Below are 131096 nucleotides of genomic sequence, written 5' to 3'. Positions count from 1 at the left end.
TTATTTATCAATGCTGAATTGTGGTAGTTTTCACGCTTGATAGATTATTTGATTTTATTTTTGCTCATTTTTTGTTTAAGGGAGTTCTTTACTTGTCTTTGAAAAACTTATTTTGTGGAATTTTTTTTTAGAATTAAGTTCTGTTTGTTTTATATTGACATAGTCTTTTCAGGGAAAAAGAAAATAATACTTTAAATCTTTTCGTTTCTTAAGACTTTATAGTTTGGCCTTCTATTTGTATGCTGGAGAAAAATTTTAAGCAATTTTTAACAACATACACCCTTTTTAAAATCTGGACACAAATAGTACTGTTTAATTTAGTTTCATACCTCCTTTAGTTGACCTGAAATGGGAAACTTGATACCATTCCAAAAGAATCTGTTTACTTTCTTTGATAACTTGGATACACTTACGCTATTTTGATTTGGTTAAATTTTAAGAGCAAAATTGGGAGGGTTGGTGTGGGTGGGTTGTAGTGGAAGAAGCATTAATTGCCCTCCAATCAGTTTCGACTATTAAAAAGGGCACCAATCATTTCTATAGCTAATTCCAATCGAATGAGCCCTTTTCGAAGTTCCCACGACAACTCCTTCGATACGAAGTGGCCTGGTCTAAACAACAACAAAAATAATACATTATACCCACTTCGATCTTTACTATAATTAAATAAAAAAAACAAGTTTTTATTTAATGAAAATAAGGAGCGACATTAAAACTTAAAACGAACAGGAATTATTCCGTATATGAAAGGGGCTGCCCCCTCCTCAACGCCTCGTTCTTTATGCTAAAGTTCTTTAGTTTTTTAAAAAATAGAGTTATGAGACAAAGTCAAATTTTAGCGTAAAGAGTGAGGCGTTGAGAAGAGGACAGCCTTGTCATATAGGGAATATTTACTGTTCGTTTTAAATTTTAATGTCGCTCCTTACTTTCAGTTTAAAATCTTGTTTTTTTTATTTAATTTCTGATCGTTTTTTAGTTAATACAGCTTTTATTTTGGCTCACCGTCATTGAATAAGTAAACAAAATTTGCATAAAAATTTTACTCTTCTTTTGCTAAATAGATGTCTCTAAATTTGGTTCTGACGTAATTTACAAATTAACTTACGTAACGAACTTCTATATTCGTATATTTTTCTTCTGACAAAAAATACGTTGCAGATATAGTTGCAGATTTTTACAGATATGAGCTTGAAACCTATGTAATAGGGTTTTGTGATATGCTGAATCTGACGGTGGGATTTTTATTAAAATTCTTTCACTTTTAGGGGATGTTTCCTCCCTCTTTAAAAAATCAGGTAAAATTTCTCAGGCTCGTAGCCTTAGATGAGTAATACTAAACTTAATAAAATTTATATATTTAGAATCAGCATTATAAGCCCATTCTTTTGATACATTTATTGACATCATAATTCTGTTTTTACAAGTTTCGATTACTATTGAGCCGTATCGATTGTTTTTTTATTACGTATATGTTATTACGTATATGAGGGGGTTCTCCCCTTGGTCAATACCACGCTCTTTACGTTAAAAGTTAAAACAAAATTTTAATTCACATACCCCTGAATCACAAAGGCCGTTTAATTAGAATAGATAGCTCTTTCGAAAGCACTAAAAAAAACTGTAGCGTAAAGAGCGAGGTATTGACTTGGGGGAGAACCCTTCATATACGTAATAATTTTTGTTCGTTTTAAGTTCTAATGTTGCTTCTTACTTTCAGTTGAAAAAACTTGTTTTTTTTAATTTAATTTCTGACCATTTTTTTAAATAATGCCTGGAAATCTGGCGCACCCTTCATAGAAATGTCCCTTACCCCAAAGAAACATCCTCCACGGAAAGATTCTCCCGAGTAACCCCCTCCTCAGTAGTAAGGCCCCAATGCATTGAAAACCTACACGCAATTTCACAAGCCTGAGGCATGGATATGTGTGTGTAGGTTTTCAAGTAATTGGGTTACCAGGGTAAGAGGTAATTTGAAATATCATATGGAATTTGCTTGAAGCTATATACTTTGCGTGCGCCCACCGTACCAAACAGGTTGGGTATAATCTGTTTTGGTTCAAGTTTTTCCTGACACAATTAACTGAATTTCTATTTCATGATATACAAGTTTTTTTTTTTTAGGTTAAGTCCGTGTCGGAAAAACCGGTGTGTCTTTTTAGTTGCCAATTATTTTTTTGTATATATTCGGGTTTCAAATTAGATTCTTCAACAGTTCTGAATAGTTTATTGAACTTAAAACTAGTGACATTTTTTGTAAGCATTTACATAGAAAATGGATAATTCTAAGCAATTTCTGGTGAGTAAAATTTTCTCATTATTATAATAAAAGGAAATTGTCTTGTCATTAAGTTAAGGAAGAAATTCTTTCCTTACACTAGAACTAAGGGTACTTATGCACTTAGAAGCCTATTGTTTTTAGGAGCTGAAACCTCTACATAGTTCCCTTATAGGCTGAAATTTACGGTGCGATTTTTATCAAGATCAGTGGGCCTTTTTAGAGATGTTTTTAAAAAAAAGTGCTTAGCTTTCGATTGGTAATTTGGGATTAGAATAAACTGTTGATTCTTTTAATGTATTAATTGTTACAAAAGCTTCTTTTTTATCAAGATCAGCGGCTTTTTTTTTTTTTAGGGGTGTTTTTTAAAATACTTCCAGGCCAGTATGCATTTACGGTGTGATTTTTATCAAGATCAATTAAACTTTTTAGGGTTGTTTTTGAAAAATTGCTTAACTCTCGATCGGTAATTTGGGGTTAGAATAAAATGTTAATTCTTTTAATGTATTAATTGTTACAAAAGCTTCCTTTTTAGAGTTTCGGTTTGTTCCTTACTTATAGTTCGCTACCATGTACTGCTGGAAAATGTATTTCAGTGATATTTTTAGATCATAGTAGCCTAATGATGCTTTTAGTCTTTAGAAGAAGAACCAAAACAATTTAGAATCTATTACGACTTCTTTCGTCTTCGATAAGTGCGTGGATAAAAATTCTAATTGGCATTTTTTGTTTTTTTAATTCACAAAATGGTTGGTTTAAGTTTTCTTTTACAAGATACTCAAGCAGGAAGGATGGGGTACATAGATAGGGAGTAGGGCTCGCCTAATGATGCTTTTAGTCTTTAGAAGAAGAACCAAAACAATTTAGAATCTATGCTGCTTACCTTAGTTTAAGAGTTGAAAATCATTCTAAAAAAAAAATCTAAATTTGTAACAATGAGTATTTTATTTTGATAATAAAGGAAAATATAAATATTTATTTAATTGAAAAAAATAAATGTTTTACACTACTTTAGATGCCTAAAATAAACTGAATTATTTTCCAAACCCAAAATGCATTTTTGTTACATGCTAAATTTTTGTATTTTTTTTTTAAAGGAAGAAGATACGTGCTATAACCCCCCTTCTGACAAGAAGGCGAGATGGAGCGAACCTGCACTAATGCAAGCTGCAAGACCATCAATTATCAAATTCGCTGATAGAACTACACATGACCTGGACCAGCCAATGGCCGCGAATCTTTTAATGACAGGGTCCTCTGACCCCAGTGTTAGCTCCATGCCAGCTGGAAGGAAGTTGAAAAGGGAATGGACTGCTTCATATAATGCCTCAGCTCAGCCTACTGAAGATTGTGAGCTTGACCCCCTTCCAGTTTTGCCAAGGAGTTCAGATATAGAAGCCCAGTCAGAATTTGTAAGTATATACATAATTTTTTTTTCTATCCCTATTTTCAAAAATAAGGTAAATTTTCTCAGGCGCATAGCTTTTGATGAGTAAAACTTAAAATTTGTTTCTAAAAACAATTTCATTTTCTTTCATTAACCAAATTAGCGGTATATAAAGGAATGCTTATCATGCATTTCTATAACAAAAAAAAACAACCTTACAACGTAAATTATAACCAACATGCATTCTATTCCAATAATTCCAAAATACATTTTAAACAAAAAAAACTAACTATTTGAAAAAAAAAAAAAAAAACGATTTGATACTTAACAGTTGAACATCACTCTTACAATCGTATTTTTTAACTAAGCCATTTTCGTGCAACTACTACTTATAAGATAGACCAAAGCTTTTTTATTCTGCGGTTAATTCTAAGTGGGAGTCTTGCATAGTGGGCTTCTTGCAAAGTGGATTTTAAATAACAGGATGTCCATCTTCGATAAGCAATTAACCCAGGAAAAAGGTTTTTTAATAGTTTCCAAATATGTCATCACAGCGATGTCAAGAAACATTATTTGGGCGAACCCGTTTTTGGTCATTTCATTGAAACACTTAGGTGTTTTCGAGAAAGAATTTGAGACTGTTCTATTTGAACAGTGTTGTGAAGTCCGATACCCCCAACTCGAAAGGGTATCGATCCTCCTACCTCGAAGGAAGCTCCCGGTTCCCAAGGGTTCTCCCAGGGGAGGGGGGGGTTTAGGGTGGGAGGGGGAGGGAGGGGGCTCTAAAAAGGACCATCCAACATTTTAATTGCACTTTAATTGTTGATATGGATGAAGAAAAAAGTTCTTCTCTCTTACAATCATTTATTTAGCCCAGGTCAACTTCAAACAAATCCGTTGGCAAAAGACACAGGAAAATACGGATTATTGAGAAAGTAACACCACCAACCGCCGACAGATGGGGTTCGTGTCCGTTAACTGAAGCTGAGGAGCAAGTGTTCATACAGCATACCACGTCAGTCGAACGATGGTCAAATTTCATTGAGATTTATAATGAAGAGGCCCAAGCACTTAAATTGGCCCCATATTTTGATGTTTTATTTTAAAAAATTTTTGGAATAAAACCATTAGTTTTTTTTATAGTTATCTTTTTCTAAATTAACCTTCAAAGAATAAGAATACAATTTCCTGACTAAAAAAAAAAAAAAAAACAAAACAAAAAAAAAAAAAATATATTTTTTAAAATGTTAAGTTGAAATTATGAAATAAATAAGGCAATGTAACTTTTTTTTTCTTCTTCTTTTAATTGTTCAGGTGATAGTGGTAATGGGACAATGACTGAGCAATTGAAAAAGCTCAATAACTCTAAAAAAAAATGATTTTTTTACATAAGAAACAAAACTTTTTTTTTCTACAGATAAAAGATATAACACTCCGAGTGGCACCATTGAGTAAGTATGCGGTTGTATTTACAGAACCAATTCTGTCACCACCAGCAGAGTTCAAGGATGAAGCTGCACTAGTTCTAGAGGATATGGAGTGGCATAGAGGGTTCCTTAACGATGTTTTTGGGGAAATTGCCAGCCTGGAGGACTTAACTTGCGATATTGACATGCTTGAGGACCCAGAGTGGGCAGATAGTTTCATGCGTGAATATTTAGGTGATGTTACAAGTAAATCTGAACCGGGTCCTCATAACGAAATTCCATCAGAGGACAATACAGGCTGGCTCGACCAATTGTCCCCAAACACCTTGGAATATGAACTAGAGGACCTCAAGCCATACCCTCCCAATGTGATTGAACAGACTGGGAGTGGTGTTATTGACAATTCTCTGTCACCCACCACCATTCCACTTAATGCTATAGATAGAAGTAGTAATACAACAGCAACAGTATCCCCTCTTCCAGATTTTTTTCTTTCCAACTCTGCCTTGCATCACACAGTGGTCTACAGTGCCAAATTCGGTGACCCCTTCAACTCTCGAAGGTGAGGGGATATAATAACAGACCCTTTGGCCATAACACATTTCTATACTGATAAGATTTGATCCATTCTGGAAGAGTAACTGGGGGTGGGTGGAGTGGGGGTCAGTTCAAAAGCATCAATAGCACTAAAAATATTTTTTTTAAATAAAAATGTGGGTAAGATGTATTCGAAATACTTGCACACAGAGATGTTGGCAATTCACCCGCATTTATCAAATTATGGGGAGGTTTTTTCTAAATTGGGCAAATCTTATTCAAAGTAAGTGGTAAAATTGTAACGAGGGGGGTAGTGTATCTGTGGTTTTATTTATAGAAAGTTTAAATGTTAACATTTGTAGGTTTAAAAAGGATTTTATTGTAAGAGGTGGGCATGGGGGAGGGAGGGCAATTGAATTAAAATATCACACAGATTTAGAGGAACGTAGGGGGATACAACGAATCTGTTTCGATATGAGGCTGCAGTGTTTCAAGTATGCGTTTTTAATTGCGGCATACAGACCTCTGCGTAATGATGCCACTAATAAAAAGTTGGACAAAATGACAGTTAACAGTATGGAGGGTTCAAAGTTCCCCCAAGTAGACTTTATTTGTTTAAATGGTCAACTTCCTGTGACACTAAAAGGAATAGATATTTTTGAGCGGGCTAATGCACATTTAAAGATTGGTGTCACGGTGTTACAGTGTGAATCAAAACTTGAAGAGGGTCAGCGTTCAAATAAGAAGGGTGTATTATTTCCAGTGCGGGCTCCTTCAAATGAATCCTTAGAACAATGGACGTTACTTCTATACCCTCCACCCACGGACTCCGATTAAACTTGTTATTTTAATCCAAGGAAAGATATTAGTAGGGTTTGAGGAGAGGGTAAAACGGGGCGTGCATTTGCGTGTTATTACTGTTCAACATACTTCTAAAGATTTCACTCTGATTTAAAGTTAAAGAATCACATGAAGCACTGTAAACGTCATGGATAACTGGCTCTGGAGACGGTAAGCGGAGATAGAGCGATCTTACGTTTTAAAAATTTTCAAAACACGCTCCTGCAGAGCAATAAGATCGCTTTGGACTGCGAAGCTAAGCTGACAGACGTGTGCGATCCGTCAAAATCAAATCATGTTAAAATACATGAAGTCATAGGGGTCTCTTACGCTCAGACGCAACGAGATTCCAATGATACCCTGCAAGTGTTAGAGGAAGTGGATATGTTGAGTGACGCTGAAGACTGCTTGTGCTCATCATTGGTCAGTCTAATCAAAACAGTGAACGGTGTAATTTCGCGCCTTCGTTATACAAACTATCCTATGCTCCTATCACCAGATGACATAGTGGCCATTAAAAATCGTAATATGTGTTGGGTTTGCTAAGGAAAATTTTATGATGGGTTTGGGAATGGGGGGAGGAGGAAGGTAATTGAATATGACCGTATGTTGTAGGAAATTAAAACGGCAGGGAGTTAATTTAGGGGGGTAGCACACCAGTGATGTAATTTAAACGTTATACAGCAATGTTTCGTACCTGTTTTTATGCACAATTCAAATTACGACTTAAAGTTTGTTCTTCCGGTGTTGGCCCGCATTGTCAAGGGAGGAGTTGTAGATGACGCATGGATAGATGGTTCTTTTTCATATAATATCATACCCAAGTCATCGAAGAAGCTACTGCTGCTAGAATTCATGTGGAAAACAGTTGACAAGGGTAACACGTGCCTGAATAAAATCCGTTTTTTAGACTTGTTCAGCTTCATCCCCAAATATTTAAGTCAATTGATTCAGGTGCAGAAAAGTGACAATTTTGATGGCTTCCCCCTCCTCAAACAGCACGTCCCCGATGATGAAATGTATGATTTATTAACGTGTAAGGGTATATATCCCTATGATTATTACAATTCTGCCTTGAGGATGGATGAGGTTTCATTACGACCCATTTTAGCCTTTTACAAGTCTCGGACTGATAGTGATTGTGCCCCTAGTGACTACAAATTTTCTAAGAAAGTGTGGGGAAACGACAAGCCTAAAAAAGGGTAGGATTCCTTTAGACTATACTAGTGCAGTGATGTACTCATTCTTCTGGACATTGTGTGCAAAAATATGTATAAAATCTATGGGGAATTGGGGTTGGATTTAGGTTATTATTTTTCCACTCCCAATTTAGTGATGGACTTGATACTTAAAATCAGCAAAGAAGAAATAGGTCTGATCGCCGATGTGGATCAGCATCTGTTTGTAGAGAGATCAATGAGGGGTGGGCATGTTTTTCACGGGGATCGTATCATGAAAACTGATCCGAGTGGACAGCACACCGATGAAAAGTCGGACGCAGTTTTTTCGCATATGAATTCTCTTTACCCATCGGCAATGTCTCACAACTGTTTGCCGTGTGGCAATTATAAATCGCTTGACAGTCCCTGTGCTTCGAATTTCCCCGACATTGCCAGTGTTGAGGAGAATGGGGCACAGGGATGGTTTTTTGAAATTGACGGTGAAATACCCATGGAAATCCATGACTCGGTAAAAGACTTTGTTTTTCCGTGCATAAATAGACCGGTGGGTAGGGACTCTCTAGGCCCCTACAATTTATCTTTAGTAGAGGACGGGAGTATGCACTGGGTACCTTCAAAACAAAAACTAATTCCGACCTCAACCCGAAACAGAATATCGTTGTTCATCACGTGCTATTGCAATGGATGGTGTCCAATGGTTTCAAGGTCACAAAGATTCATATAACCCTCCAATTTAATCAAAAGCCATACATGAAAATGTTTATTGAAACATTTGTCAGTAAACGTTCACAAGTGAACACGAAGGTTGAAAAAGAAGTCTATAAACTCATTTTGAACTCAGCTTTTGGTAAAATGTGCGAGAGCGTACGACACAGAAGTCGATGTGACATTGTAACCAACCCCAAGGATTGTGCTCGAATCACTGCGGATCCAAACTTCACAACGTTCACAATCATAAACTCTAATATGGAGTTCCTACATCGTAAGAAAAGAAACGTTGTATCAAATGAAAATATTGCAGGGGGAAGTGCAATAACTGAAATATCCAAGAAACTCCTGTTGTCATTTTATTATAATGTATGCAAGGTACAGTGGCCGATTGAGGGACAAGTTAAAGTGTACTACGGGGACACTGATTCACTCCTGTTAAAAGTCAAAACTGAAAATCTATTGAATGATTTGGAAAATGGCGAGTACATTAGCTCACGAATGGACTACACTACTTGGGATGAATCCCGCGACCCAGATCTAGCGAAACACCACACCAAAAATCAAGTTTTAATTCTAAACACTGACATCAGTAGTGATCTGATATATAGTGTTGTGTTTCCTAGTTTGAAGGTATACTGTGTGGACACACACAGTCCGGATGTCAAGCTAGTTTTAAAGGGGGTACCTACACACTATGTAAAAAATAATTCCGACATTACTGTGTATATAAACTGTGTGTAACGTATTTTAGTGCCAAGGGCGAAAGTTATGGTGATTCGCTCTTTACAATTTAAAAACTACACAGTTAGAGTTGAGAAAAACGCCATGTCTGCCATATTGGACAAAGTCTATAGACTTGAGGATGGTGTGAAGGTACTACCACACGGTCATTATTTAATTTCAGACCGAGTTGAATGTACAGAGTACAGAAAACAACTCGGTCTAGAAAAATTAACTTAAATTCATTAAAAAAAGAAGTATAAATTGGGTGGGATGGATTTTTTGGGTAATTAGGTTTTTTTAATTCTTTTTTTTTTCTCTATCACAAACAATTTTCAATGTGTGTGTGTGTGTGTGGGTGTGTGTGTGTGTGGGTGGGTGTGTGTGTGTGTGTGTTTGTGTGTGTGTGTGTGCAGGGCAGATCAATTTCCTGTATTTAATGCCGGCCCCCGGCCGGGGCCCGCCGCAGTGGGCCCCCAGCGCCCGGCGCTTCCCGTCCCCGGCCGCCGTAGCGGCCACCCCCCGGGGGGAGGGGGGACCCCAAAATTTAAAACTCTGTAAATAAAAGTGATATTTCAAGTGCATTATTCCAATAAATGTTGTATTTTTTTATAAATAAATAATAAAAAAAAAGAAAAAAAAGTGTATTTGTTTAAGTGTTTTTTTTTCTAGTGGTTATGTAAATGTTGTATTTTTTTATTATAAATAAATTAAAAAGGTGTATTTTTTTTTACTCATGTTTAATGTGCCTTTTTCAATGTAGTATTTTTTTTTAAAGTATTGTCACCTTTTTTATGTATATAATAAAAGAAAATATTATTCTTTATTCTTCTTCTTCTTCTTGAACGGAGTAGTAATAGGGGAAATTATTTAGTCATTAGACAGCCATAGTCTACAGTTAGTTGTCCAGGTGAACTGTTGAAGTGAACATGTATCAATTTAAAACACCATTCAGATTGTTTCTGTGTGGACCGTCAATGTCGGGCAAAACAACACTCTTAACTAAAATATTTAAAAATTGTGATAAAATGTTTGTTTAAAAGCTTAAAAAAGTATACTATTGCTATAGTATTTGGCAGGAGCCATATGATAAAATAAAATCAATTGCTACCACCACAGGGTCGGTGCAGATACAATTCATACAGGGACTTGATGTTTTCAACATTATTGAACAAAACTCTTGTTTGTTCATTGACGATCTGGCTGAATCTATTGAACAATGGTCCCAGGAAATACTACAATTGTTCACCGCTCATTCTCATCACGAACGTGTTGCCATTGATCTAAATTTACGAAACCACTTTCGTTAGCATAAATTTATGCGAACATTTGCGTTGAGCTGCCCTCTTTGTTTCATCTACTGAGTTGTCTTACATCACAACTCACGCCTAACCCTCCCTAAACAAATAAATCCAGGTGCCCTAAAATTTCTGCTCTCAGCATACAATCAGGCAACTAATAAACCCTACGGCTATATCCTATTGGATCTTAATCAAAATACACCCGAGGATTTGCGTGTAGTCACAGATATTTTTGACAATGAAATTACACTAAAATTACACCCCGTGAACACTAAAAAACCTATTAGTTGCTATCATGACATTAAAGAAACTACATGAAAATAGACATTTATTTTCAGTTCTAAGCACTTCAAAACCTCCGCTCAGGAAAGCAATACTCAAACATGGTATTGACAACGATTTCATCAATCTAATATCCAAACTTTGTTTAAATTTGATCGAGGGTAATGTTCAACTGCCAGAAGTAGTTAAGCAACAGGCAAAGCAATATCACTCCATTCTACGTACATGGGCCTTTAAAAAGAAAGGAAAGAATTTCAAAAGGAAACGACTTCTTCAGGCGGGCGGTAGCTTTTTCACACTTTTACTGCCAATAATAGCAGGACTTGTAAACAGTTTTCTCTAAAGAGAGAGAGAGAGAGAATGGCAGAACCCTATAAATTGACGCCAATAGAACTCGCTCTCTCACCCGTCGAACACTTTGAGAACAATCTGAGTAAATTCCTTGACAATGAAACTATTGAGGATGATAAAAAATAGCTTTTACTTCAAGCTGCAAGTAGCCGAGTGGACAAACATAAGCATTATCGCTCGAAACCCACTGCTGCTGCTGCTGACCCGCAAAAAGAATTATCTCCTTGACGTTCTTCTTCTGGAACACACTTTAAGAAGTAGGACATGGATTCTATTGCATTGAAAATTGCGAATATATTCGCCCACTAATATCGTGAACAATGTAAACGACTCCTAGCCTATCTCTTGGAAAGTGGTCACATTCAAGTTGAGAGCAATGGAAAAGGGGTTATAATTCAGGGCAAGAGCTATAATCTCCTTGATTTAATCTATGATATGGTTACAAATCGTAAAGGACTACTATCATTTGACACTCGTATATACAACTTTCTAAATACATTAAACTTCCCCAAAAGTCTTATTGGCAATAGACAAATTCTAAAAAAATTAAATGAACGTGCATCATCATCATCATCATCATCAACATTAGAATATGAACTTGAAGAAGAAGAAGAAGAAGATTTTAAATCAATTTTGGAAAATACTAGCACACCACTGATAGCTAGACAAAAGCGAAGACGTATCAAGTCAACGTCACCACCACCAGTAGCCAGTATACAAAAGGGTAGCGGTCGCTACACAACGTGTTTACGTTCAAAATGGCTGAAGCTCTGAAAGGTGTTTATGAAAATATTGGTGAGGCGGGTAGTTTAAGTTCCCCCACCACTCTTTCCAAAGTCACGGGTGTTCGCACTAAAAGTGTACAAGACTATCTACAAAATGAATCAAGTTACACTCTGCATAGAAATAATAGACTTTGTGCCAATCAATATCGAAAAACTAAAGCCTTTTACCCACTGCATATAATGCAAGCGGATCTCCTGACTCTAGATGAGCTTCAAAGACGTCACAATACACCGTACAGGTACATTCTACTTGCAATCAGTGTTTATAGTCGCTATGCATATGCAATTCCATTGCGATCAAAGAGAGGTGTTGAAGTTGCTCAGGCCATTGAAAGTATTCTCCAACAGGATTCGTATAAAAAAATTCAAACGGATCGCGGTAGTGAATTTGTTAATCCTCATGTTGCAAAAGTACTAGATAAATATAGTACAGTGATATATTATAGTCACAGTCATATAAAGGATAAAATGGCCGAATGACTGATAAGAACTATTCGATTTTTAATTTCAAGATATTTTACATTACGGCGGCTTTTATTCATGATCTAGTTAAAATCATTTTGGTTTATAATCAACGACCTCATCGATCATTGTCCAACTCTACGCCAACGGAAGTTCATCATTCTGATCATGATACAATTGACACCTTTCTTAAACAATATTCCAATGAATCAAAAGTCAAGAAGAAGAAAAAAAAATTCAATGTTGGTGATACTGTTCGAATTAATGGAACGACTCGTGTTTTTGAAAGGGGTAATTACTTCTTTTAAAATGCTCTTTTCAAAGTGGCAAAAATCCAAGATACTAAACAAATAACTTAACGCCTTCATGATACAAAATATGAAGAGATTATCTGTGACTTTTATGACTCTGAACTGAGATAAGTTAAAAATTCCAGTGAAACCTATCAAACTGAAAAGATATTAAAGACACGTACTCACAGGGGTAAGAAATATTTAATTGTTTGGTGTATAAGACACAAATCGGATTGTTATTCTCGGATCGCTATTTAAGATATTGACAATCCCACGTGATTTCTGTATAAAAGTCGTGTAAAGCATCTCCGATCATTTGTACGATGACTTGAAGACGAAACGAGATTTTTTGACGACACTCTCCCCTACTGGCCAATTTTACGGCGCGTATGAAGTGGGTCTTGTCGAATCTATTCTCAAAAATGCCTAAGACATCCTGAGAAAGGATCGTAAATATGAAATAAAAATTAGACCCTATGATTGGCCGCCACCACCAGGTGATCAATAACAAATTAGAAAAATCAATTGGACGGATTATCCACATATTTAATTGCCCTACTAGGAGCTCAACTGCATGAATTATTTATGTCATGATATAAATAAAAGAATTTACGGTCTTAAAAAATGAGCTTTTCATTTCAACGATTCAAATGAGGATGGCAAGATCTACATTAGTTCACCTATTGCCAATGAAAAAATTATTCTCAATGATAACTTAAAGGACGTTCTTGGCTTTAAGCTCAATATAATCAATGGTAGAAGTGCTGGAAACACTAATTTCATTTTTGCTGACTACCGACCTGCCTTCTCCACGGACACTTGTATATTTCTCTACGCTTCATTTGTGGAAACATCTCGGGTTGGTAATTCATATGTTCCCCTCCTACGAGTTCTTGAACGAAAAACCAATCAAGAACATGTTCATCACTACAATATAAAGCATCTTCAGTAGATCCCCGTAAACACTTCCTATTTGTAACTCTGTCAGTTAACACTAAGAACTGAATTAGGTGATTCTCTAGCAATTTCAAAAGGCTTAGCAGTGATTACATATCATTTTCGACCCATTGTCAACGAGAACGACGGTACAATAACCTAAAAAATGAACAATAGAAGAATTCCATTTGTCTGTCCCGATATCGATTGTTATCTTGGTGCTTTGAGTCCACGTCAAATAGGCAATGGATTGGACTACTACAAGGGGCGTACTACAATGTCTGGCTTAGGTCTTGGTAACTGGTTTGCTAGGCTATTTCATTCTGCACTACCTCTTACAAGAAAATATCTCGTATCTGCTGCATCACATTTTGCTGCCTCCACACTACAGGAATGGGGGTCGGGCAAGAATTTCAAGGAGAGTGTTAAGGAAAATATTAGACCTTCAGCAAGAGCTGTTGGTGAACAATTGAAATCTCGACAAAATGGGGAGGGATTGAAAAGGATACGTTCGCGTCATTCACTCATCAGTCTCCACCCAGGCAGGAAGCAAAGGACATCAACAAGGACTTTGAGAAATAAAACAACGAGGGTCAATAAGCAGCAGAAGAAGAAAAAGAAAAAGATTGTTAGATCAAAGAAGGATTTCATCTCTTAAGATGACTTATCTCCCCCACAAGGAATCATATCCATCAATCACTTCCTCATTGAATCTATTCAATGCTGAAAATGTTGATGTCAGCGTCAAGTATGGCTACTATGAACAATTTCATCCCCAACAGCCCCTCTAGGAAAATATACACTTTCAAATATTTTCCAATGAAGACTATTTCATTGATTAGTCGTCAACATTTATTGATTTAAATGTTGTGGTGAAGAAAAAGTCAGATAATACAACTCCAAATGCCGGCGATGGTCTCTCCTATGAAAATTATATTCTACACAACCTATTCAAACAAATTAATGTATTTATTAATGGAACATTGGTGAGCACTAGCAATAATTTATCCAACTATGCAAGCTACATACAATTTATGATGATGACGCCAAAGGCGTACAAAGAGTTGAGAGGACAATCATTGGGCTATGAATATCGAACAGGTGTTGATACTGACGGTGATTTGACTACTGAAGTGACCCAGGAGTATCATCTAGTTGGAAAATTAAATCATGAGATATTCAATACATCCCAATGGCTACCCCCCAATGTTAAGATTGACATAAAGTTACAGATGGCCCCATCAAATTTCATTTTGAGAAAAACACTTCCTGCAGCACCCGATGCAAATGTTATTATCACATCGGCAATTCTCCACGTCCGAAAACAACAAGTTATGAGCTCTGTTGCATTGGCAGTGGAAAAGCTAAGAGCCAATGGTAACAACATTAAACTTCTTGTCCCCCATACAATCACCAATCAACGTCACATTGCCACTGGCTCTCGTAGCTATAGCGATTCATCATTTATCAATGGAGAAATCCCATCAAAATTGGCTTTGGCCTTTGTGAAGAGTGGCAGTGCCGTTGGATTCTTGAATGAATCCCCCCATGATTTTAATTTTTTCGATCTATCTAGCCTCGTGTGCAAAGTGAATGGTATTCCACTGTACACTCTATCATTTGACAAAAAATCCTATAGAACTCTGTACGAGCTGACCATGGAATCCCTAGATCATGAATTTAAACTATTTAAAAATGGAATAACCGATACAATATTTTCACAAAACCATGGTGTTATTGTTTTGGATTTGTCGGGCAGAGAAGATGTGATCATAGTACGAACAGGGAATGCACGTTTAAAGTGTATATTTGACAAGGCTTTAACCGAGAGTATCACGCTAATATCACTGAGTCAATTTGAAAACTATTATGAAATCACGCCCGACGGCAGTGTTCTACTAGACCTAGCACCATGAACACAAACCAAATAATCAACGTATTTAGTATGGATCCATACATGTCCCAGTACAAGTCCTATTGCATACCCTCGGACTTCATTGGAAAAATTCCAAGTGGTAACAATACCCAAATCATTGTTAATAGCAGTCCATTGACTTTGAAGACTGGCCAGAGTCTATGAATCTTTCAAACATCAAAGAATATTGAATTTTTTTATCCTCTTGGCATATTGTATAGATTCTGTGCTCCATACATCAGCAACTTCATTAAAAGCAGGGGGAAAACCATTATTCAAAATGAACGAAGAGTACAGGATTTAACGAATAAGACATGTGGCTTTCATGCACTACTCTTTTTCATGTTCAGATGCCATGCGTATACCTACAGACAGTGTCTCGACATATACGTTGAACCAACTCGATTGAACGACTTTTTTGTGGAAAATATTCTTACAAGCGCATTTAATAATGATTTTTGTGATCCGAGAATAAAATATTACAAAAATGTGTTTGAAATTTTTTATTAATAAAAAAAAAAATATATATAAATGATAAAACTACTTTTATACACTTTAGATTTCATCCACTACTAGGTATTTGTCGACAACAACTAGTGCAGGTAGATTATCTGAATTCACAGTGTACTGATCCTGATGTAGTGCAATGCCAGGGTCACATTTTCTACAGTAGAGTGTGACTTCACTCTTGTCATATCTCTTTGTATAGTCAATGATACTATTCTCATTCATTCTATAGAATTCACATGTTTCAATTCGCCTATTTTAAGCAATTTCACAAACAGTGTTCTCAAATGTCGAATCACATTCCGTCACAGCCAAATAAAAACCAGTGGGTTTATAATCAAAACACCCTTTGTCTTCACAACGATGACGAAGAAACCATATTCTTTTGCTGTTCCAACAGTTGAATCGTCGACCTGGTGCCTCCTCTCAGAACAATCTAAAACCACGACGATACCAATTTCGTAGCAATAAACTAAAATCACGGTTAGAATTCTTTCCAATCATACCGGGATATGTACTCTCCCACTGATTACATTTATCATAATGACAATTGGAGCATAGGTGGCCTCTAGGATGAGAGTCACACACCTCTTCAAAACAGGAATTACAATCTTCAATTTGTACAGCATATCCTTTATGCAATTTACACGGGTTGTATAATCTACAGTGTTCATCCTATTCCTCAATCATTGTTAGATTCTCAAATGATGATCATCTGCCCAGTTAGTAAATACATAACGGACATGTATTGAACATTTTTTCATGTGTTTACGCTCTCACTGACATACTGAAACTGAGCTAGCAACAAAAAAAAATTGTCTGAGAGAGAGAGAGAGGAGTAAATCATCCTTGAGCACCATCTTTCTTATGAAAAAAAGTCCTAAATTTCTAAACTAATGTTTAAAAGCATATCCAAAATATCATTTTGTCGTGTCGTGATCAATATATCAATAAATTGTGTAAATGCATTTGGACCACGATGTAGAAGCTTCATACAATAGTCTAATGATGGAGAATAATTTTTCATTATATCTACAAGCATTCCCCGAGAAAATATCTTCCTTTGAATAGACAACTCTATAAAATCATCATCTAGAATTAAATGTTTTTCCATAAGAACGAGATTCCACATGATTCGATATTTCTCGAAAACATCCATTTTTTTTTTAGTCCTAACTCTCGCCCGATAAACTTCAGACTAACCAGAATTTATTCTTGATACTCTAGAAAATACACACTTGTCTAATATAGAAAAAGAAAAAACAAAATTTATTCATAAACAGTTTCATTTATAATAATTACAATAATAATATTCACTGATGCATTTTTTTCTCATCAATATATTTCGATAGGACATCTAATGCTGACCGGAGTTTATTTATATGGAGAATATTCACTTTCCCAGCAAAACATAGTTGCTCCTCCTGCTTAAATTTGCTTAATGATATCACGTATCTCGCATACATAATGTCCCATTCAAGACATAGTCTACAGCCAGTGGTTATTTCCACAACTACATTGGGTATTCGTATATCGTTGCTGCTGCTGCTCTCGGTTCCATCATTAATCTCCAATAATGTAAATGCACCGCTCATTTTTTTTTCTCTACTAATATCCTCTCAAATAAACTATTCTCTCTCTGAATTCGATTCTCCTACTAATAAGAACTAAAATGAAAATTACTCCTTATATCCGAATCCAGCTACTAATCAAGTTAGTGTGACCGTCGCTCTCTCTCTCTCTGTTTGACCTCCAAAAATGGGTGTCATAATAGAAAACCTGTCTAGCAACCCATGTAGAGTTCATTGTAATAGGCAAATGACCCTGGTAACCCAATTACTTGAAAACCTACACACACATATCCATGCCTCAGGCTTGTGAAAGTGCGTGTAGGTTTTCAACGAATTGGGGCCTTACTACTCTCCTCCAGCCCCCCCACCAAAAAAATCCTTCCTGAAAATGTCTGTATACTTCCTAATAACCAATACAATATGTAAGCAATGGGCAAAGTTCATAACTTACAGCCCTTCCCCTGGGAACTGTGGGGGATTAAGTCATCCTAAAAGACATATTTATTAGATTTTTGAGTATGCCGAACAAAATGGCTTTCTCAAAATTTGAATTGGGTGACTTTGAGAAAAAAAATGAGCGTGGGAAGGGGCCTAGTTGCCCTCCTGTTTTTGGAGGGCGCGAATCGTGATCTTTCTTCAAGTAAATAGGGTAAATTTCCACCTTTTGCAGATAGGAGCGTGAAACTTGTTTAGTAGGGCTCCCTCATAAGCTGAATGTGATAGTGTAATTTTCGTTAAAGTTAATTAAAAATGCAAAATTCCACATTTTTGCAGATAGGAGTTTGGAGCTTTTTTAATAATGTTCGTTGATAAGCTGAATCTGATGGTGTGAATTTCGTTAAAGTTAATTATAAAAATTTGCAATTAAAACAACATTTTATTGTTTAAAAAAAATTGAGTTGTGAGAAAGTCAAACTTTAGCGTAAAGAGCGAGGCGTTGAGGAGGGGACAGCCCCTTTCATATACGGAATAATTTGTGTTCGTTTTAAGTTTGAACGTCGTTCCTTACTTTCAGTTTAAAAAAACTTGTTTTTTTTTTGTTTAATTTGTGAACGTTTTTGAATTATTGCAGATGTTTATTTTAGCTCACCGTACATAAACAATTAAAACGAAATTTGCAGATCAATTTCACTTTTATTTCGCCAAATGGCTTTTTCGAAAGTTGCTGAATTTTATTTACGAACGTTTTTATTAGTAATAAATATACGTAACTTACGAATTAACTTACGTAACGAACTTCTATATTCATATATTTTTAATATGTATATTAGGAGGTTTGCTCCCTAGTCAATACCTTGCTCTCTAAGCTAAAGTTCGAATTTTGTTCCAATTCTTTAAAAATTACCCCTTAATCACAAAGGCCGTTAATTAGAATAAATAGCTCTTATGAAAGTACTAAAAAATCTTTGGCTTAAAGAGCGAGGTATTGACTAGAAGGTGAACCCAATAATATAGCTAATATTGTTTTTTGTTTTAAGTTTTGATGTTGCTCCTTACTTTCAGTTGGAAAACTTGTTTTTTTATATTTAATTTATGATTTTTTTTAAATAATGATGGGAAATCCGGCACCCCCTTCATAGCAATGTCCCTGCCCCCATGAAAACTTCCTTCCTGACAATATCCTCCCATATAACCCCCGACCCACCCCCACCCCCACTAAAATTCCCCCTGAAAACTTATGTATACTTCCCAATAACCAATGCTATATGTTAACATTGGGTAAAGTTCATAACTTTCAGCCCTCCCCCTGGGGGATTCGAAGGATTACGTCATCCTAAAAGACATAGTTATAATATTTTCGACCATTCTGAACAAAATGGCTATCTCAAAATTTTGATCGGGTGACTTTGGGAAAAAATGAGCGTGGGAGGGGACCTAGTTGCCTCAATTTTTTTGTTAATTTAAAAAAGGAAATAGAACTTTTAAGTTCCTTTCGAATGAGCCCTCCCACGATATTCTAGGACCACTGGGTCGATACGATCACCCCTGGGGAAAAGAAAAAAAAAACAAAAAAAAACAGACTAATAGACCCGCATCCGTGATCGTTCTTCTGGCAAAAATTCCAAAACTCCACATTTGTGCAGATAGGATCTTGAAATCTGTGCAGTAGGGTTTTCTGATATTCTGAATATGATGGTGTGATTTTCATTAAGGTTATATAATTTTTAGGGGTTCTTTCCCCCTTTTTTCGAAAATCAGCCAAGTTTTCTTAGGCTCTTAACTTTTGATAGGTAATACTAAACTCAATAAAACTTGTATGTTTGAAATCACAATTCATGTTCTATTCTTCTGATGTATCTACTGGTATCTAATTTTCTTTTTTCAGAGTTTTAACTACTATTGATTAAGGTTACTCTTTACTTACACATTATTAGCATAAGCAGTTTGATAATGTCAATCCTTCAAATCACTTTCAACTATTAAAAAGGGCACTAGGCCTTGCGATTTCCAATCGAATGAGCACTTTTGGAAACGACAAAGCTTTCTATAAACACTTTATATGCTCCCAGGGCATAAATTACAACCCTTACCATAAGGTCTGTTAGGGTGGTTGTCATCCTCTAAGACCGAATTTCCAGAACTTTAGACTACGTTAAACAACATGGCTATCTCAAAATTTTTATTGGTTGTGTTTGGGGAAGTGGTGGGCGTGAGAGGGGTGTTATTCACCTTTTAATCACATTCGACTATTAAAAAGGGCACAAGCCACTCCAATTTCTAATTGAATGAGCGCTTTTCGAAGTTTCTACGACAACTTCTTCGATACGAAGTGCCCAGCTCTAAAGGAAAAAGTTAATAAATAATACATTGTGCCAACATCGTTCTAATGTGCCCCCAGGGCATAACTTAAAACCCTTGCCCTGAGGGTTGGGGGGGAGTGTCCTCCTATTTACTTAGTCCCCATTTCTTATCTCGTTCTCGAGTGTCCCCGTTCTTTACTTAGGCAGCGCGATCGTGCTGCCTATGCTTTATACAACAACTTTCTATATAAACCTTATATGCCCCCAGGGCATAACATATGATCCTTGCACTGAGGGCTCTGAGGGGGTGATCATCCTAAAAGACCAAATTTCCAGAAAGTTCCACTACGTTGAACAAGATGGATATCTCGAAATTTTGATTGTATGTGTTTTGGAAAATAGTGGGCGTGAGAGGGGCGTTAGTCGCTATCCAATCACTTTCAACTATTAAAAAAGGCACTAGCCCTTTCAGTTTTGAATGGAATGAGCCCCTTTGAAGTTTCTACGACAGCGCTTTCACTAAAAACTTTATATGGCCCAGGGCATAACTTACAACCCTTGCCCTGGAGGCTGTGGGGGGATCCTTAAAGACATAATTTCCAAAACTTTCAACTACGTTGAATAAAACGGCTCTCAAAAAAATTGTATTAGATATTTTTTGGTAAAGGGCGGGCATGAGAGGGGGGTTAGTTGTCCTCAAACCAATATCGACTATGATAAAGGGTATTAGCCCTTTCAATTACAAACCGAATGAGCCCTTTTTCAAGTTTCTACGACAAAGATTTCAATAAAAAACTTATATGCCCCCAGGGCATAACTTATAATTCTTGCCCTGAGGGTTGTGGGGGAGTGTCCTCCTCAAATATATATTTTCTATCAGGAAATCAACTACGTTTATTCATTCAAATCAAATGTGAATGCAGAGTTGCAGAGGTGCTGTCCAGAGGAAGCTGGTTATAAGCCAATTATTCCTTCATGTAGCCTAGGCTGTTTCATGGTTCAGTTGGGCAGCCAATCTGTAGTCCTTATTATCAGGGGTTAATCAAAATACATGGATTGCTTCGTCTTTTCAGACTCTGGTACTTGTTCGTCACTTTTCCCAAAAGCGAAAAGGAGACCACTTTTGAAGCACTTCTTGCCTCTTTTTTTCTTAAGCATGATATACCCTATTTGGTCACTGACAACTTGCTGAAAAAGCTTCTTGTCACCCTAAAAACTAATCTTTTCTCAGTGGATTTTGACTAGACAATAAATCAGTCAGTAGCCAAACAGCTCTGTTTGTGTCAGTTTCTGTAATGTCATAATGGATTTACTGGTAGATTTACTTGCTCTGTTAGAGTGTAATCATGGATCAGTATCTGTTATTTTCAGTCAGAGGATTGGAGGGACAAACTATGTTAAGAAGAAAGGCGCTCCCATACAGAACTAGATTGGTGACTGCACCACCAATCGGAATAAATCACTTAGTTAAGAGGTTTGTTGAAGAAAAATAACCATGGGCTACAGTTGTGAAATTTAGCTGTCATTAATATGCCCTGGTTGCAAGTCATAATTGTTAAAAAAAAAATCTAAGAGTCTGCACGATTTATGCAAAATCTTTGCAATCCCTTTTAATACAGTGCAAAATGACAAGATGCATATAGGAATTAATATATCTGAGTCTACACTCAGGTGGAATAACATATAATCCTTGCTTTGGCTCCCAACTGTTCGCTTTCATTTGAAAACTGTACAAGGGGTATTTTTGAGTTGTCGGATACTCACACGTTGTAATGAGACTCTTTTTTTTTATTAAATATCCCTCACATGTGAACATCGAACTAATTCTAGATCGTTTTCGCTTCTCTGAAAGGATAAATGATTTCTTCTATTCTTTTACCACTCTAGTTACGAGCTAACAGTTCCTAGTCATCAGCAGCTCTTCTACTGATATGCCTCTGGCATATGGAATAAGACGAAGATAGACAAGGAATGGTAGTTCACATCGAGTGTAACCTTATCTGAAGGTTTACATCTTGAAAATTTGGACGACTCTGCCACAGTGGTGTATTGATACCGTATCCTTACACTAAAATCTGCAACTGGAGCAGTAATGTTTCCAAACGTTTCAAAATTGATACAATATTTTTTTCCTTGCCAATATCGAATGTCATTGCTGAGCGCCTTTTTTTTTTTTTAGAAAAGTCAAAACCGACATGCAAAATCATCTTAGTTCAATAAAACGTCAGCAAAATCATTTTAGTTCAATAAAACGTCAGCAGATTCATTTGCTAACTCTTTCGTTGACATTAAAAGTGGAATGTGGTTTGAACCGTCCACGAAAAGGTAGGTCAAGCCATGACAAGGGGGAGCTAGAACTAAGACTTGTTAAACGTTTATTTCAAGTGAACGGTAAAGCATCCTCAAGTGAGAGCACTGCTGTGAATCAAAATTTTTTTCATAGTGCGGCCATTGTAGGTCTTGACGAAAATGACCACGCTGTCTGATACCGATTGACTTTTCTCTACCTACGCGAATGATTCCTTTTCATGGTTAAGTATCTTTAAGACGATAATTAGCATTAGAATATAGTCGTGACCAATGTAACGCTTTGTGGTAATCTATTTCGTTTTTTATTTTTCCCTCTCTTTTTCCATACAATGCCACATGTTAGGGACATTATGCGTTATTCCTCCCGTAAAAGCTGCAAGAGTTACTTTTGGTATAAAAAAATGGCCTTAAGGTCACCACAAACCAAGTAAGTGAACATGAAGCTAGATGCAATCTTTTCAAGCCTAGTTTCCATGTCTCCAAATACCTTCAAAATTTTATTTCGATCAGTCATTTTAAATGGGGTTTGTCCTGGTGATGGAGTGAAGCTTGGATAAAGAAGAAGAGGGGTCGATAAAGAAAGTTTTAAAGACGTATGTATTGGGCACTTCTGTATAAAAGGGTATCATAACCTTCTTGGATTGGAGATGATAGAAGGAGTAAAAATATACTGATCAATTAAAATCGGAACCATGCTGAGGATTGTTTTAACAAGTAAATAATATGCTCTTTCGAAAAGTTGAGAATTGTGGAAAAGCATCACTACAAATTGTGTTATTCTTTGCATTATTTTTTTAAAATACATTTTAAGGAAGTAAGTTGTGCAAAAACTACTTATGTAGCGCAAAGCGTCGAAACTTAAAAGCGGAAAAAAATGAGCATCTGGTTCGAGAATGTCGTTTTGCATATTTGCTGAGCCTGTTTAAACTTTTAAATCTAGCATTCTCGTCTATTGGAGTGCGTCAAACTGTCTACTTTCTTTTTAAAAAATGTGGTGGAAGACTGAAAATGTAGACTGGCACATTTGTCTCTTTTTTTTGTTTTAAAGGCCGGTATATCAGGGTATCCAAAAATAGAAAAATTGTACAAACACGACAGTATATACAGTATTTCTGAAGAAAGCGCCGAAAACAAAACAAATATTGATAAATAAACTTTTAATCTAGTTTAAAACATAAAAGAGTAGATTATCCTGCTTCTAATTTTCTAGAGAACGGATGGTCTGGGCGAGCTATTAGTGATGAAGAACGGGTGAGAGTGCCAGAGAGTGGGAAAAAGATATGAATTTATCATTGAGGACTATTTTTCCCTTTTATATATGGGGTGGGTAAAAGTAAGTTTTTTGTTGAAACTAGTGGCGACCTGTTTGCATTACGGGTATCAAAATATACCATAAATTATACCGTGTTTCGGTAGAAAGGATATCGCAAAAACACCGCTTTTTTCATCGAGCGGCACCGCTTTTTGGTATCGGTCGAGTGGGAACCAGTGTTGCCAGGTTGGGCTATTTCCCGCCAATTGGGCTATAAAATTTTCAGCTTCGCGGGACAAGTTACTAAAAACCCGCGAGGCTGGTATTTGGGCTATAATGTTTGAAATCTCGCTACTTTTGGGCTAGAAATTGAATTCGCTTGAAACCCCCAAAAAATTATGGTTGAAAGTTTTACCTATTTGTTCATTTACTTTCTTTGTAGATTTGAACCACAATATAAATATAATATGTCTTGACTGTAGTTATCCCCTTCTAGTTTTTGATTACCCCACCTCACATCCTCATCACGATTCCTTGAAAATAAAAGTATGTAGAAAGTCTACTCTACCGTCCCAATAAACATAATATATACGCATAATACCCTCGGAATCAAAATTAAATTAGCCAAGCAGACAGGGTGAATTTTGGTAGTTTGAAAAACTCAATCACGGAGAAGGATCTTGGAGTCAAACACAAAATAGGAGCAGGTAATTTAGCTTAATTGTAACTATACACAGCGTTCATAGCGTTGGTAGTGTCTGGGGAAAACAAAAAAATGTTTAAAGTAATGATAAACGATAATGAAGAACAAGTATATACAGTCAGAATACATCCGTCAGTAACAGTTACAATGAGTCAAAAACAAAATAAAAGAGCAAAGAAACATATGGTTTGAAGATAAGCTGCAGGAAGAATTAAAACTGCTCAAAAACAAAAGGGAAAATCAAAGAAATATGCGGCTAAAAGATATGCCACAGCGAGAACAAGGGAGTGTGCGGTTCTAGAATAAGCGGCAATGAAAATTACCTGCAAATGCGAGACAGTGAGCATCAGAACGTGTAAACAATTGTGTAAACATTAGTAATTTCATATACGGAATAAATTCTGTTAGTTTTAAGTTTTAATGTCGCTCCTTACTTTCAGTTAAAAAAAACTAGTTTTTTCATTTAATTTCTGAATGTTTATGAATTAATGCAGCTTTGATTTGGGATCACCGCACATGAATAATTAAAACAAAATTTGCATATTAATTTTACTTTTTTTTTTGGCTAAATGGTTTTCTCGAAATTTTGTTCTGACTTAACTTATGAATTAATTTACGTAACAAACTTCTATATTCGTATGTTTTTATTGCGTATATTAGGTAGTTCGCTCCCTCGTCAGTACCTCTCTCTTCACTCTAAAGTTCGGATTTTGTTCGAATCACTAACCCTGAATCACAAAGGCCCATTAATTAGAATAGATAGCTCTTTTGAAAGTAATAAAAAAAACTTTAGCGTAAAAAGTGAGGTATTGACTAGGGGGCGAACCCCCTCATATATGTAATAACATCTGTTCGTTTTAAATTTTAATATTGCTCCTTACTTTCAGTTGAAAAAACTTGTTTTTTTTAATTTAATTTCTGATCGTTTTTTAAATAATGTTGGGAAATCCGGCGCCTCTTCCATAGAAATGTCCCTTACCCCAAGATAACATCCTCCATGGAAAGATCCTCCCCCGTAACCTCCTCCTCTGACTCCCCCCCCCCACCAGGAAAAAAAATCCCTCAATAACCAATAGCCCCACCAGAAAAAATCCCAATAACCAATACTATATGTAAACAATGGGCACAGTTCATAATTTGCAGCCCTTCCCCTGGGATCTGTGGGGGATTAAGTCATCCTCAAAGACATGTTTATTAGATTTTTGAATATGCTGAATAAAATGGTTATCTTAAAATATTGATTGGGTGACTTTGGGGAAAAATGAGCGTGGGAGGGGGTTAAGTTGCCCTCCAATTTTTTTGGTCACTTAAAAAGGGCACTAGAACTTTTAATTTCGGTTCGAATGAGCCTTCTCATGATACTCAGGGACTATTGAATCGATACGATCATCCCTGGGAAAAAAAACAATAAAAGACGTGTCAGTGGTGTTTCTTCTGGCAAGAAAATATAAAATTCCACATTTTTGCAGATAGAAGCTTGAAATTTCTATAGAAGGGTTCTCTGTTACGCTGAATCTAATGTTGTGATTTTATTAAAGTTCTATGACTTTTAGGGGTTGTTTCTCCCTTTTTTCGAAAATACGGAATTTTTTCTCAGGCGGGTAACTTTTGATGGGTAAGATTAAACTTGATGAAACTTATATATTTGAAATTAGCATGAAAATCTGAATCTTTTGATGTACCTATTGGTATCCTTTTTTTAAGAGTTTCGGTTACTATTGAGCCGGGTCGCTCTTTACTTACAGTTCGTTACCACGAACTGTTTAATCATGGTATGCATGCAATAAACCGAGTGTGTAAAGAATAATTTGCCTTTTTGCTTTTATATATTTTTGTTTTCAGTGAAGCACTTGTCAATTTTACGACGGCATACATGGAGGTTGTTGCTATTTCTGTTTGTTCAGAGAGCTCTGTTTTGCTTTTGACTTACACTTATATGTAAGTTATCTTATATACCGTTTGTATGTCTTCCTCGTTTTACCCATAACAGCGCTATAATAGGGTTATAATAGCGGTCGCTATTTCTGGGCTACTTTGGGCTATTTTTGGGCTAGTTATTGCTCCTGTTTGGGCTATACGTTATGCTAAAAACCTGGCAACACTAGTGAGAACACAAGGTGCAGAGTTGCCATGGGTAGTACCAAAGTACTACTTTTAGTACTTTTTGATCAAAGTAGTACTTCTTGAATACTTTCTGCAAAAGCAGTACTTTTTCAATACTTTTTGTCAAAAGTAGTACTTTAGACCGAAAAGGACAATTTTACAAGCATATTAGAAATGATAACCAACAATGATAACCAAGATAACCAACTAGATTTTTTTTTATTGTTAAATTTCAATAAAAAACAATCTTTATAAATCCAGGTTCTTAAAAAGACCCAAAAAACATTGTAATTGCTCCCTTCCTGTTAAATTTTTTAGAGTGACTTGGTCTCAGTCTCACTTCCTCCAGCCTTAAATTTGCATCGCTCCAACATGAAGATTCGAGGAATTCTGAGTGACAAAATTTTTGTTTTGTTTTTATTTTATCAAACAAAAAATATTTCAATCACTGTTTTCAGTTCCTATACGAAACAGCAGTTATTTTACGTAAAATGCCTTTTTTCCGTTTGTAATTTGAATCATAACTCCCAACCAAAAGAAAGCAAGAAATAAAATAAGATTATTTCTTCAACCACACAATTCAACCCCTAGAATGTTAGCCTATAGCTGTTTTGATGGGTTTCACAGGTCCAGACGTGCAAATAATTTTTAGGGGAGGAGGTCAAACAATAAAGAAAAAGTTAAACTCATTTTCAAAATGAACTAAAAAGTAGAGAATTATTTTTTTTCTCAAGAATATATGAATATAAATGAACACGAGGGGCACAAAAAGCATTGGATTTTACATAACATAAACACCAAATTTATCTAGGTTTTAAATGCATAAACGAAAAGTCGATGAATTGAGGAAAACAAGCAAAAAAGATCAAATTATGCAAAACCGAATCGATTTTTTGCCTGGGATTTTCACTTATGTTTATAGATTCTGAAAAAAAAAAATATTTTCAAATTTTTAATTTTCCAGTTAAAAACAAAAATATAGTGTCTTATCCAAGATTAAAACCTAAGTTAACAAAGCCTCAGGAAGTGCTCTTACCGTTGTGCTTTACTGATAAAAGTGGAAAGTAACTGAATATTCGGTAGTGGTTGAAAAAAATTCACAAATTAAAAAAAAATTGTGGTACAAAGAAATAAATGGAAAAATGAACAAAAAGATCAGTGAGATAGTAAAAACGAACTGAAAATGATTTAAATAAAAAGATTAGGAGGGATAATAAAAAACCTATAATTTAATAAAGAGATGCCGAGAAATTCGAAGAAATTTACGTTTTCAGGTGCTTGGGACCCCAGCCCAACCTACGTGGTCCCTATGAATCAGTCTTTAAGTAAACTTTAAGCCTACCCTAACAGATACAAGAGTGTTTATTTTCTCCATAAAATGGGCACTAGTCTAGTTGTCTTTTTCTAATGCCAAATATTTAGTGATTGTCCTTTTCTGAAGGAAACACGCTAAAAACACAAAAGCAGTACCATTCAGTTCTTTTTTTTATACCATTTCCAAATATCATGGCCCCTTTTCTGAAAATACACCCACCCCCCTGATGGTCCGGGATATAGCCCTAGGAATATATTAAAAAAATCAACCAATCAAATTCTCACTTTACAATATGAAAGAACATGTAAGAATATTACAAGAAAGAATGTCATCACAAGATTCGACACAACGATGAAATGTATTTATACAGTTATATATGGGACCTCAGAATGGGAGGGGGGTATAATGACAAAAAAGTGACCATGACACTTGGAAAAAGTCTAGCATGAAATTGAAAATTCTGGCTCAACTAACCCAGTTTTAATGTTTTCTTTAAATTAGCCCTTAAAACATCTTTGTCAGGAAGCAAATAATCTCTAAGAGCAATATTATGCAGCGAATATTCAAAAAATTTTGAAATTTAGGACCTAGAAGTTTCTTTACCTCTTTTATTTTTCTTTCTTCCTCTCCTAGATACCTCTTTTAGAGAAGCAAATACCCATAAAAATTAAACTTGTGGTGCAAAAGGCCCCTACTTGTACCCCTTAGTTACGCCACTGGTTTGATATATGGAAAACCGGTTAGTCGCTGCTCTCATACAGATTCTCTATCTAGCTAACGACTCTGGAGACGAAGCCAATAAATCTGAAGCTAATGCCAGTGACTTTAAAGAAACTGCAAATGACATTGAAGGTGAAGAGAATGAACTATTAAATGTGAGAAAACGAAGAATCAGCAGAAATAAACCACCAAAGCCAGTAAAAATAAAGAAATTCAGTGCAAAATGTATAGAAGATAATGTATTGCAGAATGTATTGCAGGTCTGGCTGCAAAGATATCCAAGGGATAGGACAAAATCTTGGTGTAGGTTTTGCGAAAAGATCATTACTGGTGGCCTATCCATTTTACGTAGACATGCACTGAGGGAAAGTCACATATCCAAAGTTGTTAGTATGAAGAACCAAGTGCGTATTGCTGATGACCAAACCAATGAGTTTACTTTATCGGGAGCAGCAAAGGAAAGAGAACTAATTAGCCAACAGGTGACAGCTTTAGAGTTGGCAAAGTCAGCCTGGATAGCATCAAAATCCAAGGAGATGAGTATTATGGACAGCTTGCCCGAATTGCTGAAAAAATTTATCCCTGATTCATCAGTAGTAATGCTTCTTGCATGTGAAAGAACTAAAACCACTGGACCAATCAAAAATGTAATTGCCCCATACGCCATCAGCCAGCTGAGCTCAAGATTGGAAAAATTGCTCTTTTCGCTTATTGCTCTACTGTAAAGGTCTGTTAATAAAATTCTCTTACGTTCAGTAAGAGAATTTTATTTACAGACCTTTACAGTAATAAAATATTATTTAAGCTCACGCTTCCACTTCCTCGCACTCCCAAGTCTCTGGATTTGGTACTTCCCTCCTGACATGCATAATATCGGATATTGTTTCTGGCAGTAGTCTGTTCCGGAGGGGGGGGGGCCGAACTAGCTTTAACAGCGAAAACTGACGTTAGGCCGAAGCACTGCTATGAGGCAACGACATAATACCGTTTATGAATATAGGTAGATGAACAAAAGCAGAGTCCCCAGCACCATTTTTGAGGGTGGACACTGAATTCCAAAATTCCAAAACTGACACTTTCCCTTCCCCTAGCTTTTCCTGCTTCCAGTTTTCTGTCCTATTTTCCCAGAAAACGGATAGTCTGGACGCCCTATTACCCTACTAGGCAATTACGGACCGTTCATAGTGAACATCCAGAGATAACTTCGATGATTTTAATTGTAGTTGCTTCCCATATCAGTGGCCCTTTTTTGCCATATCGGAAGTCAGTGTTCGACTAGCTATACAGAAATAAAAAATAAAAATTACTCTGGCTTATATGATAAGCCAAAGAAAAACTACGGGGCTAAACTACGTGTTTGGCGACGTGCCACACCCGGCCAATTTTTAGGCAGGGAGTTAGTACTTTTCTGTCGTGGTAGTACTTTTGAGCTATCCTGGCTAGTACCAGTAGTTTTGTTGAAGTGGCAACCCTGACAACGGGCCTTACTGCTATTTTTGCTAAAGAAACTGAAACAAGTATCTATCATAAAATATACGCCTAGCACAAGTTTTTATAATTTAAACAAAGAAAAACCCAAGAACATGGCATTATACTACAAAGTTAAAGTACATCCAGTTGTTTTAATGCAAATCGTTGACTCCTATGAGAGAAGAGCCTTGGACAACCAAAGGATTATTGGAACACTGCTAGGTAGGCTAGCCTCTACAGACTAGACCAGTAATTTCCTTGGTCTAGGTTAGGCTTTTGAGACTTTGAAATCTTAGGTCAGAAATTTTCTTTTGGTACCAGTTTACATTCAGGCCTACTCAGGAGGGAACATTTTACAATTCTGAAAACAACTTTAAAGGCTTGAAAAAACTTACTTAGCCTATGCTACACCATATCATTCCTAGAAGTGCTTCACTTTAATTTTCTGCAAGAAGGAGCAGTATTAGGGCTCCCAGAACTGGGGCAAAAAATTTTGGCCCTGATCAGTTTGAAACTTCCTGAAATCAGGGCACTAAGTTTTATTTTTTCAGATTTGCTTTGGTTTACAGGGTATCAGGGTAAAGAAATAGAGAATGCATTGAAGACTGAGGCTGTAGAAAAAACATTGCATTGATTTGTGACACCCAAATTGGACCCAAATTTATGCTATCTCTGAATAATTAGTGGTAGGCTATGCTAAATTTGGGGCAGTTTATATCAGGCATACTGACCTACATATATGGTGAACATACCACTTTATGCCTTTTTTCAGGCTCTTTCTGAATAAAGCCTAACAATGACTACTTAGAAATTCCATTTTAAGTCCATTACAGGCACTCAAATATCATAAGTTTTTCTCTTATTTTTGGCCAAATAGAAGGAATAAAAACAACAATTCTTACTTCATTAAACACAGATTAATTATAGTTGGTACATTTCAACTGCAGCTCTGCTATACCCCCCCCCCCCCTCTTTGTGCAAATATAGGCTATAGACTAGCCAATTTATACATTTCTTGTGTGTTCTCTGGGTCTTGATTTTTGTCACAGTTGATTCAATTTACAAGTAAACCAGTTTGAACAAGAGTGATGTTAACAGAATTCTATAAGTAGTATCTAAAATAAAAGAAAAAGGTGCCATCTTTGAGGGTTTGTAAAGGATTTAAAATTGAATTTCAAGTAAAGCAATTATTATATTTGGAAAGAACATAAAGAAGGCATCAAGTGGAATGTTAATCTTATTTGTAGGTCAGTAACATAAACTGTTCCAAGTTTACTCAACTAGCAACCTGCTATGCCAAGCAGGCCTGAGAGAGGAAAACTATTTTAAAAAAATAGAATTTATTGATTTGTTAAACCCCATAACAAGCCCAAAATTGTATTTCCCTCATAGATGTATTACTTTCATAGTAAGTAAATTAAACCAAGGGGGCCTTGATGAGAATAGTAAATCTGAGGCAAATGGGGTTACATTGACTCTTAGCATAGAATATTTTGGTACAATCCCATTTTATGGACCTCTAAAAAGTCAAGTTTCGTTGATGCTAATGAAATAAAGCAAAATAGGATGAATATATAATAGTTTAGAAACAAATTTGGGCTATATATTTGCACATTAGGAGGGAGGGTAAAGCATTGCATATATTGAACACGTAACCTAACCTAGGTACCTTTTTCCCCATCTAAACTCCAAAAAACCACAGTTTAATATTGTATACACTCGCTTCACTTTAATTTTCTGCAAGAAGGAGAAGTATTAGGGCTCCCAGAACTGGGCCAAAAATTTTTGGCCCCAATCAGTTTGAAACTTCCTGAAATCAGGGCAATAAGTTTTATTTTTTCAGATTTGCTTTGGTTTACAGGGCATCAGGGTAAAGAAATAGAGAACGCATTGAAGACTGAGGCTGTAGAAAAAACATTGCATTGATTTGTGACACCCAAATTGGACCCAAATTTATGCTATCTCTGAATAATTAGTGGTAGGCTATGCTAAATTTGGGGCAGTTTATATCAGGCATACTGACCTACATATATGGTTACCATACCACTTTATGCCTTTTTTTCAGGCTCTTTCTGAATAAAGCCTAACAATGACTTTACTTGGAAATTCCATTTTAAGTCCATTACAGGCACTCAAATATGATAAGTTTTTCTCTTCTTTTTGGCAAAAAAAAAAGGAATAAAAACAACAATTCTTACTTCATTAAACACAGATTAATTATAGTTGGTACATTGCAACTGCAGCTCTGCTATACCCCCTCCCCCCTCTTTGTGCAAATATAGGCTATAGGCTAGCCAATTTATACATTTCTTGTGTGTTCTCTGGGTCTTGATTTTTGTCACAGTTGATTCAATTTACAGGCAAACCAGTTTGAACAAGAGTGATGTTAACAGCATTCTATAAGTAGTATCTAAAATAAAAGAAAAAGGTGCCATCTTTGAGGGTTTGTAAAGGATTTAAAATTGAATTTCAAGTAAAGCAATTATTATATTTGGAAAGAACATAAAGAAGGCATCAAGTGGAATGTTAATCTTATTTGTAGGTCAGTAACATAAACTGTTCCAAGTTTACTCAACTAGCAACCTGCTATGCCAAGCAGGCCTGAGAGAGGAAAACTATTTAAAAAAAATAGAATGTATTGATCTGTTAAACCCCATAACAAGCCCAAAATTGTATTTCCCTCATAGATGTATAACTTTCAGAGTAAGTAAATTAAACCAAGGGGGCCTTGATGAGAATGGTAAATCTGAGGCAAATGGGGTTACATTGACTCTTAGCATAGAATTTTTTGGTACAATCCCATTTTATGGGCCTCTCTAAAAAGTCAAGTTTGATGCTAATGAAGTAAAACAAAATAGGATGAATATATAACAGTTTAGAAACAAATTTGGGCTACAGTGATTAAGCAAAGAGGCCCATAAAATGGATTGTACTATATTTTTTTTTCTGCTATAAAGTTTCAGGCCATATTGACATCTCAGTTAAAATTTTAGGTCCTTATAACCTCATTTAAGACTATAAATTAAGGAAATAAATACAATTAAGACAACATAATATAACTTTTTAAAATAAATTGGGCTTAAATGCATTTGTTTAAAAAAAGAAAGATTTGCTGCAAAATATAACATAAACAAATTCTTCTAATAAAGTGGTGAATTAAGATATGTGTATATTCTTCAGATTATAAAGCCATGGCTGTCACAGGAGGGTATAGACATACAAGGCTGTACCTGGGTGGGGGGGGTTAACCCCCCTCCCCCCGCAAAAAAAAATGTTTGTCTGACTTGTAAAAATATAGCAAAGATGGATATTAACAAATTTTTATGCATTTTTTTATGTTTTTTTGTGTAACTCCCCCCCCCAAGAAAAAAAAATCTTTGGTATGGCCTGGTGGACATCATCACACTCCAAAAGCAGGTGAGACTGTAGAGGGGCATGAAGACCTAGCAATATCTCAATAGCATCAGGAATAAACTGATCCAGTGAGATCTCAAGTCAAAGGGTCAATGCAGGTAAGCTGCACGTAGCTACCATGCGGCAGGATGCTAGAGCAGTGTACAAACACTTGTAAGACCTCTCTGGCCAGTATGAAATATGCAATAGAAAATGCATTTTATGGGGATAGGGTTCTCTTTGAAGACATAGTGTCCAACCTTTCAAGTTTGACCAAACACTTTTTGTGTCTGCTGAATACAACTCCTCTCTCTCTGTCTGTAGCAACTCCTGGGTGGAAATTTGAAGTGCAGTGAAGAAATTGAAATACTGTGAAACTTATGGTATCTGTGGAACTACTCAAAAGAGGGGTGGCACTATGCCACTATTGCTCCAAATGCTATTCACTACAATATAGGACTTGGAGATTTTCATAAAAGACCAGCATAAGGGGTGTTTCTACTGCTGTAAAAGAGAAAAGGTTCCAAGAAGGAGTGCTCTAACCTTTGATGAATAACACTTCTCTCAGGACAGGGCAAGCTCTTTTCTATGGTGCTGTTGCATCAATGTTTTGAACATGCAGAGTAGAGTAGGCTTGTTTTATGCCTTGCAAATCTATGACAGAACAGATATTCATAGTAAGGCAAATCATTGAGAAGGTAAATGAGTTTTGCCAGCAGGCTTTTATTGCTTATATTGATTTCAAGGCGGCATTCAACTTAGTGGATTGAAGTTCCCTGTGGAATATGCTTTCAAATACTGGCCTGTTATCAAAATATGTACACCTAGTCAGGGTAGGGCATCTAGAGACTAAGAACTGTGTCCAAGTAAATGGTGTATGCAGTATGTTCTTTTGAATAAGAATATGAGTCTACCAAGATTGGTCATTTGCTTCTGAACTGTTCAATTGCATTATAAACTGGGTTATGACATGCACAACCTAGAAGCTGAGCTTTGAACTAAAGCCCTGGGACATAGTTGTCACTGATTGTGACTTTGCTGATGATATGACACTGGTTGCCAACTCCGTCACAGCTATCAAACTATCCATTAACTGGAAGAAGACAAAGTCATGGTAGTGCAGCCAAAGTCTGACACTGGCAGATCAAATTACTCAATCACCAGAAACCAAATTCAAGTAGTTGACCCACTTGTTCAGACATCTTCTATGGATGTGTGCCAACACTCAGGCTCAGATTTTTTATGACTTTGACTCAATCAGTAGTGACTATAAACATACAAGAGGAAATATCAAGTTCTAGTGGAATGACTGTCTCTGGAAATTCTGGGACCAGGCTGGACTTTAACTGTCATATTCAGAAGCACTTGATGCTGACTGTCCCATGTGGAGAAGGCTGGCATAGCTCTCAATGCCACCTTGGCATGAGGTTTGAGTAAGTAGCCTAAGTAATACCCAAAGGTATTTGCAGAATTGGGGCCAGGGAGGCTTCAGCACTGTCAAAGACAAAAAGTGCATGGATTTTCTATTTATATGACTAGTAATCTCCCTACCCATCTAGTCTAAATCCCATAGTAAAGCTATTATTTAAAATTTATTCAAGAAATTATGGTTTGTCAAGGGGTTTTGATTAAATCTTCAAATTTTGTCCAAAATTGAAATTGTAATTCAACATTTTTATTCTTAAGTTGAAAAGCCAAGAAAAAACCTTTACAAATCTTCCTAATATTAATCAAGAAGAAAACTATGCCAGTTAAAATCAAACTGTAATGAATTTTTAAAACCTTTTCCAAAAAGAGAGTTTTTCCAAGGACATATAGCATAATTCAAAAAATAAAAATATAACAGTTAACACTTAAATTACCAAGGATAGTGAAAATTAAGTCTGATTGGTTTAGGGGAAACTTGCACAGCCATATATAACTTAAAAAATTAGATGTTCAATTTTTCAATGAAAAGGGCCTCTGTTTGCAGCTATGCAGTTTTTGGTAGTTGAAGACACCAAATTAAAATAAAGTACATTGCTAAAAAAGCAGCTACAATAAGCCGGAGAAACACAGCACCAAAGTTCTTGTAGGTGTAACTTTTCTTTGAAGGTGTAGTTGTCTTAAGGAATCAACAAATTGTTGATGTTTGAATCCTATGAAGAAAAATAGCTCAACATATAATATAGCTCATATAACAACATATAACATATAACAACATAGCTCAACATATAACACTACTAAAATTGTGGTAAAAAACAAAAAGATATTAAAAAACCCAAAAAAACATCATAATTTTGAACACCCAAAATAAAAACTTTAGAAGTTCTATTTTTAGGTATGAATGGATGTAAGATGGCTTCACTTGGTGAAACATGCTTTTGTTTGATGTCTTTGGCCTTTAAAACAAATAGAAATTATATCATCAATGAAACCCAAAATGACCAGAAATTAAAATGAATAATCACAAGAACCATAAATATAACAGGCCCTGCCATAGATGGATAAATGAATCCAAAATGAATAAAAAACAAAATTAAATAATCAAGTTAGTCTTGAAACAAGCAGAAATTACCCCAAGGGTCAGTCCATATGAAGTCAACACATTGTTTGTGCTTACAATCTCATCCTCCCATAACATTATGAAACTTTATGCATATTGTAGGCTGTGAAATTCGTTTATTTGCAAAGTTTCAGATTTTTTTTCTCATATATCTTTTGAGATTTGAACTAGTAAGATTAAAAAAAACATAGGGTACACATTTCTACCATTAAAAAGAATATCTCAGCTCTTGATTAATACAGAGACATGGAATGTGTCTCAAATTGAAGTTTTTTTTAAACAAATTTTGAAATTTTTGAACAAAAAAGTTTTATTAAAATGCAACCTTAAAAAGATCTATTTAAAAAAAAAATATGTAAGTTGTTGATGGGAGTGATCTTAAAACACATGCAAAATTTCAACTTGGCCATCTGAGTAGTTCTTTAGTTATTACCAAATAAGTACAAGTATGTAGCCTAGATTTTTGTTTTTCATGCCTGAAAAAGCTGAATAAAGTTCTTAACAGTATATGAAATTTCAATGATAAGTATTTCAGCATTTATACCCAAGAGTTACACATTTTTGTTTTTATAGAAAATGTAATTTGGGGTAGGGGGATGTATTTCCCCTGACCCCCCCCCCCCCCCATGGTAATCAGAAGCACAAAGATGAATACAACCATCTCTAGTTTTAAAATGAATCAGACAATACTATAGCATGCATGCATTATTTCACTTTAAAAGGAGAAGCTAGGCTTGTTCTTCTGGTTTAGCTGATATTCCACAAGAACATTACTTCACATTAGAGTTGGTGATATCCTCACTCTTTTGCTTTGATGAAATTTTCAACTATTTTAATAGAACATGCAGTTTCATAAGGAAAACATGTTAGTTACCTTAATGAGGACATGCTAAGCTTTTTCCTCTTGTTTAACTGGTGTTTCAAAACACATTATTTTATCTTAAAGGATTTACTAGGGTTGTTCCTCTGAATCACTGATTTTTACGAATTAAGCCTCTCTTTCCTCCCTTTCTCTTGCCCCCGCCCTTTCTTTCTTTCTCTCTCTCTTTCTCTCTCTCTCTCTCTCTCTCTCTCTCTCTCTCTCTCTCTCTCTCTCTCCTGTTATGTATTTTATCCAGTTGCCATAATATAATGTCTTTGTTCTTCCAGAGTAAATTTATTTTTTAGGTACCATTGACAAGGATGTTGTAGAAGTTACTTCTTGTTTCCATGTACCACATAGTGAAAGTGAAGATCAGGTAAATTTTTATCAATTTTGCTTTTTACAAATTACAAAGTTGGTCTCCTAAGTCTTTGCTTTGAATTACTGTTATTCATGCTTATTATTAATTAAATACATGATGAGTTTTTGTGTGAAAGTAAGACCAATTTAAAAATCTCTGACTGATATAAATTAAACTAGTTAATACCCTTCCCCTTCTAGACCCTGCTGTTTTGACTGAAGTTTGCCATTTTTCACAAGGCTATAATAATGTCTCTGGTCATTTAGGTGTATTTGCTTCACACAGCAGAATTATCAGTTCAGTTGCTTTGAAAGATGTAGAACAATGAAGCACCTGCAATTAAAAGTCACCTATGTAAGTAGACACCGGCGCCGCGCCGATGAAGGAAAACCGGCAGCGGCGGGGCCAAAAAAAGCGTGCCGCGCCACTGGTAAGATGTTGGCGGCGCGCAGCGATCAATGTTGACCGCAAACATTAATGTTTTCATCAGTCTTTCTCAAATCACAGCTTAAATTTACAGCAGATTCGAGCCTATTCATGAGTTCAAAAATTCACAAGTTGCTGGCTGGAAACTGGTCTTCTTCGTTATTCATCAAGAGAAGTAGAAATCTGGTAGAAACGAAATGGCTGTGGCTTTTCAGAACTCTTGCATAACGAGTAGTTGAAGTATCTATTAGCTATGTATTCTTAACATAAATAATTTTCAAAATTAGTAGTTTTTTTTCATCAAGCATTACTGCATACAAAACTACAAATATCGTATCTCAAAATTCGTCAGTTATCTGGGTAAAAACTTTGAATATAACTTTGAACTTAGAAGCTTAATTTTTTTCATAATGCCCTTTGCCTTTATCTGTTTTGTCACCTTTAAAAAGTTGAAATGGGCGACTTTGATATTGATTGTTTTTTCTTTTTGCTCTTTTGGATTCCTAAAAAGTCTTCTTGTATTAAAAAATGGTTTTTAATAACAATTTAAAAAAAAACATTTTAAAGTTTTTTTTGGATTCTTTATAGAATATATCTAATGTAGGCTAAGGCTGAACTGCTGCTTTTTTATTGTTTTTAGCTGCTCTTTTGGATTTTATTAATTTTTTTTTTGGGGATTCATTCCAAATTATAAACTGATAAATACCAAATATCAGTCAAATTATAAACTGCATCTAAAAGGAGTAAATTTATCAAATTGAAAAATACATGATGAACACTTCACATGAGAACGCTTCAATTACAATGAAACAAAAAACGCTTAATGGTTTTATTTGGTATGAAGAAAAATTAAGTCCCAGCTATTTTCTTAGGTAAAAAATGAAAAGTTCATCCGTTTTAAATGTAATTAAATGAAATAACATGCAGACTGAAGTAGCTCCAGGAAGATGTTAAGATTTTCATCCTAGTTCGTCGCTTTTAATCCAAGCAAAATGTTAGGACACTTAGTATCAGTTATTGAGTTTAAGCTTTGATTTCCAAATGCTCACAAGAATTACCAAATTTATGAAAGTCGCAACAATAAGTCACCTGTGGTCAAAATACACAAAGACTCCTCTTTGATCCCCACCCAGGCTCATAGCTTCTGCTATGGTCATTTCCATGGAAATCTCCAAAGAGTTTCTTTTTAAAATAGCTATGCTTTTCTTCAAAGTTTTGAAAAAAGTGTTATAATATTCCAAATGTTACATTTGTTGTATTTGTGCATATTTTTGGTAATCATTTGTGGGGTGATCAAATTTTTTAAACCACTGTAGATACGTAAAACGTTGCAACATCTAGTACCCTGAGGTCATAAGACTGTTAAAGACTCCTCCTTGAACCTCCCAAATTGAAAGCTTTTATTATGACCTGGCCTTTTAATGTAACTTGGGCACTGGACCAAGGGCGCCTTTGTCACTCTAGCGCAACGTTAGGTGGGGTGTCAATATTGCTCTTGTCACACCAATTCGTTTTAGTGTGAATCTGCCTGGTACTTATGAATGAATGTTTTCAAAGTAAACCCGTTTCATCAATAAGAAAAAAAACGGGTTGGACGCATATGTCCCTTTCACTTTGGATGATAAAATCATGCAAGTGCTGTATCAAGTATAACTAACTAAAATATTTTTAATTATTGTCAACTTTTTGTCATCCCTGCTTTCAATAAAAAAAAAAAAAAATCAAGGTAATATCCCTTAAATATTAAAACACCCTATGCCCCCCCCCCCTTTGGAAACCATCTTGTTAGGATACTGTCTCTGCTTTAAATAAAAAAAATAATTAACTTATTGGCACCCCTGCTTTCAAAAACAAAAAATCGAGGCATTATCATTTAAATATGATAGCTCACTACCCCCCCCTTCTGGATATCACCTTGATAGGATGCCTTTTTGGGATCCCTTTTTAACTTTTTGGGGTCCCTGCTTTCAATAAAAAAAAAAATTCAAGCTCTGGATACCACCTTGATAGGATACTGTCTCAGCTTTCATTAAAAAAAAAATTTACTTAATAATTAACTAGGTCACTCTATGGTTCAAACAAACACGCAAAATAACGTTAAACAGATTAGTGTTCCTTGAAAAAAAATTGAGGGTATGAGTAAAGGGGTACAAAGATGACAAAAAAAATGTCGAAATTTTTCAGATATACCTCAAATTATTGGAAAACTGAGTCATAGATTCGCCATAGCATTCAATAAGATCCAAAGAATCTAATCAAAAGGGAGCACACACAAAAGCCAAATTAGGCCAGTAGCCTATGAGAAATCGCAAAGTACCCAAGACAATGAACAAGTCCTAATCGGGGGCCCTGGGTCTATCACTATATTTCAATGGTTTCCCGGGGAATTTGATATCATTTTCTTCTGTCTCTACGTTAAATGAAAAAAATAATTTTCTTTTTTGTATCCCTGCTTTCAATAAAATAAAAAGGGGTATTATCATTTAAAAATAATAGCCACCTATTCCCCCCCCCCTATATGCAATATTTTAAAATTTATTTATGAATAATATTTATGGGGTAACTTCCAGTTTAATATATAATACTCCAACCAGTTTTATAGCTTATTCTATGGCTAAATTTCGTCACACTAGAGGTTTTTTTTTTGAAGGGGGGGGGGTAGAAATTTTTAAGAAATAATATTGTATTTTCTATCAGTCATTCAACAATTGAGTATTAAAAATTAAGAAAATCTTATCTAAAAATAGCCAAAAAAAAAAAATCTGCAAACTTACCATTCAGCTGTAGAAACAATCTGTCGGCTGTCAATTTGAAAATCCAACTGAAGTCTGAAGCTGTATAGTAGTAAATGCGTTCTATTCAACTTGAAAATAAAATTCTTGACTATGAATGATGTAAGAAATAGCGATTTGGGAAACTGCATTAGAAATGATTTAAACTCATTTCATAAAGACAATACTTTTTTTTGTCAACATATGAAGAACTGTGTATATTATAATATTTGCAATTGCATATTGCATCTGTCTGGTTTTTATGCAAAGTAACAAAAGAGACGAAAATTAATGAACAAGAGAGAATTGAAGAATTATGGTATGCAAAGTAATATTTGGCAGGGAAAGTCACTGTGGATAAATCAATAGGGGTGATTGCGTGATCTTCGGGGATTCGGGAACCAAACTTTTTTTTCGGGGTGACGCATAGATTTTTGGGGAAATACCCGAAAATTCGGGGATAGTGCAAGCCCTGCTTGATTTCTAATCAGGGAAATCGAAATACTAAACCACACAAGAAGGAAAAGCTCCGACTTTGCGGTTGACACAATAAAGAATTGCCGCAAAATTAATTTAAAGTCAACCAAACGCCGCCGCCTCTGCTGGCAGCGGCGTTACGACACTTCGGCGGCGTTCGACCGGGCCTCTCGTCGGCGGCGTTCGGTCGATCCACCGGCGCGGCGCCGGGGTCTATACGTATGTTCCATTTTAATGATCAACAATAGAGCATAATTTATGTTTTAGGGTACAGACCAGACAGATTGAGAAGGGGCTGCAGCCTCCCCTTTATTAGGATAAATTCCATTCTTTTTTAGTTTTAACATCAATCTTTACTTCCATGCCAGATTTGTTTTTTATTTATTTTCTATCTGATTTTAGTTTGCATATAATAAGGGGCTACACTATTGATTGTGAAATTAGCCAATGTACTAAACCGTAAAAAAAAACATGGTCTGGAAGCCTGTCCCTAGGAGCTAACAGTCCAATAAGGCTTTGTGATGTCTTAAGTTGAATGCTTACCATCTATGACATTTGTCCCAGTTAGAGTGAAAATCATCACTCTACTCTATGCCACTACAAGATAGTGGAAAACAGAAGTTATTGAGATGTGATCTCTTTTTTTTGCATAAAAAAGGTAATATGGGCAAAACCAATTAAAAATGGGATTGAAATGACATAATAACTGAATTCAGGATTTTGCAATATTTCAAGGGGGAGAGCTCTCTGTATGATTTTGATCCTTGAGCCACTTCCCCTCATTTGACATTTCAGTATACAAATATAGCATTGAGGGCTTCATCATTCAAAATCCACGAAAGCTGGGTGGGGTCCTGTATAAGTTTTGAGGGCTTCCTTTGGTGTGCAGCTTAGCGAGGTGTTCTTCTTGATCTTCCAGGTTTCACTGTTGAGTCATCACTAGGCGCATTTTTGTGGCATGATTAAATTTTTTATATACCTTTGGATGATGAAGTAAACTTTTGATTTGTACTTTTTTTTATTCTCTTTTTTCGATTTCATCAGGGAAGGATGTAAGTCCATTTGAAAGGCAGTGTATAAAGGTTGGGGAACTTGTACCTCTTATTTTGCAACAGACATTCTCTGTTCTAGGAGGATTCCCGAGTGGATTTTCGAGTTTTTTGTTGGTCAGATGATTAGATTTAACTTCTGCTTGGTCCACCTACCTTATATTGCCTTCTCCCAACCTAGTCTTGAATTTTATACACAAGACTTTTCTACAATAAGATTGCAGCGTATGGCCCCTCCGCTCACATTCTTAATGCGTACTCTTAATATATTCCTTCAAATAAAGTGGGGTCAAGTATGTCCCCCCCCCCCTACAGCTTGATCTAAAAAACTCATAACATGTTGGAAAATTTGGAGGTTTAACTCTACTTTTTCTTACTGAGAGTGGGTTCAGTCACTTTTTTCCTTTTTCTCTAAAATTCTTTAATTTCTTAATTCTAACAACTCTCATTAGTACAATTGGACCTTATACAAGCTATGCATTATAAAACAACATAATGAGGTTTTTGTACGGGAATTTGCTTTATAAATTCCAGTTTTACAAGTCTGTCTACTATTGACTATTGACAATATATAGAACAGTTCAGGGCAAGGAACAGTAAGTAGAAAGATACTTCTACTTGCTGTTCCTTGTCCCAAGCTCTTTTATATATTTATAGAAGCATGCAGATCCTCTTCTTTGTTGGTCAGAGGTGCATTCTCTATCCCTAAAGGTGCATTAGTTTATATGTGTCCAGCTGGTAGATGTAGAGGCATGGGTTAAAAGCACAAAAAGTACATTGTTAGGCCACAATTTTTCATGCTGGATGTTCTTTGGTGGTCAGATTTGCCCCCCCCCCTTCCTTTCTTTTGTAGCTACAAGGAAGAAGAGGTGGTATCATAGGGTGTTTTCTGGTGAGGGACAAGCAAAACCGGCAATATTAGGAAGCTTTAGTTAGAAAATTTGAGAATGCTGTTAAGTGCATGTCATTAGGTAAAAAAAAAGTGGACTAGCAGTATACAAGGTCTAAGTGTTTAGAACCCAGATGCCATGAGGGATCCCATAAAAAGAGGATTATTTTGTGAAGTTCACAAGGCAACTACTTGTTTCATACTTGCAGGTGTCCCTGGAGATGGAGTTTGCCAAAGGAATGCATGAGCTACATAAGAAAGTTAACTCAAGTGAAGTAATTGTTGGCTGGTGGGCCACTGGACGTGAAGTGAAGTCCCAGTCAACCCCTATTCATGAATATTATGCCCTCCAATGTTCAAACCCTATTCATTTGGTTGTGGATACAAGCTTGACACGTGACAGAATGGATATTGAAGCTTTTGCAAGGTATTTTTCTCACAGTGGTTTTGAAATAGTGCTTCTACTTATTGATTTTATTTTATTTCCTGACTGTATTGGTGGTATTGGTTTTAGTGATCGTTTTTACCATTAGCTGATCTTCTATTCATTTCTTTTGTTCTTTAAATCGCTCAAAACACCGGTTCTTAATACTAAGTGCAGTAATGGAACTGCCATTGTCGAAAACCCCTTAAACCAGTGACTGACAATCCCTCACCTTGTAAAATAAGAAAAATCCCTTTTTGTATGGAAAGCTTTTTGTTCTTTCTGCCAGAACTAGCGGGCTACTGGATAGTTGTAGAAAGGTGCTCATTTGATAGCCACAGCTCATGTCTACATGCTTTTTATAAATTCGCCTTGATAACTCCATTGTCAAGTGACATATGTAATTAAAATTGGCACTAATGGAGTGTAAAGGCTGGGAAGTACGACAAGAGTACCATTGTAATATCCATGATCATGATATCCATGTAATATCCTTAATTGTAGGATTGTAGTTCCTCCCGTACACTCCCCCTCCCATCCCCTTAGTAAGAGAAAACTAAAAAACATGTTTTGAAAAGAATCTGCACACTTTAAAAATTTTACTTGTTAATTTTTATTTCCCCTAAAATTGTCTCTACCTTCATTTTAAAAGGTTTCTTTTTCTAAAACCCATAAAAATATTTTAAGGAATTCAAGATAGAATTTATACTAGAAAATTGAGGACGCTGAATCGATTGATCTAATCTCCTTTTCACTATCTCTTTTGTTCTTGAGATACAAGCTATATTGATGCTTTCAATTCTTCAAAAAAGTATTTTATTCTTTTCTCTTGGCCATAAAAGCTAAAATTAAATAGATTTCATTTCGTTGTGTTTTAGAGGCCTGAATAAACATTGCTTGTATGAATAACTGGTCGCTGGTAATGATCAAAAACACAATTCCTTTTAAATTACTTCACCCATCATGAAATCTACGCCATCTGCTATGAAAGGGAACAATTTCAGCTGGAATAATTTGTGAATGTAGAACAATAATCTACTTTGGATTTTTAGTTTTGGTTATTGAAATAAATACTATTTCCAGTAGATTGAACTCAGCTCTTTCAGTAAATAGTCTTTTCATTATTCTAGTTTTTTATTGCATTTCTTTATTGATTTTTAATGAGATTGTGCAAATTAATTTTTGGACAAGAATTTGGCCTAGATAACTTATCTGGTTGGTTTCAGGGATTACGATGCCATTTTAGTGTTACTTTTTCATGAACAGCGTCACGCTTAGGGCGGAATTGAATCATATTGGATTTGGTATGTGCAGTTGATAAACATGAATTTGGGAGAATTTCTTAAACAGAAAAAGTGAAATGTGTAGCTTTGACTGATCAGTCTTAAAGGTATTTCCTGTTGTCCATAACACTAAGTCATCAGCAAATTTAATGGTTATGTGATTGAGGCTCATGTCCCTGAGGGAAAGTGAGCAGTTTCGGCAACTCAGCATTTTTAAGCTCATTTTTGGGCCTACGCCACAAAATAATAATACCCAGGCCTACTCCCGTCGCTTTGTGAGTGCCCGTGTAGCATATAAATCTCCGTAATAATGCAACACATGTATTTTTCGCGGTATGTATTCCATGCATTCGTTTTCCCGAGAGCTTTGTACAGAATGGGTAGTTGTAAAATTTGAGAGGTAGTTAACATTCCAATTGATATCTATTGGCTGAAATTGAGCCTTCCAGAATTCAACCAGACTAAATTTACTTTTGTAATTTCTGGGGTTTTAGTGCAAAAGCACTCGGTCGGCTCTTATATTCTACCTGTGAAAGGATAACCCCCCCTCCCCCCCCCCCAAAAAAAAAAACACTAAACGATTTCTTTATGTCATTGACTTTTTTTAAGCCGTTTTATCTAAATCAAAAATGTTATATAGCCAATGTTCTTCACGATGTAATGAGCAGTCCATTAAAATTATGATCAAAATTATCTGTCCTCCTCTTTGATCAGATTGACTCTTGAACTGTTCAGTTTTGGATGATACTTGATTAAGAATATTATTTCTCTATTCACATTTTGAATGTTGTATATGAAATCCCAGTTGGAGCTGACAAAACTAAATTAATTGCTTGTTGCCGAGTAAAGAGCAAAGATTGTTTGGAGTTTTAAAGAAGCTAGAAACGAGAAGCAAAAGTCTATCCGATACATATTTTCATTTGGAGGGGAATTAAGTTCAATTGGCAACCTAGCCATCTTTCACTTTTTATTCTCTTATTTTTTTCACAAACTGCTTGACCAGGTCCTTACAAAAAAAGAAAACAAATTACAACAGTATGAACGCACAAGTAGCCTACATAAGTAAACTTAAAAACCTGAACATTTTTTCCGTGCCTTGAACAAGGTTTCCAACTTGCACACTTTTCGTGTGAAATGCACTCTTTTTTACCTCAGAGGGGATGCTGAAGAGTGAATAGCACTCTTTGGGTGGCAGTTTTCATTTTTTTTTTTTTTTTTTTTTTTTTAAGGTCAGTAGTTGGCATATTCGTCAAAAGAGCATTTACCCAAGGAACAGTGTTGCCAACTTGCACATTTTGTGTGAAATACGTCGGGGGGGGGGGGGCACAGAAGAGATGCGCAATTTTTTTACTTGCACCCTTTTTGAGCAAAAATCACTCTTTTTTGGCCTTTATTTGCACTCTTTCTAGACGTCGGCAGTTGGCAACCCTAGCCTTGACTTGTGCGTTAAAAGTAATTAGTTAACTTCTTGATTTTTAGCTGATGATTTGTTTTGTGGACTTGGGTGATTTTGTACCTGACGGGTTTTACTGTCTCAAATGTTTTTTGCTTTTGTTTCAGGTGCTTTATTTTGAAGTATGTTTAATACATTATAGGCTATCTTTATATTCATTTATTTTTCATAATAGTAACAAATTTTGCTTCTTTGAAGAATTTCACTGATATAATTAATTTACTTTAGACCAATGTAAAAAAAAAATAGATTTTAGATATTTTTTTCTCTATTTTTCTTTTCTCTTTCTCTCTTTTTCTTCTTTATTTCTTCATCTTTTAGTGTTCCTGTTGGAGTTGTTGGAAAAACAATGGGTCTCATGTTTACAAAAATTCCTGTGGACATTGCCTGTACTAATGCTGAAACGGTTGGACGTAAGTAATAATACTTATGATGTGAAAAAAAACAGATAAATTGAGATAATAAGACTAAAGAGGGAATAAGAAAATACAATAACCATTTGGCTGGCAAAGGAATATTTAAACACGATAAGCAGAAAATTTTTGCTAGAAAAGTTAATTGAAGTTGTAGAACTTACGATGCGAAAAACGGTGATGTAAATTATACAAGATAAAATACATAATATAGTAAATATAGTAATATTATAATATCACAAATAAACAATATAGTATAGTAGATTATTTAAATATTTAGTTACATAAAGGAAATAATTATGTAATACTTCAATAAGACAGTGGAAAAATAGCAAAAAAAAAGTTTTTCCACTAGTAATGGTGAAAATCTGAATATATCCTAATTGTATGGTGATAATTGTTATATTGGACTTTGTTAAAATGTTTTTTTATATTGTTTTGTTTTTATCTTTTCCATTGTAGGTATTGTTTAATTTAGTTTGATCTGTTTTGTCTATTTTCATTTTTATTTCATTTGATTGAAATTTCCGGGTGTTAAACCGAAATATTCGGACTTGTTTTATGATTAGTGCAATTATTTATATATATCCGTATTTAGTATTTTTTTTTTTTTCGGACTTTTATTATGATAGGTGTAAAAAAGGATTTTTTGTTGTTTCCCCATTGTCTTATTGAATTAGTATACCCGTTGTTTCTATATTTTCGTTTTATTTTAATTCTAAACCAAAGGTCTAAGAAACTATTGGTCTTCTTTGTACTTAAAAAGTACTTAGAATATTGCAATATACTACAAAAGCCAAAATAAATAATACAGGAATGTTTCACTTAAATTACCACTGTTTTAATGAAACTACAAGTGGCAATAAAAGTGTAAACTGTATATAAAATTCCTCATGCAAGTTATAATTCTTACTGTTATGCTACCAGTTAATCGTCATAACTTTGAATAAGTACATAATGTTTTGATATAAATAACAAAAATTGCTATATTGCTATGAAATTTTTTTTTTTACTTTTTTACGAGTCCGAAAAAACTTTCGGGGGGGGGGGGGCGGGGGGTCAAACGGGATACCCCCCCCCACCCCGGGATACGGCTCTGGTTACGTCTTGTTTTTTTTTTTTTGACAAATTTAATTTGTAATAGGTTTTAGAACTTGTCTTGAATTTTTTAATTGAATGTCTGAAATACTGTCTTAATGAAAGTAGTTAATTTTCAGTGGTAGCGCTTGAAGCAACAAAGCATACTCAACGAAGACAGGCCATTCAACCTGAACTGCTGACTGTTGCTGAATCAGTTAATGGGCTTCTAGCAAAGTCAAATGCTGCTCTACAGGTGAGTTCTAGTGTTGCTATTATAATTGCTGCAGATTCAGTTGTGGACTTTCTGGATGCAGTTCATGGGCTTCTAATAAAGTCAAATGATCCTATGTAGGTGATTTCTAGTATTGTTATTATATTTGCTGCAGATTCAGTTGGGGACTGTTGCTGAGTCGGTTAGTAGGCTTTTAGCAAAGTATAGGCTTCTAGTTCAAGTTCTTTAACAACCAATAAAAAAAATTCCATAAAACTGTCAAATTAATTACCCACAGTGAGGTTAACTCGTGTATGGGTTGTACACTCAACAATAAATAAATAACACTATCTCCAAATACCGGAATAAAAAGATGGCCCTTCGACACTTGGTATAAAAGTTTAAAAAAATTAAAAATAATCAAATAAATATAAAATACAATGAGGAGCCTCCGCCCCATAATTAATAGTTACTAAATGAATGATTCTTTAAACTAATTTGTTAACCTAACTCTACAGATAAGTTTTATTATTTCTATTTTAATTATTTGTAGGCTATTTTTCAATTCAATATTTGAATATAATCATATTTGAAATCATAATCAGAGGTGACAACACTAAAACTGTTGGTAGTTACCAATTAAAGTGTGAAAAATAGCCTTCAGTTTTAAAGAAGTTAAAGGAAGTTTCTTCCAACACATATATTTTCATTTGGACAGAAAAGATGTTTAGATGGCAGCCTGGTCACAAATATATTGTTTGTATTAAATAGTATATAGTTTAATTGGTTGTAATCTGGTTGTTTAAAACAGCAGGTTTAATTGGTTCTAATCTGATTGTTTAAAACAGCAAGTATAATTGGTTGGAATCTGGTTGTTTAAAACAACAAGCTTAATTGGTTTTAATCTGGTTGTGTAAAACAGCAAATTTAATTGATTGTAATCTGGTCGTTTAAAACAGCAAGTTTAATTGGTTGTAATCTGGTTGTTTAAAACAGCAAGTTTAATTCGTTGTAATCTGGTTGTTTAAAACAGCAAGTTTAATTGGTGGTAATCAGGTTGTTTAAAACATCAAGTTTAATTCGTTGTAATCTGGTTGTTTAGAATAACAAGTTTAATTGGTTGTAATCTGGTCGTTTAAAATAGCAAGTTTAATTGGTGGTAATCAGGTTGTTTAAAACATAAAGTTTAATTCGTTGTAATCTGGTTGTTTAGAATAACAAGTTTAATTCGTTGTAATCTGGTTGTTTAGAATAACAAGTTTAATTGGTTGTAATCTGGTCGTTTAAAATAGCAAGTTTAATTGGTGGTAATCAGGTTGTTTAAAACATCAAGTTTAATTCGTTGTAATATGATTGTTTAAAAAAGCAAGTTTAATTCGTTGTAAATTGTTGTCTGTAAACGGTCCATTTTTTTTCTTTTGTTGCTGAAAAAAGAAATTAGTAAAGTGCAAGATTGCTAGCAATGCTTGACTGTATAAAATTAAAACGCTTTTTATAGCATACGCACAAAAATCATAAAAGAAAGGAAAACTTGCTGTTTCCTTTTAAAAACTACAGTGAAACTAAGTTGCTCGTACATACCACATATTTTACTTTCACATCGGGTAATTTTTTTTAACTTAAAAATAAGAAAAAAATAAGACAACTACATTTTAAGCAACAATGTAAAAATCAAACAAAATCGACACTTATATTTTTATATAGCTATAGAGGTTTATATAGTTAGAAGGCCTAAAAAAGAACAGGAAGCACTTCCAAGCAATAATACCTTATCAATACCAGGGTTGCCAACGTGGTACATTTGGGAATTTTTTCGTACAATACAAATTTTCCGGTGTATTTTTGTTTTATTTGCTCCTTTCTATCTCGGATATCTGTTCAAGCTGTAGTTTATCGAAATTTTTCTTCTTGTTTTGGCAAATTTTTAACCTGCTGTTCAAATGGTACAAGTTAATCTCTTGTGGTACAATTTTAGTCGAAAAACTTGTACATTTTAACTCAAAACGTTGACAACACTGCTCAATACGCTGTTTGATATGATGTTTTAAATATGACACATATATGTATCGGAATATAAATGTATAGTAAAAAATCAGCAGTCTATTTATGCAAAATTATACATTGGTCTAGTGGTGTACAAGAATATGGTGTTTTATTAGTTGAACTAAGGTCAAAGACTTCCAAATAAATCTATTGTTTCTATTGAATGGACTAGAAAAAATTATAAAAGTATGTTGACTCTTTAAATTGATATTTTTAACTACTTGATAAGTCAGTGCCCGTGCGTGCTAGCGCAGACATTGTAAAGAGGGATATGTCTCCTATGTGTTATTCATTTCCTTAGTTTGTATTTTTTTGGTTCCAAAACCATACATCACAAATTAATAAGCTGTATTTTTGTTTTACATAGGACCACATAAAATCTCAAAAAATCGAATCACACATGCTTTTTTAAACTCTATAAAATGAACAAAATCCAATAATAAAACTTGTGAATCGGAAGGAAGTGTATTTTATATTGTGAATCGGAAGTATATTGTGATAAGTGTATTGTGAATCGGAAGGAAGTTTATTATTAGCCATTTGACTATTGGTTGTCAAATCACGAATACTGTTAGCAATGCAGCCTATAATAATAATATATAAGTTGGTACTGCTTGGAAGTGATTCTTAAACTATCTGTTTTGTTTACATGGTTAGCAAAGTTTCATCAGATAGTGTTTGAGCGAAGCCGATACATTTTTTATGAAAAGTTTTTGAAATATTGACCAATATTGAATATTCATCAATATTGACCAAAATCCGCATTGACCAATATTGACCATATTGAAATGGTCTGAAAGCCCCTTATTAAAGCCTAATAAGTATCTGACATCCTGATTTAGAAGAAGTAACGCGTCAAACTTGTTTTTAATTTTTTCAGTTTGTCGATGAAGCGATGAAAAGTCATCCCGACCCAGCACTTGGACGTCACCTGTTAAGACTTGTTAACTCTATACCCAAAATGAATTCTGATAGTTTTGATACTTTACAAAATGATAATATCAAGGTAAGAGTTCCGTGTTTCTCTGAGATTGAAGTTTATTGGTATCGATAGAGGGGGGGGGGCTCCCCGATTTTTTTTCTCCCTCCCACCCTAGATTCTGAAAAATACCTATTTGAGGGTATTTTCGTTGAAACATGTCTTTTTGTCGTATTGTTTATGAAAATTGAAATAAACGACAAATTTGCCCCCCTCCCCTAGATTTTTAGGAGTACATTCCCCCGCCCCCTAAATTTTCTTGAATTGACGCCACTGGCAAAGTCGGCTGTTACCCGTCTTGGTTTGCTATTAGTATTTTTTCTGCTGTCTATTTGTGGCTTTTCTGGATTATGTATTGTTTATTTATACTATTTTGAGTCAAAAGTTAAATTCTGAGCACTTAAAAGCGAAAAATCAAAAGTTGCAAATCGTGGCTTAGTCAATTTCCTGGAATATTGCTAAATTCAGAGTATCTAAAAAGTGAAAAATTGAAAACTTATTGATTTTGAGTGGTTTCCCTCGCCTTTTTAGCCGGTGGTAACAGTGGAAAAAATTATGAATTTGGAGCTTGAGAAATCTTATATATTTTGTCCGGAAATTTGGTGCTTATACAATAATATAACAGAAGAAAAAAGCAAAGCCTGACAATATTTGTTGTATAAAATAAAACGCCATTTCTGACATAATTTTTATCACTGACATTAAAAGTCATCTACCAATAACGAAAAATACCTGATTCCAGCAATGTTTAGGTCGATTCCAGAAACTAGTGTGACGTTTATAATATAAGTTTGGAATATTTTGAGGTAATACTAGTTTTTTTAAATATGTAGCTGTGCATATTTTGGCAAATCATTTATATACGGGTTTTAAATGATGCTCGTCAGTACATTCTGTCTCTGAGGCACTCATTCTGCTGTTCTTTGCAGCTAAAGAAGAATAAATATTCTTCTTTAGAAGAATTAAAAGGGAGATATCAGAAAATTGGAATGCCTTGGGCGATATTATTAGGGGAAAACTTTATTTTTAAATATATAATAATATATATTTGGGTGAATGGTTCATTTAAAGTTTTAGAATAACCGTTAGCAGAACTTTCTGTCACTCGTACTCCTCTTTTTTTTTAAGCTAAAAATGGAGAAATCAAGAACTCTAAGGGGAATTCCAAAAATGTGGAAGCTTTGGAGGATATTAATTAGGATAAAACTCCTTCAGTGAAGAATACGAATTTCTTTTCATAAGAAATCGTATTGCAGCTTAAGTCGAATTGAACAAATTCTATTCGTGTGTCGTACTGTTCTTTGAGAGAAACATTTAAAGAATCCTTTCGTACTTTAATTATTTTAAATTTTTTTTTTTTTTTAGTTTTTTTTTTATAAATGTGCTCATGTTTACTAGTTACTTTAAGGGTTGTATTTTGAACGTTCAATTGAATCATCAGCCCAGATATCTAAATTAAAATATCTTAGATTTATTACTATTATAGAGGCACCATAGTAGAGGAATAAAGAATAGAATAATCTATTTTAAATGTTATTAAACAATGTGTTTAATGTACGCCATTTCATAATCAAGCTCATTCTTTAAAAAAAATGGAACGGAAATTATTGTCCCATCTAATAGTAGTGCTCAGGGACAACACTTGGACATTTTGTTTTACCTTTTTTATTTTTTTGCAGCTTTTACTTGTTTAGTTTTTACTGTGCAGTTTCTTTTTAATTGACTTCCTCAATTTAGATATTTCACTTGTAGAACTGTGAAATCATTCCTGCACAACACACGGCTTATGCACTACACATGCTACTGCACATACCATTTACTATGTGAGTGCAAAACCTTTTGTGAAGATTTTGATGAATACATAAATAAAAAGAATAAAAGATACATTTGAGGATGTATTCTATATTTCACAAGGGAAGAAACTGAGACGTAAATACAAATACTTTTGATAGGCCTCACATTCTTGTCATCCGTGTTGAAGGAGATGACCTGGGATGGGCTTGTAAACGAAACCATTTCTATTTTACAAATTTAATAGTATAATATTGTTGTGAATTGCATTTCGTGCGAACTATTTTCCTAGAATTATAATTTGCTTTGGAAGTATTCAGTTAAACTAGTTAAGCTAATTATGTTAAGCTAATTATTATTAATTCAGTACAGGATTCAAAAAATGAATTTTAATAAAAAAAAATACTTTGCCTTATTGTTCTAATATATATTTCTTTACTTCCAGGACCTGCTGGCAATCATGTACTTAGCTCAGCTAACCAAGTCACAGCTCAACATAAACGAAAAACTTGCCATGATTTCCATGCAAACATAGTTTTTATATATATTGGGCTTGGAAATAAACAGTAAAAGCAAACTTATCTCCTTTTTCTAATTTTAATTGTTTTTAAACTTGAGTTTGATTTTGTTTGGCTATCTACATTGAAATATTGGGTATGTTTTCCAAAACTGACACAGGCTAAACATAAAGCCTCCTTCGGAAGGCCGCAAAGCTGTTTCGAAATGTTGACGCACTTGTTAACTGCACATACCCTGCTTGGATTACGGAATTCCTGAGATTTTTCCCACGATCTCTAAATTACATTCTGAGCTTTGTATTTTAGGAAACGCATATGTATAAAAAATTACTCAGAAAAAGTAGATAATGAAAACATAATATTTTTACCCTTTGGTAGCTCAGTGGATTTATGCTCTTCTTGGTAATACGGGGCCCGGGGTTCGATTCCCGCTGCCGCAAGGTTGAGCGACAGGGCTGCTACCTGCCCCTGTAAAAAAAAAAACAGGGACTGAATCGTTGATTCGACCCCCAACGCTCCGTCAATGAACTTGGAGGATATTTAAGATTTTTTTACATAATATATCTTATAATATTTGTCCCACTGGTAATTTGGCCCTTTTTAAAAAGGGATAACGAATTGAACTTTTTTGCAGTGAGTTCTCTTTTATTCAACTTAAAAAGGGCACTCGAACTAGAAATTTTCCTTTGATGGGTAAACATCTGCTATTTTTAACCCCTAGGTTTATACAATCATTATTTGGAAAGAAAGAAATCTTGCATCTCCGTGAAGATCAAAACAAAGTTACATGTTTACAATTCTTTCTTCTTTTTTGAAGAAAAATGCATTGATATTTTTCAAGGCCGTATCCAGGGGGGGTAGGGGGTTTGAATCCCCCCCCCCGAAATGTTTGTCTGACTCGTAAAAACGTAACAAAAATGGAAATAAAAAAAAATTTTACGCGTTTTTTTAGGTTTTTTGTGTAAAGCGCCCCCCCCCCAAAAAAATTTTTTTTGTAAAACCTCCTCCGTGGTTAAATGGAAACTTACACGACCATATATGTCTTTAAAAATTAGGAAAATACAGGAACTCAATATGCTCAGTTATGTAGATTTACGCTTAGCAAGCGCCAAGTTTGAAAATAAGGAATGTGTATGAAAAATCAGCAGAAAATGAGCGAAATAAATATATCATCACGGAGCTATAGAAGCCGTAACTTTCCTGATTTATGTATCAAAAGACAAATAATGCCATAAATCTAATCTATCCATTAATGTGGATATTATTTAAATTATTTAAGATTTAAATCTTCAAATTATTAGTCTATTTATTTACCTACAAAAGTATCTTTTAGAAAAACCAAATAGGTTATCCTATTCTGTTATATTTATGCCATTAGTTGACTATTGATATTAATAGGATCCTTATTTTCTTCTCATTCAAAAATAATCATTTATTACTTATTTGTACATAATCCCTCTAGTCTTTTTCTGTTCAATGACCTCATTAAATATAACGGTTGTACCATTCTATTGATTCCTGTGTTGCCCAAAGATCAAATGCAGATAAAATTGGTGTTGCAGCCGTTTCGTTGGCCTTGTTGGTAAACAAGAGAAGTTTCCGCTTATTCCCTTTTATGATTCAATGTGGCAATAAAGGAACGAATTAAACGCAGTGAAAAAATCTCCATAATTAGGTAACAACCAAAAGAAAAATCTTAAAAATTCCTGGTTTTGAAGTATGGTGGACTTACTGTGGCTCATTTACTTTACTGCTTTAGGTATATGTTAATATGATATGTTTGGTTTTTTCGTACACATTTTGCGATTTTCTGATTTGAAAGTAACAAGGAAAAGGAAGAAAAAAAATGTAATGCATGCTAAGAGAGAGATAGAAGAGAATTTAGACTAAACAGAAAAACTCACTCTTACCTTATTTGTTGCTAGATTTCATCGAAAATAAATTATCACCTTATAACGAATTTTACGTTTGGCATCATCTGCATTCCCACAAAAGTATTGAACAAAACATCTCCGTCTAGATTAAGCTCATTAAAAGAATTGTGTTTTACAAGTGTTTCAGAAAAGCATGTCGGATTCTTGAAACGTTACTTGATTTTTAATGGTGATCAGAAAGATGATAAAAACTCATTAGTGTACTTAAGAAATGACTAATTCTGGTTTATATCGATGGTATTCATGCTCTAATAAATTTTTACAGTTGTGAAGAATTACAACACTTTAAATTTACTAAGAGATAGTACTATTCTCATTAAAATGGCGTATTTTTTTTATAGATCCAAGGACAAAAAAGGGCTTAAGTGTACTTAAGAAATGACTAATTCTGGTTTATATAAATGGTATTCATGCTCTAATAAATTTTAACAGTTGTGAAGAATTACAACACTTTAAATTTACTAAGAGATAGTACTATTCTCATTAAAATGGCGTATTTTTTTATAGATCCAAGGACAAAAAAGGGCTTAAGTGTACTTAAGAAATGACTAATTCTGGTTTATATAAATGGTATTCATGCTCTAATAAATTTTAACAGTTGTGAAGAATTACAACACTTTAAATTTACTAGGAGATAATACTATTATCATTAAAATGGCGTATTTTTTTATGGATCCAAGGACAAAAAAGGGCTTAAGTGTACTTAAGAAAGGACTAATTCTGGTTTATATCAATGGTATTCATGCTCTAATAAATTTTAACAGTTGTGAAGAATTACAACACTTTAAAATTTACTAAGAGATAGTACTATACTCATTAAAATGGCGTATTTTTTTATAGATCCAAGGACAAAAAAGGGCTTAAGTGTACTTAAGAAATGCCTAATTCTGATTTATATCAATGGTATTCATGCTCTAATAAATTTAACAGTTGTGAAGGATTACAACACTAAATTTACTAAGAGATAGTACTATTCTCATTAAAATGACGTATTTTCTTATAAATCCAAGGACAAAAAAGGGCAAATACGTTTATTTAGTGCTTTACTTCTGTCAAAAACATTCGATTGCCCGTGTTACAATTAATTTATTTGTCCTAATGGTGTTAATATGTCGGTTATAATGCTCTTTCATTATTGGTAATCTAATTCTTTTCTTCGGTATAAATTGGAGCCAGCTACTATTATAAAAGTGAAAAGAGGTTTAAGGTAAGTTGGGTTTTGTCTCTCACCCTATTTAAGCTATGTATTTCTGGGGTAGTGGCTAAGATATCACCTACTAGTATATCAGGGTTTTTCTGACGTCATATCTTATATATACTGATCATCTGCTTCTTATGAGCCATGCTAAATCTGGTCTATCTGATATGGTTCTTTTCGTTCCTGCTTCTTTCTCGGATGTAGATGAGTCTCTCAACTTCGATAATTGGGATATTTTTTCTTTTTAACAAAACCTCCATGTCTCGCCTTCGATGTCATGGTTCTATAATATCTTTCGTAGATTCCCTCCACTGGGTTGATATTTCTATTGCTATTAATCTTCCAAGCCTGCGACAGCGTGCAGTCCTAGATATAACTAAGACAAATTAAATAGAATACGCTAAGATTCTTAATAGCATAGGGAGTATACTAGACGTGTGTTTTCTAAACTCTATTCAACTTTTGGTGATCATTTTATTCATTCCGCTTCAAGAATTTCCCCCCTCTTTAAAAAACGAAAAATAAAACGAACCTGGATTAATTGTTTTAGATTTTGTAAATTTTTGTTGTTTCTTCCGCCTTGGGCAAAAAACCTGGTTCTAAATATATAATTTTTAGTTCCTGATATAACAGTAAAACTGGAAATGCTGCAGAAAAACTTGTAAAATTCATTTTGTGTCCGAATGTCTTCCGGATCGCTGCCTTACCAGTTTTTCTCAGTTGTGAGTTTTTTGTTCTCTTCTTTGTTAGTCTTTTGTCTTTTTGTGTTGCTCTATGCATTATATTATTGAATAGTTTGGGTGATAGATAAATAATAACAAAGTGACTTCTTCTTCTTCTTCTATTTAACAGCAAGCAGGCTTTTCAGTAAAACTATTTAGCCCTTTTCCTTTTGCTTCACTCTGTGGGCTACAGAGCTATTGGCTTGATTGCCTCATATTTACTATATATATTCAGATATCTTTCAGCAGATCTTTCGACTCTAGGAGTTCAAATATAAGATGATAGATGTCGATTTCTATGCTCTGTGTGCAGGTATAGTTGGATAGGCTCTTGGCTGATAGTGGGATTTTATGGTGTTTAAAGTATTTTAACAGTTTAGAAAGCAAGGTATGTTGTGCAGACGTCAGAATATTACATTCAAATAGGCAATGGTCAATTGTTTCATTATTCATATTACAATGCCTGCAAAGAGGGGACAGGGGACTTGAACCACTTGAATTAGAAAGCTTATATGAGAATGCAAGGAAATTTAGTCCATTTGTTCCAGAACGAATTCTATGATAAATTTTAGAAAGATACTTATTGGGAAAGGGGGAAAGGATACGATTAATCTTATTAAAATTAATATCTGATAGCCTCCATCGGTAAATATCTCTAATTGGGATTGGTCTCCCACTTGGCTGGTCAATATCTATAGCATTTTTTGCTATTTCATCAACCTGATGATTACCACTTATGCCAGGATGGCTAGGAATGTATTGAAAGTAAGTTTTTATGCCACTTGAAGCCAGATTATCAATAATACTGTGACAATGATTAGTGTCAATTTCCAACTTATATTGAGGAGCTGAGGCCAGCAACTCAAGGTTTGATAAAGAGTCGGAATAGATGATAATATTATTCGAATTTTCAATCAAATATTGGTTTTGCTGAAGGTGTTCTAATGCCATGATTATAGCATTTAACTCAGCAGACATTATAGATAAATTATTAAATAATCTCTTGCCCATTGCAATTTTCAGGTGAGGAAGGAAAACACCACTTGCAACCTTCTCATTCATTTTTGACCCATCAACAAATATTAGGAAGTGATTTTTATAAGTAATTGTATTAAGTTCTGCGAATTTTTTCTGGACAAAAGCGATGGGGGTTAAATCTTTATTCCATTTTGAAAATTCAGTATTTATTATGGGAAATGACCAATTCCATGGAGGGGATTGGGGGAAAGTAGGTGCAATAGACTTTGCTGGTACAGGGAACTTCTTTTGAATATTGGCATACTCATCTGCAATACATCTATACATGGCTGGATTTCTTAACCAATTATGTAATGTGTGTGAGCTATTTGATTCAATTTTTGTAAGATGTTTTATCAAGAGAAAGCTACGTCTCTCCCTTATTGTTGTTAATCCACTCTCCATAAGCAGAAACTTGGTGCTTGTGGGCTTCCTAAGACCAAATATGAGACGTACTATATCATTTGTGTTGTTTTGATTTTTTGCATATGGGTCTTTGCACATGCACCATAGACAATGAGCCCATAGTCAATATGGGGTCTTATATGTGATTTATAAAAGTGGAGTAAGGTTTTCTCCTTACAACCCCAGGGTGTGGAAAGAAGTCTTTTTAGTATATTTGCTTTTCTATAGCATTTTTTTATTGTGTTTGAAATGTTTAGGTGGAAATTTAGTTTTTGTTCAAGCATGAGACCTATGTAATTAATATTATTATCTTCTGGAATAGTTGTTTTATTTAGAGTTAATTTTGCATTAACATGGTTCCGCTTCCGGTGAAATTGGATTATTTTTGACTTGGTGGGTGCAATGGGTAAATCTGAATGTTGAGAGAATTTTTCAAACTGGAAAAGTGACTTTTGCAGATTTGACTGTGCTATCTGAAAGGTGTTGCCAGATGACCATAGCACCAGATCATCAGCATATTGTAGATTCGTGTGGGGTAAGTTCATGCCCCAGAGATATAGGGCAAATAGGAGGCAACTGAGGACTGCTCCCTGAGGTAGGCCTTTGGATATTGTCTTTTGGGGTGAAGAGGCTGAACCAACACAGACAATGAAACTTCGCACTTCTATGAAGGATTTAATAAAGGATACTAGCTTAGGAGGTACTCCAAGGTTTGCAAGTTTATTTAAAAGGATTTGGTGGTTCACATTGTCATATGCTCCTTCAAAATCTAGGAAAGCTGCCACTAGGATATTATTTTTTGAGAAAGATTCATTTATTGCATTTGTCAGCAAAATTAAAGTATCTGTTGAGGAGTGGTATTTCCTGAATCCAGTTTGAGAGTGTGGGATCATTTTATTATTCTGAACCAACCAGAGGAGTCTTTGATAAATCTTTTTCTCCATTATTTTCCCCATCACAGGTGTAATCATTATGGGCCTATAAGACTCAGGGTTATCTTTTGGTTTATTTTTCTTTAGGAGTGGTAGGAGGGATGAACATATCCACATATTGGGGAACCTAGAAGATGCCCAAGCGTGATTATAACAATTTATCAGTTCTTGTTTTTATGATGTTGCGAGATTCTTTATCCATGTAGGGTGCATATTGTCTTAGCTTCTGCTAGTTTGGGACCTAATATTATGTATTGCATTATTCAATTCCTGGATTGAAAATGGATTAGTTATGTACTCGGATCCTGGGCGTGGTTGGTAGCTAGGATTCATAGGAATTGTGGGCAGTTTGCTTTGATTATTTGATGTTTGCTTATTAACAAAAAGAGTTGCAAATAGGTTAGCCTTTTCATTATCATTGTCATAAGAGGTATTATTATGTATAAGCTCATACAGGAGTGGGTTGGGAGAAGTCTTTTTCCCACATATGTGGCTTATGACTTTATTTATAATTGGCTCATGCATTTCTCTGGAGAGATTATTTGCAAAATTATTCCAGTATTTATATTTAGCATCTATTATAGTCCTTTTTAGATTAGATTCTGCTTGTAATTTTTTTAAATATGTAGTAGGTGTTGGTTTTTTTTATGAATTCTGTCCTAGCTGCCTTTTTTATCCTCCATTTATTTAGGCACTCATTTGTCCACCATGCTTTAGGAATTCGTTTAGGAAATGTTTTCTTAGGTGTTGTCCTGGGGATAGCATGATTAGCTGAATTTATTAGTAAAGATGTCCATGCTTCAGCATGTGTGTCAACTGTTGTGTTAGAAATGCATGAACTTTGGGTGAAACTTGTAATTTCATCATTTAGCTTATTTTGGAAAATAGACCAATTTGCTTTAGTGTTGATATATTTGGAGGTATGAGATAAAGTTTCAGCAGGTTCATTTAGGGAGCAAACTATAGCAAAGTGGTCTGTACATAGACTATAAATTTTATTTATGTAAATTTTGTTCAAAAAATTTAAAGACACAATTTTTAGATCAATTGTGGAGAATTTGCCACTTTTGGGGTTGAAATATGTATTCAGGTTTTGAGGGGCAGCAACAGCTAATTCATTTTTATTTGAATTCATATGCTCAATAAATTTACCAGCTTTATTTGCTGGTTTATTCCCCCACAAAAGGCTGTGGGCATTGAAATCACCACAAATAATGATATTTTTTAACATATTAGAATTATTTATATAATTAAAGAAATCCTTGGCATCTGTAGTTTGGCCATTAGGGTTATAAAAGCTTATTATGTAGGTTTTTAAATTATTCAGCCAAACACTTATACCAATTACATCAACATCATTTTCAAAATCTGGAAAATTGATGCCACAAAATTTTATATTATTATTAACTAATAAAGCTACACCACCTCCTTTTCTCTCTGAAGATCTAGCCTTTCTCAGGATAGTATATCCCAGAGACTTAATTTGTTGATTTTGGGTTAAATGAGTTTCCTGGAGGCAAGCAATATTAATGGAATAATTATTCATAAATTATATTAGTTCATTTAGCTTATTTTCTGTGAGTGATCTTACATTCCATTGGAGTATTGATAAATGTTGTGTTGTTGATTTATTCTTCATATGACTGTGTATCAATGTTCAGCTTTGTTAAAAGTAAAGCAAGATTTTTTTTGCTTGAATGAGCATTATCATCTGGAACGTAGATTTTTGCCAATTCTGCAATAATTTTTGTTTTCAGTAGTTGATGTATGTTCATGGCCTGAACTGCATTACAGTTTAGAATGAATAAGCATATATTTGGGGATTGCATTTTTGGTAGTGCATCCTGTTTGTTGGTTAAGGGATTGATTCCTGGTAGTGATTCTGGTTTGTTTCTTCTTGGGAGGGAGGGCCAGGCTGGCCTAATCTCACCGGAAAAGGAAGCTTGTTGGCTTGGTGATTCCTTCTGATAGGTATTTGAGCTAGGGGGCTTAGAAGATGGTGTTTTATAGGGGGTGCTTGATTGATTGGGGGCATTTGACTTGGGGGTTTTGGTTGGTTTCATTACTGGCTTTATTTGGTATTGTTGGGCAGCATTTGCTTCCTTTGCTGCAAAGGGGTATGGGATGGCCTTCTCTGTTGATATTTGGAGTGTTAGAGCTCTTTTCTTGTATGAAGGGCATAATGATTTATTTGTAGATTCATGTGGGCCTTTGCAATTGATGCATGTAGGCTTAGTGTTGTTGCAAGTTGTCAGCTCTTTAGGATGGAAAGATTTACGATTACTACACTCTTGGAGACTTTCATTGCATTTGTTTGTCGTGTGTCCCAGTTTGAAACACTTCTGACACTGAATAGGCTTAGGTTTGTATTCCTTGTGTGGTTTGGTTTGCCCAAATAGGAATAATTTTTCTGGGATGTCAGTTTTATCCTTTAGTGTGACTAAGAAGAATCTGCTAGTTTCTATGCCATTAGTTAGGTTTTCCAAGTTGGGTAACATCCTCAACTGGGATTGTGTTTCCAGCCCTATCTGAGAAGCCTTCTTTTAACTCCTGAGTAGATATCTCTGGGGGAACATTATAAACTACTATTTTTGTTGGTGATTGTTTTGGGTTCCAATTAGATGCAACAATTGGGGTATTCAGAAGGGATTTAAGGTTAATTATTGTATCTGCTGATTTCTGATCTTCTACAGCTATTAGCAGAGATCCATCATGGTCAATGTTAAGAGAGAACATTGATTTTAGCAATTTAAAAATTGCAACTCTTGTTGCAGTGATCATTTTTATTTCCAAGGGGGTAGTGGAAATAATTTTAAGGTAATTTCCTAAGTTTTTGGAGGGAGATTCTTGGGCAGGGAGAGGGGAAATGCTGTTAATTGGGGAGTTTTTTTCCTTTTTTTAGAACTTCTAGAGAGGACCTCTTGAAACCCATTATCATCGTTTATGGTTACATTAGCCCCAAACTTATCATTGTCCTATTCTCCGAATTGGAGCTATCATTAGAACTTTGAGATAGGGTGCTTGACCAGCCAGGATGGGTATCTTTCACTATGACACTTTCACTGGAATTTGATTATGGATCTGGGGGGACTTTTTTTTTGGAGGACTTCTAATCATTGCCTATTGGAAAAAGCTTTAAAACACAAAAATAAAACTAAAAAAAAGAAGGAAAAATAGATGATATCAAACCGTCTGCACTATACTATGGGGAGGATAAACACCACAGTATAGCCCTGAGGATGACTTGAGCAGAATTGGTTTGGTACAACTGCTGATTAGAAGAGATAATAATCACAAGAAAATATATTTCGATTTTCTTATAAGGTTGCTGTTGTGTTGACGATAGTGACATAGGTCCTCAAGTAAAAATTCTTCTTCTTCTTCTTGTTTGGAACAATATGGAGACACTTTTGTATAATCTCATCATTGGAATCAACTTCTGAGCCCTCCGGTGTGCTGCTACAACCGAGTTTGAACTCTGGGTACCGTATTACGAAGCTAAGATCAAATCTGCTCCGCAACTACAGGACAAATATTCTATTGTATGTCGACCGAAGGTGTATCAAGCATTTTTTTTTTTCGTGGAGGGTATATATTTTTTCGGGGAAGGGGGCGAGGTTTGAAAAAACTTTTGAAAACACATCAAAATTCGTTTATATTGCGTTTTTACGAGTCGGACAAAAATTTTTTTAGGAAGAGGTTAAAACTGGTAACCCGCTCCCCTGGATATGGCGTTGATGTGGGCTTCATTTGAGTTTCCCCATTCTCTTCGGTATAATGGTTGGAGATATTTGGCAGCTTATGACATAGGTAGCGTAACTTTCGAATAAATTTTATTGTATCAGAACCAATAGACAAATTCAAGAATAATGCTGAAAAATTAATTGGAAATGGCCAGGAATATTTTGGAAAAAAGCAGAATAATTCTGGAGAAAGCAAGCCATCTTATTGAAAACATTGCGATCTGTCCTTTAAACAGAAAGGTTCTATTTTACAAAGTTATTTATTTATATAAAGGCTTCAGTAAAGTGAAAAGACTTGTTGACAACCAGTAGCCTAGTTCTAGGTTAACCCAGGAATCCTACATAAGGATGATTGAATGAAAGTAAAAAGGGAGTATTATCCAGCTGGGTATAAGGAAAAATATTAAGAAAACAATTCTTACTCCATAATATGAAGAATAGTCCTAGTTAGCCTAACACATTTTGCAGGGGGAGAGCATTTATCTTCACTTCTTTCCTTGTCTTTACAGTTTGTCTACGAAATTCGTGAACTTCATAGAACCTCTATGTTCACAAAATATACACCTCCGCCCCCGTAATGTGAAAATATACACCTAGAATTACATCCTCAATCGAAATGTAACATCCATTTGCATCACAAATGAACATTACTACCATATTAGCTATATGCTATGGTAGATGTCCACTCAAAACTACTTGAAAAGTTGTAAAATATCCTACTTAGAATATTTATGTCATTAGCTAGGCCTACTAAAAGCACTGGTAAAATTTAGTAATTTTCCATTGTTCATATTATTGTCTTATGAATAAAGTAAACATACCACTCAATGCTCTTTCCAAATATAATAATCATATTTGTTGGAAATGAATTTTACTCCATCCCTATATATACCAATTCAGGGTATATATTTGCACATTAGAGGGAGTGGGGTAAAGTTTCGGTCAATATATACCAAATCATATTATTGAGTTAGGACTAAAGTTAATACACCATTTGATGCCTTTTTTAATGCTGATTACGAATATTATATGCATTTATATGGGAAATGAATTTCAGCCCCCCCTCTATATATGCCAATTCAGGGTTAGGTTAGGAATGGTGTATTCACTTTATTCCTAACTCAATAATATGATTTGGTAGATATTGACCAAATAGGCTAGGTAGGTTAGGTATAGCCTCTATAGGGGGGGGGGGGCATAAATAAATTTACGAAATAAAATATTATAAAATTTTTAAAAAGCATAAAAAAAGGCATCAAATGTTTTAATAAATTTATTCCAAAATAAATAATAATATTTGGTAGATATTGACCCAAACTTACCTCTCATTTACATTATAAATAAAATTTATGAAACAAAATTAAGAGACAAAACAACAGTATACCTCATGGATAAAGAATCATCAAAAATTGTCCAGCAAATGAACATTATTGCTGGAGTGAATATTACTGGAAATTTTAAGCAAAGATTAAGCTGAGGGATCATATAAGGAGTCCAACTAAGCATGACAGATGAAGAGATTTGAGAGTGTATAAAGTCACCTTTTAAAGTAAAAGAAGTTCACTGGCAAAAATGATACAACAGAAACAAAAAACTATCTGACAGTTATGCAATAATGGTGGTTTTTGAGGTAATTGTCTTCCTCCAAGTGTGGGGTTTTGTGGAAAAAAAGGAAGTTGAGGTGTATAACAGGAGATTATTACAGTGTCATAAGTATCAAAAATATGGCAATAAACAGGGTGTTTTTAGAGCTTCAGCTCATAGATGCCTAAGATGCTCAGGAAATCACTCATCTAATAAGTGCCATCTTGAAAATACTAATAGTACCTCAAGGTCCAAATCATATATATATATATATATATATATATATATATATATATATATATATATATATATATATATATATATATATATATATATATGTATGTATATATATATGTATATATATATATATATATATATATATATATATATATATATATATATATATATATATATATATATATATATATATATATATATATATATAATATATATAAATATACATATATATATATATATATATATATATATATATATATATATATATATATATATATATATATATATATATATATATATATTACTATTATTGTACAACTCAACAGCAACAAGGGATTATAGAAAAGTCTGAAACACATTGTGGTTAGTTCCCAGTGACAGGCTTAAGGATTATAGCTTAAATTTGGACAGTTTGAAGCTTAAAGTAAATATTTTCAATTGACGTTGGAAGTTAGAGAAGAATTATAGCTGCTCAAGTTTTCCAGGGTACTTCATTTATTATACAGTCCTACCATCTATCAACTACTTTCTTTTCTTCAGGATTTGATCAATACGCCACCAATACCATATGATACGACTAATACCAATATGATCAATAGTGCCACCACAATCATCATATTGTATAAATAAGAAAAGCTGTTAAAAACCGAAAGAGTCTATACATAAAAATAACAGCCTACCACTTGATAGTTGGCCAAGGTTTGTTTTTTTCTCCTGCATTCTGATAAGTTCAAAAGAGTGAGCTTATTTGGATTTTTATTCCTCATTTATTGCTGGCTATGTTTACTAGTAGCCTACAGTTGTGACAGTGGAGTATTACTAACTATAAAAGTGTATGTTTTACTTTGATGTGTTACCTCTCACCTTAGTAGCCCTGGTAGCCTCAGTATACTTGATTATTGATATATAATCTGCACACCTATTGGAAGTTTTGGAATTATAGCCAGTTTAGTAGCCTATTTACCAGTGTGATGCCCCCTCCACAAAGTAACAAACATCAAAAATCCTGAAAAAGGTATTGATAAATGTGCTGTTGCTGGGTGTTTGCTTGACAACAGTTCTTGTGCTATACAATATGATAGATATGACCAGTGGTTGTGTGCACAATGCCTATCAATGTCTTCCTCTGAATATGATATCTTTGTAAAAATGAATGACTGACTTGGTAGCACCTGGGTATTCCCCATGTGTAAATCTAGAGGTTCAGCCCAGCAGGATCTTCCCCAGCTGCTGAAGTCAGCTCTTAATGAGCACTGTAGTGAAATGAAAGCTATGTATGTTGGTTTTCAAAATAAAATTCGCACCTCTCTTGAAGGTATTAATGCTAGAGTTAAGAGTCTACAAAATATTATCTCATCTAAGGTGTCCATGGCCAATGTTGAGGAAATAGTCAATCATACCATTGACGTTAAGCTGAAAACTGAAGTTCAAAAGAGGGTGCTACAAGAAAATGACAGACTGAAAAGACGCATACCATTGACATTAAGCTAAAAACTGAAGTTCAAAAGAGGGTGCTACAAGAAAATGACAGACTGAAAAGACGTATGAATTTTGTTGCATATGGTTTTCCACCCCAAACCAATGACTTACAGTTCTTACAAAATTTCCTTAAAAATATGTTTCAAATTGATGTAGGTGCAGTGACCAATTTGCAAAGCCTGACAAGGACTAACCCCAACTCATCCAATCAACCAGATCCATTACTGTTCTCAGTCAGTTCCTTTAAAACTAAAATTGACATCCTAACACAGTCCCGCATTAAAAAGGGAGACATTCGTTTCTAAGCTGATACCTCAAAAGAAGACCGGCTACACAGAAAAGAATTAGTAGAAAAAATCAAGAAAAGAGCTGCTGCTGGTGAGCAAAATTTAGGAATTAAAAATGACTGTATAGTGACAAAAAACATGCTAAAACGGGTTGCCATTACCCCAAACAACAGAATGGCCCTTTAAAAACTTTTTCCCTGCCTCTACATAGTTTTAACAAACGAAGTAATTTATCTGTTCTTTATACAAACGCAGACTGTTTATCTACAAAAATTGATGAATTTCATGCCCTAATATCAACCTGCAAACCCCATGTTATTGTTATTAAAGAATCACTACCCAAGAATTGTCAGCACCCAGCTATATTTTTCCAGCAAGTGCCTGATTATAATATCATTATAAATAATAACTATAAGCATGGAATTTTCATTTATGTTCATACCTCATTAAAGTATATTGAAGTTAATGACCCAATTTCTTCAATTATAAGTGAATCTTTAGTAGTTGATGTGAAATTACATGGGTCCTCCATTGCTTTTAGAGTTGTAGCCATTTATCGTAGTCCTAGTGTTTGTGAATTGTCTTCATTTAATAATAGAAAAATATTGCAGTATTTATCCACTGTCTCTTTATCTAGTTTTAAGTTTCTAGTAGTTGGTGACTTTAACCTACCTTCTATTGATTGGACATCAGGTACAACACAACTTTCTGATGAGTCATTTGAAAATCATTTCCTAGAAACTTTACACGAACATTATTTGTATCAGCACATTCCCTACTACAAAAACCCTACTCGTTTGTGTGCTAATTCAACCCCTTCAGTTTTAGACCTTGTAATTACAAAATCAGCAGATGATGTTGCTAGTGTTGAGGTTTTGCCACCACTTGGAAAAAGTGATCACTTGGTATTGGTGATATCACTAAATTGTTTGATAGGTCGTTCTGATATTCCAAATCATTCTCCCAAATATGATTATGATAGAGGAAATTACATTGCATTTTCAAATTATATTTCATCTCTTTCTATACAAGAGGAGTTACAGCAATGTAATGCTACTTTTGATGCATCTTTTGATTTTATTAAGCAGGCCCTTATAGAAGGTAAAGATCAATATGTACCAATATATACTAGTAGACAGTTTTTCAAAAATAGACAGATCCTTCCTTGGTATATTGTACAAATGCTAAAAGAAAAAGGTGATAGGTGGCGTGATCATTTAAGATTTAAAACCTTAGATTCTTGGTTAAATTATAAAAGAGCTAGAAACAGAGCAACTAAATTCCTTTGTTTAAATCTTCAAGAGGTGGAGACAAATGTTATAGCATCAGTCCAAAGTTGCCCAAAAAGATTTTGGAAATATGTGAGAAGGAATCAAATTTCACAATCCCCATCATCCACTTCCTTTATAGATCCCGAAACTTTTTTACATATAGATGATGATTTTGTAAAATCACAACTTTTCAATAAGGTATTTGGTTCAGTTTTTACTCAAACTGGAAGATTAGCCATAGTGACTGCCTATCGACAGTGTCAAAGGCAGATCGAAAATCGACAAAGGCAATGTACGCCTTCCTCTTATATTCAAGAGTTTTCTCTACTAGCTGTCTAATTGTATGGATTTGCTTGGTGGTGGACCTGCCTGGCATGAAGCCAGCTTGCTGGGGGCGACGCAGGGCATGGAGGTATCTTGTTGCCCGTTTGAGAAGCAGCATAGCAAAGAGCTTTCCAGGAACTGAGAGTAAAGTTATGCCACGATAATTGCTACATTCTACTTTGCTCCCCTTCCTCTTGTAGATTGGCACAAGTAGGCCCTTCTTCCAGTCTGAGGGGATTTTTTCAGAGTGCCACACAAGGTTAAAAAGCATTTGTAGCCAGAGGATCATGGCTGGACCCCCATTTTTAAGGAATTCCGATGTTAGGCCACACATTCCTGGCGCTTTGTTATTCTTTAGCTTGCGGGTGGCAGCTTTTATCTCCTCCGCTGTAAATTCAGGACCATCAGGAGCAGGTATGGTAGTAGCCACAGCAGCCGCTAGCTCATGGTCCGTCTGGTCTGGTGGATCTGAGTTGAGCAGTTTCTCAAAGTGATCCTCCCACTGGCGGAGGCATTGTGATTGGTCGTAGATATTCTCACCGCTAGCGCTTCGAAGGTATGGCGTAGTTTGAGTGTGCTGACCTGACAGCTCACGAAGAATCTTGTAGGTGGCTCCACTGTCCTTTTCTTGGCGGCCTCTTGCAGTTCGGATGCCTTGCTGTCAATAAAAGCCTTGTGGTCTTTATGCAACATGGAATTGCGCTCTTTGCTTAGCAGTCTGTATGTAGCCATGTCCCTGCCAAGACGTGCTTCTCGCCTGAGCTCTATGATGGCAAGGGAGTGATTACTGATCCAGTCATTTTTCTTCCGTTGCCTCATTCCAACAACGTCAGTTGCTGCCGCAAGAGTGTTCTCTTTGAAGGACTTCCATGCAACTTCACTATCATTGCATTGGCCAAGGACCTCAAATCTGTTAGATATCTCCACATGGTACCGCTCAGCCAGAGCGGGGTCCTGTTGGATACGACCAGCATCAATTTTCCGAGAAGACTGGCTGTTCTTCATAGTTTTGAGGCGGAGCTTAATTTTGGCTGCTACCAGCCGGTGGTCGGTGTTCCCGAGCTCAGCGCCACGGTAGGTGCGGCAATTCTGGACAAACGACAGCCATCGTCGACGTACGATGATGTAGTCGAGCATCTTCTTTATTGATCCATCATTGCTATACCAGGTGTACTTGGCTATATTTGGTCTCTGGAACCATGTGTTTGCAATCGTTAGATTGTGGGCCAGACAACAATTCAGCAGCCTCTCTCCATTATCATTTAGGCTATCCACTGTAACAGGTCCAACAGCGAGATCCCACAGGCCTGATTCGTTTGAAACACTTGCATTCAAGTCTCCTAGGAGGAGGAGGTAGTCATGGGGAGGTACAGAAGATAGTTCAGAACTAAGCAGGTTATAAAAATCGTCTTTGTCTTCTTCATCAGCGTCGTTTGTGGGGGCATAGCACGTAATGACAGTTATTTTGCCATGCTTCCCATCCAGTCTTGCGGTCAGGAGTCTTGGCGATACTGGTTTGAATGACAGGAGGGCCCTACGTGCAGCACTGTTCAGTACTAGGCCAACGCCTCCTCTTCTTTGGCTACCGCCAGACCACAGCAATGTGCGTCCTTCACCTATGTCCTCTTCACCATGTCCAGGGAGGTGTGTTTCGGTGACTCCAGCTATTGTGACTATATTTTTTTAGTTCTTTTGCTAAAAGAAGCTTCGAACCGGGTTGGTTCAGCGTCAGGACGTTCCAGGTGGCCACATTGGTGCCACCTTGGTCAACGATGTTCAGAGGGGATTTTCCTTGGGCGGTCCGAGGTCGATACGGGGTTTGAGATGATATATCCGAGGCTGAATTTCTGGTTCCATTCGTAGCAATAGAGGTTTCAGGAGGAGGGCTGCCAACCCAACCGTCCCTAGATGCATTTGGTTCTCTGGTGGCTAGCCAGGTATCAAGAGGCACGTGGAGGTCGTTCTTCATGCGCCAATTTGCATGGGAAATTGCATATAGAATTAGGTGACAATTATGATCAGACTGTCAAAATAGTTGGATGCAAGCTTCATTTGGGAAATGGTAAAATGCTCAATGTTATAAATGTTTTAGAACTCAAATAGGAATGATAATGACATTGGCAGCATAATTAATGAACTGCTTGATAAAATACCAAATGCAGAACAGGTTGTTTTAATTGGGTATTTTAGTGCCCATAGCAAAGTCTGGTGTTACTGTGATTTTGTTAATGCTTCAGGTAAAAGCCTTGAAGATACGTTGCTAAAAAATAATATATGTTTAGTGACACCAAAAGGGCTTCCAACCCCAAAAAATCCTATCACAGAAGTTTCCACCACTATAGACTGGACTTTCACTAGCCCAGATCTAGTGACATCAGCAACTGTGTCAACCTTAGTAAATACAGCTTTGTATAGTGATCATGCCCCCATTGTATTAAATCTTTGTGATGGTTGGTTTGAGATTTCTGATAAAATTGAGAGAAACAAGATTACTAAGTTTCAAATCAAGAAGGCAGATTGGAGAAAGTTTCAAGAATTTCTTGAACAAAAAGACATTTTGGCTGTAGTAGAAAGGGAGCAACATGTTGATGACAAAGTGAAGGTTTTCCAGGATGCGGTAATTGAAGCAGCAGCAAAAGCTGTTCCACTGAAGGCCAAATATAAGGGACAAAGAAACTCATGTTTATGGTGGAACAAAGATTCTGATGCAGCTAAAAAGAAATATCTAAGAAGTAAAAATGAGTATGAACAAGCATCAACAATATACAACTATATTGAGGTAAAAAGAGCTTATGCAGTATGCAAGAGAGCAATTTCACAAGACAAGAAAAAGAGCTTGGAAGAGTTTATTGAAAATTTGAAGTTCTGTAAACCAGTAAGTAAGGTCTATGGTTTCATTAAACAAACGCAAAGCAAAACGCCACCCAGGAACTCCAATCCCCCCTGTAGTGTACAATAATCAGTTACTACTGACAGATCAAGATAAAGTGATTGCAAGTGCCAATTATCTAAATAAGACCATAGGAAATAATGATCCAAATGCTACAGAAGTGGCCAGAATGACAGCTAAAGCTAAAAGAATGACAAATCAGGATTACTAATGCTGAAATTGACAGTGTGATGAGAAATCTCCCTATAGCCTCACTAAGGGAAGATATGATTTATCCACAGTTTGTTCAAAGCTTTGCCAAAGCACTGGATTATGGTGTTGCTTGCCATCATCAATTTGACTTAGAATGATGGATATTTTCCAAGTGCATGGAAAAGGGGCAAAGCAATTATGATCCCAAAACCAGGAAAGGACAATTCAAAACTGGAAGACCATCTGTTCATAACTTTACTTCCTTTTAGGGAAAATATATGAATGACTTGTTAAGAGAAGACTTAAATATGAAGTAGAAAAAGGGGTGGCCTTAAAGATACACAATGCAGCTTCAGGAAAAACAAAAGCCTACTATAGAAAATTTGCTGTGCTTTAAACAGGATGCTTTATATGCTCTCCAGAATGAACTTGCTATGATTGCAGTTTTCCTTGATGTCAAGTGTGCATTTGATAACATTGTGCATAGGCAAATATTGTCAGGCATAATTGAGGCTAGAATTAGAGGTAGAATATTGCTGCTAAGTAAGAATCAAACAGTTTGTGGTAACAAACTGTAAGTAAGAAGCAACCTGGCTCAATAGTAACCATTACTCTTAAAACGGCATTTTGATACCAATAGATGCATCAAAAAAATTGAGTTTTTATGCTGATTTCAAATATATAAGTTTCATTAAGTTTAGTCTTACCCTACAAAAGTTACAAGCCTGAAATTGCCTTATTTTCGAAAGAGGGAGAAATGCCCCCTAAAAGTGATAGAATCTTAATGAAAATTACACCATCAGATTCAGCATATCAGAAAACCCTACTACAGAGGTTTCGAGCTCCTATCTTCAAAAATGTGGAATTTTGTATTTTTTGCCAGGAGAAAGATCAGGGATGTGTGTTTTTGTTTTTTTTTCAGGGGTGATTGTATCAATCCAGTGGTCCTAGAATATCGCAAAAGGGCTCATTCGAATGGAAATTAAAAGTTCTAGGGCCTTTTTTCAGTGACCAAAAAAATTGGAGGGCAACTAGGCCCCCTCATATGCTCATTTTTTTCTTGAAGTCACCTGGTCAGAATTTTGAGATAGCCATTTTGTTCAGCATAGTCGAAAATATAAAAACGATGTCTTTGAAGATGACTTAATCCCCTACAGCCCCTGGGGAGAAGGGCTTAAAGTTATGAACTTTGCCTATTATTTACATATAGTTTTGGTTTTTTGGAAGTATACAGACATTTTCAGGAGGGATTTTCTAGTGAGGGGGTTGGGGGGAGAGGATTACATGGGAGGATGTTTTCAAGGGGGAAGGGACATTTCTAAGAAGGGGGTGCAGTATTTGGAAGCATTATTTAAAAAATGATCAGAAATTAAATAAAAAAAAAAAGTTTTTTTCAACTGAAAGTAAGGAGCAACATTAAAACTTAAAACAAACAGAAATTATTTTGTATATGAAAGGAGTTGTCCTCTCCTCAACGCCTTGCTCTTTACACTAAAGTTTTTTATTGTTTTAAAAAATAAAGTTGTGGGACAGAGTTGAACTTTAGCATAAAGAATGAGGTGTTGAGGAGGGGACAGCCCCTTTCATATATGGAAAAATTTATGTTCGTTTTAGGTTTTAATGTTTCTCCTTACTTTCAGTTGAATTTTTTTTTTTTTTTAATTATCTTGAAGACCAAGTAGTGACAGTGACAATAGGAATTATGATGTCATCGGTCCTAGTAAGAGGAAGAAGGGGAGTACCTCAAAGGGTCAGATTTAGGACCTGATTTTTACAATATGGGAGAGTATAATATCCCTATTGGAGAAGGAGATTCAAATGCAGGAATTTTTGCTCATGATAACACTCTGTGGGTTATGTCAAGGACATTGGAAGAGGGAATCAAAGCTATTTCAGAAGTATTAGTGCAAGTTGAAAACTGGGCAGCTGAAATTGATCTCAAATTTTCAACACATAAAACAAAAGCCATGTTAATAACTCGAAAAAAAATGAAAGTTACCCCAATAATTAGATTTTTTGGCCAGCAGATTGAGTTTTTGAGTGAAACAAAGTTCCTGGGTGTGAATATAGAGAAAAATATGAATTAAAAATCACATATTGAAATGACCAAGGCTGTTTGCCTGATAAAGCTGAATCTTATGAAGATGCTTACAACTGTTAGCTGGGGGCAAAAACCAGTTTTATGATGGAGTTTTATATAAAGTATGTTAGGTCTAAGATCGAATATGCATCTGTGATTTGTTCCTAAGGCAGTGACACAACCCCAGCAAAATTGAATTCCATACATAATGCAGCTATACACATTGCCTTTGCAGATAGAAAGACTACCCCTATTGTGTTTTTAATGTCAGAGTCAGGACTTAAAAGCCTGGAAACCAGGAGAAAGGTAAATGTCCTGAAATACATAAAAAAATTATGGACAACAGATAATACAAACCCAATTAGATCAAAAATAGTTAAACTAGGGAAAGTTGTTATAGCAAACAAGTTTAAAAAGAGAAACCAAGAAAATATCTTTGAAATGTCTTCTTGTATAAGTGAACAGTTTGGAGTGACACTAAAAATGGCAGATATGTTATGACTTCCAGAAATTGTATTACCTGCTCCTTGGGAGACAATTAAGCTACAGTGCAATCTTAAGTTTGAAATGAATGGATACCATGACTCCAGGATAAACCTTAAGTTAATGGTGGTAGGAATTCCTTGTATATATATATATATATATATATATATATATATATATATATATATATATATATATATATATATATATATATATATATATATATATATATATATATATATATATATATATATATATATATATATATATATATATATATATATATATATATATATATATATATATATATATATATATATATATATATATATATATATATATATATATATATATATATATATATATATATATATATATATATATAAATACATATATATAGACAAATCTAAGAAAAGTAGCCCAATTTGTGCAGTAGCCTTTGTTATTCCATTGATACAAGTGTCAAAGTTGTTTAAACTGTTCAGAGGCAACAATCTTCCAGGCTGAAGTAATAGCTATAAAGGAAGCAATTGTATTTGCTAAAAAAATCTTAGCAGCCAAAGAAACATTGTATTGTTTTCAGATTCAAAAAGTGCATTGGAGGCACTCGCCAATTTTGATCATAATAGGAAAATTACAAGAAAAGTTGTATTGTGCTACATGGAAATAGCATCATTTATGTCAATAGGAAACATATGTCTTCAGTGGATCCCAGCCCATGTTCAGGTTGAGGGGAATGAGAGTGCTGACACAGCCGCTAAAATGGCATGTGAAATGATAAATGTACTCACTAGTGGTTCAACTCCTAGATCTGTAATGCAAATAGATGAATTGATGCAGTCAGTAAGAAAGTATGATTTTGAGGATAGCAAAAATCAATCTGGAAATTGATTTGTTACCCAAAAAGTAGCAAGAAAGTTTGAGACACATGTGTACCAAGGATTAACTAAGAAAAAGGGATTAAGTAAGACAATTAGCATTTCGTTTTAGATTAGGTCATGCAGATATAAAAATCATACAGGGCAAAGTTTTATGGAGAGTCAAGTAACTGTGAGTTTTGTGACAAAGTAGAAAATCTGGTAAATCTTCTTATAGATTGTGATAAGTAAACTCTCTTAAGACAGGATATCAGCATGTTTTTTCATGAAAGAAGAAAACAGATGAGTGTAAATTTGATTTTGGGAGGATTTGCCAATGGCAGTGACAATATACAGATCCTAAAGCTGGTGGCACAGTTTATAACTGCCATTGGGAGAGATAGGACGATGTGATGGGAAGAATAATTATGATTAATTAATGTGATAGAGCAGATTATTGATGATTTTTTAACCAAAGTGGGATCCAGATTTATTGAAAGAAGACCCAAGTAACCCAGCAGTCAAGAGGGGTCTTTAATTCATTCATCATCATTATCATCTTCTCAAATGAGGCACAAGGAGAGTATTTTGAGCATCATTAATTTTTCTGATTCCCAACGTGTATGATTTTAAAGATCTTTAAATCTATTTCTGGTAAAGGTTAAGAATAGAGGCTTCCAGAAGGAGACAAGCTAGAACAAAAAGAGATATATTTTTACATTGCTACTTTTATGCTCATTTTTAAGGTTATGTGTGCATTTTGGACAATTCACCCCCCCCCCCTGCATAGCCCTAGGCTACATAGAACGCAAAATAAGAATTATATCATTAGATTCCTTATTTTGTGCTCTTTTTATCATAATAGGTTTTACCCTGACTATGCCCTCCCCCCTCCCAAAATGGACACATATAGCCCCAATAATACATATGTTTGTTTATCTCATTGACTGATCTATTGCAAAACTAGTTTGTCTGTGTGGACTTGGAGATATCTAGTTTAGCCTGGATGAGATTGCTGAATTTTGAATTGAAAAATACTATGTTAAAGATAATTTCTTAAACCACATTGGCCTGACATAACATAAAGAAAGAAAAACGAGCAAAAATGGGGTTTTGTAGGCCAAATGAAAATACTGACAAAGCAACACAAAGCGAATATTTTGAGGGGACAAACGCCTTTTTTCTTCAGCGTGAAACGAAAATATATATTCAATGAGAATCCTGAAGAAAAAAACAACAAAATAAAACGCGGAAAGTCAATGTGAATATGAAAAAAACAACGAAAAGGCCAAAAAATTAAAAGATATATAAAATTCAATTAAAACCAAAGATTATAAGAATTAAAATTTATGGTTGTTAGGTATTTGGTTTTAATTCTTCTAATTTTGGCTTTTATTGAATTTTATTCGTCTTTTAATTCTTTGGCTTTTTCATTGTTTTTTTCACATTCACATTGACTTTAGACATTTTATTTTGTTGGTTTTTTCTTTGCCGCTTTCACCGATTATGGTTTTCCGTTTTGCGCTGAAGAAGAGAGGTGTTTGTCCCCTCGAAATATTCGCTTTGTTGTGTTTTGTCAGTATTTTCATTTGGCCTTTAAAAAAACCATTTTTGCTCGTTTTTCTTTCTTTATGATAATATGTTAAAGGAGTCAAAATGTGGCTGATCCCATTGGTATGCCCCACTTCTGTTTGTAGGTTTGATGCCTGAAAGTGAAGTAAGCATTGTTCAGACATAAAAACGTGAGAATAATGATGTCTGTGGTGTCTAAGCTGGTCAGTTCTTTCCAGGAATGTGGTGTCTAAGCTGGTCAGTTCTTTCCTTGCAGTTGTGGTGATACCTATATAGGTCATCATCATTTCCAAAATCATCATTTTCCAAAGCTGATTGTAAAGCTGGTATAAGTCGGGGCAAGGGTATGCTAGTAAACAGAGATACAACATCGAAACTGCACATTGTGGTATTCTCCAAGATGTTGATGCTTTTTAGCCTTTCAACTGCTTCTTTGGTATTTCTTATTGTGTGTTGGCTGCTAAGAGTTATGGATCTTAAAATACCAGCCAAATACATTTCCAACTTTTGTGTAGCTGAACCTATTGTTGAAACAATAGGTCTAAGGGGAATATCTGGTTTGTGAATTTTGGGTGCACCATAAAATCTAGGACTGACCGGTCTGACAGGAATAAGTTTCCGATAAAGTTGATCATTAATCCTATTTGTGAGACTAAGATTATCCAAAGCTTTTTTGACATTATCATAAGCAACCTTTACAGCATTGACATTAACTTTTTCATATACTTTGTTGTTATTCAGGAGGTTTAATGATTTGCTGACGTACTCAGTCTCATTGAGGATAACTATTGTATTACCTTTATCAGCTTTGGTAATTATGATGTCGGTATCTTTCTTGAGATCTGTGAGGATCTTCATTTCATCTCTTGTTAGATTCTCCTCAATATGTTTCTTTTTGGACAAAGCTTTTCTGAGGGTATTAAAAACCAAGCGTCTAATATCTTGTGAATCAATATTGACTGTTTTCTTGTTTAGTATTTAAGCTGATTACATTGGAGATGATTTCTTCTACTGGTAAATTTTTGGGGGGGGTAGAGTATTTCCATCCTTTTGCAAAAATATCTAATTTCTTTTGGTCAAATGTTTGTTGACTTAAATTGATGACTGCTGGACCTGGTGACACTCTATGATTATGTGTAACCCTAGTAGCAAATTCCTCAAATTTAAGTTTTTCTAGCTTGTCTACATGTACTCTCCTGGTTGTTGAAAAAACAAACTTAAAATCTTTGTCATGGATCTTGCCAACCTTAGTGAAATCTTCTGGACTAAGAGTATTACTCAGTTGCTGTCTAATTGTATTCATCTGTTGAAAAACCATGTTTCTCCTCTGTTGAAGGTCCTTTAATTCATGATTAATAAAGATTAGGCCAGCATTGTGTTGAGCAGATTTATAGTTCTTGCTAGATATTTTCACTCTGGGTCTCATAGAGTGTGGAATTAAATCTTATTTCTTACATTGTTGTAAGAATTTTTGGTGATTAAAGATTCTAGCCTTCTTCCTAAATAGGAGAGATATATCTTTGACTTTCTTGGCCACATACCCTCTATAGGTCTTACTAATATAGTCTCTGAGGCCAACCTGACTCTTATACATGATAATGGTAATAAGCTTACCTCAGCTATGGATTCAGGTATTGTTTTATCTTGGAACGATAATTTCGACAGGACCTGTGCCTGTCATCATCAGGTTCAAATTCAAGACTCTTGCCAAAATATAAAATCACTAAATAAAATAAAACTGAAATCACTGAACAACACTAATAATAAGTCGAACCTGGAATTATTGTTGTAATATGGCCCGGATTTTGGTAGAGGCATTGATGGCCGCTATCCTAGTAGATATCAAAAAGGTTGGGTCTTTAGAAGTAGGGTGGAGTTTTTTGCGAGTTCTTAGCCTATGGGTAATGCGTTCCCAAATTTCACTGATGCGGAACTCTCCATTGTATTTATTAATGGCTGGTTTGGTTTTAGCAATTTCCAGAGCTTCTCTGATTTTCTGCTTTAAGAGTTGTGGAACAATAGCAATAAGTTGAGCCTGGTCAAAATCAACGGAGTGAGAAGGGTTTTCAAAAATATGATGGGCCAGTGCAGAAAAAGTATCTTGCTCCTTAAGCTTTGTCTTTTTAAGGCAGACATCAATGGAATCAGCATGTTCTTTTAATCGGTGATGTAGAGATCTCATGGTACGACCTATATAGGTATCACCACAACTGCAAGGAAAGAACTGACCAGCTTAGACACCACATTCCTGGAAAGAACTGACCAGCTTAGACACCACAGACATCATTATTCTCACGTTTTTATGTCTGAACAATGCTTACTTCACTTTCAGGCATCAAACCTACAAACAGAAGTGGGGCATACCAATGGGATCAGCCTTGGCACCAGTTCTTAGTGAGGTGTTTCTACAATATATCGAAAATAATATCTTCAAGCAGGACTTCAAGGATCTCCAACTCTACATGAGATATGTATATGATTGCTTAATAATTTGGAATGGGACAGAAGACAAATTAAGATCCTTTCTCAATAATTTGAACCAGCAGGATCCAGATATAAAGTTCACCATTGAACTTGAAAATAACCACAGTTTATCCTTCTTAGATGCTCTGATTACCAAACGGGAAACTAGGTTTGACTTGAGTGTATATAGAAAGCCAACTCATAGTGATAGATATCTGAGATATGACTCTTATAACCACCCAATAATTAAAAATTCTGTAGTCTATTCGCTGGTTGATTGAGCGTTTGTAGTGTGTTCCTCTGATTTGGAGCTGAAGGCTGAACTTGATCATATAAAAGATGTTCTTATAGGCAATGGCTACCCCCAACAAGTCATTGATAAGGTTATCTCCAGGAGAAAGATTCGCACAAAAACCAAGAGCTCCCCTAAGACTGAAAAAAATAAACCCTTTTTGTCATTACCTTATATTAAGGGGATTACTGACATTTTAAGCTCCAAACTCACTAAGCTAGGCTTTAAGGTGTTTTTTCCTTCTGGAATGACTGTCTCCTCCTTCTTAAACAAAGGCAAAGATAAGATCACTTCAGATCCACCAGGAATATATGAGATTCCTTGCAGTTGTGGTGATACCTATATAGGTCGTACCATGAGATCTCTACATCACCGATTAAAAGAACATGCTGATTCCATTGATGCACGCCTTAAAAAGACAAAGCTTAAGGAGGAAGATACTTTTTCTGCACTGGCCCATCATATTTTTGAAAACCCTTCTCACTCTGTTGATTTTGACCAGGCTCAACTTATTGCTATTGTTCCACAACTCTTAAAGCAGAAAATCAGAGAAGCTCTGGAAATTGCTAAAACCAAACCAGCCATTAATAAAGACAATGGAGAGTTCCGCATCAGTGAAATTTGGGAACCCATTACCCATAGGATAAGAACTCGCAAAAAACTCCACCCTACTTCTATAGACCCAACCTTTTTGAGATCTACTAGGATAGCGGACATCAATGCCTCTACCAAAATCCGGGCCATATTACAACAATAATTCCAAGTTCGACTTATTATTAGTGTTGTTCAGTGATTTTAGTTTTATTTTATTTAGTGATTTTATATTCTGTTAAGAGTCTTGAATTTGAACCTGATGATGACAGACACAAATCCTGTTGAAATTATCGTTCCAAGATAACACAATACCTGACATCCATAGCTTAGGTAAGCTTATTACCATTATCATGTATAAGAGTCAGGTTGGCCTCAGAGAATATATTAGTAAGACCTATAGAGGATATGTGGCCAAAAAAGTCAAAGATATATCTCTCCTATTTAGGAAGAAAGCTAGAATCATTAATCACCAAAAATTCTTACAACAATGTAAGAAACAAGATTTAATTCCACACTCTATGAGACCCAGAGTGAAAATATCTAGTAAGAACTATAAATCTGCTCAACACAAAACTGGCCTAATCTTTATTAATCATGAATTAAAGGACCTTCAACAAAGGAGAAACATGGTTTTTCAACAGATTAATACAATTAGACAGCAACTGAGCAATACTCTTAGCCCAGAAGATTTCACTAAGGTTGGCAAGATCCATGACAAAGATTTTAAGTTTGTTTTTTCAATAACCAGGAAAGTCATGTAGACAAGCTAGAAACACTTAAATTTGAGAAATTTGCTACTAGGGTTACACATAATCCTAGAGTGTCACAAGGTCCAGCAGTCATCAATTTAAGTCAACAAACATTTGACCAAAAGAAATTAGACATTCTTTCAAAAGGATGGGAATTTTCTATCCCCCCCAAAAATTTACCAGTAGAAGAAATCATCTCCAATGTAGAGTCAGCTTTAATTCTAAACAAGAAAACAATCAATGTTGATCCACAAGATATTAGAAGCTTGGTTTCTTATACCCTCAGAAAAGCTTTGTCCAAAAAGAAACATATTGAGGAGAATCTAACAAGAGCTGAAATGAAGGTCCTCACAGTTCTCAAGAAAGATACCAACATCATAATTACCAAAGATTATAAAGGTAATACAATAGTAATCCTCAATGAGACTGAGTACGTCAGAAAATCATTAAGCCTCCTGAATAACAACAAAGTATATGAAAAATTTAATGTCAATACTGTAAAGGTTGCTTATGATAATATAAAAAAAGCTTTGGATAATCTTAGTCTCACAAATAGGATTAATGATCAACTTTATCGGAAACTTATTCCTGTTAGACCGGTCATTCCTAGATTTTATGGTGCACCCAAAATTCACAAACCAGATATTCCCCTTAGACCTATTGTTTCAACAATAGGTTCAGCTACACAAAAGTTGGAAAGGTATTTGGCTGGTATTTTAAGTTCCATAACTCTTAGCAGCCAACAGACAATAAGAAATACCAAAGAAGCAGTTGAAAAGCTAAAAAGCATCAACATCTTGGAGAATACCACAATGTGCAGTTTCGATGTTGTATCTCTGTTTACTAGCATACCCTTGCCCCGATTTATACCAGCTTTACAATCAGCTTTGGAAAATGATGATTCCTGGAAAGAACTGACCAGCTTAGACACCACAGACATCATTATTCTCACGTCTTTATGTCTGAACAATGCTTACTTCACTTTCAGGCATCAAACCTACAAACAGAAGTGGGGCATACCAATGGGATCAGCCTTGGCACCAGGTCTTAGTGAGGTGTTTCTACAATATATCGAAAATAATATCTTCAAGCAGGAATTCGAGGATTTCCAACTCTACATGAGATATGTAAATGATTGCTTAATAATTTGGAATGGGAAAGAAGACGAATTAAGATCCTTTCTCAATACTTTTAACCAGCAGGAACCAGATATAAAGTTCACCATTGAACTTGAAAATAACCACAGTTTACCCTTCTTAGATGTTCTGATTACCAAACGGGAAACTAGGTTTGACTTGAGTGTATATAGGAAGCCAACTCATAGTGATAGATATCTGAGATATGACTCTTATAACCACCCAATAATTAAAAATTCTGTAGTCTATTCGCTGGTTGATAGAGCGTTTGTAGTGTGTTCCTCTGATTTGGAGCTGAAGGCTGAACTTGATCATAGAAAAGATGTTCTTACAGGCAATGGCTACCCCCAACAAGTCATTGATAAGGTTATCTCCAGGAGAAAGATTAGCACAAAAACCAAGAGCTCCCCTAAGACTGAAGAAGATAAACCCTTTTTGTCATTAGCTTATATTAAGGGGATTACTGACATTTTAAGCTCCAAACTCACTAAGCTAGGATTTAAGGTGTTTTTTCCTTCTGGAACGACCGTTTCCTCCTTCTTAAACAAAGGTAAAGATAAGATCACTTCAGATCCATCAGGAGTATATGAGATTGCTTGCAGTTGTGGTGATACCTATATAGGTCGTACCATGAGATCTCTACATCACCGATTAAAAGAACATGCTGACTCCATTGATGCCTGCCTTAAAAAGACAAAGCTTAAGGAGGAAGATACTTTTTCTGCACTGGCCCATCATATTTTTGAAAACCCTTCTCACTCTGTTAATTTTGACCAGGCTCAACTTATTGTTATTGTTCCACAACTCTTAAAGCAGAAAATCAGAGAAGCTCTGGAAATTGCTAAAACCAAACCAGCCATTAATAAAGACAATGGAGAGTTCCGCATCAGTGAAATTTGGGAACCCATTACCCATAGGATAAGAACTCGCAAAAAACTCCACCCTACTTCTAAAGACCCAACCTTTTTGATATCTACAAGGATGGCGGCCATCAATGCCTCTACCAAAATCTGGGCCATATTACAACAATAATTCCAGGTTCGAATTATTATTAGTGTTGTTCAGTGATTTTAGTTTTATTTTATTTAGTGATTTTATATTCTGGCAAGAGTCAGGAATTTGAACCTGATGATGACAGGCACAGGTCCTGTCGAAATTATCGTTCCAAGATAACACAATACCTGACATCCATAGCTTAGGTAAGCTTATTACCAATATCATGTATAAGAGTCAGGTTGACCTCAGAGAATATAATATATATATATATATATATATATATATATATATATATATATATATATATATATATATATATATATATATATATATATATATATATATATATATATATATATATATATATATATATATATATATATATGTATTGCCTGTAGGTTTCCGTGTTTATTGCTTTTTGGTTCAGTGAAATTTAGTGCTTGTGATACCAAACAAAAGCCAAATCATTTGGCCAATGGATTTTAAGAACAATTTTGCAAAAGTAGTAAAAAGTGTCTTAGGATGAAAGTTAGAAAAGCAGCTAGCAGCTATATATATATATATATATATATATATATATATATATATATATATATATATATATATATATATATATATATATATATATATATATATATATATATATATATATGTATATATGTATTGCCTGTAGGTTTCCGTGATTATTGCTTTTTAGTTCAGTGAAATTTAGTGCTTGTGATACCAAACAAAAGCCAAATCATTTGGCCAATGGATTTTAAGAACAATTTTGCAAAAGTTGTAAAAAGTGTCTTAGGATGAAAGTTAGAAAAGCAGCTAGGAATATAAGCAAAAGGGCTTTAAGCTTAGTTGAAAAGAGAAGGGTTTTGTATAAGAAGTTTCTCAAAATGTATTTTTTGAAAAAATAATTCTTTGGAACCTTTTTTAAAATCAATTCCAGTTTGTTTTTAGTTGTCATAGTTTATTGCTGGTTGATTATAGGAATATTTGTGATTTTTTTCAGTTTAGAATGAACCTTTTTGTTTGTCTATTAGTATCCAGTTCCATGGGCGCCCATAAGCTGAATTCCAGGGGGGGCAAACTTCGTCTAATTGCTACTTTTAATGCTATATAATAGAAATCTCAGAACAAAAATATAAAAATAAGGCAGCATCATTCAGCCAGGGGGGGCACGAGCCCCCCCCTGCCCCCCCATATGGGCGCCCATGTCCAGTTCCAGAATTTGTATGAGGGTATATGGACTACCACGCAGTCCTTTCACCCCTTTGATTTCAGAGTAGTATCTTAAATCCTTGTTTTTCTTCAATAATGTTTTCAGAATGGTCAGCAATAATTGTTTATCCTTGTAAAAGCAGCACCTGAAAATAAAAATACACTCCACTTGGCATGTCATTTGAAAGCCATAATTTTGGTAAAGGGTTGTGGGAAGCGCGAGTACTTGAGCTACCTGTCCCCAGCAATTTAAGGCCAATAGGCCTGTCGGTACCTGTGCGGCGCTTCCTACTTATTTTCGCTCTCTTCTGCACTGTGGAATGCTATCAGTGTTCCATTGTCTTCTTCATGATCTGAATCATCAAATTATAGATTGGTCTTTCAGTGTTAGGATGCTGTTGTAAATTAATGATGGCATCAAATGGTTCTGGAACACCCATTTTCTGGCAGCTTAACTTAATCTTTGTGATTTATGGTGCCAGTACCAAACACTCAAAAAAGATATGTTGGGGGGTTTCCACTGATGTTGAACACCACCTACATAGTGGTGAATGATGCAAATTCCATTGGAATCGAAGAGAGTTCAGCAACAGGTATCCAGAGTTTAACCTGTAATACCACACCGAATCCTCCCTTGATTGAAACAGGGAATTCACGAATGGAGTGCACTTTGTTTTTCCACGGTGTTTTATAATATCTCAAAGATTCCCAAGTTTTGAGTCTGGAGGGGTGCAAGCATTTGTTCCTTCATTAGCTAGCGTATCAGCTGTTATATTGTGGGTCTGCCCTTTATGGCTGGGGATATGGTGCAAGCAAACGGAACTATCCACATTCATAAGACTTTGGAGAGAATCTCTAATAGATTTTAAATCTGAGTCAGCAGCCTCATAATTTATTCTTTTGATTAGTTGGATGGCAGATTTAGAATCAGTGAGAACTAACACGTTGTTTGAAGCTGGTCTGAGGTTGGCCATAACTTCCAGGGCTTTTTGAATGGCAAACAGCTCTGCTGACAAAATTGAAGTATTGGATGGGGGAGGTACTGATATATTCAAGGAAACATATGGAATGCAAACCCCTGCATCTGCATTTGTTCACTTTACTGAGCCATCTGTATAAGCTTGAGTATGTTCGGGAAATAGTGAGAAAATTTTATTGGCAAAAAGCTGACAAACATACTGATCAGTATAAACAAATTTATCCTTAGGGAACAAAATGAGATGACACTCAGGGGCCTCCATTTCCCATAGTGGAGAATTTGGAAAAGGGTAACTATCTGCCTGTTCATTTTGCTAATTGGTATGATTGCTCAGATATTGACACCAAGAAGACTTATGGTGCTGAGGCTTTCTAGGGTTTGCAAAAGTCGCTGGAAAGACTGCATGTTTATCGCTATAATATTGTATTTTTGTAAAGTAACAGTTTCTCTGCATAGTAGCTCTATGTTTCAGAGCAATTAGTCCAGAGAGCTCTTTTAGCCTATGTACTGCAGTATGTTTATGCAACCCAGTGCAATTCTTATGGCTGAATTTTGGAGTGTCTCCAGGGTTTCAAACAGATGTACAGGGACATTTAGAAGGAAATGAATGCCATATTTCATTTTAGATCGAATATACAGTTTATAAAAATCAATCATCAGTTTTGGCGAAGATCCCCATTTAAATCATACAAGTTGCTTTAAGATGATGAGTCGTTTTAAAATTGGCATTCTCAACATCGTAACATGTTGTTGCCCTTTTAGACGAGAGTCAATGGTCATACCCAGTAGACAGACTGATGGCCGATAAGCTATTGTGCTCCCTTTTATCACTAAGGGTTTAGGGAGGGATGTTTGTCGGTTATAAAACACTCTTGCCTTTGTTTTTGGGATGGAAATGGGCAGGCCAAATGCTTTATAAAACGGGCACACATCATCTATGTCTTCCTGATTTAAGCTTTGGAGTAAGGTTATATTCTTGTGTCTATTCCACACCAGTAGATCATCAGCAAATTCTCGGAAAAATTTATTATTCATAACTTCTAGTAACTTTTTGTGTTCGACATTTCCATCTGCATTTGTCCAATCAAACAGCACAGCAATTCCAAATTCACCTTCCTGCAAAGCCTCTGCTATGTTTGTTTCAATTCTGGTTATGTTGTCCATTGGGACAACATATTGGGTTATCGAGGGACAAGATATTGGGTTATTGGGTGGTTTCCCAAGTTTGAGGATTGGGTGAATAAGGGCAATTTTCGAGGAAGTTGGGAATTTCCCTTCTCTCCATGCCTTATTGCATACTTCAAGAAGTTTATTTCGAAAGGTATGGGGTGATTCAATCAGCCATTTGACGTGTATCTTATCATACCCTGGTGCTGAATTTTGATTGCATTCTTCAATGGCTGTATCTAACTCAAATAATACAAAAGGTGAAATTAAAGACTTCTTATGTTGTGCTACTGAAGAGAGGACACATACTGGTGGGTTTGGAAAAACAGCTTTTATGTGATTCTTCATGTATGTTTTTGCAAATATCTCAGCTTTTAAATTATAAAATTTTGTTAGCGGACCCTGGTGTTTTACTTCATACTTGCAATCATCAAGTGTAATTTTCTTGCCATTCATCTTGCTTACATATTGGTGAATCTTAGATACTGCAGTGTGATGGTCTACTCCAGTCAGAAATTTATTCCGTACCTCTTTTTTAGCCTGTAGACATGCTTTTTTTACCTTTGCCGAGCTACGTTTATATTCAGTTGCTTTGATCATTGATAGGTGTTTTTGGAATGTCTTTCTTGCTATGTGTTTAGCTTCCACTGTAGCTGTGCATAAATCATTCCACCAGTCTTTAGTTCTTTTATTTCCAAGAGGGGTCCAAGCATTACTGCTTGTCTTAGGGATTGTTTTGTATGCAGCATCCATAATAATTTTTTTAAGGGTTTTCACTTTATCGTCAATTAGGAAAGAGTCTTCGAGAAGAGTATAGTCAGCTTCTTGCAGGATTTGCTTGAACACTGGCCATTTACCTTTCTTTGTAATAAATTTCCTTTTACCAGGTTTTGTTTTGCAAGACATGTGTGAGATAATTGTCTTTACAGCACAGTGATCACTCTCTAGATCTGTTACTCTACTAATTGACACCTGATCAATAGCAGAAGCAGGACTTAGTTGGATGTCTGTCGTTAAATGTCTGTAGTTGGATGTCAGTTGGAATTGTAATATGTTGGCAATTATATGGTGTTAGAATCACTATGTAATTATTTTCCAATAACAGTCTTTCCACATTTTTCCAGCTCCATTTTGACTGCTTAACATTTTCCCAATGTTTGGATGTGTGCAATTTGGTCACCAAAAGTAAAAAGGTTTTAGCCCTCTGCTTCAGTTGATAAAATATTAAACACATCTATATCACCCTTTGGGTTATTCATATATTTAATTATTAGACTATCTCCTGAAATCTAAGTGATTGAGACTCCCACCACATCAACTTCGTGATCGTGTTGCTTTCATGGTAATGGTGAATTAACTAAACTCAGCTATAAAAAGAAGCACCCCCCCTCCTTTTCTGCCAGAATATCTATATTTGCGGTAGCATTTGTATCCTGGTATGGTCACTCTTTTAAGATTATTCAAGTGTGTTTCTTGGAGACAAATTATATCCACTTACTCTTTATCTAAATATGGGCAGAGTTCCATTCAGAGTTGCAGTATTTTCAATTTATTAAGTGAGAATGTGTTCCATTGCAATACAATCTGTTTATCAATGACATTATTCTTGTTAGTCAGTTGGGTGGGCTTTTGTCTAATCATTGGGGAATTTGAATATTTTGAGCAGCAACTGTAGCAACTAGCTCCATAAATTCATGTGTCACTTCTTTCAGCAAGGACTCTGGAAAGTGTTTCTCTAGTGCTTTCTCACATATTATGGCTTTCATTTTTGTGTCATAATTTGATGTTCAAATAAGTTCCTGCGTAATAATGAATTTTGACAAATTTCTAAATTGATTACCTGCTAAAATTGTGGGTGTCAGGGTTTCATATTTCTTCTGGGAGGTTCAGTGCCTCTAATAGATAAGAAGGTAGGTCTTTTTGGTTGCAAAGGGGAAGAACCTGTTGAAAGTCTTCCTACTTTTTGATCAAGTCTGGGGAAAGAAGGGCTAACCAAACTTATAGGAAATTCAGTTGTTGACAGGGATTAAGTCTCTTTAAAGCTAGTAAGTAGAAGGTATTTTTTTTCATAATTGCTGTGGATGTCTTCTCAGATCTTGGGCAGGAGTTAATGTTTTGGAGGGTGTGCTGGGAAAGTTTAGTTGATTCTGTCTAGTCTCTTTTCTCATAGTATTTGTAATTATAGGTACTGGTATATTCTTCTTTTATATTTTAATCTGACTTCTTTGTTTGTATTTGGCACATATTTCTGTTTTCAGAAAGGTGTGAACCACCACAGTTTGTACATTTTGTAGGGTTTTGGCAATTGTTTTCCAAGTGACCCCTTAAAGTACAATTTTTACAAACAACAGCTGTGGCAAATGGACAAAATTTTTGTGTGTGCCCTAGTTTTAAGCAATGCTTACATTGGATTGACTTTTCATCATAGTGTCTAAAGGCAACTCTTCCTCCAAATAAGAATAACGTTTCTGGTGAATATTCTCCTTCGAATACACAAAGAACTGAGTTGCTAGATATTAGTTCATTTTTACCATTTCTTTTCTTGAGTCTTGTTGTTGATTTTAATTGACAGTTATAAAGGGAGTTATCAGTAAGGCTTTCTTGGATATCAGTGTCTGCATATAAAGTTGATACATTATAAATGACTAGCCTAGTTTCTTTTTGAAGAATTTATTCTTTTGGTTTGCAGGTTACTGCCATGTTACCAATATGTTTCAGGTCCAGCAACGGGGTCAGACAAGCTACATCATTTGAAAATACTTCAGCTTCTCCATTTCTATTAATGAATAGGTCAAATTCCTTTCTCAATTTCTTAAAAATTTTCATTCTAAAAAAATCAACGAGTTTTTTGGGTTCAAATTTTGGGGGTGGGGTTTTTGTATTTGTCTGAGCTGGTGAGATTACTACAGCAAACATTGGGATGGATATTTCATTACCAGGGGTTGGGGCTGTTGAATCCTCTGAAGTTGTGGATAATTTAAGGCCTTTTAAGGTCTTTTTCTTATGTTTTTGGACTACTTGGAAATCATCCCATGCCAGATGGTTTTCATTACCTGGTAATTGACAATTCGGGTCACTCAGCTGGGGTGATCCTAAAGAGATCATTGTACCTTCACTTGAAGTGGATGTACTTGATGGCAGTCTAGAGGTGGCTGTTACAATTTTTCGATTCTCAATGTTTGTAGGGTCAGGGGCATGAGAAGGAGAAATAGCGGCATCACTCCAGGGAATAGCCTATTTCCCTTCCAGAGAGGGGTCAGGTGGATCTGGATTGGACATCAGTCACAGAAACTCAAAATATCTAAAAGGCACACTACAGTACACCTATTAAATAAAACAAAGATAATACTTGATGAAAGGCAATAATAATAATATAATATAATAATATTTATTTTTAACCCACTGTGAAATAAATGTAAAATAGTGGATCAATACAAACAACAACAAAAAAAAAGAAAAAGAACAACGACAATCTAACCACAAATATAATCACTAATAAAAAAACGGATAAGACTGTGATGTGGGCCGAAAACTAGCATCCTGACTAATCTTTGCTTGCACTGCTTCAAGCGAGGACAGAATTGCTGTTGCACCATAATGACCAACAAGGTGCCTATTGCACACAGCAAGCAGCAAATATAATAGGAACTTACAGTATCTAAAATAATTAATCTTCATTTGTTTCAGATCATGCTTAGTAAAAAATGGATACAGCCCAGAAGCGGATAAAATCGCATGGTCACAGAAACTACAGTAAAGTTTAGCAAGACCATGCCTATTAAAACGTCCACGGTTTGCAACTATTTTCCCATTACCAGCTTTAAGCTTATCCTTTGAATCACAAATAAATTTACGCCGGATGCTTCCTAGGGATTCACATATGGAAATACCAAGCCATTTGATAACAGGGAGACTAGGTACCATAAAGGTGTTGCAAGCAAGGGGAGTAGCAGGGGGATTAACAGTGTTGAAGAGTAAATATTCACATTTCGAAGTATTTAATGATAGGCCTATTTCACTAAGCATAGATCCAACCATGCTAACATTCCGTTCAAGCCTCCTTTTGGAACGACTAATCAGGAGGAGGTCATCAGCATATGATAAATAAGACACTTCCGAAAAACCAAAAAAACAACTGGAGGGAATCTTATTAATCACACTCGAAATACAAGCATTAAAAATATGAGGCAAAAGAACTCCTTCCCTGCCTAACCCCGCATTTAACAGGAATCTTTCCAAAAGCACATCCATTCGATTTAAATCTCACATATGAATTCGAATACCAAAAACGTAGCAGAGAAATAATCGATGGGTTTATACCAAGCTGATGTAAAGAATAAAAAGTCTGAGGGTGCACAACACTGTCGAAAGCTTTAGATATGTCTAAAGCACATATATGTAATGATTGACTTTTCGCTTGTGCATCCTTAAAAAGGAGAGCAAGCACCCGATGTGCATGTTGACAAGAAATCCCCTTTCTAAATCCAAACTGATTAGCATCATAATTCACAAAATCAATAATATAAGGAAGAAGCACATATTCAAAAAGTTTGCTCGCAGGCGACAGTAATAGGCCTATAAGAATCACATTTATTTACGTCTTTTCCTCTCTTTACAATTGAGGTAAATGTACCACATAGGAAACTATCAGGCACTAAAGAACAGCAAAGACGGATTTGAAAAAGTAGCTGTAAATGTTTTACTAGTTCCCGAGAATCTTTCCGTAAATGAAAAACACTTACACCATCAATATCAATAGACTGAGACTTCAGCCGCCTGATCGAATCAGTAATTATATCAGCTGACACAGGAGGGACGTGCTTTTGTTGCATTTTTTCAGGAAGATACTTAGCTAGGAGTTGGGATTTTCGGCTATGTACTGCGAAATTAACACGGGAAAAAATATTAGAATAATGTTGGATCCAAGCTGATTGCGGAATATTATCACTCTTATAATCAGTAAACTTAGAAGAATTAGTCACAAACTTCCACTCTTTCGAACTGTTTGGAAAATTAACTCCAGCTTCACGGACGGACCGCAGTTGTCTTTTATAAGCCGTTTTCGTTTTACGTTTAATATCAAAAACAGTACTACGAGAGGGACGCCCACAAGCAATCCAAATACGTAACCATAGCTTGGCGTGATTTTTCACTTTTTTCAAAAGAGGGTCATAATTCCAAACAAACTTTCGCGTGTTGGACCGAATACGTTCAATTAGGACAGCTACTTGTTCGGTTTTTTTTCAAACATAAAATGATTTGATGATAATACGTATTCAATTGCAAACGAGCACTGGGTGAGGTAACTCCGCAACAGAGGAGGTTATAAGGCACATTAATGGTACTCAGCAGGCTTGCAAGTGTGGCCACATATAGAGGCCAATCACAACGATTCCAATTTCGCCATTGAAACCACTTTTTTTCTACGGATTGGGGAGTATTTATTACTAGTTTAGATGTGACTGACACACACAGAGATATGGGTATGTGGTCATAATCTCTTTCATCTTTATCAACGTGGACAGTTGAAGTTGTAACACCAGCAGAGTATACACAGTGGTCAAGGTTAGACCGGGAGCCGCTGGCATGTATGTAAGTAAATGGAAGATCTTTTGTCAGAATCCGGAAACCAAGGGGGAGGCACTCGAGCAGTGAATCGGATCGGGGGGTGGACATTGTCATGTCACAGTTTATTTCACCCATTAGTAGCCAATCATAACCAAGTTTCTCAATACCCGATACCAATTTTTTGCACGCTTTAACAGAATGGGTGAATGACGCAAGATTATTCTTATTATGTGGCAAATAAACATAAAATAGAACAAGATCACCAATCCTGACGGCTAAATAAATATCATCAGATCCGTAACACTGTGGGGAAAGGGAAGAGAGTTTCCGATTCAGCACGCAAGCCAACCCACCGGAGGGACGACCACGAGTTCTTCGGGCATTTGTAGAAACAATGTGGCCGGGGCTACGTCCAAGGAAATTTACGCTCACAGCCGGCAATAAATGTTCTTGAAAAAGGACTGCATCAAATGTATCAAGAAGATTATCAATACAAATGTCCTTATCTTTGGTCCCATTAATATTAAAAGAACAAATAGAGATAGGCAAAGATATCATTTGGCAATACCTTTGGTAGCAATAGCACGCAACTTGGGACATCGCAAACTATATGACACATGGTCTGCACCACAGTTAGCACATTTAGGGGACAACTGACAGGGAGAGTCTTTTGATGATTCGTGGGGATCGGAGCATCGGGAGCATTTCACAACTGGGCTTCTACAATTGGCAACTACGTGGTCAGGAGAACGGCATCTATGGCAACAACGCGGGATCTGAAAAATACTCAAAAACGCGCAAAAATTCATAATCAACTTTCAATCCAGTTTTAATGGCATTGATCTTAGCTGCAACATCTACAAACGAAATTCTGAGTGCAAGGGAAGTTCCAAGCCTTGTTACATCAGAGACTCCAGGGTATTCAGTAAGGCGAGAGATATCGTAATCAGTGCCTATATCCTTTAATAGACCAAAATATTTCTTTTCGATAAGTTTGGCTTTAGAATTCGCTAAAACTGAGGGCACAGCCTTGCAAAAATCATTCACGGCCACATTATCGATTCTTACAACAAGTTTATCGTTAGACGACCGTATGCTGCTAATTGCCTCATGACCGGAGATCTTGTCAATTACCTCTCTACGTTTTGTTGGGTTATTCAAAACCTTAGGCACATTCGAGATAACAACTGTGGCTAGATTATCATTCGCGGGGACAGTGGGTAATGCCGGGAAATTCATATCATAATTTGTGAGCTTAGAATCAATAACTTCTAGAGTTCGGCCAATTTTATTAATCCTGGTAGCTAAGCGTGAATATGCTACAGCCGGTATGGTAGGAATTTCCGTTGGAAGCAGGATCATATAAATAGGAATAATTATGTTCTCAGAATCACATTTCCAGATTAAATCAATCATATCTCTGATATTGTTTGTAATTGCTTTATTGTCAACGCGCTTAGGACAACAGTCATCTGGATCTGTAGCTGAATATAGATCAATCTATGCAGTTGAAACATCCGAATTCTTGAATCAATCAACCGTATGACTCATGATGATATTGACGTCAATTCCCGCTTCTACATTTACTTGGATAAAGTTCTAAACAGGCGAATAAAAATAACTGTCATTATCGCTTGCAGCACTCATAGTCTGCTTTAAACCGGTTTATCTAGGCAGGCAATTCACATCACGTCTTGTCTTAGCAAGAGCTAAATGAATACTGATGTTTTGGGTGTTCCACCATAAACAAAAATATATTTAATAAATATATAAATTGATCCTAATTCTAGGGAGCACAATTTGAATTTTGTTTGCTTAAACATTTATCCATAATATCAATATTTCTTCTTTTTTTTGAAAAAAATGTGGATGATAGAAAATTTTCGGTTGCATATTCAGCATAAAATAGCCTACATTTGTAGCATTAAAAACGTTGTTCCTCAGCATAATAGGCATAATAACCCTTGGAATTTACTCAAGTAGGCCTACTGTTATTTCATCAAAGCTTGTGCACCCATTTTTTTTTTACCAATATCTTCAAAACAGTTGTATAAACATTACAAGCACCAACCAGGATGTCACTTAAAGAGTTGGACCAGGGGTAGTATCCCCTATATTTAAGGCTTAAAAGGACAAAGTATTTGGCAAAAAAGGGAAATGACCTGGAAATCCTTGCCTACCCTCCCCCTCGTTCTCCTCATTCAAGAATATGCTGCCCCTCTCCATCAAAATTGGAATGACGTGTGGCTGACCTTTAAATAAATTGCACATTGAGCCTTTGATTTGACATTTTGGCTCTACTATCTGTTTTTTGCACTTCTGTCTTTTTAAATCTAAATACAGTATAATTGTATCTGTACCTATGATATTATTGACCTTTATGTACAATTCCATGTATAACCTTTGATTCAACATTTTTTTTTTGCTATCTGTCTTTTTCCACTTCTGTTTTTTACTTTTACTTCTCATATGCTTTAATTTGATTCTTTTTCCTTAATCTAGGTATCAACTCAAATCGATAGTCAACAGGCTTCTTCAGTGGGCATACATCCTGCAGCATTTGAAATTGCCTCATGGCAAAGTAAGTATGCTTGATGCTTTTCCTTTGTTACCACTTACAGTAGTAATTCTACAAATTGGTATTGGTATTAGTTAGTTTAGTGTTTGTTTTAAATTTTTCATATGTTCATAGAATTCATAAGTCCTTTCTCTGCTGATCTATAGACCTCATTTTCCCTGTTGATATCAAAAGACAAGTTCCTCAATAACATATTTTGCTGTAGCTTTTCTGCTGTATAACACCTTGCTTGATTTGAAACATAGACTTGTATAACCAAAATATTAGACAGAGAAAATACAAAGTTTGGATAGACAATTTTGGATTTAGTCCTAAAAAATAGTAAACTTTTTTTCTATCCTGATATGTAGATACGATATGCATACTGATACAAAGGAATTTTATATTTATTTTTTTCTGAATGTTTCTTTAGAGGGGTCCTAGCACAACGCACAGGAGGGGTTCTATTTGTTACTCTATGTATAGTAAGATTTCCGGTCTTATCCTTTCCTCTGTTGTTTTTTTTTTAAAGTTACATGGTTCATTAAAACCAGCATGGTAGTAGAATGGAGAGGGGATGGTTGCCTTTTTTTAGGAGGAAAACTAAGACAGTTCTCAGGAGGGAGCTCTGCCTTTCCCTCCTTGTACAGTAAGGTTGCAGATGTTATGCTTTACCGTATTTTTTATGGCAAAGTAGAACGAGAAGAGTATAAGCATAATGAGATGGTAGTAACCCCTTTTTCAGGAGGGTCTTAAGATGGTTATTAGAAGGAAGCTCTGCCTAGTCCGTCCATGTAAAGTAAGGTCTCTGAAATGATGCTTTTGTTTTTTTTCCTAAAAATATTGTGCTTCAGCTATATCAGAGAGGAGGAATATCTCAAACAAATTCAGACACGTACGTAGGTAGTTTTCTGGGAGGGAGGAATAAAAAAAAATAATTTGAAAATTTTGAATAAGGAGGGCTGGGAAATTCTGGATAATTTAGGATTTCAGGGGAATGCCAGGCCCCATGGTTCTCTCCCCATCCCCTTGCATATTTGGTCATGCGCCTGACCAAATTATCCTGAAAATCTGTTCATTTGTGCAAATTTTTGTGTTAATCTGGAGAACGTTATGCATATCTTTTCTTCTAAAAACGTGAAAAATCTTGGAGTAAGCAAAAAGTGGAACTTTAGAATATTGAAACGAATTAGAAATTAAGATAAAGGGAAACTAGTGCTATTGCTCTGGTTTTACTCAATAATTTGTAATATTGTTTGTTGTCACAATTTTCATTAATAAAATCTAAATAATTTCTGAGACCACACTGGCTAATCATGATAAAACGAAAAAATAGTAAAAAAAGAGAAAAACGAGGATTATACAAGCCAGTGAAAAATTTGGACTACAATGCAAATATTTTGGTCAAGACCTCAGCTTGACCGTCCTTAATGCACAAAAATAACATTAAAATTACTAATAAAAATCTAAAGATACAATAAAAAATTTCTAACCATAAAACAAAACACAATCAAAATTTGAAGACCCTCTCCATGTAACGGTGAAAGGGTAACTTTACCCTTTTAAAAGGGTAACAAAAGGACATGAAAATAGTCAGTTGATTTTCATTTATTTGGGCAAAGAAATGACCCTGTAGCCAATAAATCAGATAGTATTTGTTCATCTACCCCACTTATGGATATGTAGGGTCAAAAGACCAAAAAAGTGTATTTTAGATAACTACTTTCGAACATTAGAGGAAATTGATTGAAATTCCCTTATATCACACCTGTCCTGTTCCATATGAATGTATCTCTTATACAGGTATTTTTATATTATTAACCCACTTAAACTGTTTGCACAGTTTATTTATATTGTTAAATTTATTATTTATTTTTTAGAATCGGTGCTGTCACCTAGAGAAGCTTGGATTGAGTCTTTGAAAGCAGAAAACAGTGAAGAAAAAAGGATTCAACTCTTGAACCCTACTGTCTTTGCTCATTATCCTAGGATTGACATTCTGTTCAAGAATGCAAGATGGCAAAAATTATACAAACATGTTGTAAGTTCTTTTTTAGATTACCTCTGATTCTTTCCTCAGCTGTATGAAGTGTACAAGTGTTATGGGTAAAGTTAGTGATTAGAGTGGTGTTGACCAGTCAGTGGCTCGTTTTGCCATTTCTACCCACTATAGACAATGGCGCAACGCCAGTTTAAAAAAAGTAGCATAGAAAACTAGCATTTAAGATAGGGCAACTTTCAATAACTTCAAAGCAGCTAAAAAAAAACCTTTTCTGCTTGAAAAATGTTTTTACTTCTGTATATTTTTCTTTGAGGGGAAGGGGGACAGTTTAAAGAATTCGTAAATTTTCCTACTCATACGAAGTCTCAATTTTGTTCATTTTTTTTTTTTTTATTCTATGGATTGCAGGCTATCAACTGGCCAAAGTGTACCTTTGTAGAATACTACCTAGAAATGGTCTGATTTGCCATATTTCCTTTTTCGTGCTTTTCTCGGGTCTGCAATCCAAGTACTTTTTCTTGGGTCTGTTAAACATTTAAAATATATTTTGTTTCCAGTGGTAGTGTGCTGCCAATGATAACAAAAATTAAGACACATAGATAAAGGTAGAGAAAGGGAAAAGTCCAAAAGCAGTTTGTAGCCCCTGGGTGACCTTAGACTGTTAATAGTGCCTTCAATATAAATATCTTATGGTATAATAGGCTTATGACATTGCCTCTAATGTCTCTAATTCCTTCTAACATTTAGATTTATTTGTGAATTTCCAACTATGCCTTTGGCAATTTCATTTCTTTGGCTGTGTAGGTCAGAATAGTTTCTTTGTTGATAACAAATATACCAAAACGCTATTTCAGACTATTGGATAAAGCTTATTCAAATGAAAATAAGCTCATTAGGGAGATTGTAGTATAAAGGCTACTTTACCAGGATGTCCATCAAGCGTATATTTTTGTCAGTTTGTGCTAATAAAAATTTGAAAAAAAACCATTGAATAGAAAAAAATGGGAAGTGAGTTGAAACTGGAAGAAAAAAAATAACACCAAGATGAAAAGGCAAGAGACTTACTTTGTGATTAATTAGTTTGGAAATCTAACTTGAAGATACAATAAATGTTGAATATATTAATGAAATTATGTGTAATTATGCAAGAAAAGTGTAGTACTGTTTTCCAATTTTTTAGAAATGGAGGTTCCTTTGGAACCACGGGTGGCTCGAAGGGGGGGATGACTCACCCCCCCTTCCCTTGTTTTTGCGAAGTCGTATAAGTCGTTTATTTGCACCTCAGTGAGGCCTCAGGTGCTCAATTCTGAGACAGCTTAAGTTGTATTTCCTTCTCTGGAAAGACTTTTGTATTTTCAAGCTTCTCAGTAAAGAAATGGCTGATTTTGACACAGCTTCATTTGTAGATACCAAAATCCGAATTCGCTTGTTAATAGAATCGAATCGTTTTATTTCATGTTAAATTCCTAATTTCGTTTTTCGGGTTAAAGAAACCGGACTGGTAGGAACTCATGCCTTAAAAACCTGCTTATTCTCGCGTATGATTGGTTTATTCCTGGTCGTTTAGATCTAGCCCCTACTTTTTGTGAAATCATTTGAGTCATTTATTCTAGCCTCATTCAGTTCCCGGTACTCATGTCAGTCAGAGACAGTCTACGTTGTATTTTCCTTCTCCTGAAAAGACATTGGAGTTTTATTACTTCTCAATAGAAAATCGTTAATTTTGGCACTTCTTATCGTCAGTCGTAGATACTGAAAGCAGAATTTAATAGAATAGAATAGACACGGTCTTCTTGTCTTCTTCTTTTCAATTCTTCTTTTTAACAATTTCGGATTTAAACACAGTCGTTTAAATTAAACAAAATTGAAATGGAGAGGACTGGTAGCTTAGTAACTCACCTTAAAAAAATTTTTATCCTTTCAAATGATTTATTTTTGTCTGATGGCTCAGTAGTTTGGGAAAATTCATCTGAAGCCGGACAAGATAATATGAACAAACCAAAAGCAAAAGGCAAGGTCACGCACATGGAGTGTCGGTCAAACTTTGACTTCGAGTGGAAAAGAAGGCAAGGAATTTCTAAACCCAATGGGAAAACAATTTAGAATTCAAAGAAAAGAAGCCCCACGAGACCCTTTCAAAGCAAGTGTATACAGGACAGTGAAAAAAAAAAACTCAATTACAATAGAAGTTTTAGACGGATACATCTCTTGAGAAGGACAAGTAAGCCTTGGCTGTGTACCTAGAATCTTCCCCCCTAGGACAGGAGTTCTTTTGAAGACGCTGGGATAGCTCATTCAACTCGAGAAATAAATTTTTGCCTGGTACGAAAGTAATGAGGAACATTAAATCTTCTAACGAAAAAATATTAAATGAAAATTGTATTCCAAAGGTATGCCTCCGGCTCTTTACGGTAATTTTTGATATCACGCCATCGATCAACACAGATTATGAGAAGGAGTCAAATATAGGGCAAGGCGTGTCCATTCAAGTCCCAACAACGTATTTTTTACATGTTTTACCAAGCTCGAATACATTATATCATTAGTTGTTAGTTCCAATGACACTGTTAAGACTGTCCATAAAGATTTTAAGTTGAATGCATATCTTGGTAGAAATACAATCTATATCATCTTCTGTGTTTGAGCTCCAAAGAGTTAACAGTCGATTACACCTAAGGGCTTCTTAATAGTTCAACAATTAGTGGAGTTGTTGTTGAAAGTTGCAATGACGGCTTTGAAAGTATAGTTCCCAAGGGTCCAGGAATAAGGAAGCCAACTCCTAACGAAAACCCAAGAAAATATCTTATTTCATGTGGCTGTAATCAATCAAAGCGGAGTGTATTCCCAGTTAATCCTTCAATATAAAAATCAAACAGTGGTTTTTTCATCCGGGGCGGTATGAGGATTACCAGTTCTTAGAATACAATATCGAGAAAGATGTTGCCTTCTGCTTCATGTGTTTCCTTTTCTCTAGTGGTCCTAGGAGAGACCAATTCGAAAGAGCTTGAGTGGAAGCCGGTCTACGGCAATGGCACAAAATAAGGGCAAAGTAAAGGCGAAGAAAAGAAAACTGGCAAGTCATTTTTGTTCCGAGTCACACAAAACAGCTTTGTCCTATTTTTGTCACTTCGTCAGTAACAGGAGTCAGGTGGATTTTCTACTTGATAAAAGCACTCGAACTAAGGTTTTGCAGCAAGCAAAAGGTGTTGAGACAAACATAAAAATTGTGCAAAAATTGTTGTACGTTGCTGGGACCCTAGCGAGAAAGAGTATTGGCTTTAGGATAGCTGAAGAACAAAACGGCAACTTTGTTCGAATTGTTTAATTTTTAGCTAGATATGTCGCAGCTCTTGATACCCTTTATAGACCATACACATTTACCTATTTACTCACAATTCCTCAGAACGAGTTCATTCAGCAGAAGTCAGGAAGAAGATCCTCGACTAAGTCTTGGATTTATAATTTAAATCTATGATACAATACTTAATGCTTCACATTCTAATGAGCTTGGGGGCGTAATCGCAACATCAGCTCTGAACAGACACATAGAAAGAGATAATTAGATGTGAGCGAGGCTAATGACGAAACCAGGCAGGTTATGGCAGAAAGTATAATAGGAATATTGTCAAGGAGAAGAATTCCTCTGGATAAACTAGCTTTCCAGTCTTATGACTATGCAAGTGTGATATCTGGTCACATGGGCGTAGGCAGGATTAGGCAGCATATTGTCTAGGGGGGGGGCAGTCGAGAGTGTGATGGAGTTTTATCAACTGCTTTTTCCAAACCATCTGCTTTTTCAGCCATATCTAAAGTAAATTTGAAGGTCTAGGGGGGGGGGGGCAGCTGTCCCCCCTGCCTACGCCCATGTCTGGTCAATTTAATGAAAGCCTAGCAGGAAATATCTAAACTTCTTGACCGCCGTGTGCCTTTGTTTCCCTGCCAGGCCCACAGACTAAATATTGTTATAGGATATAGTGGTAATTCATCTCTTTTGATAGTCGAGCTTTTGAACATCCTTGATGAAATATCGTGTTCTTCTCTTCAAAAAAGCATTTTGCCACCCAAAAAAGTAAAAGTATTTTGCCACCCTTAAAGAAAAACTCTCTTCGATTGAAAACAGCCTTAATCTCCGAAACTTATCACGGACTCGGTGAACTCCAAGGGCTCAAACCATAAAAGTAGTAATTATTTAGTTTGAAGCAATAGTTTCAACGATTTACGAAAAAAACCAGATAAAGAACACTGATGCGAAGACAAAGGTACAAGCTAGCGGCCTTCTGAAAAGGATTTTAAACTAAGCGAATTTATCGCGTGCTTCATCTTTATTAAAAAAAAAAAAAAATGTACAAGATCAGGATAGCAACGGAAAAACTTGAAGAAGAGGAGATCAATATCATCAACGCAATAGATATGCTTGAAGCTATGAAGAAACTTTTCAAAAGAATATCGGAGGATGAAATGAAAAATTTCATTGACAGTGCACAAGTGTTTTCCAGAGTTAGAAAAGTTGGTCCAGAGGCAGATTGCGTCAGACAATATCGTCGGCGGCTTGGACCGCCTCGTTTTAACAGCTAAGCTCAGAGTCAAGCCGAAATTTCAATATATCAGTTCTATAGACAACATTTTAGAATCCTACTTGAATGGTTGACTACAATGATAGGAGATAATATCAGAGCTCTGCCTTGTCAATTTTTGGCCATTTTGCTCTTTACTTCAGCCTCTTTTAAAAAAGAGTTTCACTTGCAGATATTGAGCTAACAACAACGTTTTTTTCCGAACCAAGAAAGACCTCCAGATTTTACTGCTTTTTAAGTAGAGCTTGAAGTTCTTTTTTAGTTTTGCCACGGCGTTACTTGCTTCAGAGAAGTCCTAGGTGAGGGAAATTGACAAGCTAATCGTCTTTGCAAAGTGGCTGCGACAGCAACTGTTGCAGTTGCTGCTGCCGAAAGAACGTTTAGCAAGCTTAAGTTTATTAAGAATTTGCTGAGAACTGCCATGGTTGATTCATGACTAGATTCCCTCATGTTGTTGAACAATGAAACAGACCTCACCAATGGCATGGACTTAAATAAGATTGTCCAGTGGTGGTCCACTTTGAAGAAGAAGCGAATACAAATATAGCTGTCCTTAGTTACGCATTTAAACATGATGGATTCCGTTTTAGCTTCTTGTTTTCTCCATAGATAAGTATAAATGATAACAGATTGATGTATAAAAAATTTTTCACGAGTGGTATATTGCCGTCTAGGAGTCGTTTAAATGATGGGATCTCACCACACCCCTGGCGTTGGTGCTTAGAGCCACCACTGTTTGGAACAGGATAAGGAGGGATTTCAAATTTTCAAGGTTGAAGAGTCGGCAGAAAGCAGAGTCCATAGATGGTCATAACAAATATGTACACATTTTCAAAGTAATTGCCAAAACCGTTTTCCAAGCTGTTCTCAAAGGGAGAAGAAACAAGGTAATATACTCGTATTTTCAATGTTATTGCGATCATCCTGACCTAGAGGTAACTCACCCTAGATGAGATTAGCAATTCTTTGGATTAGCCTTCCACCATACCCCACCTCTTCTTTAACCATCATCATTAATTATAGGGTTATGGCCAAAGTCTTATGGCCAAAAATGTTAAATTCTTTGTTAAAGATGGATCAATTCTTCAAGCCTGCGTTTTGTTTATTTCCTTAAGTTTCAGTTTCAATGCAGTCGATTTATGATTAACTTTTTACGTTCATAAAAATATTCTATACGAATAAGGACTAACGTTAATGAAGTATACAAATATATTGACAAAATGCGTTAGGGTCATTCAGCACGCTTTAATTAACAAGTAAACACTGAAAATAACGGATTTTTCTTCCACCAGATGAATGATTCAATAATACAAAACTACTACTACTACTACAAACAACTCACCGCAGCACCAAGCCGCCCGAGGCCAACACAGCTACGCACGCTCCTCCTCCATCCCAAATAATACAAAAATATACTAAAAACGGGTATTTTTGTTTTAGATAAAATAATATTTTTTTATTCAATTATATCTAAATGAACAATGCATCTTTTGTTTCACAATTTAAATGAGAATATACTAAAAATGACTTTTTTTTTAGATGATTGAATAAATAATATCGAAACAAACAATGCATCTTCTGTTTTACAATTAAAACAAATGTGCCAAAAACTTCTTTTTTTGCAAAAATAACAATAAAAGTTGGACGAACCAATAAAAAAACGGAATTTGCTGGGTTTTTTTTAACATATTTCTATTTTCACTGTTTTATTAAAAATTATTATCCATTTTAATATATTCTTGTTTGATTTGTAAATGAAAAAACAGTGGAGTTTGAAAATTATTTATATTCAATTTGAATCTTTCAGTTTTTTTTCTGGACCTAATTAATTTTTATCTTTAACTGGTTAAATTTACCCATTAGTTCGGATTGTCTCCTTAAACTATCTTCCCTCTGATGTAATAAAATTAATGACACCCCTGCTCACAGTTTGCAGGAGACAAGGTATTTCCTTCATGAAAATTGGGAAGTATCCCTCTCCGAGATTAATTTTTGCCTAAAATTTAGCACTAAAAAAGTCTGACCCCCCACTCCCTTCCCTCTCCCTTTGTGCTGATACTGAAACCTGCTGATGCTGAAACAACCCCCGAAATAACCCTCTTCTCTGAAGATTCTGCACGCGTGCGTGTAAGGCATTCTCATACCATAAGGATGTGCTCAAGATGCAGGCGTCTCATTAAATCTCGTCACCTTTTTTCAAATTTTGTGTTTTGAAGTATATAAGAAATGTTACTTTTATTTGTAGAGTTATGCAAATGCTCCTGTGCGACACGAAATTAGTAGGAGTCTGAAGAAGCCTTGGCCTCAAAAAGGAATGGGCCGAGCTCGCCATGGAGACAGAAGGTCACCAATTTGGATTGGTGGAGCAAAAGCACATGGCCCAAGAGGACCCAAAACATACTATCATGAGCTGTCATTTATGGTTAGACTCAAAGGACTTTCAACAGCACTTTCAATGAAATTGGCACAAGTAATTATGGGTTTTATTTTCAAAAATGTGCTCCCTTCGCAGAAAATACTTCGCTGAATTTGCTGAATATGCAGGAAAACTCCGAAAGCATATTGAATAGAAAAATCAAAAAAGAAGAAAAATAGGGATATTTTAGGCCTGTAAAAATAGAAAATGTACATATTTTGCTAAAAACCATTACTAAGCCATCTGATGTGCAAGAAGAAGTTTCAAAAGTAGAGACAAAAAAAAACTGTGAGAAATAAAACAAACCAACAATAAAGATAAAAATAAAGTGGAAAACTCGTCTAGTTGCAGATCGTAACTTGAAACTGAATAAAATATAAAAATATGACACCCCAATTAGCAAAATCAGTCCATGATATATATTATTCAAGAAAATTGTTTAGATTTGATACACAAGAAGTGCTTGTACTTCTTGTGGACTCAGCCTCTTAGTTTATTTTGTTCGAATTTCTGACGATGCTTCTGAGCAATGCAGAGTGCGGTATCGAGTTTTTGATAAGTATGCGTGCTGGGAAATTTTTGAAGAAATTTCACCTTGATTCTCGTCCCTAGAAGCTTTACAAGTACCGTGAGCATTGTGAAAGCATACTCACAAAATAAATCTGGTGTTTTCCGGCAGCTTAGTATGTTTGCAAATCATAAAATATCTGATAAGAATTTGTTTTTACGAACGTTTCAGCCGTGTGTTGTCCCCCCCCCCCAATTGAAATTTTACTTCCCACGTAACAAGCCAATATCTATCTACCTGATTAGGTGACAACATTTCTATTCATCGTGTATAAGTTGACTTAGGTGACGAGTCAGCAAAGTCAGCATTCGCTCAAATTTGATTGGAATCAAGTAAACGAAAAGACGAATTGTCACACTTACGTAATTTTAGAAATATATATATGAAGCAGTAATATTGATAAAAAGTGGTATTGAGAGTACCCCAGTTTCATTGAAACTGGGGTAGTCATGTTTTTTTCGGAGTGTGATGTAGAAGAATCATTATTTTTTTAATACGCTAATGGAAAACATAAAGGTTAAAGGCTTGTATGAATAACCTGATTATAGTTAGTTAAGTTATAGTTAATTAAAGCTATTTAATTAAGTTAGTTAAGTAAACTAGTTAGGTTACAGTGAGTTATATTTGATTAAGTTAAGTTATTTAATGCTACTAGCTAAGTTAAATTAGTAGCATAGAAACAGGTTTGAACGCAGGATTTTTTAGGGGATTAATTAAAAAAACTTTTTCTACAAAATAATTTTTTCAAAGAGAAGTAAAGAACCCCATTAAACAAAAAATGGACAAAAATAAAATCAAATAATCTACCGAGCGTGAAACTACCACAAATAAGCACCGATAAATAAATGAAACCCAAAACGAACAGAAATTACAATAAATAACCTAGTCAAACTGAAAACGAGCAGAAATTAACAGGAGTAGGGCTCGAAACCCCTATGCCTTCACAGGGCAAAAACATAATTTGCACTTTACTGGAAAAAATATAAAGGTTTTTACTTTTATAACTTTAATAAATCAAATAATATTAACATTTTGATTACTAAATATCAGTATATGTATATTAAACTGACAATGCACATTCATTTGTATTTTTTAAGACTTTATAGTTTGGCCTGCTATTTGTATGCTGTAGAAACATTTTCAGCAATTTTTAACAACATACACCATTTTAAAAATCTGGACACAAATAGAAGTGTTTAATTTAGTTTCATACCTCCTCTAGTTGACCTGAAATGAAAAACATGATACCATTCGCAAAAAAATCTGTTTACTTTATTTGATAGCTTGGATACATTTACACTATTTTGATTTGGTTAAATATTAAGAGCAGAAGCAGCCCCAAAAGTTTGAACATAAAACCCTCAGTCGTTCTTGGGATACTGCTGAGATGCCTTGTTGGGAATTAGCATTAACACCGTGATTTTGATATAATCTTATGGCAACATTTAGTTTTTAAACATAAAGTCAAATGGGAGGGTGGGCGTGGGAGGGGGATTAGTTTTCCTCCAATCACTTTCGACTATTTAAAGGGGCATAAGCCTTTTCTATTTTCAATCGAATGAGCCCTTTTCGGAGTTCCTAAGACAACTCCTTCGATACGAAGTGCCCTGGTCTAAACAACAACAACAAAATAATACATTTTACCCACATCGATCTTTACTATAAAAATGTCAAGCCTTACAATCACTTTCGACTATTAAAAAGCGCACTAGGCCTTTCGATTTCCAATCAAATGAGCCCTTTTAGAGTTTCTACAACAACACTTCCTATAAACACCTTATATGCCCCAGGGCATAAATTACAAATCTTATCCTAAGGGCTGTGAGGGTGGTTGTCATCCTCTAAAACGTAATTTCTAGAAATTTCAATTACTTTAAACAAAATGGTTGTCTCAAAATTTTGATATGATGTGTCTGGTAAAATAGTGGGCGTGAGTGGGGCTTTAGTCTTACTCAAATCACTACAAAATATTAAACACGACACTAGCCCTTTCAATTTCCAATAAAACGAGCCCTTTTGAAGTTTCTACGACAACGCTTTCAATAAAAACCTTATATGCCCCCAGGGGATAACTTACAACCCTCACACTGAGGGCTGGGGGGTTGTCATCCTCACAGACCTAATTTCCAGAACTTTCTCCTACGTTGAACAAAATGGCTATCTGAAAATGTTTATTGGATGTGTTTGGGGGAATGGTGGGTGAGAGAGAGGGGTTAGTTACCGTCAAATCACTTTCCAACTATTAAAAAGGGCACTAGCCCTGTCAATTTCCAATTGAATGAGCCCCTTTTGAAGTTTTTATCTTAGTCTCTATCATTAAGAACCTTATATGCCCCCAGGGCATAACTAACAACCTTCGCCCTGGGGACTCTGGGAGGTTTTTCATCCTTAAATACATAATTTCCAGAACTTTCAACTACGTTGAACAAAATGGCTATCTCTAAACTTTGATTGAATGTGTTTGGGGAAATGGATGGCGTAAGAGGGGGGTTAATTACTCTCCACTCAGTTTCGACTATTAAAAAGGGCAATTTCAATGTCCAATCAAATGAGCCCCTTTTGAAATTTTTACAACAACTATCTATATAAACCTTATATGCCCCCAGGGCATAACTTACAACCCTTGCGCTGAAAGCTCTGAGGGGGTTATCATCCTAAAAGACCTAATTTCCAGAACTTTCGAATACGTTGAAAAAAAGAGATATCTCATAATTTTGATTGGATATGTTTGGGGACATGGTGGGCGTGAGAGGGGGGGGGGTTAGTTGCCCTTCAATCACTTTCAACTGTTAAAAGGGTAATAGCCCTTTCAATTTCCAATTGAATGAGCCATTTTGGATGTTTTTACAACATCAATTTCAATAAAAACCTTCCATGTTCCCAGGGCAGAACTTAATACCCTTGCCATGAGGGTTGTGGGGGGATGGGATGTCATCCTTAAAGACCTAATTTCCAAAACTTTCAACTGCGTTGAATAAAATGGATATCTAAAAATTTTGATTGGATGTGTTTGGGAAAAAGTTGGGCGGGAGAGGGGGGTTTGTTGCCCTCAAATCACTTTCGAATATTCAAAAGGGCACTAACCCTTTGAATTTCCAATCGAATGAGCCCTTTTTCCAGTATCTACGACAAACATTTCAATAAAAACCTTATATGCCCCCAGGGCGTAACTTATAATCCTTGCCCTGAAGACTTTGGGGGGAGTGTCCTGCTCAAAGGTATAATTTCTTAAACTTTAAACTGCGTGGAACAAAATGATCATCTAAAAATTTTGGTTGGATATGTTTGGGGAAATGGTGGGCTTGAAAGGGGTGTTAGTTGCCTTCCAATCACTTTTGACTATTAAAAAGGGCACTAGCCATTTCAATTTCCAATCGAATGAGCTCTTTTTGAAGTTTCTACAACAACGCGTTCAGTAAAAAACATATATACCCCAAGGGCATTACTAAGACCCCTTGTCCCAAGAGCTTTGTGAGAACGCTCGGCTCCAAACCATAATTTCTATCAAGATATACACAACACTTGGAAAGACATCTACCAAACAGATGGGATTGGATACAATTGAGGAGCAGGGGAGCGAGAGAGGGGGGCAAGCTAGTTTCCGATCATTTCTAACTATTGGAGGCGGTACTAGTCCTATGATTTTTGAACTGAACGAGCCCTTTTTCAAGCTTCTACGACAAAGATTTCAATAAAAACTTATGTGTCCCCAGGGCATAATTTATAACCCTTGCTCTGAAGACTTTGAGGGGAGTGTCCTGCTCAAAGGTATAATTTCGTGAACTTTAAGTGCGTGGAACAAAATGGCTATCTCAAAATTTTGATTGGATGTGTTTGGGGAAAAGATGGGCGTGCGGGGGGGGGGGCTAGTTGCCCTCCAATCACTTTCGACTATTAAAAGGAGCACTAGCCCTTTGAATTTCCAATCGAATGAGCCTTTCTTGAAGTTTCTACGACAACGCCTTCTATAAAAACCTTATATGTCCCGGGGCATAACTTAAAACCCTTGCCCCGAGGGTTGCAGGGGAGTGTCCTCCTCAAAAACATATTTTCTATCTTGAAATCAACTACGCTGAACAAAATGGCAATCTCAAAATTTTGATTGGATGTTTTTGGGGGAATGATGGGCGCGGGGGGGGGGGGGGGCGCGAGTTGCCCTCCGATCACTTTCGACTATTAAAAAGGGCACTAGCCCTTTGAATTTCCAATCGAATGAGCCTTTTTTGAAGTTTCTACGACAACGCCTTCTATAAAAAACCTTTAATGCCCCCAGGGCATAACTTAAAACCCTTGCCCCGATGGTTGTGGGGGAGTGTCCTCCTCAAAAGGGTCTTTTCTATCTGGAAATCAACTACGCTGAACAAAATGGCTATCTCAAAATTTTGATTGGATGTGTTTGGGGGAATGATGGGCGTGGGGAGCTAGTTGCCCTTCAATCACTTTCGAGTATTAAAAAAGGCACTAGCCACTCCAATTTCCAATCGAATGAGCCCTTTTCGAAGTTTCTACGACAACTCCTTCGATACGAAGTGCCCGGCATGGAGAACCAAAAAAAAAACAACACATTGTGCCCACATCGTTCTTTACTTAGGCAGCGCTAGCGCGCTGCCTATGATGGGCTTTTTAGAAGAGGAGTTTAGGATGCGTGTCAGTTCAGCTGCGACATAATCTGTGATCCTTATAACACAACTACACTATCTTACCTTCGGAAAATATTTGTTGACATTTCCACCTGTTTTGTCCAAGGAAGGCGGAAAAACTCAGACAGACTGAGTCAACTATACTGCTTTGACTACGATTCACCATATCATTGGTATTGCTACTGTAGTTAACCGTTATTTTTTAGGATGACTCACTTACCATCATTATTGTTGTGTCACTAATCTTTATTTTCTAGGACGATTCATTGTACCATCAATATTGTTAGCGGATTTAACCTTTGTTTTCTAGGATGATCTGCATATTGTTGAGAATTTAGATATAGATGTTGATGACCCTAAGGCTTTTGAAGATGTGCTGGACTCGCGTCTTTGGGGCCCTTCTGTTCTCTTTGTTGACGAGTGAGTACATCATATTCTTCAGATACTTATTATCATGATAATCCTATAACTAGGTATTTCTGTGCAGTTTCCACCATTTAAAATTTCCTTACCCTAATTGCTTGATTTTGATAAAATGTATTAATATACATACTTTTGTTCAATTTATTATTATCTACCACTGATTGTCTAATAAATTGTTCATATAGTCCTCTCCCCGAAGGCTAATGTTTGTTGATTTTTAGAAGTGAACATAAATTATTTCGATTGAGAATTTTCATCAGAGAATAAGCAATTATGGTATCCAGATTATGGGAAATGCATTGTCATTAGCGAAATTTTAGCAATACTGCATAGTGTTGTTAAAAATTTCTATGCTATGATCAGGGGCGTATCCAGGATTTTTTTGGGGGTATTTTACTTAAAGATTTTTTTTAAGGATGCGGTTTTGTTACGTTTTTACGAGTCAGACAAACATTTCGGTGGAGGGGGGGGGGTCAATCCCCCTAACACCCCCCCCCAGGATAGGCCTTGGCTGTCGTGGTAGGCATTAACGGTTACTACTATAACTAATTGAAACACCAAGCTGCATGAGGCCACAGAGCTGTGTAAGCTCTTCCTCAACCCCAATCTGTTCAAAGATTCACTCTTCCCCTTCCCCTCCCATGAAGTTTCCATTTTTGTTCAAATCCTTCCCTATGACTTCTTCCCATTTCTTCTCACAGGCAGGTCGGGGACGACCTGATTTTTGTTTGGCCCCGTATCTGTAGCCATAATTTTAGCTATCAATTCGGAAAATACTCTATCCAAGTATATTACAATTTATTAGATCATCAGTGCATCATAGAAAGTTAAACCTACTGCCACTGATCCATCGTTGGCTGGTGCCTACCTCCCCCGGAAAACACCCCCTTGCGGAAAATACCCTCCCCCCCGCGGAAAATGTTTTAAAGTTTCTTTTGTACTCCCTCCCCCGAAACTATCCCCCAAAAAAAGTTCCGGATGTTTTTACCAGTTTTTTGAATTTTTTGATTTGATTTTTCATTTTTTGGACCAGTACGACTTGTCTCAAATAGTTCAAGAGTTCTCTCTAATTTTGATCTTATACACATTATGTGATTTCTACACAATCTTTAACACAATCTTTGGTACTCTGTCATCTTTCTTCCGTAAATCATATCTTACTCATCTCAATTTTTCTTTCATTATAGTCCAAGAGAGAAGAATCGAAGCATATTTTTCGTAAAACTTCTTGCTTGACATACAGTCAATCAATCGGGCATCTCAAACTATCCTTAGACAATTCCTTGGGAAAACATTTAATAAATCTTCTTTTGCCTTTCGTAGCACCCAAGTTTCAGAACCCTACTTGACCAATGTTATTATCGTAGCTTCTAATATTCTAATCTTGGTTCTCAGACTTATCTTCCTGTTCTTCCAAAACTTTACTGACTGTGAAAAAACGCTCTGGGCCTTGGCTATACTTCTTTTTTACATCTTTACTACACCCACCATCCTTACTAATAATACTACCTAGGTCAGCGAAGCTATCCACTTTATCGATCTTCTCGCTACTCAACATAGCCTTTTCACCTTTACTTATTCCCAGTCTAAGTGGCTTAGTCTTTTTTATATTAACTTTAAGCCTAGTTTTGCAACTTGGACTCTCGGAACCTCCAAAAAATCATTTATTTTGCTTACATTATTATCTAGAACACTCAAATCCTCGGCTTAATCTGTGTCTAGCATACTTTTACTTTCCTACCTGATTCCATGCCCTCCCATTGCTTTTACCGTGTTCATTTGGACAAAGTCCACGAAAATAATCCACATAAACGGGGATAAAACCCAACCCTTCTTAACTCCTGATTCAACACCAAACCATTTTCTTATCTCACTTCCCACATTAACTGCGGCAAAATTGTTCTCGTGCATAGTATATACTGCTCACTTTAATGACTTCTTTAGTACACGATACAAGGATTGGATTTTTACTGAAGCTTTTCTATCGGCTGAATCAAAAGACTAAACGGGTCTGATAATTCAGAAATTTCTCAATTGTTAGTCTAAGAGTGAAAATTGATCCATGCATCTTCCTAAATCCATGCTTTTCCTAAAGCCACACTGTTCGTCTCTTTAAACTTTAACTACATCTTTAACCCCTTTAGTGTCGTCTAAGTCTTCCTTGTAAAATAAACTTTTCTTCACCTCCTAATTATTGAATTTTTTTTTCATTTTGTTCTGTATTGTTTCCTCCAACCTTATCACGGTTTAACTTGACTTTATTTAACTTAAGTCCCGTCCGGCTTTTGTGGCTGTATTGGAGCTTCTTCCCTTCTAAGCAGACGATGAATATGGTAACGGTACTTCAAACTCTCTTGCGCTAAACGTAGTAGCTGTGGGAAGTTATGGGTCAGGAAGTGGCTGGTCCATCTCTTACGAGATCGTCCTAAGGGGCGTATGCCTTGAACTCGTCTTTCGAAGGTGATTTTTGGTAGCTGGTTGGCTGATATTCGCTGAATTTGGTCTAGTCAGCAGCGTTATTGGCTTTTGATCCGGTCCATGATGGTTCGGGGACAGCGGAGTAGTTGTCGGAGGTCTTCATTTGAGACTCAATCAACATAGGTAATCCCCGCAATGAATCTAAGGTATTTAGTTTCAAATGCGGAGATTCTTTGCACATTATCAGCCTTTATTGAACAAGTTTCGCTTGGGCAAAAGGCGATTAGGATCACGAGGGAGTTGAAGAGTCGTACCCTTAGAGAAGTTGACAGAGCCTTGTTTTTCCAAATTGACAAGAGGTTCCTGAAGTTGGCGCTAGCCAGGCCAAGTTGTTGCTTGATTGATTTTGAGCAGTCGTTGTCAGAAGTTAGAAGGCTCCTTAAATAGAAAAAGGAGTTATAATTTTCTGCTGGCTCCCCTTTTATTGTCAGCTGCACAGTTCTTTTAGCAGGGTCTCTAGACACCCGCATAACCTTGGTTTTGGCTGCATTAACTACCATCCCCAAAGCCTCGGTTGTTGACACTAGTTTGTCGGTGTCAGCTTAGAGTATGTGTTCTTGGCCGTTGATTCAGGATGTCATGTACATATGCCAGTTTATCAATCAGCTTCCTATCAATCTCTGCATCCTATACAGTTTAGCAAGTTATACCGGTGCATTGAGGAATAGGTTAAAGAGGTGGGATGACAAGAGGCAACCTTGTAGAACACCCGTCGATGTTAGGAAATCTTCTGTCAGTCCCTCGGGCATCTGGACCTGGCTAACAAAATGTAAATTTATGTCTCTGATCAGGACTACCATGTTTTCAGGGACTCCATTATCTAGCCGAATGTTCCATAATCCATCCCGCCATAGAATGTCAAAGGCCTGCTTGAATTCGATTAAGAGTAGTACCAGTGCTTTTGCAGCCCCGATATGCTTTTCCATCATTTGCCGAATGAAGAAAATCTGGTCTATGGTAGAATGGTGGTTTCGAAAGTATTTTTATAACACTTTTTGCCGGTTGGCTAGTCAAACTTATTGGTCTGCAGTTTTTACAGTCGCCTTTTTCACTCTTCTAAAAAGGGGGACGGTGATGGTTTTCGCCCAAGATCTGAGGAAGTGACTCGTTTCCCCAGACACTTATTATGACTTTATGATTGACATCGATAAGTTCTTCTGGGCCTGTTTTTAGGAGTTTTGACTGAATATTATCCGGACCTGGGGCTTTTTTGTTCTTTGGAGATTTTATTGCTGAGCGTACTTCATATGTTAGTGGAGGAGAGCTTGGTTCTACTGGACACTGTGGCAGTGTGAAAGATAGTAAGATGCTCGGGTCGGGCGTTATCGTGGGGTTAAGTTTCTCGCAGAAGTGGTTCTTCCGTCGTTCTCGTCTTCCCTCGGAGTCCGCGATTAGGAACCCGTGTTTATCTAACAGAGTAGGAGTGGCCGTGGACTTCTTTTTTGACAGTTCACAGACTTTCCTGTACATGAAGTAGCTGTCTTTTTTTAAAAGGCATATTCACGATATTTGTCATTGACATTATCGTAGACCTTGCTGGACTTTCTTCTCTACTAGGCGTTTTAGCCTCTTCTACTCGTCCTGGATCTGTCGGTCTACTCTAATAGCATGGGTGCGCTTTCGCCTACAGAGATCAATGATTTTGGGGGTGATCCAAGGTTTATCTGAGTGAGTCTGAATTTTTAGGATTTCTCTATCAGTTTCTCTAATGACAAACTGGCTTTCGTTGACCAATCGGTCGATTTCTTCTGCCGTTGGAGTTTTCATTGGTTGTGTACTCGACAACTTATTTGAGAGTGCTGTTCTATACTTGTTTCTTGTGTCTATTTTTTCAGCAGATAAATACGATACCTTGGTAAGCTATTGTTATATTGCTCGGGCTTCCGAAGGCGCATACGGAGCTCAGACATGACCAGGACATGGTTATAGTTGAAGTCACCACCGGCTATGGAAACTGTTTTCAATACTGATGATTTCCATTGCTTTTGGACAAGTATGTAGTTGATCTCGTTTGCAGTGCGGCCATCAGGGATTATGCAATTGAATTTCCGTCATTCTCAGTGATAGAACATGGTATTTGTTATGAAAAATTCGTTATCAGGACAAAAGTTGATGAAGATTTCACTCCAGTGGTTTTGCCTCCCTTGCCCAAACTTGCCAGTGAAATCTTTAAGCTAATCACTTGAGTTCCCAAAAATAGCGTTGAAGTCCCCAATCACAAGCAAAACGTCTTTGCTGGGAGCGATATCCACGGTGTGTTGGAGTTTGGTGTAGAATTCTATGGCTTCTTGGTCACTCCGGGACGAGTCTGGTGTGTAAACATGATTTATGGTCATCTTGGTAGTGGATTCTTGAAGACGAATGATGATAATACATTCAGAGACAGGATGGACATCAAGGAGAGACTGTTTGGCTCGCTTAGAAAGTAGGAAGCCGGCTGTGGAGTCCATTACTTCTTACAGACATGATGAAGGTGGCGTCATTTATTGTTTCCATTCCTGTTGAGGAAAGGTGAGTCTCAGACAATCCAAAAATGTCCCAGAAGTAGTGATTCATCTCATTTAGGACTAGTTCTCTTTTTCCTGGTTTGACTAGTGTACGTACGGATAACGCTCCGAGTGAGAGTGATGTTTTAAGGGTTAATATAGGTAAAGTCTTCTCCAACTGGAGAGTTTTTAAATCGGTTAAATGATCGTCGGTTGCCCCGGATGCGGTAACAAGATCATTTTCAGCATCATTATGACATCATTTTTGCAATTTGCAATTCATTGTCTCATACCGTCGGTTAGCCTGGACGTGGTTGCACGAGTTCTTGTTTTTTTTTTTTTTTTGCCATTTTCATCATTAATATAGAAGTAAAGGAGTTTCATGGCTAATTTGCCTCTCTATCCCTAGAAGAGGTCATTGCCCATAGAGTGGATCATCGGCCCTTGGCAGTTTTCCCTCTAAGAAGGGATCCTCTTGTTCGTTGGTCCGCGACGGTGAGAAAATTTTTCCATTGCTGGGAGAAAATGTGTTACCGTCGGAACATGTCCGCATGCCAGTGGGCGCGGCACGGTGTACACCAGAAGGGCTTTCCTTCTCCTCCACCTGTAATCATAATCTCCGGTTATAAATGATAAGAAATCTTGAAACCCATTGGAACTGCCATTCACATAGCCCAGTTAACTGTCTTTGAATTATTAAGGAAGTCTGTAATAATCGGCCTTGGATAAGCCCTTAAGCTCCATCTAAGTCTATTGTCTGGGGCCATTGAATACCTGGCTCAATGAAGTAAGAACAATAGCTTGTTATCACCAAAGGAGAAAAAACGAAGATGTCATAGTTGCAGAGTATAGCTGATTTGCTTGCTGACAAGATTTTGAATTGCTTTCTACAGCTGAAATTTCTTATGTTGGAGAAGTGGGAACAAGCTGTATCATAAATGAGGAATTTTTGTTCTCTTCAACGAGTCTCGCAAATAATTGAAGAATTGAATGTTTGATACGAGTATGGTTCAGCCATGACTCTTTCTAGAAAATATATAATAGATTATATAATCTAAGCACAGATGCGGGTGTCACTTAGCGAACTATGTCGTTTACAACAAGATTAAGCATAGTGATGGGAAGTAGAGTGTATAAATATTATGGTTGAATTTATTTTGAGGAGAGAATCCAACCCTTTTTTCCAGGTATTGTAGAGCCTCTCCCATACTCTTGGTCAATTGGTTTGGCCCTTAAACTCAGGTTGGGTTGATAAGAGTATCAGCGCGTATTTCGGGTGTGTGCTGGTATATAATAGATAGCAGTAATTTAAATATTCAAAATTTTAAACATTAATTTATTTAATTAGTGATTCAATAATTCTATAGTTAATGAACTTAATTTTGTTAGTTAATATTAAACTTACTTTATATTTGTTTAGTAATAATTTAATAATTAATTTAGATCTTCCACGTATGAGCGCATTCAACATAAAAACAAATTTAGTTTAATCTTATTTAAATGTCAAAAACAGTGCAGAATAGAAATTAATGTCAACAAGAATTATCTGGTGTTATGGCTCTTTGCAAAGTTGTTATTCCCATCTGACATTCCTGTAATAAAAAAAAATGTGTCAAATAGGACAAAAACGTGAGATAAAATGATGAAATGGCCGAAACACTGGACTCGGGCACCTCCTCATGGAGAAGGGACAGTTGCATATAGCGCATTAAAATTCTTTTTAATTTTTCTATTCTGATACCATGATTGCAAATAAAATCAAAATCTCAAATACCCAAAAAGACGCTGATCGGAGAGCTAGACCTTCTTCCATAGCTATTTGTAGTGGAGCTTAAGCTATATATTCCCTCTGAAACAAGCGATTTTGCGACAAGTCAGCAGCTATAACTTGTACCCAAATGACAAGGAGCTTCTGTATTTGAATTTAGTAGTTTCAGGCCAATCCATTCACCGAAGCAGAATTATGATACTACGTAAAATTTTTATAAGAGAGGGATCTAAACTCAGAAAATTGGAAAACTATCCTCTTCTCCGCGATTTTCAACCACTTTTCAACTTATTTTTAATTTATAAAACCATGTATACCAAACTCAAAAATATAGCTTGGTAGATGAATAGAACTGAATCTTAGCTATGGAGTAATAGAAAAATGTTCATCCTTCATTGATCTATTAGAATTGTAAGAGAGCAGAAATATAACATACCAAAACTTTCATTTGGAACGTAACCCTTAAACGTTGTTTGATATATTTTGTTTCATCCTGGTACTTTATTGCGTTTTGAGATTTGGGTTTGCCTCAACCGTCTTTTTTTTACTCTGTTCTTCTTCTTCATATGAAAATGCTCATTTTTTGTATTTTAACATTTCAGCACCGACTTTATGCCTGAGCGCATATCTCTTGTTACAGACAAAATCCCACACTACAATCTTATGCCAGTTTATGGTAAGTAGAAGTCTCGTCTGTATGTTTTTATGTTTTGTTTTTCTTCTATGTTGCTTTTCTACCCGACAAAATTAAATGTTGTCATATCAAATTTTTAAGAAGATAGCGTTTACCCTGTCTTTAAGAAAAATGATACATTCGTAAGTCTCAAACATAATATAAATCAAATGTAACCATACACAGCCTACTTTAAGCGTCGAAAATGCAAGGTTGAAAGCGTTGAGTTCTTTTCTCAAACATTTCGAAGTGTTTGGTGTCTAATTTTTTTCTTCTTTTCACCTCCAAGATTAAAAAAAAAAAAACACTATTCCTTGGAAATATATTTAGATACTGAACCTGTGTCAAATGTTTCATTACAAATAAATTTAGCTGTTTTAAGAAAATAGTTAAATTTTTTCTCTAGAAATAAGGAACTACCGCCACTATGTACTGCCACTTTCTGAAAGCCCTTACTGACAACTTATTAGCCTTTTTTAAAAATCTCAATTATCATAAATTTTAAGCAGCAAAAAAAATTGTAACGCAGTGAAATACCGTTTTTGACCATTTTAAGCTGTAAAACAATAATTATGACACCTTTTGGACGAATACACAATTCAGCAAAAATTATGAGATAGTCATTTTGGACTTTATAAATTTATGTACGTAAATATTGGACAATGAACCAGCCACTGTTAGGGGGTGGTTATCAGTGGATCTTCTGGGGGGCGCCCGAAGCTTCAAAAGGCGAAAATCTAGGCCTACGTCTTTTAAGTAACCATACATTGTTAAAAACAACATGGATGGATAGAGAGGGCTGTTTACCCACTAGTCTCCGTTAATATGAAGGAGTATATTTGCGCTAAACGTTGGCATGGATTTTAAGATGTTCTCTCACACTTAACAGATTTTGAGTTTAAAGTAAAATATTATCCTCATTTGTTAAATCCTGAGAACAGGAGTTCGAGTCCTGGTGTTGCTGTTTATTTGGTTTGGAACAGGGGTCACTGGTTTGACTCTGTAAGCCAACCCAGAGTCGAACCAACTGTTTTTGGGTACCTTGAGAAACCTGAGGGACTAAAATGGGAAGCGTCGGATGTTTTGCCCTCAACCACGCATTTCACTCCCGAATCAGGAGATCAGGACCTGCGCAATGCCGACCATTGGTCAGCATGCGAAAAAGTTTTTGTTTACTTACCCTTAAAGGCGGAGGTTGTCTTGGGAGTATAGATATATGGGAAAAAGATTTGTTTGATGAACCATAATTTCCTTTAAAAACTTTAAATGTTTGGCTTAAAATTTGTTTCGGGCAGAATTCAATTTTAATTTATTACTTTAAGACCTATGATCCAAAGAAAAGGCTCCACAATCACTCCACTAATTCTAAAAGTGTTTTTCTATGTAGTGCATGTTCAAAAATGTGTATTGCTTTCTCAGAAGTTCAGAGTGAACTTTAGCGTGGAGAGCAGAGGGCTGAGAGGAGCAGTCGGATCTGTACGATAGTTTCTGTACATTTAGTTTCTAGCGTCGCTCTTTACTTCCCTGTGAACAAATTTCTTTTTCTATAACATTTGAATAAGATGAGATACTTATTTTCAAGAACCAACTATCACGAGCGCAGATGGCTCAAATTCGTATTTCGTAAAATAGACTAATAATTTGGGAAAAATAAAACAATGGCATAAAAAAATAAATCTGTTTAAATAAAGATCACATAAAACTGGCTCAGACATAAAAAATTTAGATAAAAACAAAAGAATGTCTTTGTTTCATTTGTTTTATTGATTCTTTTTTACAGCGTTTGTGTTTTTTCCCGTTTTTGTGTTTTTGTGTCGTCTTTTATGTATAGTAAAAAAAAAAACTCCCAAGTTTTTTTTTATTAGGTCTATTGTGTTTGTTTTAGGAAAATAACCGGGCTATTTGCTAAATATAAAAGAAAACAGGTTTTACAAAGAGAATTAGTTTACTGCTCCAACCACGTGTCTTTTTATACATACTTGAGACTCCTTTCACATTAATTCTGTTAATTATTTTTCAGGTTTGAATGTCTACAGCATGTTAAAGCATACAACTTTGGTACTAACAGTAGACGCCGTGAAAAGAATCGAAGAAAGAATGTTGTATCACTTGAATAGGACAAATATGCCAAATGTTTAGATGTATTTTAATAAAGTGCTATCCTAGTTTCTTCTTTTATTACAAGTTTATTTTCCTAGGCAACAGATGAAAATAGTATAATCTCTGCAATAATGTTACGACAGAACTGGTAAGCAGAGCAATTGCTAGGGTTGGTAGCACCTTGGGAAAAATTAATTACAGCGCTCCGCTCTCGACTCAAATGTAGGCAAAAAAGCAGAATCAGATTGAAAAATTTGATCAGCAGGCAACCCCCTAGACCCAACCCCCAACTGTGTTACCCGGGGCAGCTGACCCGGTTGCCCTTTCCCCTTTGAACGACTCTGCTGGTAAGCGCTAAATTCAATGATATGAGCTTCAATGATATGTCGTAAGATATGAGCTTTTCAAAAGCCAATGTGTCCTCGAGCTCTTTTAGGTTTTAGCCAATGTGCCCTGGAGCTATAAGCGTTTAAGCTAGTGTGCCATGGAGTTTTTTTTTAAGGTTTTAGTGTCAAATCGCTCAATCAACTCCTAATTTAATACAGCCTCAAATATATTCTCTAAAAATAAAGATTGATACCAAAGAAATGACATAAAATTTTCCTGGCTTCAAATGCTGAATAGTTTTTGGAAGCCAATTTCGTTCAGTCAAATCTAAAGTACTTTTCGGAAAATTCTTCACCGTCAAGTAGTTATGGTAAACAATCGATTCCCGGTAAAGCTTTATTTGGTATTAAAAGAAATTAGTAGTCAAGTGAAGTAGTGAAGAAATAAAGCAGATGAAAGAAGGTTTCAGAAACTATCAGAAATATCAAATCTGGAATGTTTGTGAAAGTTTCCCTCATCTAGCTCAAGTTTTATTTAATTATCTAATAATTATCAATTAATTAATATTTGTGCCATTATTATTTAATAATTTTATCAATATTAAATATTGATTCAGTAATTCCATGCATTATTTAATATCAATTTAACTTAATAAATTAATTTAATTAGAAGGTAGTTTAAATTGCTTCATTGTTGCGTCACATGGAGCTACTTCTAGTTGGTCTGCAGAACGGACCTCTTCTATATATTTTCTATATTTTTGCCACTGTTTTGGCCACTCGGTAAAAAAAATAAGTCGGTAATATCGTGAAGAAAAGCGCCATGATTTTCTGACACCGCTAAAAATTTTTGTTTGGTCAAATAAAGACCACAAAAATACGGACATGTCATCTACAGGAAGTTCAAACTTGGTCGGTAAATGCAGCAGTTTTACCGAGTCCTACCGTGAGTTTCCAGATGGTGCCACAATTTTCCATTTGGTTAAATACACAGCCTTAAAATTGTGACATGATATGTATCAAAATCTAAATCTTGGTTGGTAAATGCAGCGGTTTACCAATTTGTGCAGTGATTTTACATATTGTATTTGAAACGGACATTATGCTAATTATTGAGAAAAAACAGTGGGTGAAAATGACCTGCTAGTCGTTAAAATCCCTTGCTCCTCCCCCACCCCCCAAAGATGTTGCACGCCAAGGTTTTTATCAATGTCGAAATACTCTGCAGATAGAGAGATAACAATGGAAAACGCAACTTTGGGGGGTATTTTTCTCCATTTCAAAATTTAGAAATCCGAAGTGTTTGTCAAAAGGAAGGTACTAGAAGTTGATTCTTCGTTGAAAGACGCTGTTGAAAGGTTTTCACCTGAGAAGGAGAAGTGCGGTTTTAGGGCTCAGTTTTTCCGTTAGGGTGAAATAATTTGCTTCAGCTGAGATTTCTACTTATTTCAATATAAACAAAAGTATTCAGTTATAATCAGCTATATTTCAATATAGCTGATTATTTCTTTTGTCTTGTGGGGGAAGTCGAGAGAATAAACATTAATTTAAAGCGAGATTTATTTGAAAGGGTTTACTCAAGGGTCTTAGCCTTGAGGTGATTGAATACTACTATCAAGTCCTGCACCCTTTTTTCTAAACTGGGAATTTAAAAACCTCAGAAATTATAATTTGGAATTTCTGAGAATTAAAGAACAAGTTGACTCACAAGTCAATTAGAGGTTGTTTTATGAAACTACATCGGATTTATAAGCTTTGGACTGGAATTTTACTTGTTTTGCGACTTATTTATGATAATCTAATTTAAAGTTCCCTAACGTCGTATTGTTAATTAGCTGATAACACTCTGGGAAACGAACTACAATAAAAGTTATATATGCTACTATTAGGTTTTCCCTCGTGGAGCATATTCACTTTGTAATTTTTAATAGCGTTGCAAAAAAAACGGTTTTAATCTATAGGCTGTCAATAAAGTCTGTAAAGCTATCATCACCAATGGATTTTCAAGAAAGTAACCAAAGTTCATAAAAATACACATTTTGTGACATGCAGCAATACATCTCTGGTAACTGCCGTATTACCCCATCTATGAAAAAAGGGGACAATTAACCGAAAGCGGAAGTTGAGTATAATTAATTTTTCCTGGTCACACCAAAATGGTCATGGGACTGAACTGTAAGTAAAGAGGCAACCCTTATCAATAGAAACCAAAACTTAGAAATGGAATTTTTATGACATATCATAAAAATCTGGTCTTTATACTGATCCCAAATGCTTAAAATTACTTAAGTTTAATGTAAGCCACTAAAAGTATTTAGCGCAAGAAAATGGCGGTAATTAAGAAAAGGTGGAAGAAACCAAAAGGGATTCAATCTTAAGGAAAATTCAACCTTCAAATTCAATGTATCCGAGACTCCTATAAAATACATAATTTTTATTTTTAACGAGAAAGATCCTTAATCCACATCTATTATGGGGAGGTTTCTATATCTTTTTTTGATGGATTATGGTCTGGACATTTAAAAAAATGTATTATTAAGACTGAATTTTCAGATTGCCCATGAGGGGTCCTTGAAATCAGTATGGAGAGGCATTTTAAACCCTAGTCTCCATTCATTTGGAAAAATACCCTTGGACTAATTGTACAGTATTGGTGCTGGGAGATGACAGTCTCCCTTCTGTTTCTGAAACGGTAGTTCAGGGGGAAAACGTCAGTTATTAAAATCGAAGGATTATAGTAAAAAAAAAACAGTTGAAATTTAGCCCTAATAGCAGCCCATCTTTTGTCTAGGTAGATTCTATTGATGAGTGCGCTGTAATCAGAATTTCATCTGTCAGTTTCGGTTTGTATTGATATTGGTCGATCTTTACTTACAGTTTTTTTAATTGGAACAGTTTGATTCAGGACTCTCTTCAGTATAGTGAGACTCCCGCCCTTCCCTCCTCGATGTTTACAATGATGTTAAATATTTGCATAATACTGCTCTGAGAATGATAGCTATCGCTGAAAATTGCAACCTTTAAAATCTCTTCCAGGGGGAGGGGGATAGTCTGTATCAAAATTAAAATTATGGTCCCCATTTTCAAGTTTTTCCAGAGAAATAAACACAGTTTTTATAGGCCATATTCCCCTCACCTTCCTTCCACTGTTCAGGTAAGTATTTGGATATAATATCTTATGCTCCACTTAAAATATTTCTACATTAAGAATAGGGTCGGTCAAATCGTAGCACCCATATTACCAGCTTAGTCCAAAAATAAAGGGAGTTATGGGTTAAATTCTTCCCTTTTGAAATCAAAATCTCGTGTAATGGTTTCGATTTATATAGACAACGGTTGATCTTTACTTGCAGTTTATTTATAGGAACTGTTTGATCCAAGGCTCTCTTAAACGTAAGGTTACCACCCTCCTCTTCTCGATGTTTACATTGTTTTCATATTTGTATAATAATGCTTGAGAATAATAATTATCGCTGGAAAATTGCAACTCTTTAAAACTTTTTCCAATGGGAGGGGGATAGTCTCAACTATCAAAATGAATTTAGGGTCACTTTTTTTATGTTTTTCATGAGAAGTAAGCAACTAGTTTTTAAGGGGCATATTCCCCTCGCCCTTCCTCCTGCTGTGCTGGTAAGCATTTAGATATAATATCTTGTGTTACACTTAAAATATTTTTATTATAAAAATAGGTTCGGTCAACTCGCAGCACCAATATTGCCAGCTTCGTCCAAAAAAGAAAGGAATAAAGGGTTAAATTCTCCCCTTTTATCTGAAGTACCATATTGATCTGAAATAGCTCTCATTGAAACTTAAAAAAAATGTAGGTTTAAAGCACGCTTTCTGAAGTTTCAGGCTCCTCAACCCTCGCCCAAAGAAAGATCCACTGCACCTTCTCTTTTATAGTTAGTGCACAACTATGCGACGCTGTAAGTGAATATATGAAGCCTCAAAGGAATCACCTTAGTTCAACGAGGTATGAAGATAATTGTCCATTTTAAGCGCTTATTTATCTCTAAGAAAGACTACGCCACTGCGTATCATTAGGGTCTCTGAAGCTCGGAGACTGTCTAAGCAAAGTTTTATAAGTTTAAATTACTTGGCAATCTCAGAAGTAGAATCGATAATATTTTGGCCTTCTAAGGTCAAAATTGTTGTTTTTTTAGATCAATGGCAGAAAAGACCTCTTTGTTGTTACTTAAAAAAGAAATACAGCTATCAATCCTTGTTCTAGTAAACCCCCCTCCCGATATTTAGGACCACTGGTTGGACACGATTACGACTGGGGAAAACCCAAATAAACTTGAGGTGGTCTATATTTCACATGGGTAAATGTAAAATATCGGCTATATAGGTATGTTGATTTAACATAAGATATGTTGGTATAAATTGTTGTGGTCATACATAAGTGTAGATTAAAAAAAAAATCCAAATGGTAAACTTATTTTGAACAAACAGTGTAAGTTGGGGGGGTGGGGCTAGTAAAAATACAATAGAGAGCAGAATAAAGCCAAATCGAGTGGTAGGTAATTTAGATTGTATGAATAACAATACAAATAACATATACAATGATGTAACTATAATCAAATAGGTATCGGGTTGCGAATGCCTGGTACATCTTCAAAGGTAGCAGGTTCTCACGCTAATGAAGCTAATTACAATACCGTAATAGACGTGATATAAATAATATTTACGTTCATTCCATTTGGTATATAAATATTAGGAAAAAACAAGATGGCTGTCAAGATGAGACGACATTGGATGATCTTCACAAAATTAAAGAGTTACTTTCTACAGAATTCCTTTAAGTTATTATTTTTTTCTTAATGCTTGGTTGCAAGTTGTACTTGGTCAAAACAACACTATAGCGTCTTTTAATTTTGGGATTCTCCTAGAATACAAAAAGACGTTCTTGCTACAAGCAAAAACACAGATTGCTATTACCACAACCAAGAACTTCTATCTCTAGAGGGATTATATTTAATTTCATGCAAATTGATTGATTTGTTCAAATAAAAATGGTCTCGAAATTATTATCTTGCTGCCATCATAAGCCTTCTTCTGGGGACCCGTTTTTTTCCGCTAGTTTTTGTTTTGTGTTATATTTAGTATAAAATAAATTATGATGATGATGGTGCTTAACCCAGCTGTCCCTTTGCAAACCCCCTTCCGCAATCTCCTTATAATTTCGCATATTTTTTGAATGTTTTGTCTATTTTGTCAGTTCATTTGGTGGTACAGTCACTGATTGTCCGAATAGAGGGCAGCAGCTCGCAGAAATTACTATATACAAGTTGTGAATTAAGAGTAATGCGATTATAAAATAAAATACATGTCAGCTGCAGTGATGAAACTTTTTCAAAATATTTACCTTCTGGCGGAGAATATTGATTGTCCTGTTCATCAAATTTTTTGAGGGTTATTCCTTAATATCTCTTTTCTTGAGGTCCTTAGGAACCCTTTTCCAAATTTGCCAGGATGCCTTCAATGGATTGTTTTTTAGCGAAGCTATCAGTTTATGAACCATGCAGAAACTGATAGGAGTTGTCTGGAGTATATGTAACTTTTGGTAAGTATGGAAATGTCGCCTAAAAGCCTGTGATTGAGAATGCACTTTGATGCAACATGTCGCTGGGCTAAAAGTCTGATTACTGTCTCGCTATACTTTAAAGTACCAATAAGGACCTCAAAGTAAAAACATCTTTGCCCCTGGACCCATCTTAGGTCTATTCATATTCGAAAAATACGGTTGTCTATAATGTTTCTTTTCGTTTTTTTTCAAAATTATGATGTTTTTAGGGCACTACCGCACTTTCATCAGTGTTGCAACGTTGAACCAAGAAATATTAATTAGTTAAATTTGACAAAATTTTTGTTCGTAATAACTTTAACACAACCAATCTCTTGATTCTTAAGGACAACCACGCCTCCAAAGAAAAGCTGCACCTTTCTTAAGCTGTTTGTTGTCATAATTTGCGCTCTCCACTGTCAAAAACAGCATGACTGCATTCTATTGTGGTGCCAAATTTGGGAAAACCGACCATCAGGTGATTAAAGCTGAAGTCAGGCTTTGCCTTGGAGTTAAGAAGAAAAGCCAGGCAGCTATTTCAGAAACTTAATACCTACCACATTTAGCAACATATATTGGCGCAGATGCTCCAAAGCACCAGTGTTATATACAACTAAGCAGTTAATTGTCTGCTCCTAGTGCATGTTTGATTAAATCTCATCTTTATTTTTGTTTTGAATAACGAAAAATAACAGAATAACACAATATACTTACTTAAAAATTTTTTATTCATGTATTTCAGTCATCATAGGCAGCGCATTAGCGCTTCCCAAATAAAGAACGCTGTGGAGACAATGTATTGCTTTTTTTTTTGGAGGGGGGGGGTTTAGACCAGGGCAGTTCGTATCAAAGGACGTGTTGTAGAAACTTCAAAAAGGGCTCATTCGATTGCAAATTGAAAGGGCTAGCGTCCTTTTTAATAGTCGAAAGTGATTGGAGGGCAATTAACCCTCCTCCCACGCCCACTATTTCCAAAAACACATCCAATCAAAATTTTGAAATAACCATTGTGTTCAACGTAGTTGAAAGGTCCGAAAATTATGTCTTTGAGGATGACACCCCCGCCCCCAGGCCTCAGGGCAAGGGTTGTAAGTTATGCCCTGGGGGCATATAAGGTATAGTCGAATGTGATTGGAGGGCAACTAACCCCCTCACACGCCCACCATTTCTTCAAAAACATCCAATCAAAATTTTGAGAAAACCTTTTTGTTCAACGTGATTAAAAGGACCGGAAATTATGTCTTTGAGGATGACAACTCCCCACAGCCCTAAGGGCAAGGGATGTAAGTTATGCCCTGGGGGCCCATAAGGTATATATAGAAAGAGTGATCGTATAAACTTCGGAGGGAGCTCATTTGATTGGTAATCATAAGCTCTTGTTCCCTTTCTAAGGTTCAAAGTGTTGGGAGGGTGGATACCCCCCCCCCCCCCCGAAAAAAAAAACCTCGTATTTTTCCGAAACGTATATGAAATTTTGAGATGGCCACTAGTTGTTGTAGAAACTTCGATTGGAAATTCGATTGGAAAGAGCTCATTCGATTGGAAATTGAAACGGCTAGTGCTCTTTTTAATAGTCAAAAGTTATTGGAGGGCAACTAACCCCCCTCCCATGCCCACCATTTCCCCAAGCACTTCTACTTGAAATTTTGATATAACCATTTTGTTCAACGTAATTGAAAGGTCCGAAAATTATATCGTTGAGGATACCGACCCCCCCAGCCCTCAGGGTTGTAAGTTATGCCTTGGGGGTCATATAAGGTTTATATATTAAGGGTGATCGTATCAATTTCGGAAGGGGCTGATGGAATTGGTAATCAGAAGATCTAGTGTCCTTTTTAAGGTTCAGAGTGATCGGAGGATGGATACCCCCCACCTCGTATTTTCTCGAAATTCATCTGATAGAAATTTTGAGATGACCATTTGTTGTCGTAGAAACTTCGAAAAAGGATCACTCGATTGAAAATTGAAAAGACTAGTGCCCTTTTTGATAGTCAAAAGTGATTGGAGGGCAACAAGCCCCCTCTTCCGACACCCATCAATTCCTAAAACACATCTAATCATGATTTTGAGATAACCATTTTTTTAGCGTAGTTGAAAGGTCTGGAAATTATGTCTTTGAGGATGACCCCCCCCCACAGCCCTCAGCGCAAGGGTTGTAAGTTATGTCCCGAGGGGAAGATTTTTATGGAAAGGGTCGTAAAAACTCCGGAATGGGCTCATTTGATTAGAAACGGAATGTTCTATGCCCTTTTTATGAGTCAAAGTGATCGGAGGTAGTACCCCCCCCCCCCCGCCACTTCGTATTTTCCGCAAATGTATCCGATAGAAACTTTTAGATAGCTAATTGTTCAAAAATAGTCTAAAGATCACACAATAAGGCCTTTGGGGTAGACAGAATCCCCCAGAGTCTGGGGGTAAAGGTTGTAAGTTATGCCCCAGGGGCATATAAGGTTTTTATGGAAGGGACGGTCGTTTGAATTTTAGAAGAGGCTCATTTGATGTATAGTTCTTTGGAAATGTATAGTTCTAGTTCTCTTTTAAGAGTTAACCATTTAAGAGATCTTAAATGGAATTTTAAGAGATCTATTTTGTTCAGCCTTGTTCAAAGGTCCAATAATTATGTTTTTGGGGATGTCAACCTCCCCAGAGTCCTCAGGACAAGGGCTGTAAGCTAGGCAATTCGTTCATTGTTTACGCATAGTACACATTATTTAGAAAGGTATGCATGTTTGAACTTTACTTCCTAAGAAGCCGAAGGGCGTTCAGGTGAGCCTTTCAGAGAATGTGGAGGGGAAAGCTGAGCTAAATCAAAACACGCTATGTGTATAAAGATTGCCAAAAGTGTGTAACACAGGAATAACTGAGTATATTAATTTGGAAAGTTCAGGAAATGATACGGGATATGCTCAAAAAGACAATATTTGTATGCTACCAAAACTATTACAACTACTACCACTACTACTACCAGACTACTCCCTTTACTGTATTGATGGGAGATTCGAACTGAATCAAAAGAAGCTATGTGCATGCAAAATCTCAAAATACTGTATCTCAAGAATTGATTTGTGTATTAAGTTGGAACTTCCTGAGAATGCTTATCATAATCAGTATCATTTCCTATCATTCAGGAAATGATAATGGATATGATCAAAAAGACAATATTTTCATGCTACCAATGCTACAACTACCACTACTACTACTTCCAGACTACTCCTTTTACATAACTGAGGGTAACTTCGAACTAAATCAAAAAAGGCTATATGCATGCAAATTGTTTTCAGTAAAGCATAAATTATGTTCTGATCTTGAGAATGCATGGGGGTTTTTAGCCCCAGTAATGTTAAAATGAGATAGCCATTATGTTCAGCGTAGTTAAAAGGTCCGGAAGTTTTGTCTTTGGGGATGACACCCCCCAGAGCCCTCACGTTAAGGCCTGTAAGTAAGGCAATTCGTTCATTGCTTACATATAATACATGTTATTGAGAAAGGTATGCATGTTTGAACTTTATAAGAGGCAGCGCAATGGCTTTCAAGAAACAATACATCAGAGCGTGAATTTAGAGTGATGTTTTATTTATAAAAAAATTTGTTTTATCAGTGTTGCCACTTCAACTCTAGAAATTCATAATTTTTTATGCAAATTAGTAATAGTAGTAATAAGCGTCATCCTATAGCAACGTTGCCTACTGGACTGATAAAGAGAAAACATTTTCAAAATGTTCTGCCCATCTCTGATTTGAGCAAATTCAATTCAAAATTAAAGTTCTGGTGGTCTTTTTAAGAGTAATAAGAGATTTGGGGGTTAGGCATGTCAACCCCCCACAATTCTGCGATTGGTCCATTATGCTTTAAAACTAAGTGTTGCTTTAAAATAAATCAAAGGCTTTTTGTTTATTGTTTCCAATAAGACACCTTAGCAATATATCGAGAACGACTAGGGGTATTAAGTTGAAACTTTGGGGATACTACTATTGCTACTTCTGCTCTTACAATTGAAATAAATAAAAAGAGTGTCACTGTATCCAGGATATCAAAGAGACAATACAAATAGCAATCCATAACAAATAGCAATTTGCTGTTTTGCAAATAGCAAAACAAATAGCTCCAAAATACAATTAGCAATCCATACTATCGATTTTTATAGAATAGCACTGAAAAGGTATATAATATGTTTTTCCATGAAAAAGACTGTGTCAATAAAAAACCAAAAAAAATCAATTCAGAAAACTTTTATTTAAAAAAGAGTTAAATAAAGAGCTCCATTAAGCCAAGAATGAGCAAAAATAAAGTCAAATAATCTTCCGATCGTAAAACTACCACAGATCACTATCAAAAAATAAATGGAACTCATGAAGAACAGAAATTACAATAAATAGCCGAGGTAGAACTCAAAACGAACAAAAATTAAAATGAGTAGTGCTGATAATCCCCATGCCTTCTCAGGGCCATAACACAATTTGCGCTTTACTGAAAACAAAATACGTTTGAAATGTTTTCACTTTGATTACTTTCATAAATAAAAAATTACCAAAATTTTAGGAAATAAATATCAGTATATGTCAATTAAACTGACAATCCATGTTCATTTTTTTGTTCAATAAAGCGCAAATTGTGGTCCTGAGAAGGCATGGGGGTTATCAGTTCTACTCATGTTTATTTTTGTTCGTTTTGAGTTCAACTTGGCCATTTATTGTAATTTGTGTTCTTCATAAGTTTCATTTATTTATTGATAGTGATTTGTGGTAGTTTTACGCTCGGATGATTATTTGACTTTATTTTTGTTCATTCTTGGCTTAATGGAGCTTTTTACTTTTCTTTGAAAAACTTATTTTGTGGAAAAAGTTTTTTAAATTTCATAAAATGAAGGTTAATATTATATCAAATTTCTAGCAGCGAGAAGTTTCTAAGTTTAAATTTTAACCAAGATGAAGACCACGCACTTACGGGGCTCATATTATTGTTCTAAATTGAAAGGAACCTGTAGTGGACACGTTTGAAACAGCCCTGTACTTAGGTAGGTATGTTGGGGGCAATCTTTGCCTCATGTTTCCCCCTCGAAATCTTGAGATTCACAAATTATCTTATACTTTATGTAAGGTCATCCTATTATGTTTTTAAGCTATGACCCCCTCAAAAAAAAAAAAAAAAAAAAAAAAAAAAAAAAAAAAAACGCAGTCATTGCAAATAGTTCTCGGACGCTTATTTTTTTCTCAGTATTAGTTATTTATGGTTTTTAGTTTTCTTATCTTTGTAATTCACAGCTGTAAAAGATGTGAACTACCACTACAAATATAATAAAAATATTCCTAACTTTACTCATTAAAAATTTATTGTTCCGTAATAACAGCATTTCATAATAATTGCTGGTAATCACAATATGTATATTACAGCAGTGGACCAATGCGGAAAAACAAAGTGGGTGTGAAAAGCTACATTTTTTTCAGTCTCTTGATCCAAGATTATCAGTCTCTTAATCCAGGATTAAGTTAGATATTTTTGGAATTACATCGACTGAGATTAAATGGCGCTAAGGTGCGTAGAGGTACGTAGTTTCATGCTACAATGTGAGACAAATCAAGCAATTAATGAACTGTAGAATTAATTTTTGGAGTACAATAGGCAATTGCAATTATTGAATTACGTTAAAAAGCGCTAACTGAAACCAATTGAATTAATTATTTTGCTCGTTGCGTGTCAGAGTTCAATAGGCTGCAGTTCACTCTTTTCTGCAATTTACTCAAGAACTAGAGAATTCCTGGTGTATTTATCAATCAGAATAAATGAAAAATCTTCCTGTTATAGCCTTTTTTGAAAGGTCTTATGATGCCACAATATTTTTAATTCTAATAGTTTTTTTTAGTTTAACTGAAAAGATAAATTCAGTTATAATAAAATGAAATAAAAAAAATTTTCAACTGAAATTAAGGAGAGACATTAAAACCTAAGGCGAACATAAATTATTGCATATATTAGGGGGTGTCCCTTCCTCAATACCTCGTGCTTCACGCTAAAGTTTTTAGTCTTTTAAAAAAGCTTATTTTCTAATTAAACGGTTCCTGTATTACACGAGTTATTCTTAAGGAATTGCGACAAAAAGTCAAACTTAAGCGTAAAGAGCGAAGTATTGAGGAGGGGGCAGCATCCCTTATATACGGAATAATTTCTGTTCCTTTTAATTTTACATTTTGCTTCTAATTTCCAGTTGAATAAAAACTTGTTTTTTTAATTTAAATTCTGATCTCTTTTCAAATAATGCCAGGAATCTGCCTCCCCCTTCCATGGAAATTTCCTTCAGTGAAAGATTTTTCCATGGAAAGTTCCTCCCGCGTAAGATCCCCTGTCTCCAGGCAATTATATCCTCGCTAAAAATTCCCCCCCCCCCTGAAAATTTCTTGCAGACAATGCCGCCTCAAAAATTCTCCGTAACCTACATTCATTTCAAAAATGACTTGTTTTCATTTCATTCCTAATCGTCTTTCAAATCACGCTGGAATTTTCCTTCCGTGAAAAACTTTTCCTAGTACCCCCCCCCCCCCGCCCCAGCCGATGTGAAGTTTCTCCCGCAGAAAATTCCTCCATGGAGAATTTCTCCTGCGGGAAATCCCCCACTCCGCGGAAAAATCCCCCAGACAATTGAGACCCCTTTGAAAATTTTCCCCTGTGAATTTTTCCGAAAATTCCCATATGTAAAATTGAGTCGGCGAAGAGAAAGTAAGAAAAAAAAAGAAATTTGTACAGGGATTCTGGCAAAGTCCCCCATGTAAAATTCCCTTTCAAAGTTCATCCCCAGTAACTTCCCTGTCCATGGACAATTCTCCTCATGGAAAATACTATCTCCTTAGAAAATCCCCCTCCCCCCAAAAAACGTCTATTCTTCCCAGCAACAAGTACTATGTGTAAAAAACGAGCAAATTTCATAGTTCACAGCCCTTTACCCAGGGGTTATGAGGGGGGGGGGGTCATTTCATTCCAAGATGCATGGTTATCTGACCTTTCAACTTTGCTGAACAAAATGGATATCTTAAAATTTTGATCAAACGACTTTGGGGAAAACACGGTTGTGCGAGGGAGGCTAGTTGCCCTCCAACCTTTT

General features: G+C 35.6%; 2 protein-coding genes across 2 annotated transcripts; both read left to right on the top strand.

Annotated features, from left to right (window-relative positions):
* The first annotated feature begins 30124 nt into the window (after positions 1 to 30124).
* Positions 30125 to 53118, top strand: LOC148951039 (eukaryotic translation initiation factor 3 subunit F-1-like). Its single transcript, XM_089090578.1, has 7 exons — positions 30125 to 30317; positions 37201 to 37271; positions 43078 to 43295; positions 46350 to 46441; positions 47659 to 47774; positions 50656 to 50781; positions 52991 to 53118. The coding sequence occupies exons 1-7, from the start codon at positions 30209 to 30211 to the stop codon at positions 53078 to 53080; spliced, it is 822 nt and encodes a 273-aa protein (XP_088946704.1). The 5' UTR covers positions 30125 to 30208; the 3' UTR covers positions 53081 to 53118.
* Positions 53119 to 63108: 9990 nt separating this feature from the next.
* On the top strand, positions 63109 to 118179 carry mRpL4 (mitochondrial ribosomal protein L4). Its single transcript, XM_089090577.1, has 7 exons — positions 63109 to 63254; positions 93929 to 94007; positions 95864 to 96024; positions 102805 to 103029; positions 108494 to 108603; positions 115941 to 116014; positions 118032 to 118179. Exons 1-7 carry the CDS (start codon positions 63162 to 63164, stop codon positions 118148 to 118150), a joined length of 861 nt encoding a protein of 286 aa, XP_088946703.1. The 5' UTR covers positions 63109 to 63161; the 3' UTR covers positions 118151 to 118179.
* Positions 118180 to 131096: the final 12917 nt, after the last annotated feature.

Source organism: Artemia sp. Qi Xiang Cuo, chromosome 6 (genome assembly GCF_049724085.1).
Source record: "Artemia sp. Qi Xiang Cuo chromosome 6, ASM4972408v1, whole genome shotgun sequence".
In the NCBI taxonomy this organism is placed as follows: domain Eukaryota; kingdom Metazoa; phylum Arthropoda; class Branchiopoda; order Anostraca; family Artemiidae; genus Artemia; species Artemia sp. Qi Xiang Cuo.
The sequence above is the reverse complement of the archived record's forward strand: the minus strand, read 5'-3'. Positions and strand labels throughout refer to the sequence as shown.

Bases quoted from the DNA above. Each gene is read 5' to 3' on its own strand.
- LOC148951039 (XM_089090578.1), top strand. From the start codon at position 30,209: ATGGCATTATACTACAAAGTTAAAGTACATCCAGTTGTTTTAATGCAA. The intron at 30,318-37,200 runs GTAGGCTAGCCT...TTTATTTTTTAG, and splicing joins GATTATTGGAACACTGCTAG to GTACCATTGACAAGGATGTT. The intron at 37,272-43,077 runs GTAAATTTTTAT...TCATACTTGCAG, and splicing joins ATAGTGAAAGTGAAGATCAG to GTGTCCCTGGAGATGGAGTT.
- mRpL4 (XM_089090577.1), top strand. From the start codon at position 63,162: ATGGCCAGGAATATTTTGGAAAAAAGCAGAATAATTCTGGAGAAAGCA. The intron at 94,008-95,863 runs GTAAGTATGCTT...TTTATTTTTTAG, and splicing joins TGAAATTGCCTCATGGCAAA to AATCGGTGCTGTCACCTAGA. The intron at 108,604-115,940 runs GTGAGTACATCA...TTAACATTTCAG, and splicing joins TCTGTTCTCTTTGTTGACGA to CACCGACTTTATGCCTGAGC.